Source organism: Phocoena sinus, chromosome 3 (assembly GCF_008692025.1).
Source record: "Phocoena sinus isolate mPhoSin1 chromosome 3, mPhoSin1.pri, whole genome shotgun sequence".
NCBI lineage: Eukaryota > Metazoa > Chordata > Mammalia > Artiodactyla > Phocoenidae > Phocoena > Phocoena sinus.
This window is the reverse complement of record NC_045765.1, coordinates 110,552,617-110,696,795: the sequence shown is the minus strand read 5'-3', so window position 1 is coordinate 110,696,795 and position 144,179 is coordinate 110,552,617. Positions and strand designations below refer to the sequence as shown.

The window sequence follows — 144,179 nt, the reverse complement described above, 5'->3', positions numbered from 1 at the left end:
CCCTGCATCGTCAGGCAGACTCTCAACACTGCGCCACCAGGGAAGCCCTTAAAATTAATTTTAATAACATATTTTATTCAACCCAACCAGTTCAACATGTAATCAATATAAAAAATTATTGAGATATTATTTTCCATTCTTCTTTCATACCAAGCCTTTAAAATTCAGTATTTTATACTTACAGCACATCTCAATACAAATTAGCCACATTTCAGATGCTCAATAGCCCTCTGCAGCTAGTGGGCACCTATTGGACAACACAGATCTGGATGCTTTTCTTCCCCAAATAATGAAAGTTAGTGAGCTATTTTGTATTGGATTAACTGAGTTCTTCTTGACATTTTCTTAATTCCTTTCACTTGTGAGTAGATGACCATGGTACAAGAAAGCTGTCTGTAACACTGGGCAGAGTTTGGCATTATAACAAAAAAAACTATAACAAAGTCAATCTGACCTATATGCCAGAAAAAATGGAAATTAAAACAGAAATGGTAAAGAAAGGTCTAGAAGCTCTTTCACCCACCAACAATTTGGCCTCTGGTTGGCCTCTGAGATGCCACTGTAGCTTGGAGAGGCTGCCTGTGGCTTTCTCGAAACCGGGAAAAGCTGGAGACAGCTTTCAAGGGGAGGGGTTTGCCTTTGCCTAGGAAAAACAAAACCTGTGATCTAAGTTGCCTAACCATTCACAACCCAAACGTGCTGAAAACAAAGGAATAGCGAGGGGGCAAGGACCTGGGGAGAGCAGTGAGCCAGAGGGGCTGGAGAAGCTGAGACAGGAATCTAGAGCTTAGGAACAGCAGGGGAGAAAGGAAAGGAAATTGAAGACTCAGGAAGTGCCTCTTAAGACCCTTCATTCCATTATCCAGGGAGACCAAGGAGGCCAGGCCTCCCTGCATTTATTCTTAGCAAGAGTGCAGACTCCACGGCCCAGACCTGCACACAAAGGTACTTCATGTCTGTTGTGTGGGACAGAGGCACATCCTTTAAGAGGAGCCGTACCAACCACCATCAAGATTTGCCGTCCAGGACATGCAGTGTCCCAGTGCCACGTGGGGTTCTCTCACAGCTAAGCAAAATCCTTGGCCATGTGGCCAAGGGCTAGACTGCTTGCCCCACCTCCCACTGGCAGTTTTGAGGAAACACAGCTCCTGCCTCAAGCTCTAGGTAAGGATTAGTGGGCAATTTTTGGTGAATGAATGGAGTTGATCTCCTTTAAAGAACTTTAAATTCTTCCATTAAATGATCAAGAGTGGAAACCTGAGATTTTGAACATTAAAAAAAAAAAATCCATGAAATTAAATGTATTCTGTTCCATAATTTGCCCCATTTCTTTTAATATAAAGATGTTTTAAATTGCTAACCAGTTAAATTAAATAATTTTCCTTCTCTACATTCAAGCAAAATTAACATTCCAGGAGGACACATCCATGGTTTTGGATGTCCCTTTGAACACCAATGGGAAGGCTGGACTGGCCTAGTCACCACACCCAGAACACACCTTTGCTTCCCTCCCCCTGCTCACCTGCTCATGCCACTCTCCATGCCCCGGATGCCCCGCCCTCTCTTTCCATTCACCTGCTGATATTTATCCATCATTCAAGCACAGTTTAATTTATATCCTAGCTCCTCATGAAGCCTCTCCTGCTGACCCTGATCCAGAGGCTCTCTTCCAAACTTTATCTTTCAGTTCCACTCACTTGACTTTGACCTGTGGCCTGTTGGTAGGTGGGTGTGTTGCTGGATCTCGAACGCAAGCACACTCCTCCACCTGCAAATATTTCCTGAGTTTTGTGCTAGGCACTGTGCTGGACTAGTGGCTCGACAGACTTTTTGCCACACTCCTTGAACTAAGTGATTTTCAGCCTGGAGATCAGGGAAAAGACACAACTCCTTCTAGTGCATGCGTCAGAGACCCAGACATGGGAAAGGACTTCTCCAAGCCATGCACTTGCCTGGCCCCTGCCTCAGCCCCAAGGGAATGTGATACTTATGCCTCACATCTTTAGCTTCTGGCCTCTTCAGGACCAACACATTGTCCTAAATAAAATCGAGGGTCATGCATATTAACTGACTAATTCTTGTTGTCAGGAAGAAAATGATGACTCACATGGTCGGGTGACCTGACCTCACATGGTGATAGCGCGATGATCACCACCCACCATAGATACCAATCGTGCCCCTCCCTTCAGGGACTCCCCGATGTGAGCTGTATGTACTGCACACAGGGTACTTTTGGGAAGTGGATTTTCAACGGATCCCACCATTTAGCCTGCTCTATTACCTCTGGACTCGAGAAAGACCTTCTAACATCAAACATGACACAAGTGGGATTTTAAAGCAGCACCATAAAGCCAACATTCTTAGTCCAAACACAGCACTCCCTTCCTTCTTGTACACTGTTGACGAACGTGTGTATGTCTGTGGATGTCAGAACACGTTACCAGATCACAGGCTGTTATGAAAAAAGATACAGCTTTGGGTTTTGTTGGTAGTCTCCACAGAAGTGGATGCCATTTTTAATGTTTGCTAAGTTTTTTGAAGCCATTTTTCTTTTTTAAAAACTCTTCCCAAATAAGAAAGTGTTCTGGAGTAGAGACAATAAAGGAACAAATCACTGTACTTGGCACAGTCATCCTAGGAGGGGTTGATTAAGTGTGGACCATACTGTGAAAGAAAAATAGGAAAGAGATCATAGAGACCACAGTTGGTTAAGGGTGACAGCCGCCAGAAAGGAACAAACCCGTGGTGCCAATAATCTCTGAAATATTTTCTCATTAAGGACACATGAAAAAAGAACCACCACTAGGTTAAGGATTATTCTGTAAGAAAGGAACACGCCTGGGAGGCAGATTTCTGTATACAGTGTTTTGTTGATGCTTGGTACCTAACTGCCAAAGTCAGCAAGAGACGCGATGGGGATTTTTTCAAATATATCATTATTATTGTTTTTAGGCCTGGCCAGGGGAATCTCATGCTTCTGAAAGCAAAGGATGAGCAGCCTTTTAGAGGCCAAGCACAGCAGGGCTATCTCCCACAAAGAGCTTCGGCCCTGGTTCCCAGGCCCTCCTTGGAAGAGCAAGTCTCCTTAAGCTCCTGGGAAGGAGGGAGACGGCAGCCTTTCCTCAGCTGCCTAACAGGGGGCCTCAGATCAAGTCGGAAAACCACAGCAATCACTTTATAAACCCAAAGTGGAGAGAAATCTGGGACAGAATGCCGGCACAAGCTAGCCCTGGAATGCTCCAATATTGGAGCAAATGCCTTGTTTCAAATATATTCCACACACACGCACAGCAGTTACCACTGCCTCGAGGAGAACCCCACACATGGAGAGTAAAATGGGGAAGAATTAGATTGTTTGGGTTCTTTAGTAGCTAAGTCACCCTCATTTTTTTGTTTTCTTAAAAAAACTACCACACAGTCAATCCTCATTACATTCTGGCAGATAGGAGTATAAACAATACACAGCTTTTGTTTGTCAACTGAAAATACTGGTTCCTAAATTTTTATCTTCCATTTATAATTAATGGCATTGATTTTTTAAAATTCCAGGCACAAAACACCTGAAATACAATCTATTTTCTGCTATTTCAGAAACTAATAATTCCTAGGCCATTTAGTCCCCTCTTTCATCCTCTGGTTGCCTACTGTGTATTTGCGTCTATAACTGGGGTGACCTGACGTTACTTCAGCCCCTTCCTCCTGCTGTGACTGTGGTTCCCACGTGATTATTTTTATGTAGAACCTCCTTTTCACCTTGCTTCATCCTCCAGTGCAGCCTATCCAACCTAACACTCCCCTGGCCTCCACAGGGACTTTTGGCTCTAATGAGCTCTGTGAGAAATGTACAATATAAGAAATGGATCCATCTTAAGTGTGACCTTTAAAATGGAGTGCAAGACAAGAGGTGAAAGTAAACCCAAACAAATTGGAAAGCTTATAATTTAGTCAATAAGTATGCTCAGTTCAATGTATATTTTCCATTAAGTATAAACTCAGGGAAAGGCCATTTCTCATAGAAGTGTGAAAGTAAAGATTATTTCATGTTTCTCATGCTAAGAAATCCATAACATCAATAATACAATATTATATTATAGTATATAAGTAGAATTATGATAAAACATGGAAGATCTGATAAACATAGGCATTGAGAAGCATCTTTGCCTTAGACTCTGGGCTTGTGGATTCAATGGTTTGTCACAGAGAATACAAATGCAAGACTTTGTTCTGGGGGCCTCTAAAATGTATTGATTATTATTTTCTCTCAATAAAATAATCAACAAATCCGTATGCATTACTGCCTATTACTAATAAAACATTAAAAGTGATCCGACATGCTTTTAGCATGGACATTAACATGAAAATTCTGAAGAGGTGAAATGGGTTAATGACCTCTGGCTAGGGAGAAGATGGTCCTTGTCTTGTAGTTTTGAGCTATGTGTTGTTATTCCCCTCTATGGTAGTTGCGTTGAAAAAAGCACTATTTGCAAAGAGAAAGCCAGTGTGGATCCACTATATCACTTATTCACTTAACAGGTTTTCCTTAGCTTGGTCAGAAATGCATTAAAGAGTTTGAAGAATTTAGTGAGATTGATTTGTCAGCATCAAATTACTTTGCTCCTGGCACAGAATTTCTATAATATTTATAAGTCTGCCAACTGCCTAATAAGTACATTTAAACTGTGAAGGAGTTCTCCATTTGTTGGTACCAGTTTTGAAGGGAATTCAACATACGAGGGAGAAAGGGACTAAGATTTAGGGGAATTAGTTAAGAATCTTTATAGCTCTAAGATATTAAATCACACATAATTTTGTGAAAGAATCAGATAATAAATGTTAAAAGTCTAGGCTCTGGAATAAATTACTCTGTTTGTTCAGGTAGAGATGTGTGATTGAACAGGATCTGGTCAGGGTTCCTCTATGGTGGTGCTACTGGGTTCTGTCTCTCTCTCTCTATTCTTCATTAGGTAAATTCCCAGGGTTTGAATAAGTTACCCTAGATCAAAAGTTCTCAAATTTCTCTATACAGAAGAATCCCCTGGATTACTGTTAAAAATGAAGATTCCTGGGCCCAGATCCCAGGGTTTCTGATTTCATTCATTTAGGTTCTGATTTAGTAAGTCTGTAATAGAGTCTGAGAAACTGTATTTTTAAAAACTGAGATGAAATTCACATAACATAAAGTTAACCATTTTAGTGTGTCCAATTCAGTAACCTTTAGTACATCCACAGTGCTGTGCAGCCGTCACCTCAGCAAGTGCATTTTTAACAAACACTCCACTGCTGCAAGTGGTCCCCAGCTGGCACACTGAGTTACCACCTTAAGTGCTCAGATGATGATGACAAGGGATGAGGGAGCCTCATGGGTGGCTGGAGTGTAGGACACTCAATGCCTAAAGGCCACTGGGAACCGAGTGAGTTGTGTGCATCAACCTGACCCCAAGCTATAGATGTGAGAAGGAATTAACCAGGGGACAGTGACCAGAGGCCAAGAGACGGCCACGCACTCTGGGCGGATAGATCCTCAACTGCTTACACTCAGAGGAAGAGTATATAGCTGGAAATGATATACTATGGAAATGACGATTTTAGAAAAGTTCTATTTGGAAAGATTCAGGAAAATCATGGGTTTTATGGATAGAAGTGTAGAAAGCCAAAACGTAGAGATTAGGGACAATGGGATGAGACAGAAGGAAAAGATGAGATGTAAAAGCACAGCTGATTAGGTTTAACAGGTACTGACCTCAAGTTGATCTGAGTTTGGATTCTCCTCTTCCATCTATTAGATGTATGGCTCTTAGTCTGTTTGGCAGCTATAACAAAATACCATGGACTGGGTGGCTTATAAACAACAGAAATTTATTTCTCACAGCTCTGGAAGCTGGGAAGTTCAAGGTCAAGGCACCAGTATAGTCACCTTCTGGTGAGAATCCTCTCCCAGTTCACAGCCAATAGCTTCTCACTGTGTCCTCACACGGAGGAAGGGGCTAGAGATCTCTCTGGTGTCTCTTTTGTAAAAGCACTAATTCCATTCATGAGGGGTCCTCCCTCATGACCTAATTACCTCCCAAGGGCCCCCACCTTCCAAAACCACCACATATGAATTTTGGGGGAACACAAACATTCAGACCATAGCAGTAGACTTGGGCAAATCACTTAACCTCTTTAAATTTTGGTTTCTTCTTTTTTTTTTTTTTTTTGTGGTACGCGGGCCTCTCACTGCTGTGGCCTCTCCCGTTGCGGTGCACAGGCTCCGGACGCGCAGGCTCAGTGACCATGGCTCACGGGCCCAGCCGCTCCGCGGCATGTGGGATCCTCCCGGACCGAGGCGCAAACCCGTGTCCCCTGCATCGGCAGGCGGACTCTCAACCACTGTGCCACCAGCGAAGCCCGGTTTCTTCATTTTTAAAGTAGGGATAAAGAAACCTATTTCACAATGCTACTTGGAACTTTAATGATTAAAACATGATTAACAATGAGAAAGTATAGGAAAAGCACTAGAACGGCCTGGGATGCAGTAAATATTTAATAACCAGTAGTCATTATTATTACTAACAAGCTTAAAAGAAAAAAGAACTGATTGAGGCAAAGAAAGGACTGCAAAGATGCTAAAAATACTATCAATAGTAATCTCCACTGGAGATATTAAAGAGCAGCATTAAAACTGCACAAATGTCTAACTGGTAATGCAAAAGAGCTCCAGCAGACTGAGAAAAAATGAAAAACTGAAACTGATGAAAGAAAAGCTGAGTCAGTAATTCCACCTACTAATTAAAGCCATTTTTGAGAATTAAATCAAACAGAACAAAAGCAATAAGCTAAAATATGAACAAGGAAGACTTCCTGGAGTGAAAAATAATCTCAGCATGCAGATCAAAGGGCTCACTGTATTTCAGGCAAAATTAATTTAAAAATATTTTAAAGACCCACACCCCTAGATATAATTAAGCAAAAAATTTAAACTATGGAGATAATTTTTTTAAGCCTCCTAAAACGGTTCCAGGGACCAGCTCACCAGAGGGATCTTTCAAACAATCTGCAAAGTGTTCCAGAGCATAGAAAAAGACGGAAAAACTTCCAAAGTATTTTACGACATGTGTATAACCAATACAACAAAACCCAACAGGGAGAAAAGAAACCACCTACTCCACTTTTACTTTTAAATCAATGCAAATCTTCTAAATAAAACCCTAGCAAACTGAATCCAGCAGTATAATTAAAATACATACACACTATAAAGTTGGATTTAGCTCAACAAAGCAAAGATGGTCCAAGACTAATATATCTATTAATATATCAAACTGTCAGAATAGGGCAACCCAGTTATAAGGTAATTCCCATTTTCTCAGTGTAAAGCTCCAAAAATTATTTTTGCTGACTTGAATAAATATTATGGGTATTTATGAAATAGTCAACTATCTATTTAAAATATGTCTATGTATAAACATTTGAAATCATATAATAAAAGAGATACACAGATCTTAAAATATTGTTTTCCACCCTCACTTATTATGAAAAAACCTCTCCCCATGCACGCTTGACATCAGTATCTGTTGTCACAGGAGCCACCCTGAGACGTTTAACAGTTTTCCAGAGCTACCATTTTCACTTCTGTCTGAGTACTTCTCAGTCTATGTATGATACATCAATCCATGTATACGTTCATTTCAGGATACAATTTATCCTTAAATTGTATAATTGTGATACCTGCAACAAAGGCTTGTTTCACAAACTTATAACTTCCAATTCTTAAAACAGTGAGGTCATTTCCCAGGAATAATTACTAAATCAGTATTAAACGTCTTGGACTCCTTTTTAATTGATTCTTTCCAGTGACCTCTATAAGCATTCAATACCAGCACTGATCAAAGTGCTTTACCAGGCTGTTCAAAATAAAGGAAATTGAAAACGACTCTCGGACTATGAGAGAACTTATAAGGACTTAAGTATAAGATATTGCCCTCTTTTCTGAAGGGTAAGTCTTTTGGGGAAAACATATGTTATCTATACTCAACCTTTTTCACAGCAGGACACACTTAGAAAATTATAGTATTTGTATAGCACTAAAGCAACTGAAAATGGCTGGTCAGGGTGGATGCTACCCTGGCTCTGCCGAGGCTTCTCAACAAATCAAAATTGCAGCACACCTCGGGGAAAGCACTGCTATAGCTTGAGGTCCAGTAAGAACTTCCAGATCATCGTGTCAGAGGCAGAAAGGGTGACACCTGGCTCTGCCTGGCTGTGTGACCTTAGGCAAGTTACTTAGCCTCTTTGTGCTTCAGTTCTCACATCTGCAAGATGGGATAATAAAAGTCTCCAGAGAATTATTGTGAGGATTAACTTAACTTATTCATGTAAAGCACTTAGAACCATGTCCCACACATGGTAAGTACTCAGTAAATGCTACGTTCCATAACCATGCCTAACTACAAGCAAAACAAACCAAAACAATTCTTTTAAAAATCTATAAGTAGAATACCCAGATTAATTCCTCAACGTGTCACCTCATACTTCTCACACAGTCACTTTACAGTGAAACTTACCAGATGACAAGTCCTGACCTCACCCTTCGAGTTTCCAATCAAATTTTTGGGTTTTAGCCAAGGATCACTAGGGGTCTGAAAAAGCCTCCTTCATGAAAGACAGACCAAAACAAAGATACAAATGACCTTAGAAGAGAAAGAGACAAAGTTGGGAGTACAAGCAAACTTAAAAGTATATACAATATTGTGAAGCAACTATACTCTGACAAAAATTTTTTAAAAAGTAAAAAAAAATACATGTATGTGTATACCTAATACACACATATATGTATAAACACACCTACATACACACTCACATTCACATATATATATATAAAATTAATGGTTAAGAGCGCAGGCTTTGGAGAAATAAATTATTACATTTATAAAATAAAAACAAACTTTACAAAAAAGGAGTTATCAGAAAACAGGAAAGAGTTTTTGACAATTAAAAAATATGGTGTTTGCTGCTACTGGGCATATGCCCTGAGAAAAACATAATTCAAAAAGATACATGTACCCCAGAGACTTTCCTGCTGGCGCAGTGGTTGAGAAACCGCTGGCCAATGCAGGGGACATGTGTTTGATCCCTGATCCAGGAAGATCCCACATGCTGCGGAGCAACTAAGCCTGTGCACCACAACTACTGAGCCTGTGCTCTAGAGCCCACAAGCCACAGCTACTTAGCCCGCGCGCCACAACTACTGAAGCCCATGCACCCTACAGCCAGCACGCCACAACTACTGAGCCTGCGTGCCGCAACTACTGAGCCCACATGCTACAACTACTGAAGCCCGCGCGCCTAGAGCCTGTGCTCCACAACAAGAGAAGCCACAGCAACGAGAAGCCCGGGCACCGCAACGAAGAGGAGCCCCGCTGGCCGTAACTAGAGAAAGCCCACGTGCAGCAACAAAGACCCAATGCAGCCAAAAATAAATAAATAATAATAAAATAAAAAACAAAAAAAATATACATGTACCCCAATGTTCATTGCAGCACTATTTACAATAGCCAGGATATGGAAACAACCTAAATGTCCATCTACCGATGAATGGATAAAGAAGATGTGGTACGTATATACAATGGAATATTACCAGACATAAAAAGTAATGAAATTGGGTCATTTGTAGTGATATGAATGAACCTAGGGTCTGTCATACAGAGTGAAGTAAGTCAGAAAGAGAAAAATGAATATCGTATATTAACACATATATATGGAATCTAGAAAAATGGTACCGATGAACCTATGTGCAGGGCAGGAAAAGAGACGCAGATGTAGAGAACGGACTTGTGGACACAGGTGGGGAAGGGAAGGGTGAGACGAATTGAGAGAGTAGCATTGACATATATACACTACCATGTGTAAAACAGATAGCTAGTGAGAAGCTGCTGTATAGCACAGGGAGCTCAGCTCGGTGCTCTGTGATGACCTAGGGGGTGGGATGGCAGTGGGGTGGGAGGGAGGCTCAAGGGAGGGGATATGTGTATACATATAGTTGATTCACTTTGTTCTATAGCAGAAACTAACACAACACTGTAAAGCAATTATGCTCCAATAAAAAAATAAAATAGACTTGAAAAAAATGGTAGTTGCAATGAATTCAATAGAATGATTAGAGAATAATGATAAGGAAATTTCCCAAGTAGTAGAAGAAAAACAAAGAAATGGGGGAGGAAAAAAACCTAGAAAATTAGAGGATTGACCCAATACCCAAATAACAGGAGTTTTGTACAGACAGAATAGGAGAAAGGTGGGATAGAGGGCCAAACAATTCCGAAATAAAGAATACAAGGAAATTTCCCATAACAAAAGGATCTGCATTTTCAGATGGAAAGTGCTCTCTGACTACTCAGCATAATGAATAAACCACGATCTACACCCAAAGCACATCATAGGGAAATTTCAGAAAACTATGTCTCATGAGAAGGAGGAAAAAACCACATATATATAACAGATCAGGAATCAGAATGACATTGCCATAATGAAAATGATTTTTCAAAAAATTTTTCTCCCTTCTTTTGTTTTTTCTATAAACAGTGATATATGACTTTATTGTCAGAAAATTTTAATATAAAAGAAGCTATACTTGGAGACTCTAGCCTAGATTTAAATGGTTCCATTTCTTAAGTGTCTTCATAATGTCACCATCTGCCTCTGCACTGATACAGAGACCCCTCTAGTCAGCGGAAGTCCTCTTCATAGAGGATGCCTGGGCTGTAGACATTGTTGGGAACAAGTCAGTCCAGGGATTCACTGCCCAGCTGCCCTGCATAGGAGTGTTGTCCACTCACACTTACTCAGTTACTGAGAGCTTGTTTTCAAGCATACTCCCAGAATATTTTGATATCTGAAGGAAGACAGAAGGCTCATAATTCTTTTTCCTTAGACACATTTTTCTATCCATTATTATGATGTCTCCACTCTTGCAGTTAGCATTTATTTTAATAAGGAACTGCTAAATGCTCCAATTTATCTTCATTCCATTTATTGAATACTATGTCCTAGGCTCTGCCAAGAGATGATTTTCCTATCGATGGACTTACCTGTGGAGAAGATGAACACCGTGTTGTTCCAGAGCCCACGGCTTTTTAAGGCTGTGGTGACATTTCCCACTGCTTCATCCATAAGGGACACCATTCCTGCATAGTAATGCCTATTCTTATCTTGGATAAAGTCGTATGGCTTCAGGTATTCCTCGGGGACCTGAAGGGGCTCGTGGACAGACTGGAGAGCAAGGTAGAGAAACAGAGGCTGGAAAGAGAGTTTGTGCAAATCAGTTAAGAGCGCTTGGAAGCATTAAATATATAGAGAGAAGCCCACATTTATCAGTTAATAAAAGTAATATTCAGACAACCCACAAACTGGGTTAGAAATATTTGTAAGTCATATATCAGATAAGGGACTTGTATCTAGAATATATTAAGAACTCTTACAACTCAATAATAAAACTCAATTAACCCAACTACAAAATGGGCAAAGAATCTGAATAGATGTTTCTCCAAAGGAGATATACAAATGGCCAATAAGCACATGAAAAGATGCTCTGCATCATTAGTCATTAGGGAAATGCAAATAAAAACCACACTGACATACCACTTCACACCCACTAGGAGGGTTATAATTTTAAAAATGGAAAATCAGAAGTGTTGGTGAGGATGTGGAAAAACTGAAACCCTCATTCATTGCTGATGGGGATGTAAAGTGGTGCAGCCAGTTTGAAAAACAACTTGGCAGTTCCTGAAATTGTTAAAGATATAGTTACCATATGAGTCAGCATTTCCATCCCTAGAAAAACAAAAGCATAAATCCACACAAAAACTTGTACATGGATGATCACAGTGGCATTATTCATCATAGCCAAAAAGTGGAAACAACTAAAATGTCCACCGGTTGATGAATGGATTAACAAAATGTGGTATATTTTCAGCAATAGACAGGAATAAAAGGAATATGATGCAGCCGTAAAAAGGAATGAAGTACTGACACATCCTACAACATAGATGCACCTTGAAAACATTATGTTAAGTGACAGAAACCAATCACAAAGATCACGTTTTTTATGATTCCATTCATATAAAATGTCCAGAATAGGCAAATCTATGGAAACAGAAAGTAGATTAGTGGTTGCCTGAAGCTGTAGGGAGTTGTGGGGGAGAGGAGGGATGAGTGACTTCTAACAGGTACAAGACTTCTTTTGGGGGCGGTGAAAATGTTCTAAACTTAGACTGTGGTGATGGTAGCACAACTCTGTGAATTTACTATTGAATTGTGTACTTTAAATGGGTGGATTTTATGAAAATAAAAGCTTGAGTTCTAAAATGGCCTAGAAAGCTCTGATCCAAACAAATAATAATGATAATACCAATAATTCTGTCTCATGTAATACTCAAAACCACCTTGCTACACCCATTTTACAGGTAAGTTAACTGAGGCTTAGAAAGGTTATATGACTTGCACAAGTTCGTATTAATTGCAGAGCAATTTCTTATTGGAAACCCCACTATTACAGTGTGGCTATGTCCCAATAGATGGGTTGGCTTTCTGCTTTAGCTGAAAAATAAGTTACCACCTTTTAGGAGAGGTTTAAGGATTGTTTATATTTTTAGAAGAAAACAAGTGAACACCATGCCTTGCTAGTCTTCGATCTAGGACCAAACATAAGGCCAACTTAATTCCTGGAAACTAAGGAGTATGATACATTGATTCATTTTACCTCTTACCCAATTTACAGAATTTAATGTTAATGATATTCTGCGTCAGCCTCTTCCTCTTAATGAGTCTTTCTGAAGGCTCTCTTCACTGTGCTCCTATAGAATTCTTTAATGAATTGACAACCCTCAAAGAGACAACAACTGGCTCAACCCAAGAGTAAAAACGTAATTCTGTTGGCGTATCTGAGGCATTTAAATCTCATAAAGGAATGGGGAAAAGTTAGAATGCAGACTGGGAGGTGGGCTCATATTTCATTCATTACTGTTGATAAATTGTTTTAAATTACATATTACACATCACTGTGATACAGTAATGGGTATACATATATAGAACTCAAATAGACACCCAAGACAGTATTTTTAGTTCAGATCTTTGGAACTTAGAAACATCTTTTCCCCAAAATCAAAATGTTCAAAATGGCTGTTCAATATCAAAGACATCACTTTAAAACCTATTTTACTAAGGAGGCAGGTGATGGAATAAAAACCATGATGATGTAGACCCTAGGCTACATTTGGAACACATTCCAAATTCCAACTCCAAAAGGCAACACTAACCACTTTGACAGGCTTTAGCTCTGCCTCTGCTGCTCCTTGACACACGCGCATTCTCCTCCAGCCACACAAGTCACACTGAAAAGTCCATGTTCTTCCAGACCATGGTGAAGGGAATCCCAGCAGATGCCCCGCCCAGGTCGGGAGGAAGAACCCTGGGCTAAGATGTTCGGAGGGGAAAGGATGTGCAGGGACATCCAGGACCTGCCAGCGCAGTGAGGTTCTGCAGTGGGAACTGCCGTCTGGATCTTCAGCACTAGACCAAGCCCATGCCCCAGCCACCAGCCAAGGTCTGGATGGGGACGGATTAAAAATTGGAAAGCTACAACAATTTGCAACCCACATAAAGTTTTAAAAATCAGGAAATGTCACATGAAAACCTCTTTTGTTTAGTTCTTTTATTTTCTTGAAAAATCAGAACTTCTGACAACTCCAGGTCCACACTCCATCTGACAACAAATGGCTGGAGTATGAGAAACAGAGACCCCCGGCCTCCCCCAAGGGCTCTCTTATTTTCTAGTCTCCCCACTGTCCTACCTGAATGACTTCATTTATTTAGGGTAGCAGCCTGGCCCTTGTAAACATAAGACTTTGTGACCCTTGTCTGGATTCTCTACAGTGGACAGGGGTAGAGAAATGAAAAAGGGAGCTCACTGTTGCAGGAGAAAGTGCTCACCCAGGCCATTATGGGCAACTCGGCAGCTCCCGTCGTTAAGGAGAGAAAGGGGAAGGAAGGCAGGTCATTTCCAGCCAACAAGTGATCCCTGGAGGCGATAGCTGGGGAGGGTGGTGGAGGAGAGATCTCATAACCACTCTGGGGAAAAAATAATGTTTCTGGGACCGTCATTAAAGGGTCTTATAAATATTCAGTGTGGAAATCATTCTACACACTTTGTTAAATATAGCAAGAAATTACCTGAAAACCTTTCCTGTAATTATTCTTTAGTGGTTGAAGACATGACCGTGGCTCTTGAGGGATTAAAATGATAATACTACAACAATTCCCCCATTTATCCAGTGGTCAGGCTCCTGTTAGTTCAAACAGAAGGGGCATAACTGAGAAGAGAAAATGAAAACAACCCCTGGGAGATGCAGTCTTCCCTGGCCTATGACTGTTACAGGCCCCGCAAAGGCCTCGTGCTACCTGCCAACTAGACTTACAGGTAAAGGTGATTCTTGAACAAAACAAGTTGTCTTTTTCCCATTTCGTCAACAGTGATCTAGGACCATTTAGTGTATGGGCAAACATCCTTGCACACATCGGTATGGCTCTGGGTCACCAGGAGTCAGAATGATAAACAGTGTAGCCCATTTAATGAGGTGAGGACCAATGTACCACATTTTAGAGTATTTCCATCCAATATTGTAAAAATAAAGTTTCAGTTCTCACAAGGTGAACTTTATTCATGGAACAACTCATCTGCCCACAGTGCTAGATGTGAAACATTTCTATACTACTTTTAAATTGAAAAAAAAAAAAATTAACAGAGTATTCTTCTTAGTACCACGTGGTACCCCAGTGGAAAGAACAATTAACTCGGGCCCTCAGGTTCTCCATCACAGTCAGGAACCTGCCTGCAGCCTCTTGTCCTAAGACCCTCCCAGTAAACAGCTGTAGCCAATTTCCCCACACCTGCCAACCTCAGTTCACTGTTAGCCCAAAGCGAGCAGCTGCCATCCTGGGGATGGGCTCGTTATTATTATGCTGTCTACTGACTTGCGTTCCAACCTAATGGAGCCTTGGCCTTTGGAGACTTTCAGGCCCATTCTGACCTTACTGACATCCTGATTCAAAACACCAAAGTCCTGGACCCGAGTTTGAACTCCATAGATCTCTGGGTTTGCGCAGGACCTTGATCTCTCCCTTGGTCTTTCTTGGGTCCAGATCTCTGCTCTCACCAACCCAGTTACAGCTGCCACTTTAATACCAACCCTAGCTGTACGCCTTTCTTTAGGTTTGTAAATTGGAATCCTAAATGTGAATCACGACCAAATGTTTAGGTGTTAAGTAAAAGTATGACATTATAACCTAAAGTTATTAGCATATTAAAATGGTGCTAAGGGTTTATTTCCCTTTCTCATTATGCTAATTCCAGTAAGGAAGAAAGCCTTAAATTCATTTCTTTAGTACATTTCCCTAATTTAAAGTATAACTTTTTAAAAAGCATATGATATGTTTTTAAAGTGTTATTCTCTTTGACTTCCAAATTAAGACATTTCTTTCCAAATTGTGACAGGAAAAGGTAAGTGTCTACCACTAGAAAGTCACATTTGTTTTAAGAAGCTGCTAGTAGATGAGGTATGGGAGAAAACATTTATTTTTATTCTGCAAAGTTTTGAGGGGGGCTATTTTTTTTTTTTTTTTTTTGAGGTATGCAGGCCTCTCACTGTTGTGGCCTCTCCCGTTGCGGAGCACAGGCTCTGGACGCGCAGGCTCAGCAGCCATGGCTCACGGGCCTAGCCGCTCTGCGGCATGTGGGTTCTTCCCGGACCGGGGCACGAACCCGTGTCCCCTGCATTGGCAGGCAGACTCTCAACCACTGCGCCACCAGGGAAGCCCAAGGGGGGTTATTTTTAACCAAACGATATTTTGTGAATGTGTTACTTTCACATCATAGTATTAGTACTAAGGGAATTACCCTGTAGAAAAAGGAGAAAAGACATTCCTTCTTAACACTGTGCAATGGTTATTAGCAATATCTCCCTGATTCCAGCACCAACTGTGTTTCTGTTACAAAATAGCTCCATATGCTTTTTTTCCCCAAGTGCTCTTTAAAACAGACACATTTTTAAGTCAGCTTGTGGATACTTTGTGTATATTTCTTTAATGATTTCCATCTTCGAGCAAGTTGCCTATGTTACAGTCTGTAGATAGCACAGAGAAGTTAGAACAGAATTAGATTCAATGTTGGAATAAAATGATGAAAGTCCTGTAATTGGTGTGCTGCGTCCTTTCACTGAGAATTGAAACTATAAACATTGGCATCTGCTGTCTTAAACTTCCTGGGGCTATTACTCAGCTATTGATTATTTCATTCATTTATGTCTATGCTTCAAACTTGACTTTGGGGATGCTGAAAAGGCTGGCTGCTGCTTCGGGACATTTCAGTCACTGTAGGAAAAAGACCACCTCTCACCCAGCAATTTCCATGTTACCTATGAGTAGCACCATCCTAATCACACGGGTGTGGGTGGCTTGTGAGCTCTCAGGGCCTACAGTTTTCCTCAGTTCCTGAGCCTCCCCCGTACACCAGTTAAGACAGCCCACCCACCAGGAATGATTTCACCCCAGGTGCTTCCTCTTATTTGAGTAATGTTATGGGCACTGGGAGAGAACACTCTATGGTTCCTTAATGGAAACTAATTTTTATTGTAGGCATCTTATACTTGTTGCACGATTAAATAGTGGTATATTGTGAACTTGTAAAGGGCAGCTGGCTTCTGCTTGCTTCTCTGTCCTTGAGAGGAATCGATAGTGACTGCACATCAGAATCACCGGTTGGAGGTAGGAGCGGAGGGATAATTAAATACCAGTGATAGTGTCCCACCCCGGACCAATAAATCACAATATTTGGAAGTGGTATTTCTTCCAAGCTTTCCAGATGATCCCAATATACTGTCATGGTATTGTATACTGGAACCATCAAGCTGAGTCATAAACTGGGGCTCATAGTCGCTGGTCTGAGATATAAACTGTCAACTAGGGAGGCTTGTTAAGTGCACTGAGCTCTGGAGTTAAACAGTGCAGTTTCTGATTCTGTGACCTTGAACAAGTTACCTCATTTCTCTAAGCCAGTTTGCTTACCTGAAAAATGATGCCCACCTCAAACTTCAAAGGACAGGACAAGGACCACAGTTCCCTCAAGATCTTATCTTGTTCTTTGGGTTTTTAACCTTATCTATAACATGCCAAACATACAGAAGAAAACTGAGAACTTAAGCCAATTACCTAGCAGTTATCTGTCTAACTGCCTGAATATTGGTTTACATCTAGATTTTAAATCTGCATATGTCTACATATTTGAGAGAATATTCCAATTTCTTCCATATTCCACAGCAAGCATGGCCACTCCAACAGGTCAGCATTAAAGAGTAAAAAAAAAGCCAAAAGTGGGGCAAAGCTGAGGACAGACACCAGGAAAGCCACTCAATGCTATGTTAGGGTAGGCAGGAAGAAACTATGTCAAAAAGGGAGTCAGGAGCCAGATACCAAGTCTGAACAGGTATCTAAACAGGAATCCAAATGGTGATCTGCACTGAGGACCTTCAGTAACCGCCAAGGAGGCAAAGGGCAGGAAACTGGAAAAACTGGATAACACCGCACGTTCTGTAATTTGCTGTGTTAGAGTCCTATTGAAGGTCTAATTTCGAGGGCATGTTAATACAGTTCTTAATGAAGCCATATTTTGAGCCCAATATCTGACAACACAAATATCTGATTTAAAGGCATTTATAAGCTAAATCCAGAGAATTCAGCTTGAACTTGGGTTCAGGAGGTTAACTCCAGATTAACAATGACAACAAATGTCAAGGCTATTCAGACTCTTTTCTACTTTTATCTGTAAATAAGTCAAAAGATTTCAGCACATGACATATACAACTAGCTTCAGTACGGTCGATGTGATAAACAGGCTCATCAGTGTACCGTGTTTATAGATTAGAAGACTCAATATTGTTAAGGTCATTGTCCCCAAGTTGGTCCACAGATTCAATGAAATCCAAATCCAAGCAGGTACTTTTCTTTTTTTTTTTTTGTAGAAATTGGCCAGCTGCTTCTAAATAAACATGGGAATGCAGAATATTTAGAATAGCCAAAATAACCTTGGAGGAGGGCTGGGAAATACAAAGTTAGAGAACTTGCCCTGAACCTTAAGTTTGTGGATACCTAACAGAAAGTTTGCCATAATAATGCCTCATCTTGTACATAAGCCTAACATTTTTTGAAAAAGTCAATTTACTAATTACCACACCTCCACACAGGATACTAAAATAATAAAACTATATTTGTACTGAAACACTATATGCACAGCATTCCTCAAAGTGTGATCTGGGGACCACGTGCAGCAGAATCACCCTTGAGTTTCCTTAAAATATTGACATATGGATTTTTCCCAGACTTAATAAATCAGACTTTTAGGGGTGGGCTCCAGGAATTTCTATTTTTAACAAGCTTCTCAGCTGATACTGAGGTACTCTAGAACTTGAAAGTGACTCCCCTAGTATTTATTAGGTTTTTCCCTAAAGGACAATGGCCTTTTCCTATATTCACCTGAAGAGATGCTATCTTCACACAATTTTGATATCAATAGAAAAGCAAGACTTACCTTCTCTGGTGGGTGGTTAGTTATGAGGGTTGTAGCCCTTTCAGTAAATACATTTGTTGAATACATATTTTTATACCCTGTTGCAACTTCTTCATCATCTCGAAAATCAAGAGCACATCGTGTAACATTCAGAGCGTTGATTAACGTACAGCGCTCATGGGAATAGTAATCTTCACTACCTAGAAGATATCCTACAAGGAGAATGGGAGATGAAAGTAGTCAGCATAGCATAAAACATGGTAAACAAACGAAGGTCTCAGCATTTAATTGCCTAATGCAATTGATTATCCATGTCAGGGCTAATCAAATGACAAGGCTGATGAGAGCACCATTTCTTAACATCTCTATATTTGCTAGCATAAGGCATTAAAATGTTATCGTAAAAAAAATTCAAATCCACCCCTTAGCCAAGTCTTTAGAATATAAGCTCTATCACGTAACTCTCAAAGTGGGTGATTCCAAGTAAATGTTTTAAAAAATCAGAGTTTAAATTCAGTAAAAGTGATGACATTTTAATCTTTTAAAGCTATCTAATGGTTAAAATAGCATATGGTTCAGGTGATTTGTTACAAATTTTTACTCTGAGGTGATCACATAAATGAACGCAGAATTCAAATAACGTTGATATTGACCTTGGTCGACTGGCTTCAAGGTTATTTACAGAAGTAGCTCTTGGAGGCATCATCTTTAGTCAGATGCTGACACCCACTGGTGAAAGACACAAAGATTTCCAAACAGAGGATCTCTAAACATAACGACCAAAAGAGCAAACTAACATGTGGTGTTGAAATTAGATTTTTCTACGTCTGTTGATCTCAATTTCACCCCCAATTTAAATGGCATCAATGGCCTATCCCACAATTTAGACTTAAACATGGGAGAAATGTTTTCTCAAGTTTAGTTGTTCCTGCAAAATGTTCCATATTTTCCTAAAATATTAAAATAAGCTGTGCTGCATGTTATATGATTCTATTTATATGAAATGTTCAGAATAGGCAAATCTGTAGAGACAGAAAGTAGGTTAGTGGTTGCCTAGGGCTATGAGGGTCAGGGGAAAATGGGGATGACTGCTAATGTGTATGGGGTTTCTTTATTAGGGTGATGGAAATGTTCTACATTTGGATTGTAGTGACAGTGGTACAACCCTGTGAATTTATTTAAAAATCAATGAACTGTACATTTTAATGGGGTGAATTATATGGTATGTGAATTACACCTCGATAAAGCTATCCAAAAGAAATAACTGTGCTGGACTCTGAGCTATCTCCTGACAAACACTGCTTATTAACATTAAAATGAAGATAATAAAATTGGCCTCTTTCCCCAGTTCTAAATATTTCTTATAATCACAATTAAAAGCCCTACATATCTTACCTAGTAAATGAATTCATTTTAATTTCCTCCTTTTCCATGATTCAGTAAATTCAAGGTCCTAAATACAATGAACATCTTAGTTTTAAGATAACTCTTTAAATGGTAATCTTTTCTCCTACAGGTATAACAGAAAGGGAAAGCCAATGTGTTTGCTAATTAATATATAATCGAAAAACAAATGTATCCATGAAAATAATTTCAGTCCTTATATGGGTAATTAAAGGGGTCAGGACACTGGTGTTCTATTTGGGGTTAATAACTGCTGGTAACACCTTGAAGAATCACTTCAGGTTCTTTATCTGTAAGAATAAACTGTTTTCTATCATTTGGGGAAATACATGCAGAGGATATACTTGATAAAAAGATGTATAAACCATAAATATTAAAAAGATAGTACAAATAGGATTCCAATAGAACTCTTTATTCACATAATAGAACTATCTATTCACATACTTGGCCAAACTAATACCAAGCAACCATGTGACAGTCACATAGAACTTTCTCATAACAATGATTCACAAATTTGAACTTACATGCTGCTGAGTCTAAAGAAGATGGCAGCGATGCTTTTTGGGGGAAGATGAGAAACTATATTTTGAACAATTAAATCTCTGACTGCTGTATTATTTAACAGCTTTATTGAGAATAATCCACATATCATACAAATCACTCATTTACGTTGTACAGTTCAATGGTTCTTAGTGTACTCAGAGTTGTGCAAGCAGGCCCACAATCATCTGTTTTTTAACAGAACATCTAAGTCATAACAGTGATAACAACTGCATCGTCATCATGCCCTCCTTCTCTGCAAGTCTCCCTTCCATGAATGTGCGGTGGGGTGTCTGTCTGTCTAAATCCACTTAGGCTTCTTAATTCTCATAAAAGGATGTTATTTCCACCTCTGTCCAAATGAATTTTTAAATATATAATTTGGTTTAAACATATAATTTTAAAATATAAAATTTGGTTTTTAATAAAAACAGTTAAAATATCCTTCCAGTTGCCAGAGTACAGGTATCGACCCATCATTAAGCAAAGACCTGATTGAAAATCGTCAAAGGATATAGAGGCTGTTTTTTCCTCTAGAATTTCCAAGGTGACAAAGAGGTCTTACACCCAAGTCCTGTTTTTAACAGCTATTTAAGAATACTGAGGATACATCCAGATACTACAGGGAAGAATGCATTATTGATTAAGCAATGTCTGCTAGAGAACCCAGATGCGGGTGGGTCACACGGTGTCTCACGTCTGGATGTCCTTACATCTCGACTTAAACTGTGGTTCGAACTAGGCACTATAGAGCTGTGAGCTTCAACTGCACTGTGTGGGCCCCATATAATCACTTGAACTGAAATGTACTTTGGTGCTCTGGTCCTAGCTTGAATAAAAGAGAATGTCTCAAGAAACACCTATAAGACAACCACCATTTTATTACTAAAATGATGTTTTTGAGGATGCTGCCACCTTACCTTCTCCCAAAGGAGAAATTTCTCTCAGGTCTAAGAGCCAGAAAATGCTTTACTCTTCCTGAACATCTGGTTTCCATTTAACTTATAAGTAATGTGACACTTATAGACTGCTTTTTTTTTTTTTGCTTTGAGCATAAGAAGTCCCAAATCTCAGAGTTGAATGTGAAGTCTGCTACAGCCAGGCAGGTTTTTTTTTTTTTTAAAATAACTTGGTGCCAAGCAACTATTCCATCTTTTTCTATTCATCCTGATTTTAAAAAATAGATCTTTATTGGAGTATAATTGCTTCAAAATACTGTGTTAGTTTCTGTTGCACAACAAAGTGAATCAGCCATATGCATACACATGTCCCCATATCCCCTCCCTCTTGAGCCTCCGTCCTATCCTCCCTATCCCACCCCTCTAGGTTGTCGCAAAGCACCGAGCCTATCCCCCTGTGCTATGCTGCTGCTTCCCACCAGCCAACTATTTTACATTCAGTAGTGTACGTATGTCGATGCTACGTCAATGCTACTCTCACTTCGCCCCAGCTTCGCCCTCCCACCCCATGTCCTCAAGTCCATTTTCTATGTCTATCTCTTCATCCTGCCCTGCAACTAGGTTCATCAGTACCATTTTTTTTTCAGATTCCATATATATGTGTTAGCATACAGTATTTGTTTTTCTGACTTATTTCACTCTGTATGACAGACTCTAGGTCCATCCACCTCACTACAAGTAACTCAATTTCGTTTCTTTTTATGTCTGAGTAATATTCCATTGTATATATGTGCCATATCTTCTTTATCCATTCATCTGTCGATGGACATTTAGGTTGGTTCCATGTCCTGGCTATTGTAAATAGTGCTGCAATGAACATTGTGGTACATGTCTCTTTTTGAATTATGGTTTTCGCGGGGTATATGCCCAGTAGTGGGATTGCTGGGTCATATGGTAATTCTATTTTTAGTTTTTTAAGGAGCCTCCATACTGTTTTTCATAGTGGTTGTATCAATCTATATTCCTACCAACAGTGCAGGAGGGTTCCCTTTTCACCACACCCTTTCCAGCATTTATTGTTTCTAGATTTTTTGATAATGGCCATTCTGACCGGCATGAGGTGATACCTCATCTTTTTTTTTTTTTTTTTTTTTTGCAGTACGCAGGCCTCTCACTGTTGTGGCCTCTCCCGTTGCGGAGCACAGGCTCTGGACACGCAGGCTCAGCGGCCATGGCTCACGGGCCCAGCCGCTCCACGGCACGTGGGATCTTCCTGGACCGGGGCACAAACCCGTGTCCCCTGCATCGGCAGGTGGACTCTCAACCACTGTGCCACCAGGGAAGCCCCATCTTTGATTTCTTTCATCAGTGTTTTATAGTTTTCTGAGTACAACTCTTTTGCCTCCTTAGGTAGGTTTATTCCTAAGTATTTTATTGTTTTTGTTGCAATGGTAAATGGGAGTGTTTCCTTAATTTCTCTTTCTGATTTTTCATTGTTGGTGTATAGGAATGCCAGAGATTTCTGTTCATTAATTTTGTATCCTGCAACCTTACCAAATTCATTGATTAGTTCTAGTAGCTTTCTGGTGACACCTTTAGGATTTTCTGTGTATAGTATCATGTCATCTGCAAACAGTGACAGTTTTACTTCTTCTTTTCCAATTTGTATTCCTTTTCTTTCTTTTTCTTCTCTGATTGCTGTGGCTAGGACTTTCAAAACTATGTTGAATAACAGTGGTAAGAGTGGACATCCTTGTCTTGTTCCTGATCTTAGTGGAAATGCTTTCACCACTGAGTATGAGGCTTGCTGTGGGTTTGTCATATATGGCCTTTATTATGTTGAGGTAGGTTCCCTCTATGCCCATTTTCTGGAGAGTTTTTTTTTTTAATCATAAATGGGTGTTGAACTTTGTCAAAAGCTTTTTCTGCATCTATTGAGATGATCATATGGTTTTTATCCCTTAATTTGTTAATGTGGTGTATCACATTGATTAATTTGTGCATATTGAAGAATCCTTGCATCCCAGGGATAAATCTCACTTGATCATGGTGTATGATCCTTTTAACGTGCTGTTGGATTATGTTTGCTACTATTTGTGCAGGAGTTTTTCATCTATGTTCATCAGTGATATTGGTCTATAATTTTCTTTTTTTGTAGTAGCTTTATCTGGTTTTGGTATCAGGGTGATAGTGGCCTCATAGAATGCGTTTGGGAGTATTCCTTCCTCTGCAATTTTTTGGAAGAGTTTGAGAGGGATGGGTATTAGCTCTTCTATAAATGTTTGATAGAGTTCGCCTGTGAAGCCATCTGTTCCTGGACTTTTGTTTGTTAGAAGACTTTTAATTACAGTTTCAATTTCATTACTTGTGATAGGACTGTTTATATTTTCTAATTCTTCCTGGTTCTGTCTTGGAAAATTGTACCTTTCCAAGAATTTGTCCATTTCTTTGTGGTTGTCCATTTTATTGGCGTATAGTTGTTTGTAGTAGTCTCTTATAATCCTCTGCATTTCTGCAGTGTCAGTTGTCATTTCTCCTTTTTCATTTCTAACTCTGATTTGCATCCTCTCCCTTTTTTTCTTGATGAGTCTGGCTAAGGGTTTACCAATTTTGTTTATCTTCTCAGAGAACCAGCTTTTAGTTTTATTGACCTTTGCTATTGTTTTCTTTGTTTCTATTTCATTTATTTCTGCTCTGATCTTTATGATTTCTTTCCTTCTACTGACTTTGGGTTTTCTTTGTTCTTCTTTCTTTAGTTGTTTTAAGTGTAGGGTTAGATTGTTTATTTGAGATTTTTCTTTTTTCTTAAGATGAGATTGCATAGCTATAATCTTCCCTCTTAGAACTACTTTTGCTGCATCCCATAGGTTTTGGGTCGTCATGTTTTCATTGTCATTTGTTTCTATGTATTTTTTGATTTCTTCAGTGATCTCTTGATTATTTAGTAGCACACTGATTAGCCTCCATGTATTTGTTTTTTTACAGTTTTTTTCCTGTAATTGATTTCCGATCTTACAGCGTTGTGGTCAGAAAAGATGCTTGATACGATTTCAATTTTCTTAAATTTTCCGAGGCTTGATTTGTGACCCAAGATGTGATCTATCCTGGAAAATGTTCCATGTGCACTTGAGAAGCAAGTGTATTCTGCCACTTTGGGGTGGAATGTTCTATAAATATAAATTAGATCTATCCGATCTATTGTGTCATTTAAAGCTTGTGTTCCCTTATTTATTTTCTGTTTGGATGATCTGTCCATTGGTGTAGGTGGGATGTTAAAGTCCCCTACTATTATTGTTACTGTCGATTTCTCCTTTCATGCTTGTTAGCATTTGCCTTATATATTGAGGTGCTCCTATGTTGGGTGCATAAACATTTATAATTGTTATATCTTCTTCTTGGATTGATCCTTTGATCATTATGTAGTATCCTTCCTTATCTCTTGTAACAGTCTTTATTTTAAAGTCTATTTTATCTGATACAAGTATTGCTAATCCAGCTTTCTTTTGATTTCCATTTGCATGGAATATCTTTTTCCATCCCCTCACTTTCAGTCTGTATGTGTCCCTAGGTCTGAAGTGGGTTATATATGGGTCTTGTCTTTGTATCCATTCAGCCAGTCTATGTCTTTTGGTTGGGACATTTAATCCATTTACATTCAAGGTTATTATTGGTATGTATATTCCTATTACCATTTTCTTAATTGTTTTGGGTTTGTTTTTTGTGGGTCTTTTTCTTCTCTTGTGTTTCCTGTTTAGAGAAGTTTTTTCAGCATTTGTTGTAAAACTGGTTTACTGGTGCTGAATTCTCTTAGCTTTTGCTTGTCTGAAAAGCTTTTGACTTCTCCATCGAATCTGAATGAGATCCTCGCTAGGTAGAGTAATCTTGGTTGTAGGTTTTTCTCTTTCACCACTTTAAGTATATCCTTCCACCCCCTTCTGGCCTGCAGAGTTTCCACTGAAAAATCAGCTGATTACCTTGTGGGGATTCCTTTGTATGTTATTTTTTGTTTTTCCCTTGCAGCTTTTAATATTTTTTCTTTGAATTTAATTTTTGTTAATTTGATTAATATGTGTCTTGGTGTGTTTTTCCTAGGGTTTATCCTGTATGGGATTCTCTGTGCTTCCTGGACTTCGGTGACTATTTCCTCTCCCATGTTAGGGAAGTTTTCAACTATAAACTCTTCAAATATTTTCTCAGACCCTTTCTTTTTCTCTTTTTCTGGGACCCCTATGATTCAAATGTTGGTGCGTTTAGTGTTGTCCCAGAGGTCTCTGAGATTGTCTTCAATTCTTTTCATTCTTTTTTCTTTATTCTTCTCCTTGGCAGTTACTTCCAGCTCACTTATTCATTCTTCTGCCTCAGTTATTCTGTTACTGATTCCTTCTAGTGTATTTTTCATTTCAGCTATTATGTTGTTCATCTCTGTTTGTTTGTTCTTTAGTTCTTCTAGATCTTTGTTAAACATTTCTTGTATTTTGTCAATCTGTGCCTCCATTCTATTTTCGAGATTCTGGATCATCTTTACTATCATTACTATGAATTCTTTTTCAGGTAGATTGCCTATTTCTTCTTCATTTATTTGATCTTATAGGTTTTTACCTTGCTCCTTCATCTGTGACATATTTTTTTGCCATCTCATTTTTTTTTTCAATAAGTGGGATTGTGTTCCTGTCTTACCGGTTGTTTGACCTGATGCTTCCAACACTAGGGTTAGTAGGCTATTGGGTAGAGCTGGGTCTTGCCTGAGATGAGGAACTCCATGAGACCTCACTCTGATGAATATTCCCCATGGTCTGAGGTTCCCTGTTAGTCCAGTGGTTCAGACTCAGAGCTCCCACCGCAGGAGCTTCGGCCTGACCCTGGGCTTGTGAATCAAGATCCTGCAAGCCACCTGGGGAGGCAAAAAAAAAAAAAAAGAAAAGAAAAACCAAAAGAACAATAACAAAGTAAAAAATAAAATTAGGCTAGAAAACTAACAGATAGGGAGAATATAAAAATAAAAATATAGATGAATCAACAACTGGAATATACAACAGTACCACAATAGTAAAAAAAAGAGAAGGAGGGGAAAAAAAGGTTGCGGGGGGAAGGCCTTGGCTGTGGAGGGTGGGGGCTAAGCAAGGGTGAGGTTTGGGTGGTGGGCAGGGCTGATGCTCAGGACCCACAGGGCTGGAAAAGGCCCTGGAGGGTGTGCGGTGGGGGGGACGGTTAGGCTCAAGGAACATAAGGGGCCCAGGTGTGCCCCCCAGCCCTGGTCTCACAGGGCAGGGGCCCTCACCTGGGAGTCCAGCAGCCTTCCTGGGCGCAAGTGGGCAGGGCAAACACCCTCCTCTCCTCTCCTCCTCCTCTGGTTTGGGAGGGCCCCTCCCGCCTGCCTCTCCTGATCTCCCCAGCCTCCCTCCTATGCCCCCAAGAACGTACGCAGCCTGGAGGGGGCTCTGGAGGGCAGGGGATAGGCCTGGGAGCTCAGCAGGCTCCCAGGGCCTGAGTGAACAGGGCAATCACCCTCCACTCCTCTCCTGCTTCTACCAGAGGGCCCCTCCTGCCTGCCTCTCCTAATCTCCCTGGCCTCAGGGATGCCAATCCTGTCTGGCCTCCACTTCTCCCCCTTCAGTCCCCTTACATCCTACCAGTTCACTTTGGGGATCCTCCTGTCTCCTTAGGTGTCAGAGTGCCCCACCAGTGGCCAGCAGGTGCCCTAGCTGTGGGGAGACACTAACTCCACCTCTTTCCATACTGCCATCTTGACTCCGCCTCCTCTCACCCTGATTTTTTTTTTTTTTTTTGTGGTACGCGGGCCTCTCACTGTTGTGGGCTCTCCCCTTGTGGAGCACAGGCTCTGGACGCGCAGGCTCAGCAGCCATGGCTCATGGGCCCAGCTGCTCCGTGGCATGTGGGATCCTCCCGGACCGGGGCACGAACCCATGTCCCCTGCATCAGCAGGCGGACTCCCAACCACTGCGCCACCAGGGAAGCCCACCCTGATTTTTCAATTCTATTTAGTTTTTAAAAATTTATCTTCATTGTGTGTTCCTTTCTGTATATGGCAGTTTGTAAATAAATGAAGAGACAAATGGGAGGTAGGTAGGGAGCTAAACAGCTAGACAGATAAAACAGAATAGCTAGATGGAAAGCAAAATATGAGGGGGAAAGTTGGGGGTGAGAGGTGGGATGAACTGGGAGATTGCAATTGATGTATATACACTAATATGTATAAAATAGATATCTAATAAGAACCTGCTGTATAGCACAGGGAACTCTACTTCACCTCGCTGTACAGTAGAAACTAACAAACATTGTAAAACAGCTACACCCCAATTTAAAAAAAAAAGCAAAATATGAAAAGAACTTGACAGAAAGCTATGTAGCCCCTGGCAAGATAAATAGATAAATAGGTTGTTAAGAAATAGTTTGTAACAGGTTTAAATAGAGCATATATTTAAAAAAAAAAACTGTAGGCTTTACATTTATTTTTATAGGGCTATCAAATCCATAAAATACTTATTATTTTGTATCTTTCCTATTACCATTTGTTATTTACCCTCCCATTTTCTTTATTTGATCTATCTTCCTCAATCTAGTAATTTCAAAAACAGATCTCACAGAAGGAAAGAAGGATGCCAATTGGAAAAGAGTCTTCTTTATCATCTCCAGGAAATACAAAACAAAATAAAACCTTTGAACACAATTCATGAGGAGAAAAAAAGATCCTGAACCTTTGTGAAGGAAATATTCTTGTATTGGGTTTTGCCTGGAATTTTTTTTAAAAATCAACCTTTTGGTAATAAGGTTCTCTAAGAGTAGAGTGGTCTCTGACTTGGAGGTAGCAGACTCTGCAAAGGCCCCTACGTGGCATGTAGAAGCCTGGCAAGGATAACTGCCTGTCCCATCACGAGCTGAGTGCACAGCCATGTTTACGGTCGTGGCATTAGACAGTGGCCCCATGGCAGCGCTGACTGATTCACTCTGTTCAGGTTTCCAGTTATTTCATTTGATTACACTTGGCTGTGTTTTATGAGACGGCTGCAGTTGGCCAGAGTTGTTAAAGAAACATGTGCATTTCCATTACCAAAGTAGGTATCAAATCCTCGGCGGGTTGGAAGACATTCTTTCCTGTACATTCCCAGGTGCCATTTTCCGACCATGTGGGTAGCGTAGCCTGCTTCTTTTAGAAGCTGGGGCAGGAGTTTTTCATCCAGAGGAATGCAGCTGGGCTGACAGGGCCAGATTATTTGGTGCTGTAAACCTGTGTGGATCTTAAAATAGATAAACATAAAATTATGGATTAATGATGTTGAAATATTCTGAACAAGCAGATAAAGTGGTTGCCTAATTTACTAGACATATGTGTAAACATGAATGTTTAATTCTATTTCTGTACCAGGTTAAGGCATTTCTAAAAGGCATTTTTCTCACTTATTCAAATAAGGTAATAGACATAAATAAGAATTTGAAAGAAATGAATAAAAGCAGTCTAACAAACATTAGATAGTTTCAACAAATATTTATCCAGGAACTATGTTAGAAACTGTTAAGTTTTCACTTCTTACCTCAAAAAAGTAGCCATAATATGAAGTGTGGATCTATCAAGGAAAAAGTGTTCCAATTTCTATGCACATGAGATGTTGGTGTTTGATTAGAAGCTTCTATAATCTTTCAAGACTTGACTTTTTAAAAGGGTATAATGAAGATAATGATTTGCATTTCTTATTCTACCTTACATAAAGCATAATTTCAAAAGACAGTGACCAACTTTTCCTTAAAAAAAAAAAAAAAGTGGCCATCTGATCCATAGGCTAGGAGCGGCTCCCACAAGTATCACCAGGGTGCAAGTACCACACAACTAATTTTAAGAAATTATCACGTGTTGAGTCTTGGTGTAATATTAAAGTAGAATACCCACAATTATATGAAAAGGTTATTAAAATAACCCTCTCTTGGGGACTTCCCTGGTGGCACAGTGGTTAAGAATCCGCCTGCCAATGCAGGGGACCCGGGTTCGAGCCCTGGTCCAGGAAGATCCCACGTGCCATGGAGCAACTAAGCCCATGCACCACAACTACTGAGCCTGCGCTCTAGAGCCCGTGAGCCACAGCTACTGAAGTCCACACGCCTAGAGCCCATGCTCCGCAACAAGAGAAGCCACCGCAACAAGAGAAGCCCGCGCACCGCAACGAGAAGGCCACGCATCGCAACAAAGAGTAGCCCCTGCTCACTGCAACTAGAGAAAGCCACGCACAGCAAGGAAGACCCAATGAAGCCAAAAATAAATAATAAAATAAATTAATTTAAAAAAAAAAAACCCTCTCTTTTTCAACTACATATCTGTGTGAGGCTGGATGTTCTTCAACGACTTTTCCCAAAACAATATACAGTTGACCTTTCAACAAGTGGGGGTTAGGGGCACTAACCCCTGTGCAGTTGAAAATGTAAGTATAACTTTACAGTTGGCAGCATCCAGGGATTCAACCACAGATCATGCAACATCATAGTACGTATTTAGTGAACAAAATCCACATATAAGTGGACCCTCACAGTTCAAATCCATGTTGTTCAAGGGTCAACAGTATTGCACAGGTTGAATGCAGAAGCAGATGTAACAATCTAGCTATCTTCTATTAATAGGAAACACGTACAAAAATATAAAACAGGGAGATTGGTTCAAGATGGCAGAGTAGAAGGACGTGCACTCACTCCCTGTTGTGAGAGCACTGGAATCGCGACTAACTGATGAACAAGCATTGACAGGAAGACACCGGAACTCACCAAAAGAGATATCCCACATTCAAAGACAGAGGAGAAGCTGCAATGAGATGGTAGGAGGAGCACAGTCACAATAAAATCAAATCCTATAACTGCTGGATGGGTGACTCACAAACTGGAGAGCAATTATACCACAGAAGATTACCCACTGGAGTGAAGGTTCTGAGCCCCACGTCAGGCTTCCCAACCTGGGAGTCCAGCAATGGGAGGAGGAATTCCCAGAAAACCAGAATTTGACGGCTAGTGGAATTTCATTGCAGGACTTCAACAGGACTGGGGGAAACAGAGACTTCACTCGTGGAGAGCACGAACAAAGTAGTGTGTGTATCAGATCCCAGAGGAAAGGAGCAGTGACCCCCATAGGAGACTGAACCAGACCTACCTGCTAGTGTTGGAAGGTCTCCTGCAGAGGCAGGGGGTGGCTGTGGGTCACCAGAGGGACAAAGACAGTGGCAGCAGAAGTTTGGGGAAGTACTCCTTGGCGTGAGCCCTCCCAGGGTCTGCCATTAGCCCCACCAAAGAGCTTGTAGCCTCCAGTGCTGGGTCACCTCAGGCCAAACAACCAACAGGGAGGGAACTCAGCCCCACCCATCAGCAGACAAGGGGACTAAAGTTTTACTGAGCTCTGCCCACCAGAGCAACAGCCAGCTCTGTCCACCACCAGTCCCTCCCATCAGGAAGCTTACACAAGCCTCTTAGATAGCCTCATCCACCAGAAGGCAAACAGCAGAAACAAGAAGAACTACAATCCTGCAGCCTGTGGAATGAAAACCACATTCACAGAAAGATAGACAAAATGAAAAGGCAGAGAACTATGTATCAGATGAAGAAACAAGATAAAACCCCAGAAAAACAACTAAATGAAGTGGAGATAGGCAACTTTCCAAAAAAGAATTCAGAATAATGATAGTGACGATGACCCAGGACCTTGGAAAAAGACTGGAGGCAAAGATCAAGAAGATGGAAGAAATGTTTAACAAAGACCTAGAAGAATTAAAGAAAAAACACCTAGAAGAATTAAAGAACAAACAAGCAGAGATGAACAATACAATAACTGAAATGAAAAATAAACTAGGAGGAATCAATAGCAGAATGGCTGATGCAGAAGAACGGATAAATGACCTGCAAGAAAGAATGGTGGAATTCACTGCCACAGAACAGAATAAAGAAAAAAGAATGAAAAGAAATGAAGACAGCCTAAGAGACCTCTGGGAAAATATTAAACGCACCAACATTTGCATTATAGGGGTCCTACAAGGAGAAGAGAGAGAGAAAGGACCCGAGAAAATATCTGAAGAGATTATAGTCAAAACCTTCCCTAACATGGGAAAGGAAATAGCCACCCAAGTCCAGGAAGTGCAGAGTCCCAGGCAGGATAATTCCAAGGAGAAACACGCCAAGACACATAGTAATCAAATTGACAAGAATTAAAGACAAAGAAAAATTATTGAAAACAACAAGGGAAAAATGACAAATAACATACAAGGGAATGCCATAAGGTTAACAGCTGATTTCTCAGCAGAAACGCTACAAGCCAGAAGGGAGTGGCACGATATATTTGAAGTGATGAAAGGGAAGAAGCTACAACCAAGATTACTCTACCCCGCAAGGATCTCATTCAGATTCTATGGAGAAATCAAAAGCTTTACAGACAAGCAAAAGATAAGAGAATTCAGCACCACCAAACCAGCTCTACAACAAACACTAAAGGAACTTCTCTCAGTGGGAAACACAAAAGAAGAAAAGGACCTACAAAAACAAACCCCAAACAATTATGAAAATGGTAATAGGAACATACAAATTGATAATTACCTTAAATGTGTTAAATGTTCCAACAAAAAGACACAGGCTCACTGAATGGATACAAAAACAAGACCCATATATATGCTGTCTACAAGAGACCCACTTCAGACCTAGGGACACATACAGACTGGAAGTGAGGGGATGGAAAAAGGTAATCCATGCAAATGAAAATCAGAAGAAAGCTAGAGTAGCAATACTCATATCAGATAAAATAGGCTTTAAAATAAAGAATGTTACAAGAGACAAGGAAGGACACTACACAATGATCAAGGGATCAATCCAAGAAGAAGATATAACAATTATAAATATATATGTACCCAACATAGGAGCACCTCAATACATAACGTAAATGCTAACAGCTATAAAAGAGGAAATCGACAGTAACACAATAATAGTGGGGGACTTTAACATCTCACTTACACCAATGGACAGATCATCCAGACAGAATATTACAAGGAAACAAAAGCTTTAAATGACACAATAGACAAGGTAGATTTAATTGACATTTATAGGACAATCCATCCCAAAACAGCCGACTACACTTTCTTCTCAAGTGCACATGGAACATTCCCCAGGATAGATCACATCATGGGTCACAAATCAAGCCTCAGTAAATTTAAGAAAATTGAAATCATATCAAGCATCTTTTCTGACCACAACGCTATAAGATTAGAAATCAATTACAGGATAAAAAATGTAAAAAACACAAACACATGAAGGCTAAACAATACGTTACTAAATAACAAAGAGATGGCTGAGGAAATTAAAAAATACCTAGAGACAAATGACAATGAAAACACGATGATCCAGACCTTATGGGATGCAGCAAAAGCAGTTCTAAGAGGGAAATCTAGAGCAATACAATCCTACCTCAATAAACAAGAAAAATCTCCAATAAACAATCCAACCTTATACATAAAGGAAGTAGAGAAAGAAGACCAAACAAAACCAAAAGTTAGAAGGAAAGAAATCATAAAGATCAGAGCAGAAATAGATGAGATAGAAACAAATAAAACAACAGTAAAGATCAATAAAACTAAAAGCTGGTTCTTTGAAAAGATAAACAAAATTGGTAAACCTTTAGCCAGACTCAACAAGAAAAAGAGGGAGAGGACTCAAATCAATAAAATTAGAAATAAAAAAGAGAAGTTACAATGGACTTCACAGAAATACAAAGCATCATAAGAGACTACTACAGGCGACCCTATACCAATAAAATGGATAACCTGGAAGAAACGGACAAATTCTTAGAAAAACACAACCTTCTGAGACTGAACCAGGAAGAAATAGAAAACATGAACAGACCAATCGCAAGTAATGAAATTGAAACTGTGATTAAAAATCTTCCAGCAAACAAAAGTCCAGGACCAGATGGCTTCACAGGTGAATTCTATCAAACATTTAGAGAAGAGTTAACACCCATCCTTCTCAAAGTCTTCCAAAAATCTGCAGAGGAAGGAACACTCCCAAACGCATTGTATGAGGCCACCATCACCCTGATACCAAAACCGGACAAAGATACTACAAAAACAGAAAATTACAGATCAATATCACTGATGAATATAGATGTAAAAATCCTCAAGAGTACTAGCAAACAGAATCCAATAACACATTAAAAGGATCATACGCCATGATCAAGTGGGATTTATCCCAGGGATGCAAGGGTTCTTCAATATATGCAAATCAATCAATGTGATACACCATATTAACAAATTGAAGACTAAAAACCATACGATCATCTCAATAGATGCAGAAAAAGCTTTTGACAAAATTCAACACCTATTTATGATAAAAACTCTCCAGAAACTGCATAGAGGGAACTTACCTCAACATAATAAAGGCCATATATGACAAACCCACAGCAAGCATCATTCTCAATGGTGAAAAACTGAAAGCATTTCCTCGAAGATCAGGAACAAGGATGCCCACTCTTGCCACTATTATTCAACATCATTTTGGAAGTCCTAGCCACAGCAATCAGAGAAGAAAAAGAAAGAAAAGGAATACAAATTGGAAAAGAAGAAGCAAAACTGTCACTGTTTCCAGATGACTTGATACTATACATAGATAATCCTAAAGATGCCATGAGAAAATTACTAGAGCTAATCAATGAATTTGGTAAAGCTGCAGGATACAAAATTAATGCACAGAAATCTCTTCCATTACTATATACTAACAACAAAAGATCAGAAAGACAAATTAAGGGAACAATCCCATTCACCACTGCAACAAAAAGTATAAAATACCTAGGAATATACCTACCTAAGGAGGTAAAAGACCTGTACTCAGAAAAGTATTAGACACTGATGAAAGAAATCAAAGATGACACAAACAGATGAAGAGAAATACCATGTTCTTGGATTGGAAGAATCAATATTGTGAAAATGACTATACTACCCAAAGCAATCTACAGATTCACTGTAATCCCTATCAAATTACCAATGGCATTTTTTACAGAACTAGAACAAAAAATCTTAACATTTGTATGGAGACACAAAAGACCCCAAACAGACAAAGCAATCTTGAGGGAAAAACACGGAGCTGGAGGAATCAGACTCCCTGACTTCAGACTATATTACAAAGCTACAGTAATCAAGAGAATATGGTACTGGCACAAAAACAGAAATATAGATCAATGGAACAGGATAGAAAACCCAGAGATAAACCCACGCACCTATGGTCAACTAATCTATGACAAAGGAGGCAAGGACATACAATGGAGAAGACAGTCTCTTCAATAAGTGGTGCTGGGAAAACTGGACAGCTACACGTAAAAGAATGAAATTAGAACACTCCCTAACACCATATACAAAAATAAACTCAAAGTGGATTAAAGACCTAAATATAAGACTGGACACTATAAAACTCTTAGAGGAAAACATAGGAAAAACACTCTTTGACATAAATCACAGTAAGATCTTTTTTGACCCACCTCCTAGAGTAATGGAAATAAAAATAAAAATAAACAAATGGGACCTAATGAAACTTTAAAGCTTTTGCACAGCAAAGGAAACTGTAAACAAGACGAAAAGACAGCCCTCAAAATGGGAGAAAATATTTGCAAACAAATCAACGGACAAAGAATTAATCTCCAAAATATATAAACAGCTCATGCAGCTCAATTAAAAAAACAAACAACCCAATCAAAAAATGGGCAGAAGACCTAAATAGACATTTCTCCAAAGAAGACATACAGATGACCAAGAGGCACATGAAAAGCTGCTCAACATCACTAATTATTAGTGAAATGCACATCAAAACTACAATGAGTTATCACCTCATACTGGTTAGAATGGGCATCAGCAGAAACTCCACAAACAACAAATGCTGGGGACGGTGTGGAGAAAAGGGAACCCTCTTGCACTGTTGCTGGGAATGTAAATTGATACAGCCACTATGGAGAACAGTATGGAGGGTCCTTAAAAAACTAAAAATAGGGCTTCCCTGGTGGCACAGTGGTTGAGAGTCCGCCTGCAGATGCAGGGGACATGGGTTTGTGCCCCGGTCCGGGAGGATCCCACATGCCGTGGAGCGGCTGGGCCCGTGAGCAATGGCCACTGAGCCTGTGCGTCCGGAGCCTGTGCTCCGCAACGGGAGAGGCCACAATAGTGAGAGGCCCGCGTATGGCAAAAAAACAAAAAACAAACAAACAAACAAAAAAACTAAAAATAGAATTACCATATAACCCAGCAATCCCACTACTGGACATATACCCAGAGAAAACCATAATTCAAAAAGACACATGTACCCCAATGTTTATTGCAGCACTATTTATAATAGCCAGGACATGGAAGCAACCTAAATGCCCGTTGACAGATGAATGGATAAAGATGTGGTACATATATACAATGGAATATTACTCAGCCATAAAAAGGAATGAAATTGGGTCATTTATAGAGACATGGATGGACCTAGAGACTGTGAAGTAAGAGTGAAGTAAGTCAGAAAGAGAAAAACAAATATTGTATATTACCGCATATATGTGGAACCTAGGAAAATGGTACAAGATGAACCAGTTTGCAAGGCAGAAATAGAGACACAGATGTAGAGAACAAACATATGGATACCAAGGGGGGAAAGCAGGGTGTGGCAGGTGTGATGAATTGGGAGATTGGGATTGACAAGTATACACTGATGTGTATAAAATAGATAACTAATAAGAACCTGCTGTATAAAAAAAATTAAAGTAAAAAAATATAAAACGTCATTCTTCTTGTGTAACTCTCTTGTTTTGAAAAATACAGTTATTTTCCCCAAGTTATTTACATTAATATGTAATAGAATTATTATTGCTGTTTTTCAATGAATAAAAATATTTTTAAATTTCTATTTTAATTTCTGACATAGTAAATTTTGAAAGGTATAGCCACACAAATGTAAGCTCTATAGGGTCTTCAATTTTTAAGCATGTACAGAGGTCCTAAAACCAAAAAGTTAGAGAAGGACGTTAGTCTGACAGTGATCATTGTTATGAGGAAAATAGAGAGGGAGATAGTGACAGGTGACTCTTTAGAGAGGATGGCAAAAGAAAGCTTCTTTGAGGAGGAGATACTTGAGCAGAAATCTGAATGAAATAAGAGAGTAAGAGAGAGCCTTGCAAAAATTTGGGGCAGAGCAATCTAGGCATAAGGAATAAGAATGCAAAGGCCCTGAACTTGCTAGGTAAGTTCGAAGGCCACACGGAAACCGGTGTGGCCCTTGTCACAGCTCCTGTGCTGAGGGATGATACTGCACCCACTGCTGGTGCACAAGGGGGGTCCTTGGTGGCTTCCCTCATTGCCTACCCAGACCCTCCCTTCCCTACAATGTTACCCCTCTCCCCCCCACCAATCCCTTGTCCTTGCTTAGCCAGGGAGGTGCTCTTCTCTGTAGGAAGCGGGGTGGAGTCTCACATTTAATTCTTCACCGACACTAGCTTTCCCTAGCACTCACTGGGCACTCCTGATTTCCCTAGAATAAATGGGGCTCTGGGGACACCAAAGATTGACAGTGCCAGTTCTCAACCCAGCCATGACTCTCTGGCGCCTCCATCAGCTGTCAGATGGGTAGCAAGCAATTATTAATAAATGGTAAAAACAAAATGTGTTTGTAAATGATTTACTTGCTTTTATAATTTAAAGCATAAGAGCCCGAAGCTCAGAGAATTAAATCGCATCCCAGCTCTTTCACTAACCGTACACTAAACACTCAGCAACTGTCATGGTAATACTGTAAGCATTGTCATCAATAATACCTCACGCCCTCTCACCTACATTTCAATACACTTTCTTGAGGAGATGGGATTATACAGAACATGCACCTAAGCCTGGGCCTGCCCCCTGGAGTGGGATGTGGTACATATTAACATCAAATGACATGTATGCTGGTTCTAATCTATAGTTCTGCTGGTGCTATTAAATCCTGATTTATCACTGATTTTTTGAGATTCAAATATTGACTACTCAGAACAGACAGATTTTTGCCTCATTTTGTTTTAAATTCATGGCAATAAACAGATACAAAGTAAACACAAAAACAAAACAAAAACCCTTCAAACTCACCATCTTTTCTTTTTAATTTATTATAAGCTACTTACTATTAAATAGTTTTCTCATAAGCTTTGACATTGTCCTGAATTTCATTTTTTTGTGTGTCTGTCCAGAGCCAATACCTTTGGAATTGTCCCTGCTGTTGCTTGATTTCACGATACCTTTCCATGCCCTCCTAAAAGAACCATGTGGAATATCTTAAATGTTAAATTAAAGTGGATTTATTTTGAAGGTGATAATATGTTCGCTATCTTGATTATGTGGTAACGGCTTCACAGGCATATACATATCAAAACTTATCAAATTGTATACTTGAAATACGTGTAGTTTATTGCATGTCAATTATACCTCAATAAAGCTGTTTAAAAATAAAAGTGAGTTTAAGTTTTCTATTTAGATTTTTATACCTTGCCTAGAAATAATTGGACACCTTCATTGGGATATATGCCAGATGCCCTTCATTTGCCCTCCAAATCCCCAGTCTGCCTTCTGTCCTGTCTCCAGCCTGGGAAGTTGACCTACTGGGGCCAAATCAAAGGGCTCCTGCACCTTCTGGTTCTGACTGGGTTCAGCCAATGGGGAGCCCAGACTGGGATTGGAAGGAGGGAAGAGGTGAGTGGCCCTGAGCTACCAGGCTGTCCGTATCCTGCAGGCCATCCCAAAGGTGGCCTTCTTTACAGGACTCTGTTTCTAGGTTCTGGTCACTCCTCTTTCCTTTCTTCCCCCTGGTCTAGGGGTAGTAACAGTTCCAGTGGTTATACACTATGGCTTGTGTTTCCCCCACACATTCATACCTTTTCAAATAGTCCCTTTGCAAATAAACCCTCCCTAAATTATCCTAATTTGAATGTGCCATCTTTTCCCAGCTGGGATCCTGAATAATAAGGATGTTACAATACCCAAGCTGGGAAAGGGAAACATTGCTCTCTAAACATACACACGCACGCACAACCACATCCCTCACATAACAGAAGGATTCTGTCCACGGTTAACGCTAGAAGTTTACTCAATAGAAAATTAATCCTGGGTTCAAAAAACTTCATAATATATACTAATTGGCAACAGCAGAGGATAAAGAAGGATAATATTTTATGGAGTTCAAAAGACCCAGTGGAAATAAATGTTATGTGCAAATTTCTTTAAATGGAAAGCTCATCCATCACATGCAGAGAATGATCTCCAATCACTCTAAAGCACTGCCAAGGGATGCTGTGTGATTCACTTTTCCGAGGCCACATGGGCACCACACCAGGCGGTCAGCTGAAGCCTGCCTCTATCACCTGCAGTCACACAGGGTAGGGAACATTCTTTTCAGTTCCTGAGAATTTATTCGACAGGACGTTTTCATGGCATTACTGGGGGAGGGGAAGCCAAAGTCTGGATGACGGCCAAAAACATGTTTTTGGTCTGTTCAAACACTGTTTGAAGTAAGGAAACTGTAGTGTGTAGAGAAGCAGTAAACAGGCGAATGAATGCAGAGCTGGTTGCAACCCAGCACTTGAGTTTAGCACAGAACTAGAGAGCCACACCATGCTCCATGGGAAAGGATGACAAGGCACCAAGAAGAATCAAAAGGAAAAATAAGCGTCACTTTGGCAACCCAACAGCATTTACAACAATTTCATTCTAACACCCATCTTCAGTGTTTGCAGAGTAGGTGTTGAATGGAGAGGTTCTGTAGATAATATATGGAAGTCCAAAGGGGCTACTCTCTTTCTTCTACATGTAGCTATCTCTTCTTCACTAAACCAAATCTTTGAAAAACAGCTTCTCCTAAGATTTTACTTGACTGTCAAGGATTCCCTCCACAAAGGCAAAGGGTCTACAAATTCAGTAAAGGACCTGGCTTGTCTCTGAGTTCTCTCTATGAGAAATCCTTGTTTACATGGTTTGTTGCATGTAAAAATTTATTTGATCCTGTAAGTTATTCTGTCCCCTGTAGACCTGGAATATACTATCAGAGTGGTCTCATGAGCATAAAAGAAAAAAACCACTCTCCTGAAGGGGGGAGGAGGAAGACGGTTCCCACATCAGAACCTCTTTATTTCAGCTACACTTACAATAAACTCTCCCAGGGGCCAGGTGACCCACTGCTACATACGTGGCAATGGATGCTATTTCTCTCCAAACCTCAATAACGTTGAGATAACTTCCAGATGAACAGAGGAAGATTCTATCCTGTCAGTCTGACCTGTGCAAGATGAACTCATTGCAACCATGTATTTGTGCAATACCTCCTCCTGCAATACTTGAAAAGCCAGAAAAACAGGCAGCTCTACTATTCCACTTTATACACCAGAGAGCCTAGAGGGAAGCTTCATGACCAGAACACAATCACAGAACAGGCTGGTGGCTGGCCAGGAGTTCAGAACTGCCAGCCTGGGCCTGGGCCAGAACACTACAGTTTTTAACCATGGTCAAGTACCACTCAGGCCACCTTAGGGTTTATTCCTGGAGATGCCCCACAGAACAAATGGATAGTGGAGAATCTGCTCACTTCCCCCTAAGCCTTCTAAAAAGCCATCAGCTGCCCATGCTGCTGAAGCCAAGAGCTACAGAACACACATTATGTGTGTTAGGGGCCTGGCTTTGCCATCTGGCCTGGTCCTTCAGAACTCAGGCTGCAGAACTGGCTGGTATCACTAGCAGTTTCAAAGGTCTATTTATTTTGGTGTTGATTAGCAAAGAGTGTAAATCTGACTAAACCACAAAGGGATGTTGTTTGTAAAAGGAATAAACAAGGCAAAAACTGTTTTACTGCCTTTCTCTGCTTAAATTATAAATCCAACCAAAAGCCCAAAATGAGAAGGAAGAAAAATATGGAGGAAAAAGACTTTTTGGAAAAGTGATATGCTTAAGGGAACAAAAACAGAGTTACCAGACAGTAACGGCTTATGCTCAAAGTGATTCTTGGAATAATAAACCTCAAATGTCAATCAACCAAAAAATCCCATAAGTCAATGGGTCATATTCCACTCAACCCCAAACTTATGTCCTTATTTCCTCTTTTCCGGTTACTTGGGAAGTAAAAGGTAAAGATCAGATTTTTTTCTTTTTTTCAGTATCTTCAACACTTGCAGACTAAGGCCTCCAGCTGCCCCTTTCGTTTTGGGAAAATGCTCCTGGGCTCTGGCTAGGCTTAGGAAGGACACTTGGCTTCAGCAAAACAGAAGACCCATCACAGCAAGTCATCCCCAGGGCTCTCTGCGTTAAAACCCTGATGTGTTTTAGCAGGTGGCCATCTTGCTTATCAGTATGGAGCTGATGCATCCTTTACGTCTCCTCTTAAATGAGCACAGGAATAAAGACTAGCAAGTTCTTTATCTTTGGAGGCACCTATGGCCTCTGGACTACATGCTCCTCTTATCACTCACGCCTTGGATGCCTTTGCCAGGAAGTCGTATGAACACTCCTAACGACTACATCTTTCCCCAAGACTCGCCCCTTTTTTCCAACTCTTGACTCCTCTTTGCCCCACTTCTAATCTTAGAGTCCAGGGAAAGGTAACCAGGGACAAGAGACACTGAGAGGCAAGCACTTGGAGGGCAGGCAGGATACTGAAGACAATGAGAAAAAGCAGCAGGGAGGTGAGGGCAACCCCAGGCAGAACGGCTTCCTCTTTCACACCACAGTATGCAATGCCCTATTCTCCCTGCAGTCGTGGGTTTTCCCTGCTCACATTCTTCAAGCAAACTTGAAGCAAAAGTCAAAAATTACCCACAAGGCTCCCGCACAGCCTCCTTCCTAGATTTCCTGTTCACGGTTCTGCTTCAGGTGTGAGTGAAAAGGCGTGAAAGTGTCTTGTCCGTTTGTCAGTGTGATTAAGAGAAATGTGGCGTGGGTCCCTTAAGAATGAAACCTTGGCGTCATCTTTCATTGCTTCTGTCCTCTGCCAAGGTTTCAGAGTTCTGGTAGAGTGGCCCCCTCAGGTCCCAAGGTAAGAATGTTCCCAGGTGAGGACCAAACTTACTTTACTCTTTTTTTTTTCCCAGAAGGAAGTGTTTCTACTAAGGCCTACCAGTTTTGTTACCCTTTCACCTTTTTAATTTCTTAAAAAGGAAGCCAGGGCGCTAGAAATGACCTGTCAACCCTAAGCAGTTAAGACAGTGAGCTCTTTCAGGAAACGCACAGGTGTTAAAACACTTAGCATATTCATTCATTTACTTGCTCAACACCAGGTGCTTCTCCAGGTCAGAGACAAGTGAGGCAATGTCATGGAGAAGCCGGACCTGAGAACAGACAACCACGCTTAAAATGTGAACTAGGAGTGCAGAGGTGTAATGAACATTTTGTGCTGAATAAAGTCAATTTGTAAGAATAAGGAAATTCAATATTTTCAAGTCTTTTGTTTGAACTAAAAGGGGTATAGAAATTCTATTAGAAAAGCTGAAGGATTTTTATTTATTTTCCCACTCTTATAAACATCTTTATTATATGTGGTTTTTAGTTTTTATTTTTTTGGTACCCCAGGTGGGACACGAACTCACAATCCCTGGCTTAGGATGTGTGTGTTTTTTATGGAAATATATTTGATGTAAAACATTGTATAAATTTAAGGTGTAACACATGTTAATTTGATACATTTATACATTATGATAGGATTGCCATTGTAGTGATAATTAGCACTTCTATCATATTTTATAATTATCTTTTCTTTTACAGGTTGGAATCACTAAGTTCCAGTTTCCTAGCAAGTTCAATGGTTATAATACAATATTATTGTCTGTATTCACTATGCTGTGCATTAGATCTCTAAGTCTTATTTGCTATGCGTTGCAAGTTGGTACTCTTACACAACTGTCCTAACTCTGTCCTAACAAAGACAATGTAGTACTGGCATAGGATAAACATAAGGATACAAATACAAATCACATATCTGAAAAGGGTTTAGTATCCAGAATATATAAAGTGTTGGCAAGGAGGTGGGGAAATTAGAACCCACATACATTGTTGATGGGAATGTAAAATGGTACAGCTGCTATGGAAACAGTTTGGCAGTCCCTCAAAAAGTTAAACATAGAGTTGCCATATGATCTAGCATTCTCCTCCTAAGTATATACCCTAGAAAACAGAAAAATATATATATGTTCATACAAAACTTCTACATGGATGTTCACAGTGGCATTATTCATAATAGACAAAAAGTGGAACAATCCAATGTCCATCAACTGATGAACGGATAAATAAAATGGTGGTATATTCACACGATGGGATATTATTCAGCCATGAAAAGGAATAATACATATTACAACATGGATGAAAGGACATCTATTGTATGAGTCCATTTTATATGAAATGTCCAAAATAGGCAAATCCATAGAGATAGAAAGTAGATCAGTGGCTGCCAGGAACTAAGGCAAGAGGAGAATGGGGAGGAATTGCTAATGGGTTTCATCTCGGGTGATGGAAATGTTCTGAAAGTAGACAGTGGTGATGGTTGCACCACCTTGTGAATATATGAAAAACCAATGACTTATATATTTAAAATGATTAATCTTATGGCATGTGAAATATAACTTAAAAATACATATATAGGGAAATAAGCATATCATATATTGCTGGTAAGAATGTAGATTGATACAACCAACTGAAGTACAATTTTGCAATATTTATCCAAATTACAAATGCCTCTACACTTAAACCCAGAAAATTCCTCTTCTAAGAATTTACCCTACAGATATATATTCAAACATGTGCAAAATGACATAGGTACAAGGTATTGACTTCAGCATTCTCTGATATATCAAAAGGCTGGAAACAACCTGCATGTTCATCATTATATGACTAGTTAAATAAATTATGATATATCCATCTACCAAAATATTATACAGCCATAAAAACTAATGAGGATGCTCTTTATGTAACAATATGAAATTATTTCAAATGTTAAGTTTAAAAAAATGAGGTACAAAACACTGTGAAGAGTATACTATCATTCTGATCATTTTCGAATTTGTAGAAATAGGGAATCACTATGCTGTATACTAGGAACTAACGTAGTGTTATAGGTCAGTTATACTCCAACAAACAAACATACACAGAAATAGAGATCAGACTTGTGGTTAGCAGAGGTGGGGGCGGGGGAGGATAGATTGGATGAAGGTGGTCAAAAGGTACAAACTTCCAGTTATAAGATAAATAAATACTAAGGAAGTAATGTACATGATAAATACAATTAACTCTGCTGCGTGTTATATATGAGAGTTGTTAAAAGAGTGAACCCTAAGTGTTGTCATCACAGGAAAAATCTTTTTCTTTTCTTTTTGATGAGATGATGGATGTTCACTACACTTATCGTGGTAATCATTTCATGGTACATGCTCATCAAGTCATTATGCTGTATACCTTAAACTTACACAGTGCTGTATGTCAAGTACATTTCATTGAAATTGAAAAAAAAAAGAACCCCCCCAAAAAAGAGTATGCTACCATTCAAATCAAAGGAGAGGGAGGAATATCTACATATATATTTGCTTGTATATGCATAAAATACGTTTGGAAGGATATATACAATTTACATAGTGTTGTCTCAAAGATAGGTAACTGTATGCCTAAGGAACAGAATGTGTGTGTGTGTGTGTGTGTGTGTGCGTGCGCGTGCGCACACCTGTGTATAGGGAGAGATTTTGAAACTTTTGAGTTTTTAAACCATGTGAATGGATTTCCTATTCAAAATGTAAATAAAATATAGATTTTATAAAATATTTTTAAAATAGTGAATGAATGAGTCAAAATGCTGTGGGAAGAAAACTAACTTAAGTATATTGAGACCTGAATTTTAGTTCCTGGATTACCAGTAACTACTTAGCTCATCTGCTGATCAATCTCCCTCTCCCCTCCATCTAAACTCTATGAATTTTTCACCAAAGTATGCAAGTTTTAAAAGGTTCAAATGTAAGGATTCGGAACAATTAAATGTCTCAATATAAAAGGTTGAATTCACGTTCCTTTTTAAACAAGTTCCTAGCCGCGCAGCAAGCAGCTCCTGCAACTTGTAAGGCAGTGTTGGGCAAGATTAATCTCTCTTTCTACCAGTAGATGGAGACAGTGGGTAGATAATGTGCTTTTGCCAAGTTAGAAACTTGCTCTAGTGGACACAGGAGCCATAGAGTCAAAAAAATTTACAGCTAGAAAGAGCCTTAGCGTTCAGCCCAACTCCCGTATTTTACAGACGTGGAAAATGATGCCCTTCGAGGTCAGAGTCTGAAGGCTGACATGGCAAAGACTGAAACCCACATCTCACAACTCTTAACTGGTCCTCTTCACTAAATACTCTTATAAGCTAAAAACCTAAAATTCAGCATTTATTGGGAATACAAAATTCAATCAGTCAAAACTTGTTTATCACTTTGCACTTTTCTAATCTAAAGTTAGATGATTAAGGAAGGTGGCACCTCTATTAAAGCATGATTGTTAGGTTCACAGATATGACTATTAAGCAGTTCTTTCAAGTACCTAATTTTGAAATAGTCAACAAATTTCCTCATTTTATTCTCTAAAATTATGTACAACACATGACTCATTTTGAAATGAAACCTCTCTCCCCATTTTCACGTTACATTTAACATAAGGAATTCCTAACTTGAAATCTAATGGGTTAATTTTTTTCATCGAGATGTTTAGGAATGACCTATATGTCAAAAAATAAGAGATTAGTTAGTAAATCTGAAGCAGCTCTTGCGATGATGCTTTTAATAATTCTGAGTAGGCAATGTAGTGTAGTGGTTATAGAGCTACTGCCTGGTTCAGATCCTGATTCACAACTTACCAGCCCTGTGACCCTGGGCAAGTTTCTTAACTGGTTCCTCCGTTTCTTTGTTATCAGATAGGGATGATAATAGTAGTACCTACTTCATCGGGGTGCTGTAAGAGTTAAATTAACTAATACATGTAAAATGCTTAGAATGGTACAAGAATATAGTATCTGAGGCCAGTGAGGCTCCTTGGCTCTCCCAGAAATACTGACTCTTTTAAAAGAGGATGGTTGCTAACCAAAGATAATTTCTAATTGAGTCTCTTGAACTCAAACAGAACAGGGGAGAAAAGCCAAGCAAAATGTTTGGGGAGGCTAGCTTGCTACACTGATCAGCCTCTAAACACTTTTGGATAAGCAGCCTCTACCTTCACTTCTTAACCTCAGGGTACTCTAAATATTCATTTTTTTGTTTTGTTTTGTTTCTTCCCAAGATGGAATGTTGGTGACTAATCAGGGAGGATGTTCAGAGGCAAAAGCAGTCTGAACAAGTTTTTTAAGTGTGGTATTTGCTTTCCAGTTCAAGACTGTTGGAAGGGAGGAAGTTGGAGAAATGAATGGCCCTCCCATTCTTCTGCAATTTGAGTTCAGTTCCCTTACTTCAGATCAAATGCAGAACCATTTGGGCAGACCCTGTCTTCCCTCCTTTCCCTTCTTTATTCAGATGCTCTTGTACTCCTACAAAGTGTCCAGTGTGACATTTGCATCAGAGCAGAGATTCCTGATTCCACGTAGCAGCCAGTTAGAATTGCGGAAAGTACTTAGGGCTGATGGTGAAGGGAACCATCCTTTACCTCCACTGCAAACCTTGACTTACTTTTCAGTCCGTAGTAAAACTCTATCATTTCTGTTTCTAAAAGTCTTCAGACCACTGTGCAAATCTTTATTGCAAGTGAACCCTCCCTTCCCTTGATCTCAGGACAACATGAGGCTAGGGTTGATCTGAAAGGCTACATGAACACAGATTTGGGAGGGCAAGGTTCAGGCACATCCCTGTGACTTTCACAGTAAGGGCCCAAAGTATGGCTGTTGAACAAACAGTGCATACAAACTACCTGTTTATTGTATATTTAACATGGTCATAATCACAAAATGTCAATCTTATTCAGATTAAGAAAAAAGAAGAGTCCAATTTTAGAGGCCTGAGATGACTAGTGGATGCAGGAAAGGCACAAAACCCAGTTTTACCACTTTCTAGCTGTGTGATACTGCCAACTAAAAACTGGCACTTGTCATCTGACTCTACAAGGACTAAGTCACTCGCCACTACAGCCGCTGACCTTCAACCCCCCTCCGAGAGGAGTTCAGGGTGGAGATCAGGAGCAAGGCGCTCTGTGCTCTGGGAAAAACTGGCAGGACAGGCCTTCAGATAGTTAGATATTTTCAGGAGAAGGTTTTATCAGCCCAATTCTTGCATCTCCTCATATCTAGAAAAGCACTAAAATCATTAACGGTGACATCTGCTCCTCGTGACTAGCAGCAAGCCTCCGCCAAAACGTGCACTTGACTGCACGCACCCCCTTCACTGAAGTCATATGTAACACTGACCTTTCCCCCCCACCTCTTTGGAGCAGTTTCTCAGAGCTATCTGAAATGCTGTCTCCCAGGCTATAGCCCTTATCTTGCTCCAAATAAAATTTCATTCACAACTCTTACATTGTGCACTTTTTTCAATTAATAATTCTTAACATGGCATTGAACCTCTACAGGTTTACTGCCTAATGTGTAAAAGGGGATTAAAAATAACAGCTACCTCACAGGCTGTTTCAAGAATTAACTTTAAAAACAGTAAAGCACTATGCAAATGTTCTTGATATTCTTCGTTATCTAATGTATGCGTGCTCTCTACAAATATACTTTACTCTGTTAACTACAGAGAAGTTTTAAAAGAGATAATGAAGATGCTCAGAGGCGTTCAATACAGGTTACATCTGAAGGGAAAGTCAGCAGCCCAAGAAAAATCAACTTGGTTTTCACTCCAGGGCTGCTGAGAACTTGGAAAAATAAATCTTTGGTCGGGCACTCCTAACCTATGACCGCTGGGTTTACAGAAACCAAATGCGCACCCACTGCGAGCTCTCCTTCGTTTTAACGCTCCTCCCCACCCAGCTTTCCTGGCTCCCCATCTCTCTCCGCTTCACTCCTGGGTGCCCCGCCTGCTCGCTTTCCATCCTCCCACTTCAAGACCGCTCAGCAAAGCCCATTCGGACCTTTAGCCTACTGACTCGCAGTGCCCCGCATCTGGCATTGCCCAGAAACCCCTTCACCCCGACCTTTCGAAAACGTTAAGACAGAAACACCACCCGGAGAGGTGGGGCGCCGGGGAAAGAGCGGCGCCCTGGAGCCGGGCATGCGCAGAGGCCGCCGCGGGCTGCGGGCCTGAGCGAAGCAAGGACAGCGCTGCTAGGGCCAGAAGTCTCTTTGGGACCCGGTTCGGGGAACCGATCCCGGCTGGCCGGCACCCGCCCAGGGCTCGGGGCCCACTTCTAAGAGGCTCGCGGGCCGGCCGCGGGCCGCCGGGGGCGCTGCGTACCTGGTAGCGGCCGGTGAGCAGCTGGCTCCGCGACGGCGTGCACAGCGGCTGCGTGTAGTAGTTGTCTAGCAGCACCCCGGCGGCCGCCAGCGCGTCCAGGTGCGGTGTGCGGATTTCCGAGCCGTGGAAGCCCACGTCGTTCCAGCCCAGGTCGTCCGCCAGCACGAAGACGAGGTGGGGCGGCCGGCCAGCCCTGGCGTCTGAGCCCGGCGGCGCCGGCAGCAGCAGCAGCAGCAGCGGAAGGACGGCGGGGAGGAGCGGCCTCCGCGGCCCGGGGCCTCGGGGCAGGCTCGCCGCGCTGCGCGGGCCCATCCTGCGCCGCCCGCGGTGCCCGCGCCTGTGGCGCCCCCGGGCCCCGGGCACTGCTTATAGAATCAGGAACTGGGCGGCCGGGGCCTGCCCCGCCCCGGCACGGGATTTCACCCCTAGCAGGCCGCAGGCAGGAGAGGCCCGGCGCCAGAGCCTCCGCCGCCTCTGACCCGGGCCGGGGCCGGTGTGGTGGGGGAGGAGCCAGAGAAGAACTCGGGCAGCCCTTGCTGCAGTGCTCCGTTGATGCTTGATAGGAGCTAAGATCTCTTATCTTTCCACCGAAGAGCTTTGCCTCGTGGCATCGTAAAAGAGCAGATTTGTTCTTTGTACTAACTCTTCACAGCTTACAAAGCATATTTCACAGCCCTCATCTCTTTAAATCTCGGAGCAACCCTGGCAGCTAGGAATCACAATTATTGCCTTTTTTCTTTTTTTTCCAGAATAAACAAGCTTGTAGTTGGTGGAGCCTAACCCAAACCCAGTTCCGACTCCAAATCTTGAGCTACGAGGTTTTAAAGGTCGTGAAAGAATCATTTCTAGCAGAATTATTTCTAGCAAAAGAACCCAGCCTCGTGCAGGTGCGGGGACGATGAAGAGGCAGAGGTCTGGGTGATGTTTCCGATTCATTTAAGAATAGCGTACGTCTGTGAAGCCATTTCCTCCCCACTAGCAAACAAGGGTCAAATACACACTCCGACTGCACGGTGCCCTTTTGAAGGTGCAGTTTTACTTAGGCTGCCCTGGCTCTTGATTGGCGTGCTGTGTGGCCATTGAGTAGCTTATTAGTTTGTCCGGTTCGTGAGCCCTTTAAGAGCTGGCTCCCCCAGAATCAAGTAGAGAACCAAAGAAGTATAGTATCTAATTTGCCTGAAATAACCTGTGGATGGAAGGAGAAATTCCCTTAGCCACGTGCTCATTGAATTGAAGTTAGCCTTATGACCAGTATATTCCCATTGTCATCAAGACTCTGCCTACTCTGTGTCTGGAGATACACAATAACTGTTAACAGTAGTAGGGGAAGAAATTTTGCACAGCATCCTTTCAAGTTATCTGCATCTGATTCCATGGGAATCGTTTTACAACTTTATAGGCTGTAGATAACCGGTAGCATGGAAACTAATTCTTGTTCATACAAATGCAAATGAATTCTATCCAGTGGAATGGCATCCTCACCACCTCCGGAAAAAAGTTTTGTCTCCACTTACACATTTATTTAATATTCCTAATCTGGTCCTTGGATTGTCCTTTGAACTGGTGTTAACACCTTACCCGTTTTCTCATTAATGTTAAATAAAATCTTTAACATGTATTCATTTTTATATATGTATTAGGGTCACGATTTTATCTTTTTTTGAAAAATATTCTTTAATATGTGGAATGTTTCCCTCTTACATACATAGAATTTTTTTTTCTTTGTATGAAGTAGATTAGTTTATGTTACATCCACTTTTCACCACTGGTGGAATCAATGAAATTTAACAGGAAAAAAAATTTTAATTTAGCATTAAAGTAAAAAGAAAAATTTTGAAGCGCTGTTTGACTCTCATTAGGTTAAGGCTTGAAAATTCCATTTAAAGACCCTGTAGGAGATCTTGTAGGGCTGAGAATTTTCCACGGTGGCACTTGCACGCCCCCTCTCTCCGTAACTGTTCCTCTCTAGGCTTCCTGATAGAAATCAAACTGCCGGAACAATGGCTGCTAATCTGCAGGAACAATTCCTCCTTTGACCAACTGCTCCAGAAACTAGTAAACTTTCACTGAGCCGTCCCATGTCCTGAATTTTCAAATAAAAGCTTATGCAAATAGTGCTTTGGAAATGTGCACATCAGCTAATTAAAAAGCTAATTAATTCTATTTTTTATCTATGTATTGAACACCCATGATGTGTGTACTGGCTAGTTATTGTAAAATCTCTGAAATGGAGTTAGTCTGTTGTTTCCTAATGATTAGATTCAGATTATGGGCTTGAGCAAAAATACTGCAAAAACGATGTTGTCTTCTCAATGCTTCATATTAAGAGGCACGTGTTGATTTGCTTTAGTATTTGATAACTTTGTTTCTCCCTGTAAAGTTACTATTTTCCCCTTGTAATTAATATGGGGAGATACTCTGAGAATATGTATGTATTCTGTTATTCCTAAAACTTTTGCTTATTGGTTTTAGCACTTGCTAAAACTTAATGCTTCTTGCTTCAATCAATATTAGGATGATTGCCAAATGGTGACTTTCTAATTCTATCATTCTTTCTATAATTTATCAGCTGTCTTTCTAGACTGTAAGGAAGAACTTTGCATTCTTCCCCATTTGTTTATTTATTTGTATCACTCTGAACTCATAGATTATTATTTTAATCAGTATGCTATAATACTTTATTTCAGCGCTCAACTTTCCTCTGATTTGGCCAGTGGGAGCCCCTTCAGTCTGGCTCTTGTATCCTTTTGGCATGTCCTCTTTAATCTTTGAGTACTCCCTCACTTCTTTTTTTTTTTTTTTTTTTGCGGTACGCGGGCCTCTCACTGTTGTGGCCTCTCCCACTGCGGAGCACAGGCTCCGGACGCGCGGGCTCAGCGGTCATGGCTCATGGGCCCAGCCGCTCCACGGCATGTGGAATCTTCCCGGACCGTGGCACGAACCCGTGTCCCCTGCATCGGCAGGCGGACTCTCAACCACTGCACCACCAGGGAAGCCCATCCCTCACTTTTTGATACAACAAGATATTCTAGATTCATCTTGTACTTTTCCTTCCCTAACCCTGGAATCAGCCATTTCTCCAAGGAACCCCGATTCCTTTCAGTGGAGGATGGCTTCTAGAAACCAAGATCTGTGCTATAGGTGTACTCATTGTTACTGGGCTGTCACTGCTTGTAGGACCTCCCACTAAAGATGGAAACTAGGACTTCCCTGGTGGCTCAGTGGTTAAGAATCTGCCTGCCAATGCAAGGGACATGGGTTCAGGCCCTGGTCTGGGATGATCCCACATGCCGCGGAGCAACTAAGCCCGTGCACCACAGCTACTGAGCCTGCGTGCCACACTACTGAAGCCCGCACACCCAGAGCCCATGCTCCGCAACAAGAGAAGCCACTGCAATGAGAAGCCCACGCACCACAACAAAGAGTAGCCCCCGCTCACCGGAACTAGAGAAAGCGCACACACAGCAATGAAGACCCAACACAGCCAAAGATAAATAAATAAATATATATATATATTTAAAAAAAGATGGAAACTAGATATATGTGTACACATATACATTAAGTATTTATATATATATATATACACACACATATTATATAGATATGTATAGATATAAAACCATGAGTTCATAGTGAACACCTCCAGTTCTATTTTCCCCTCTTCCATATGTGTATGGGTTGTATCAATTTTCACTATCACCAGCCATTAAAAAATACTATGCTTTTTAATTGTTGCCAATCTGGTAAGAGAAATGGTATTTCAGTATAGTTTTTGTTTGTTTTTCTTTTTGTATTTCTCTTATTATGAGTAAGGTTAAGCATCTTTTCATATGTTGAAGGGACATTTTTACATCATTTTTCTGAATTGTCTATGTCATTCTCAATTGGGTTTTTGGTCATTTTCCCCTCAGTTTTAAGAGTTCTTTCTATATTCGATATATCACCTCTTTGTGATTTATATCACAAATATTTTCTCCCAGTTTATCAATTGTCAAATATTTTGTTATAGTGTTTTTTGACATGCCAAAGGTTTTTTTTGTTTGTTTTTTTGGTTTTTTTGCGGTACACGGGCCTGTCACTGTTGTGGCCTCTCCCGTTGCGGAGCAACAGGCTCCGGAAGCGCAGGCTCAGCGGCCATGACTCACGAGCCTAGCCGCTCCGTGGCATGTGGGATCTTCCCGGACCGGAGCATGAACCCGTGTCTCCTGCATCGGCAGGCGGACTCTCAACCACTGCGCCACTAGGGAAGCCCCAAAGTTATTTTTTATGTAGGCAAGTTTATCAATATTTTCTTGTTGTACTGCATATTTGAGTTAGACTTTCCTTACACTAATGTTTAAGTCAAATTCACCCATATTTTTCTTTCTAGTACTTGTATGGTTTCAGTTTTTACATATAAATCCCTGATCTATTGGCATTGATTTTTCTGTATGATGTGAGATAGGGATCTAATTTTATCTTTTTCCAAATGGTTACTCAGTTATCCCACCTCCACTCATAAAGAAGTCCATCATTGCCCCAGTGATATGAGATGCCACCTTTATCATATGCTTAATTTCCATATATACTTGGGTCTATTTCTGGGCTCTTTATTCTATTCTATTCCACTGGCCTACCTGTTGCCTCATGGACTCAGTACCACACCATTTCAGTTACAGAGGCTTTACACTGTTTTAATGAGTGATAGGGACAGTGACTCCTCAGAGCTTTTAATTTTTAATATTTTCCTAACTATTCCTGCATGTTTTAATATAAACTTTAATATAAACATGTCCATTTCCATAAAAGTGTTTATTGGTATTTTTATTGGAATTGCATTAAATTTATAAACTAAGGGACAACTGAAATCTTTATGATATGAAGTTCCATATCTAAAATGAAAGGGTATCTTTCATTTATTAAGGTCTACTTTTGTGTTTTTTAGAAGTGTTTTAAATTTTTCCTCATATTAGTTTTGTACTTTAAAAAAATATATCTTTATTGGAGTATAATTGCTTTACAATGGTGTGTTAGTTTCTGCTTTATAACAAAGTGAATCAGCTACACATATACATATATCCCCATATCTCCTCCCTCTTGCATCTCCCTCCCACCCTCCCTATCCCACTCCTCTAGGTGGACACAAAGCAACAAGCTGATCTCCCTGTGCTATGCGGCTTCCCAGTAGCTATCTATTTTACATTTGGTAGTTTATATATGTCCATGCCACTCTCTCACTTTGTCCCAGCTTACACTTCCCCCTTCCCGTGTCCTCAAGTCCATTCTCTACGTCTGCGTGTTTATTCCTGCCTGCCCCTAGGTTCTTCAGAACCATTTTTTAAAATTCCATATATATGTGTTAGCATACGGTATTTATTTTTCTCTTTCTGTCTTACTTCACTCTGTATGACAGTCTCTAGGTCCATCCACTTCACTACAAATAACTCAATTTTGTTCCTTTTTATGGCTGAGTAATGTTCCATTGTATATATATGTGCCACATCTTCTTTATCCATTCGTCTGTCAATGGACACTTAGGTTGCTTCCATGTCCTGGCTATTGTAAATAGAGCTGCAATGAACAAAGTGGTACATGACTCTTTCTGAATTATGGTTTTCTTAGGGTATATGTCCAGTAGTGGGATTACTGGGTCATATGGTAGTTCTATTTTTAGTTTTTTAAGGAACTTCCATACTGTTCTCCATAGTGGCTGTATCAATTTAGATTCCCACCAACAGTGCAAGAGGGTTCCCTTTTCTCCACACCCTCTCCAGCATTTATTGTTTATTTTTTTAAAGTACAGAGTTTTAAAAAAAATTATTAGAACTTTAAAAACCCACGATCACAATTATCTTGTGTCTTTGGAGAAGAGGAAAAAAACGGCAGATTATTTTTTCTTGAATTTTTGAATTTTATTTATTTATTTTTACAGCAGGTTCTTATTAGTCATCAATTTTATACACATCAGTGTATACGTGTCAATCCTAATCGCCCAATTCATCACACCACCACCACCACCGCCTTTGGCTTTCCCCCCTTGGTGTCCATATGTTTGTTCTCTACACCTGTGTCTCAAGTTCTGCCCCGCAAACCAGTTCATCTGTACCATTTTTCTAGGTTCCACATATATGCGTTAATATACGATATTTGTTTTTCTCTTGCTGAATAACATCACTCTGTATGACAGTCTGTAGATCCATCCACGTCTCAACAAATGACCCAATTTCATTCCTTTTTATGGCTAATATTCCATTGTATATATGTACCACATCTTCTTTATCCATTCGTCTGTCGATGGGCATCTAGGTTGCTTCCATGACCTGGCTATTGTAAATAGTGCTGGAATGAACATTGGGGTGCATGTGTCTGTTTGAATTGTGGCTTTCTCTGGGTATATGCCCAGTAGTGCTATTGCTGGGTCATATGGTAGTTCTATTTTTAGTTTTTTAAGGAACCTCCATACTGTTCTCCATAGTGGCTGTATCAATTTACATTCCCACAAAGAGTGCAAGAGGGTTCCCTTTTCTCCACACCCTCTCCAGTATTTGTTGTTTATAGATTTTCTGATGATGCCCATCTAACTGGTGTGAGGTGATACCTCATTGTAGTTTTGATTTGCATTTCTCTAATAATGAGTGATGTCGAGCAGCTTTTTAAGTGCTTCTTGGCCATCTGTGTGTCTTCTTTGGAGAAATGTCTATTTAGGTCTTCTGCCCATTTTTGGATTCGGTTGTTTGTTTTTTTCATATTGAGCTGCATGAGCTGTTTATATATTTTGGAGATTAATCCTTTGTCCATTGATTCATTTGCAAATATTTTCTCCCATTCTGAGGGTTGTCTTTTCGTCTTGTTTATGGTTTCCTTTGCTGTGCAAAAGCTTTGAAGTTTCATTAGGTCCCATTTGTTTATTTTTGTTTTTATTTCCATTACTCTAGGAGGTGGATCAAAAAACATCTTGTGGTGATTTATGTCGAAGAGTGTTCTTCCTATATTTTCCTTTAAGAGTTTTATAGTGTCCGGTCTTATATTTAGGTCTCTAATCCATTTTGAGTTTATTTTTGTGTATGGTATTAGGGAGTGTTCTAATTTCATTCTTTTACATGTAGCTTTCCAGTTTTCCCAGCACCACTTACTGAAGAGACTATCTTTTCTCCATTGTATATCCTTACCTCCTTTGTCATAGATTAGTTGACCATAGGTGCGTGGGTTTATCTCTGGGCTTTCTATCTTGTTCCACTGATCTCTGTTTCTGTTTTTGTGCCAGTACCATATTGTCTTGACTACTGTAGCTTTATAGTATAGTCTGAAGTCAGGGAGTCTGATTCCTCCAGCTCCGTTTTTTCCCCTCAAGACTGCTTTGGCTGTTCGGGGTCTTTGTGTCTCCATACGAATTTTAAGATTTTTTGTTCTAGTTCCGTAAAAAATGCCATTGGTAATTTGATAGGGATTGCATTGAATCTGTAGATTGCTTTGGGTAGTATAGTCATTTTCACAATATTGATTCTTCCAATCCAAGAACATGGTATATCTCTCCATCTGTTGGTATCACCTTTAATTTCTTTCATCAGTGTCTTATAGTTTTCTGCATACAGGTCTTTTGTCTCCTTGGGTTGGTTTATTCCTAGGTATTTTATTCTTTTTGTTGCAATGGTAAATGGGAGTGTTTCCATAATTTCTCTTTCAGATTTTTCATCTTTAGTGTATAGGAATGCAAGAGATTTCTGTGCATTAATTTTGTATCCTGCAACTTTACCAAATTCATTGATTAGCTCTAGTAGTTTTCTGGTAGCATCTTTAGGATTCTCTATGTATAGTATCATGTCATCTGCAAACAGTGACAGTTTTACTTCTTCTTTTCTGATTTGGATTCCTTTTATTTCTTTTTCTTCTCTGATTGCTGTGGCTAGGACTTCCAAAACTATGTTGAATAATAGTGGTAAGAGTGGACAACCTTGCCCTGTTCCTGATCTTAGCGGAAATGGTTTCAGTTTTTCACCATTGAGAACGATGTTGGCTGTGGGTTTGTCATATATGGCCTTCATTATGTTGAGGTAAGTAAAACCCTCTATTTATTAGTTTTATTGATCTTTGCTATCGTTTCCTTAATTTCTTTTTCATTTATTTCTGATCTGATCTTTATGATTTCTTTCCTTCTGCTAACTTTGAGGTATTTTTGTTCTTCTTTCTCTAATTGCTTTAGGTGTAGGGTTAGGTTGTTTATTTGAGATGTTTCTGTTTTTCTTAAGGTATGATTGTATTGCTATAAACTTCCCTCTTAGAACTGCTTTTGCTGCATCTCATAGGTTTTGGGTCGTAGTGTTTTCATTGTCATTTGTTTCTCGGTATTTTTTTGATTTCCTCTTTGATTTCTTCAGTGATCTCTTGGTTATTAAGTAGTGTATTGTTTAGCCTCCATGTGTTTGTATTTTTTACAGATGTTTTCCTGTAATTGATATCTAGTCTCATAGCATTGTGGTCCGAAAAGATTTCTTAAATTTACCAAGGCTTGGTTTGTGACCCAAGATATGATCTATCCTAGAGAATGTTCCATGTGCACTTGAGAAGAATGTGTATTCTGTTGTTTTGGGATGGAATGTCCTATAAATATCAATTAAGTCCATCTTGTTTAATGTATCAATTAAAGCTTGTGTTTCCTTATTTATTTTCATTTGTGATGTTCTGTCCATTGTTGAAAGTGGGGTGTTAAAGTCCCCTCCTATGATTGTGTTACTGTCGATTTCCCCTTTTATGACTGTTAGTATTTGCGTTATGTATTGAGGTGCTCCTGTATTGGGTGCATAAATATTTATAATTGTTATATCTTCTTCTTGGATTGATCCCTTGATCATTATGTAGTGTCTTTGTCTCTTATAATAATAGTCTTTGTTTTAAAGTCTATTTTGTCTGATATGAGAATTGCTACTCCGGTTTTCTTTTGATTTGCATTTGCATGTAATATCTTTTTCCATCCCCTCACTTTCAGTCTGTATGTGTCCCTAGGTTTTAAGTGGGTCTCTTGTAGACAGCATATATATGGGTCTTGTTTTTGTATCCATTCAGCCAGTCTATGTCTTTTGGTTGGAGCATTTAATCCATTTACATTTAAGGTAATTATCAATATGTATGTTCCTATTCCCATTTTCTTAATTGTTTTGGGTTTGTTATTGTAGGTCTTTTCCTTCTCTTGTGTTTCTTGCCTAGGGAAGTTCCTTTAGCATTTGTTGTAAAGCTGGTTTGGTGGTGCTGAACTCTCTCAGCTTTTGCTTGTCTGTAAAGGTTTTAATTTGTCCATCAAATCTGAATGAGATCCTTGCTGGGTAGAGTAATCTTGGTTGTAGGTTTTTCTCCTTCATCACTTTAAGTATGTCCTGCCAGTCCCTTCTGGCTTTCAGAGTTTCTGCTGAAAGATCAGCTGTTAACCTTATGGGGATTCCCTTGTGTGTTATTTGTTGTTTTTCCCTTGCTGCTTTTAATATTTTTTCATTGTATTTAATTTTTGATAGTTTGATTAATATGTGTCTTGGTGTGTTTCTTCTTGGATTTATCCTGTATGGGACTCTCTGTGCTTCCTGGACTTGATTGACTATTTCCTTTCCCATATTAGGGAAGTTTTCAACTATAATCTCTTCAAATATTTTCTGTCCCTTTCTTTTTCTCTTCTTCTGGGACCCCTATAATTCGAACGTTGGTGCGTTTAATGTTGTCCCAGAGGTCTCTAAGACTGTACTTAATTCTTTTCATTCTTTTTTCTTTATTGTGCTCTGCAGTAGTTATTTCCACTATTTTATTTTCCAGGTCACTTATCCGTTCTTCTGCCTCAGTTATTCTTCTATTGATTCCTTCTAGAGAATTTTTAATTTCATTTATTGTGTTGTTCATCATTGTTTGTTTGCTCTTTAGTTCTTCTAAGTCCGTGTTAAACGTTTCTTGTATTTTCTCCATTCTATTTCCAAGATTTTGGCTCATCTTTACTATCATTACTCTGAATTCTTTTTCAGGTAGACTGCCTATTTCCTCTTCATTTGTTTGTTCTGGTGGGTTTTTACCTTGCTCCTTCATCTGCTGTGTGTTTCTCTGTATTCTCATTTTAATTAACTTACTGTGTTTGGGGTCTCCTTTTCGCAGGCTGCAGGTTTGTAGTTCCCGTTGTTTTTGGTGTCTGTCCCCAGTGGCTAAGGTTGGTTCAGTGGGTTGTGTAGGCTTCCTGGTGGAGGGGACTAGTGCCTGTGTTCTGGTGGGTGAGGCTGGATCTTGTCTTTCTGGTGGGCAGGACCACGTCCAGTGTCGTGTTTTGTGGTGTTTGTGACCTTATTATGATGTTAGGCAGCCTCTCTGCTAATGGGTGGTGTTGTGCTCCTGTCTTGCTAGTTGTTTGGCATAGGGTGTTCAGCACTGTAGCTTGCTGGTTGTTGACTGGAGCTCGGTCTTAGTGTTGAGATGGAAATCTCTGGGAGAGCTTTCGCCATTTGATATTATGTGGAGCTGGGAGGTTTCTAGTGGATCAATGTCCTGAACTCAGCTCTCCCACCTCAGAGGCATAGGCCTGACACCTGGCCAGAGCACCAAGACCCTGTCAGCCACACGGCTCAGAAGAAAAGGGAGAAAGAAAGAAAGAACATAAAAAGAAATAAAGTTATTAAAATAAAATAATTTTAATTATTAAAAATTAAAAAGTAATAAAAAAAGAAAGAAAGAAGAGAGTAACCAAACCAAAAAACAAATCCACCAATGAAAACAAGTGCTAAGAACTGTATTTAAAAACAAAAACAGACAGACAGAACCGTAGGACAAATGGTAAAAGCAAAGCTATACAGACAAAATCACACAAAGAAGCATACACATACACACTCACAAAAAGTGAAAATGGAAAAAAACATATATCTTTTGGGAAGTCTGACGTCTTCTGCCAGTGTTTAGTAGGTGTTCTGTAGGAGTTGTTCCACACGTAGATGTATTTCTGATGTATTTGTGGGGAGGAAGGCGATCTCCACGTCTTATTCCTCTGCCATCTTGAAGGTTTCCCCCTGTACTTTTCTTGTTAAATTTATTCCTAAGTCTTTTATCTTCTCTGTTGCTACTGAAATGGGGCTTTCTTTACCTTTTTCTCTATCTTTTAACTGGTTATTTTTTGTGGACATGATGGCTACTGATTTCTGTATGGTAATTTATATTCTGCCAAATAATTATTTTATTGTTTTAGTTTAATCATTGATTGTTTTTAGGGTTTTCCCAGTATATAATCACATAAAATAAAATAAAATAAAAAGCATTCCAATCAGTTTGAAAATGCAAAAATTAGAACTGAAAGAAAGGCAGCTCACAACTCACAAATTGGTATTAAAGTTAATTATTTGGTAGGTGGGGTGCTTGGAACTTGGGATATATGTTTTACATAGAAAAGATGTTAGAAACACCTGATTTGCATTCTAACCCACACAAAACCCATTTAACCTACAGTTAAAAATCTCTTAACTCCTAAAAATCAGTAAGAAAAAGACCAACAATCCCTTTTAAATAGGCAAAATATAGGAACATAATCGTTTACAGAAAAGGAAATATAAGTGGTTATTAAATATATGAACACAGGGCTTCCCTGGTGGTGCAGTGGTTGAGAGTCTGCCTGCCGATGCAGGGGACGCGGGTTCGTGCCCTGGTCTGGGAGGATCCCACATGCCGCAGAGCAGCTGGGCCCATGAGCCATGGCCGCTGGGCCTGCGCATCCGGAGCCTGTGCTCCACAATGGGAGAGGCCACGACGGTGAGAGGCCCGCATACCGCAAAAAAAAAAAAAAAAAAAAAAAAAAATATATATATATATATATGAACACATGTTAACGTCACTCAAGTGAGAAATACAGGTTGCAACTTCAATAACATACCACTGACACTCGTGAGAACTTACTGTTTGGGTCAAGTAAGCCCTCATACACTAACCACAAGTGAAATGTGGCACAACCTCTACGGGGAAGAATTCTGCATATCTACCAGAACACACATACACTTTAATCCTGCAGTTCCAGTTGTAGGAACTTATCCTTCAGATGTACTCAGTGTCAGAAACATCATATGCATCGAGATATTCATTTTGGCCTTATTTTTTTATTAGAAAAAGGTAAATAGTGGGGCCTGGTCAAAATAATTGTTTTAAAAGGATGATATGGAATAATCTTCAAGATATACTGTTAATTTTTTTAAGTTAGGCAAAGAACATTATGCTTGGTATGTTTTCATTTGCTTAAAATGACATGCATAAATGTGTGTATATATACATATGTATGTACATATACACACATATATTCGTATACTGAGAGAGAGAAATGCTTACATACTTACAGAGAATCTCAAGAAGGATACAGAAGAAATGATAACATTGGTTGTCTTTGGATAGGCTGATTGACTGCAGACAGGGATAGGAGAGACACTGACTTTCACAATATATCCCTTACAACTAAATTTTAAACTCTGAGCATATATTATCTGTTTCTAATAGTATTATTATTAACAATTTTGTAATAACATAATTTACATTTAAACAAAAAGTAAAATGCACTTTAAGTTAGAACAGAGTGCTAAGAATAAATATCCCCCAGTGAACATGGTTGTAAAGCCCGAAGGCCATACACTGAGAAAATCATAGATGCTTTTGTTGTACTTCTTTATTTCTCTGGTTTGCAGAGACTCAGGTTCTTGTCATGGTGCTAACTGGCTATAAGCTATGCTCAGAAGTCATGATACCTGTGTTTCAATGCTTGTCTCAACCTGGTTGGTTTCAGTGCCTTTGAATATGATAAACTTTGTATACAAAGGCTAAACATTTAAAATATGTTATCTCTAAAGGTTTAACCGTTGGGGTAGAGATAAGAATGGCAAGAGGTCTTTCTTCAGAGAGAAAAACTAAAGTTTACTAACGAAATGTGGTTAATTGTGGTTGGTGTTACTCATTGCCCCATACTACCTTGAATAGTCCAGAAGGAGATAGACTTGAATATCAGAAAGAATAGCCATACTTTGTTATTTTAGATGTCAGCTATTAAATTAGTTTCAAAATATATTTAGTTTTGAAAATTGACCTGGGATGGGTTTGTTTCTACCATATCTAAGTGAGGGGGTGAGAGTCTTCTTAAAGGCTTGTAAGGTCACATACTGGACTTAGAGATGAGTGTATAAGTTGGCAGTAGTTACATGCATCAGTTATATGCATTAACTGCTATCAGTGCTAACTACTGCCAAGGCATTAAGAATCATCAAGTCTCCAAGCACATAGGAAGGTAATTTTCTCTAAGAAGCACCTTCAGTTTATTGTTTGTTTTGTTTCATGTGTTAGTGTACATGTGTGTATTGAGAGGAAAAGGATCAGTTTAAAAAAAGAAGAAAGATTTCTTTTGGCTCTGAAAATTCTCCCTATTTCTGAAATTGAGAGTCTGGCTAAAAACAGCTATGGCCAACTCGAAACTCCTTTGACCCCCTCATCTTGCCCGTTGCCTATCACCTCCTACCTCCTCAAAATCAACTAGATGAGAGTAGATAGTGGAAAATAGTACCATTTGTATAAAAAAGATTTTGACATAGCATTTTCTGTGTGCTTAAGACAGTGCACAGAAGTGTACATAGGTCAATGAATTCTCACAAAGCGAACAGACTCGTAACCACCATCCTGATCAAGAAACAGGATGTTGGTATTGCATTTTGTCTTGTGTCTTCTTTCCTTACCCTCCGCTTTCACCCAGCCTGAGCCTTAGTGTTCACACAATATTTATTATATACAGCAACTGAATTGCATTCACTTTATCTGTATTGAATTTTTTTACATTGTATACCAATTTCTTAAGCGGTTCTAAGCCAACTCTTTCCAGCCATCCTTAAATATCTCAAACCAATGTGAATACTGTATTAAAAAATAGAGGGTCAGGGCTTCCCTGGTGGCGCAGTGGTTGGGAGTCCGCCTGCCGATGCAGGGGATGCAGGTTCGTGCCCCGGTCTGGGAGGGTCCCGCGTGCCGCGGAGCGGCTGGGCCCGTGAGCCATGGCCGCTGGGCCTGCGCGTCCGGAGCCTGTGCTCCGCAGTGGGAGGGGCCGCAGCGGTGAGAGGCCCGCGTACCGCAAAAAAAAAAAAAAAAAAAATAGAGGGTCACATTATATGACCAAAAAATAAGAACCTACTTTTACTAGATAAGAAAGCACTATATATGGTCTTTTAAAAAGTGAAACATGTACATAATTTAAATAAATCTAAAAAGGCATACAGTGAAAAGTAAATTTCAACCCCTCCCCAGAAATACTAGTGTTACTCTTCCAGAGATAGTCTATAATATATAAATGCAATTTAAATGTTTACATTTTTTCCAATTTGAACCTAAACGATAGCACGTTGTGTATTGTAATACACCATGCTTTTTAAAAAAAATTTATTTATTATTATTTTTTGGCTGTGTTGGGTCTTCATTGCTGTGTGTGGGCTTTCTCTAGTTGTGGCGAGCGGGGGCTACTCTTCATTCCGGTGCACAGGCTTCTCATTGCAGTGGCTTCTCTTGTTGCAAAGCACGGGTTCTAGGCGTGCAGGCTTCAGTAGTTGTGGCACGTGGGCTCAGTAGCTGTGGCTCGCGGGCTCTAGAGCGCAGGCTCAGTAGTTGTGGCGCACGGGCTTAGTTGCTCCACGGCATGTGGGATCTTCCCGGACCAGGGCTCGAACTCATGTCCCCTGCATTGGCAGGTGGATTCTTAATCACTGCGCCATCAGGGAAGTCCATACACCATGCTTTTTAAAAATTATAATGTAAGTAGCCCTTTTATATGTTTTAGCCCATCCCACGACCTCCTTCCATGCTAGTAGCCATGTTTGCACCTCTTGACCCTTTGGCCAGGGCTGAACAGAACACTGGTGTTGTATGCCAGTCATTGTCTTTTGCGATGCGATCCATTTCATGATCTTTCTTTTCTCTGCTCTGTATCACAGGTGGGCCAAACCCTACAAACTACATATCCCAGGCTCCCAGCTAGGTTCATCCAGTGGGAGGCACCTGTGAGAGACTGGAAGGTGGAAGGAAGAAACAAGCCAGGGTGTTTCTTCCCTTCTGTCTGCTTCGGGCAGCATCTTCACCGGTGTGGATATATCTCTTCTATGGTTCCTGCTCCCACTAGCAGCCCCTCCCTGTATGGTCCTAGTGTCAGCTTGGCAGCTGGCATCCCTCGCTGGTTCTCCATGTTAAGTTCCCTCCTCTGAACTACCTGGCAAGTTAGTCACACAGTGAGGCCACATGGAGAGAGGTGCCCTGCCAGCCCCAGGTGTTGCCATCAACCTTAGTGAGGTGCCAGACTTGTGAGCGAAGAAGCCACCCTGGATGACCATTTTTTAACGATTCTCTGCCCCTTTTATATGACACAATTATTTTTAGTAATAATCACAAAATGAAATAATAACAACCAGAAAAGAAATGCAAAGAGTGAAAAGTTTCTATTAACTTTGAATATATAGTCATTCCAGTAATAAATAAGAAAAATAGAAATAAAATAAATGTTATAGTATGAAAAAGCAAGGGGTTAATATTTTTAAATTATATTAATAGTTTTGAAAAAGGAAAATATTTATACCCACAAATTGGTCTATTGTAATAAAGTGGTCTGTTGCCTGTGAATAATAAAACTTTTCTGTTTTTAAGCTTTGCAGTGACTTCACTGAAGTTTTTCTTTGCATATTAATATTTACCAGACAGTATAGCCAGATTTATCCAGTTATCTTTGCACAGAGTTGATAGAAGAACATTTTTTAAGCTTTTAATTTCAAAAGTTTCTTTTACCTGAGCAACAGATGTAAAAACAACTAGGAAAGGACTTTAACATAATGACAAGTTTGGCAGAAATTCATAAAAATCTTTCACAACAAACTCCAGGAATTGCAATACTGCCTTTGGTTCTTTGGGAACAATTATAGTGGCTTTCAAACATGTCTATAGTTAAAAAGTTTCCACTAAAATATCTTCATCAGAAAATTCATCATACATTTCTATTACATACAGTAAAGACTTCTGAAGTTTTTCTTCATCTGCTAAAAATCAGAGAAAGTGGCTGAATGGTAACAAACTTTGACGTTATTTGATCTATTGCTTTAGATCAAGTGCCCAATTATTGGTGAAAAAGATGACGGCATTCAAATACTGCTTTACTGATTTCTTCTAGCAATGTAAGATCAGCATCTTTTGTTGTTTCTCCTGGCATTCTTTAAAATATGACTTTTTAAAATAAACGACCATTTCTTTAGATTTTGTTTTTGCATTGTCAATTGCCTTCTCCACAAGTTCTGAGTACTGTTCCTTTGATTAGAGTCTGCTATAATAATATTTTATGTAAATAATCTTCCAGTCACTAGTTACTGAAAAGTTACAACTTAGGTAACTATTAAATTGTGCCATTGATGTAGCATTATATTTTCTCAATTCTTTCATTAGTTTTTACACAATTGGGCTACAGAGAGGCAGAGAATGAAAAGCACCTACACCCTATACCAGAACTGCGAGAGAGGGTCTGGATAACATTCTTAATAATTAGCAAATGTTTGTTACCAAAAAGATTTCCTTCATTTCTCATGTAAGAGGAGATACCAAAGATAAATGAATGGCATGCTGAAGAGTTCTGATACATGATTACTTTTATAAAACATTTAAATGTAAATTTGGCATGTTTTCAAAACTTACAAGTTAAGAAATTATTTTAAAATCTCCTCTAACTATAGAATCTTATGCTTCACATTCAGCTTCTTTAATACCTATTTACTGAACTTTTCCTAGGCAGCAAGTGTGTGTGTAGAACAAATGATAAATGACAAACTACCTTTTATGAAAAATTTGATTTATTCTGTCAACTAAACCCAAATAATTTCAAGAGGTACATCAAAGAATTATTTCTAAATGGCTTTTTTTTCTTGCTGTACACAATGTTAAGGGCAATCCTGTCAGCTCTTAAAGCTCTTGTTTGACCTGCTTTGTCAAATGTTTGTGAAATGATATTCAGAACGGCACAACGTGATGTCAACTTGCATTAATTCTTTCCCAAAGAGAGGTGTTCAGTATTCAGACTGTGTTTGTACTGGCACAATTTATGTTTCGGCTTCACCTCAGAAGGTTTACAAGTACCGTTTCCTTTGGAAGACTGTTCTCTTTTGCAATTTCTCTTCTAAAACAACTTTTGAAAGGACAATAATGACAGCCCATAAAACTGCTTTCAGGGAAGTCATTAAGAAAGTAAATATTTCAAGGAATTGAATAAAAATGTTACATATACCAATATTAAATTTTACTATTTTCTTCCTAGATATATTATGAAAAATTTAAATGATCCCTTATTCAACTAGTATTTTTCAATGAAGTAAATCCATCAACAATACTGCTTTTGTCTTTATGTAAAACATAATTTGTAAACAAAACAAAACATAATTTGTTTTCAGCTAACAAGAACCACATACAAATGTTTCTAAAATTATATAATGTTTTCTACTTCAGTTGTAATAATGATGGTATGTTAGCAAACATTTAAATGTTTTGCCAAGTTTCATAAACAACAATATAGAATAGTAAAAACATCAGCTTCAAATTTCTTCATCTGAAACAACAATGTAAATCACTCATCCATTATTCTATATTGCTTAGGAAACAAGAGAATGGTTTTAAGATTCTGATGATTTTGAAATAAATTTTTGGTTTCCCCTATTCCCCAGCAAATCAGTTATCATTTTCAGTACAATCACATAGCAACCATAATTCAGTTGCCTTCTCAAAGTCTTTTCAAATTTTGTCCTTTCCACCTTTTTTCTGAAGCTGGTTTCTGATTGGTTCCGTCAACACCAAGGGTTCTTGTATGACGGTTGCTGAGTAATTTTTGCCTAATAATTCAACTTCCACTTGTTGTCCCACTTTACTTAGCTCTTCAGGGACATACGCGAAAGCCAGACTCTTCTGGATGCTGTAACTGTAGCTTCCGGAGGTCGTGTTGCCAACCACCTGAAAAACAAGACCCTACCATCCTCAGCATCTTGGTCACAGCTTTATGTGCCTCCTCTCTAGATGAAAATTCTCAAAAGATACGTTCAACTTACAGAGTTTTATGATATGCTGTCTGTGAGGATAACACTAGGAGGAAAACTTCACTTTTTTGAGAAGCTTAATGAAAGTTTAAAACTTATGAAAAACAATTCTCAAAATACACATCCGTGTTGCTCCGAAATTTCTCAGTTTTAAATAATTACATCTAGTTTCTTAATACCTAGTACTAGTTTGCTCAGTTTCATGCCAAGAGATCTGATAGGAAGAAGAATCAAATATTTTCATTTTGAACTTTAAAAAATTCTCTTCCATCAAACTAGCATGGCAATAATAGATACAAAGGAGAAAAATCTAAAAATCCAAATGCAAATCTAGTCAACTGTTCCTGCTGGCATTTAGAAAATGGCCTGCCAGAATAGTGCTGAATTAAACTCTAGTAATATATCAATAGTCAATGTGAAGTGAATCTTCTATATGAATATATACAGATTTAACAATTCCTGGTAATTGCTAGGCACTTAAATAAATGTTAACTTTACCCTCTCTAGCTTTACCATGTACAAAACATTTTGCTAGACATTCTGGAGAATGAGTAGAGGTCTGGTTCCTACCCTCATGAGCTTCCTGCCTCGTTGAGGAATTAACATACAGACACGAGAAACAATAACCAGGAAGCCAAGGTAGGCAACATAAGTAAGCCAGGATTTGTTCTACTTTTTTTTTTTTTGCGGTACGCGGGCCTCTCACTGTTATGGCCTCTCCCGTTGCGGAGCACAGGCTACGGACGCGCAGGCTCAGCGGCCATGGCCCACGGGCTCAGCCGCTCCGCGGCATGTGGGATCTTCCCGGACCGGGGCACGAACCCGTGTCCCCTGCATCGGCAGGCGGACTCTCAACCACTGCGCCACCAGGGAAGCCCTGTTCTACATTTTGAAGGTAAGTGGAGTTAGGTGGGTAGAGAAGGGGGATAAAACTTTCCAACATGAGTGGAGACATGGAGTTCTGTGTGAATGATCAAAATTAACAAGGATGAAATAGGATAACTCGGGATGGCAATCCAGAGAAAAATACTGAACAAGGAATCAAAATTTAGGAGCTGAAAACAATAATTTTATGCTACCAAAAATAAAATCTATATAACAATCCTGATTAGAAGATTAGATCTGGTTTCCACAACTCTTAGCTGAAGGAAAAGATGCAAGAAAAGGAAAAACAGTAAAATGCAAACAAATTACAATACTGGTTTAAACACCACTTTTTTTTCTAACATCTTTATTGGAGTATAATTGCTTTACAATGGTGTTTTAGTTTCTGCTTTATAACAAAGTGAATCAGCTATACATATACATATATCCCCATGTCTCCTCCCTCTTGCATCTCTCTCCCACCCTCCCTATCCCACCCTCTGGGTGGTCACAAAGCACCGAGCTGATCTCCCTGTGCTATGCAGCTGCTTCCTACTAGCTAGCTATTTTACATTTGGTAGTGTATATATGTCCATGCCACTCTCTCACTTTGTCCCAGCTTACACTTCCCCCTCCCCGTGTCCTCAAGTCCAGTCTCTACGTCTGCATTTTTATTCCTATCCTGCCCCTAGGTTCTTCAGAACCTTTTTTTTTTTTAGATTCCATATGTATGTGTTAGCATATGGTACTTACTTCTCTCTTTCTGACTTAGTTTACTCAGTATGGCAGACTCTAGGTCCATCCACCTCACTACAAATAACTCAATTTTGTTTCTTTTTATGGCTGAATAATATTCCATTGTATATGTGTAAACACCACATTTTTAAAAAGTAAAAGGAAGACAACAAAAGCAAAATGATACATAGCCCAACTTAAACCGGCTTCTCCTGGCTATGCAACATCGCACTAATCCTTACAGCCTTACTGTCTAGCACAGCGGCTGCTTATAGCTGCTGCTCAAAAACATCCATGGACGTGAATCAGCCTGGTGATATTTCAGCTGCCTCAGCAAAGGGCTCATGACAGTCAACAGTCATATTATAGCATTTCTAGTCTCTTATGCATTTATGACATTAAGTACAGACTCCTGTCACTGTAGCCCCAGTTTTTAATTATCTTGTTGAAACCCCAAATCACAAGCTCTCCATATAATTTCTGAACTTGTTATGGTGATTTAAAAAAAGTGAATGCATTCATTAGTAAAAGTTCCTCTCTGGCAGATTATTAACTGCCAAGGTATTGCTGAGATAACACACGTTTCAAAATGGCTTCTCCTCTAGATCATATTTCTGTGATATAAAACTGGGATTTGGGTCAGGGTGGCTGGAGTTTTAATCATCGCTTTTTTGAAAGACCTTCTCGGTAACTTTGGTTTCACTTCTGAGTCTCTAAAACAGAGATTTGTGTTTGGAGCTCTGGGAAAGTTAACCTGGTTTTCTTGGGCATCTTAAGAAAACAGGAAGAATCCTGAACGAATCTCTTGGTCAAATCCCCTAACTCACTGGATAAAAAACCCACAATCACTCTTCAGAGGCTGCGTGCCCCATCTCCTTGGGCCTTCCCATCTCTTAAAATCTCGGCAGTGATTCTTCTTGCAGTTATTTCTGCATTAGTAACTTTAAAGAAATAGCATGTTTATTTTGTGCGTGCTATTCTTAATATATTTATTGAATGCTTTGCTTTCTGCTTGATTACTTTCATTTCTCCTTTAATTTCTCTCTAATCCAGGGGTTGGTGGTCCAAAGTATTTTAGAAAACTGGCCTTTCCTTTTATCTTATTACTAAGTCTCCAGGGAAAGGTTTTTCCTGGCATAAATTCTATATCATTCGACCTTAAAATCTTCCAGATTCAATTAAATCCATTGCCTCGTTTTGCTCAGTGAATCACAAGAACAAACCACCCTCACCCTTTGCCTAGTAGATTCTCATATTCTTTGTGAAATCAAACATCAGCCTTCTTTTTACCAATGTAAACAATCCTCACTTATTTTTAGCCTTGTCTCATTCTTCTCTTCATTATGAGACTTAAAGACGCCTGTAATAGACTCAGAGAAGATAACATGGTAAATAACCTTTGAAAGAGGGAACATAATTTAAATTGGATGATATATTATGTTTCTTTGGCTGTCCCTGTGTGTTTTAGTTTATTAATAATGAAAAAGAAGACTTTCTAAACTCTTCAAACTTCCTTCCTCAAAAACCTTTTCTTCAAAATTTACTTCCCAGCAAAGCTGCTTTTATAACTAATTAAAGCCCCTCTCATGCCCACACTTATGCCTTGATTTTTTTATATAAAGCCTTACTTAAAATCATAATCCCTCCCTCTAGCACTGCCCATCTCCCAGTTAGACTTTATTTTTCCCCAAAGTATTCATTGCCCTCTGACATGCTATTTATTTTATTTTATGTTCATTGTTTATCTCTCCCTCTCCTGGAATATAAGCTCCATAGGGGCAGAGATTCTTGTCTGTTTTGTTCACTGCTGCATCCTTAGTGCCTAGAATATTGCTGTCACATACTAGAACTCAGATCTGTTGAACAAATAAATTAACATGTACCCTATCGCTAGCATTGAAAATATCTGCATGAATAGAATACCAAATATAAAAGGTAGAACAAGTCCAAATTCAGGAAATAAAAATTAAAAAAAAAAATTCATATCATTCTAGAGATAAGGAAGATCTAAGAGGGTCATCTGCATGATAAAATGATGACCCTATTAAGCATCCAAGAGCAGACAAGCTGATATCAGGAAATTTAAGAGAAATATTACTAATAACTAAAATTACAATTGCATTAGCAGCTCTATAAACAGGCGGCATGTATAGGAAAGATGAAAAATATAATGTGTAAACACAGTGCACAAATGAGGCAAAGGGAATAAAATTTAAAAATGGAACTTGGAGGGGATATATGTATACATATAGCTGATTCACTTCATTGTATAGCAGAAACTAACACAACATTGTAAAGCAATTATACTTCAATAAAAATAAATGGAGCTTGGGCTTCCAGGGTTCTTCTTTTTTCCCAGCTTTGTTGAGATACAATTGACATATAACATTGTATAAGTTTAAGGTACAGGTTTCCAGTTTTTTAACTTGGGTATGGTCACATTTAAGATGACTAAAAATGTCAGTTGATCATGGTCGATGTGGGGTTGCATACAGAATGTTATGACAGAGCTTCTCGTTCATTCCATGGCCAAGTAAAACAGACTATCAGTAGAAGTATGAGTGCAGACCGTATTAGGAAGACTGAGATAGTTGGATGAGAATAGAGTGAAAAATGTAGAATAAAAAGATGAGGTGAGGGAAGTGTAACGACCAGGGAAAAATTAATTAGAGGTGGAAAGAACCTTAGACATTATCTCACTCAGTGGCTTCATTTTGTAGGTGAGAAAACTGAGACCCAGAGAGGCTCAAGCAGTTACTTAATGGCAGACGTGGTTATCAGTGGAAATTGTGGGCAAATCTTAAATCAGAGAAAGAACATATTAAGAAAAGAGGGCTGGGGCTTCCCTGGTGGCGCAGTGGTTGAGAGTCCGCCTGCCGATGCAGGGGACACAGGTTCATGCCCTGGTCTGGGAAGATCCCACGTGCCACGGAGCGGCTAGGCCCGTGAGCCATGGCCGCTGAGCCTGTGCGTCCGGAGCCTGTGCTCTGCAATGGGAGAGGCCACAACAGTGAGAGACCCGCGTACCGCAAAAAAAAAAAAGAAAAGACGGCTGAACCAGAGATCTAGAACAGAAACAGAAAGTGGAGACCAGGAGGTAAGAGTAGGAATGGTTCAAACAGAAGAGCAAACAACACAATTAAAGGTGAGGCATTTGAGAAAGAGCTTCAAATCTGACAAAAAGATCTATTGGCTTCATAGAATCTAAAACTATAACATCCACCTGTTACTTAGATGTGCAAGAACTGTGGGTATATAATGAAGTGCTTAGGAGAATACAGTGGGCCATCAGAGACAAAGAAGAGAGCAAATGGGGGTATTCAGCATGTCTTAGAAGAAAGGATAAGAATTCAAAGTCCAACTGTACCTCGGTCAGAAATCAGCTTCGTCAATCACATGTCATAGCTGTGTAACCTCAAGCAAGTTCCTTAATCTCTCTGATCCCCAAAGCCTCATCTTTAAATGGGAATGATCATACATATCTTGGAGGGGTGTTGTAAAAGTAAATGAGAGAGGGACTTCCCTGGTGGTCCAGTAGTAAAGAATCTGCCTTCCAATGCAGGGGACGTGGGTTCAATCCCTGTTCAGGGAACTAAGATGCCACATGCAATGGGGCAACTAAGCCCGTGCACCACAACTACTGAGCTCATGTGCCTCAAGGAGAGAGGCCACGTGCCACAAACTTCAGAGTCCACAGGTCCTGGCACCCACGTGCCACAACTACAGAGCACATGCGCCCTGGAGCCTGCGCACCACACTAGAAAGAAGCCTGAGCGCCGCAATGAAAGATCCCGCGTGCCACAATGAAGAGCCCGCATGTTGCAGCTAAGACCCAATGCAAACAAAAAAATAAATTAAATAAATAACTATTTTTAAAAAAGTAAATGAGAGTACATAAAAATATCCAGCACTAGTAGGAACTCTGTAGATGATATTTCCATGTCAAACTGACCCCTGCCTCAGCCCAAATGGCCCTATCTTTAGTAATCCAAAGGCTGAGATTGACACCACTGGCTCTCCCCTCCTCCAGTGCTCGTTTTGTCACTGAAGAGATGGGGAAAATGAAAACAAGTATTAAGTAGGTTGTAGTGCGTAAGGAAAAAAAAAACAACCTGGGAATAGAATCTCTGAGTATTTGGGTGTTGACCAAGCAGACCCTGCTCAATACAGAGCAAATGTTTAGATGAGTCTTGAAGGCCCTGTGGTCGCCACATGGTCTAATCTAAGCTGAGTGTCCCTGCCTGATAAGCCCTGCCTGATAACACCAGCCAAAACACAGCAAAACATTGAGCCAAATTGGGTTTTACAAATAATCATAGAAAGTGGAGGAAGTGAAATTCTATTGACAGGTTATCTAACTCTGGCTTTACTGAAGACCAAGAGAGACAGTGAAATGTAGCATCCCAAAGGGAGAAGAAGGTAGTCTTACTCCTCCTGAAGAACCAAAGGATTTCCACTTTTCCCTTTATTTACTAAGGTTTAACCCTCTCTTGTCATAGATGTTTTCATTTGGAAATTGTTTTCTGCTAATGTGCTAAGGTACGAATTGTTTCCTCCTGAAAGATCCCTGAGAAGCTAAGTCAGAATACTAAATTCTTTATAAAATCTCTCTCTTGCATTCACAGATATAGATGTGGTGAGGCAAGAGGTCATTTTACCTTCTAAATCATACCTTCCTCATTGTCCAATGTATTTCAAGTCCTGCAGTTTATTTTCTTTCATTAAACCATAGAGAATATCATGTTTTCCAAAATGAGCAGCATTTCATTTTCCTTTCAGTTAAGTAATTTCTGTTTCTTGAACGTCACTTCAGAATTCAAGAGTGTCATCTCACCAATAGGTAAATAACTAGCAAAAAACTGTAAACGGAAACAGAGACGAGGAGTTTCTGCTGCAGAAACACTGCAGTGGCCCCTCGCTATGGGTCCTCAGCACTCACCTTGCCACCATACCAGATGCTTTCATTTCCCTCCGGATCAACATCGTCCGTTGCCAAGGTGAGGCAGACCAGTCTCCGTTTCAGCCCCTTGGCTTTAATCTGTTTCAGTGCTTGCTTTCCTATGAAGTCTGCCGGCTGCAGGAATCCAAGATAATGATGATGAATGAATACTCAGACACTGTGACAAGGTTAGAGATGCAAGCATTTAAATTTGTCTTTGCTATTTTCTTGCCAATCACACATTAAATAAAAATACAGATTGGATCAAACGTCTAGACAAATATTTCTTAGTCCCTGAATGACACCTATTCTTTCAGAAGAGGTTAGACTTAGGGGTAATAACTTGTGATAACAATTTTACCAGAACTACCTAGGCAGAAAAATGTAAGGCATGATATTGAGATGGTGGGTTATGAAAGGGACCCTTGTATCTACTGGTTCTGGACAGTGGGAACGGTGGGCAGTGAGCATGGCGAGACTCAGTTTCTACCTAAAGTAAGCCTTTCCTAAGAAGGAAATCCACTTTTTTGAAATGTGATGCCAAAGCAACTCCAAAATGCCTACATTTTTTCCCTCTTCAGAATAATGGTTCCCGGGATGCATTAACCTACTGGGTTGCACCGTTAATTCATTCAAGAAATTTATTGAGCCCCTACTGTGTGGGAGGCACCATGCTGGGCCCTGGGTTACAAAATTAGTCAAACACAGACATTTTGATCAAAGAGCTTATTCTGTAATGCTGTGCTTTTCAACCTTTTTTTTCCTTTTGGGGAGAACAAAACAACAAACACAGGAAGAGCTTGGTTCATTTGAGTTCTTATGTAGGATAAATTCATGATAACACAAGTCATAACAAACCAAAGTTCATTACAGTTAAATTATGTTTATCTAAATACAGAAGGAATGCTACAACAAAATTTTTTTGCTATCTTGGTATATATATTTTTTTCTTTTTTTTTTTTTTTCGGTACGCGGGCCTCTCACTGTTGTGGCCTCTCCCATTGCGGAGCACAGGCTCCGGACGCGCAGGCTCAGCGGCCATGGCTCTGCGGCATGTGGGATCTTCCTGGACCGGGGCACGAACCCGTGTCCCCTGCATCAGCAGGCGGACTCTCAACCACTGCGCCACCAGGGAAGCCCCTCTTGGTAGATTTTTAAAAGAAGACTTGCTATCACGGATACATGATGACAGGGATGCTTTTTAGTGTTCTTATCTATATAGGAAGCCAATGATTGCAATGAAAAAAAAAACAAAACACTTTATTGTGTGGAAAAGCACACAATCCTGGAGTGGCCAAGCACTATATAGTGTGTCTTGTGGAATGCTGAGAGATCCTGAATAGCTTCCTCAGCTCCTATTATGAAATCTGAATCTTTGCTGATAGAGATTCATTTAGATCTTGAAGGTTTGGGGTCCTCCTGAGTCCCTATTAAAGAATATTCTTTCAATTATTTACTCAGCTGTTGTTATGCCCCTGCTATGTATCAGATACTAGATACAGGATATTCAGAGCTAAATACAACAGGGTCTTGTAGCCTCTGGGAGGTCCCTGAGGAGATGTGACCCCTTCCTTCCACATCACAATATGCCCAGCGCTGAAATTATTTTATCTCCTCAATGTTTTAACATATCAGAGGAAAAAAGAATGATTTGAGATTACTGGAAACATGGTAGAATATGACAGCGATAGTATACAAATCAGCTATACCAGTTTGAAACATGATTCACTGTTGCTTCTGTGTGTTTTATGAGAGTGTGAAAATCACAACATTTTGGAAATTTAAAACAAAAACTGTCTAATGCATGTCTAAGGCAGAAATGCAAACAAACAGTTGCTATGATAGGGGCATGTACAGTGGGAGCTCAAGAAGGCGTATGATCAGTTCTATCTAGGGTGAGAGGGGGGCTGGAGCAGCATTCTGTCAGCAACAGTTTTATGGAGGAAGCAGCTTGAACTGAGTTTGAAAGATGAGGCTTCATGATAACTACTGTCTGCATACCCTTCTCCAAAAGTCCTTGCGCTTTTAAGTCAATCTTCCCAACAATCCAGATGGTGGATTTGGGGTCGAAAAGAAGTGAGCTAATTTAGCCAAAGACACTCAACCAAGATCTCAGAAGTCCCAGCCCCATTCTTTTCATCTATTTTGAGCTGCCTTCACTGAGCCTCTTAAGCCAACATCTGCCACACCTTCAGAGGGACTGTGGTGAAAGCTGCCACATCCAAAGCTTTCAGAAATGGGGACTCTAGGGGGTGCTGGACGAGAACTGCTGGGGTGGATGCCATGGGGGTGGGGGGAATAAGAAGTGCTGGAAGGGGAGTCTAACTCTGCCAAATTCATAATTTTACCAAAGTCTAAGCAGGAACATAAGGTACCAGTTAATCATAAGAAATAGGAAAGATGGGCACCCCAGAAAACTTCCTTTAAAAGAGAAAAGTTATAGTAAATATTAAAAAAATAATTTAATTCATTATTAATTTAATTAAGTTACTAATTTAATTCAAAAATTAAAGTAGTAAATAAGTAATATTAATAATATTTACAATTTATTAGGCACTTGCTATGTGCCAGACGCTCTGCTGAGGGCTTTACAATCCTCATTAAGATTCCTATAAGACAGATCATTTTATCCCCAGCTTATGAAGAGAAGGCCCAACAAAGTTAAGGGTCTTTCCTGAGGCTCGGTTATGTAAGTCAGCACCTTTAGATTTTATCCATACGCATTTTTTAAATGGCTGTGCCTGGAGTCTATCACTGGCAGGAACAGCTGATGTAAATACTCTAAAGAACGTTTCTTTTAAATTATTTTGAAACACAAATATATGATATCACTTATATGTGGAATCTAAAAAAAATGATACAAATGAACTTATTTACAAAACAGAAACAGACTCACAGACATAGAAAACGAATTTACGGTTACCAAAGGGGAAGGGGGGAGGGAGGGATAAATTAGGAATTTCGGAGTAACATATACACGCTACTATATATAAAATAGATAAACAACAAGTACCTACTGTATAGCACAGGGAACTCTACTTAGTATTCTGTAATAACCTATGTGAGAAAAGAATCTGAAAAAGAATACATATATATGTATAACTGAATCACTTTGCTGTACACCTGAAACTAACACAACACTGTAAATTAACTATGCTTCAATAAAAAATTAATTAAAAAATTATTTCTAGGTAGCCTAACCTATCTTGAATGACATTCACTACACAATAATATTTTTGTACTATGTGAAAGGATTTGAAAACACCCTGAAGGTTAATATTAATGAAATTTAACCTCTATATCTGTATATTCCTGAATTAGGAAGTGATCTTGTCAGCAATACCGTCCTTAGACATGAATGAAAACAATACTCAAACAACAACAACAAAACCCTAATTAAAAGTAAGGAACACATACTTAAAACACAGATAAGAGGTGACACCTGCCCCTTGAGACAGTTCTCCCTTCCCAGGCTAACCTTGGGCCCGACTTGGGAAGATTTAAAAGTGGGGTGATAGCATTTCATTCTCATTTTGCTTGGCTTTCCTCCCAAGATTGCAGACTTTATTATACAGTTATTATTTATAAATGAGAGAGGAAAACGTGTCTGAAGGTTAAGTGCTGAGATTAAAATTGGTGCCTTCAGGATGACCTGAGAACAGAAATGTATCTCTTAATGAGTCACTACCAAATTAACTACATAAATAGCTGTTCATGTCTTTGAGAAACACTTCTGGGGCACTGAGATTATACCTTAAAATAATTTTGGCTTATATTTCTAATCTATTAATTTTTAAGAAGCAGTAAGAGCCATTAAAGCAGCCACCTGTGATGCATCCTAAATATAACATCCACATAGATGAAAACATTAAGTAGATTTTAAGTGAAATGTAACTCCTCATCTCTTACTAGCTTTATTAAAAGCACACGTATTATCGAAAAGCACATGGAAATGAAATAAATTAAACCAATATATTTTGGGTTGGGATTCTCAGAGCAATGGAGAACTTTCAGATGTGTAGCTAAAGCGAATTCGACAGCAGCAGTGGAAGGAAGGTTCTGATACGAACTCTGGGTGGTGGGCTCTTACAAACCAGGAGAGAAATGATAAAAACCTAGTTTGGGACCTCTTCTGTTCCATATTTAGAGTTAAAATCCATCAGAAAATTCAAAGCAGTCATCAGTTTGATTGAATTTTTGGCCAATATCCTTTTAATCTAAATGTCAAGAGTTTTCCAAAGGCATAAGAGAATCAATGTAACATCCTGGGTCCTAAGAAAGCCCCCCTTAGAAACCAGGCACAGCACTGGTTGTGGAATCATGCTCCCGTGTTTGCAGACCTGAAGAGAGCTGCAGAGAGACCCGGTGGTCACCAACTACTGTCAGTGGCAGAGCAGAGATGAAAATCTGGGTAATAGATTTCTGCTGCTGTCCCTCAACACATTCCTGAAAAGTTCCTTATTTAAAATGAGGCCAGGAATCATTCATTAAAAACAGTCCTCATGGGACTCCCTTTGGAAAGCACGTGGCCCTGACTAACCTGCGGTCCATGTGAACCTTAACTTTCTCTGGTCATTTGTCAAATACCAGGTGCATCTGTGTTTGTCTCACAGTTAAACTGATGAAGCCATATACTGGATTCGTTCATTTGAGGGAATGGATCTGACCGGCCCACCATCCCATCAAGACAAATTATACCATCATTCATTTCATAGTCACACAGTTAGAATCATAGAAGTTTTTAAGCAGGCAGAAAACTTAGTCCAAGGTCATTTTTCATATGAGAAAATTAAGGCCCAGAGTTAACGTTCTTGCCCAAAGTGACAAAGTGAGTTATTACCAAACCTCGAATCCAGGCTTCCCAATTCTTGCTTCCTTCTCCTCTATGCAGAACTTTGTAACATTCCATGTACGTTTATAATAACCACAATTTCTCTATCTCTTCATTAGCAAAATATTAAATTATGAGTGTAGCAAGTCCAGTCTATTACTGACTGGAAATGAATACTCTCACATTCACAGTTTTTATTCTCTGCTCTTGGCAATTTAAAACAATTTATCTAGCATTTTTCTAACCAAAACCACTAATCAATTAAGTATTCCTTTTCAAAAAAGTCTTTAATATAACTAGAAAAGGGACTCTATTAACCCAAAGAAAGGTGTGGATACATTGAAACCTGGAGAAAATATTTAAAATAAGATTCCCAAGCCAGGCCAATAATTCGTTAATTGCATCCAAACCAAACTAGATGTTTCAAAATGAAAATAGCACCCATTATGTGTTTTATGACTTTTACTAGATTCAATATTAAGAAAATATTTACTTTTCAGTCTTTGAGTCTTATGATTCACAGGAAAACAGTGGAACTGACTTGTGGCTTTGTCAGATGTACTTTTTTTTTTTTAATTAAAGCATAGTTGATTAACAATGCTGTGTCAGTTTCAGGTGTATAGCAAAGGGATTCAGATGTACTTTTAGGCTTAACTGCATTAGCAACAATTAGAACATAGGGTTTTCATAATAGCTTTCATCTCTCTAGACTACAGTGAAGAACAATTGCCCATTTGGTGTTTTAAGGAGAGCACTCAAGCCTAAATGCAAAGTAAATTATTATTTATTTCTTAAAGGAAATAAGAAAAACACAAAGAAATGAAGCTGGAGTCTTCAAAAAACTGAAAGGGTTTTATCTATAGTTGGTTTTCCATAAAAGATTTGTTTTAGATTCCATTCAATAAGATGGAAGGGACCTAACATTTATTGAGGTATCAAATGTTCTTTAGCTCATCTAATATTTATAACAAACTTATAAGGTGGATATTTTCTTCATTTTACAGTTGATAAAACTGAAGTGCTTTTAGGTTAAGCAACTTTAGTTTTTGAATAGGTTAGTGGCAGAGCCATGGTTCAGACCCTTCAAATACTTACTAAACCCGTAAGAATTACTGGACACAGGACCAGCCCTGAGGATTCTTGGCCTCTGTCCCCAAGGACCTCAGAGTCTAGCTAAGGAGGCAGCCAATATTATGGGGTGTAAAAATATCATGGTAGAGATAAGTACAGGGTGTTATAGAAGAGGGGTCCCAGCATTCCCCTGGCTTTAATTGCCACCTATATATATATATATATATATATATATATATATATATCAGTGATCCAAATCCATACTTTCAGAGCAGAGGTCTCCAAACCAACGTGCTCAGCTGCCACTGAGACTCTCCATTTAGCTGTTCCATAGCCTCCAACCTCGCCAAGTCCTTCCAACCTCAGAATCACATCCCACCTGTGTTTCCTAGTTCATTAACAATATCCTAGATCCTACTTTCCACTCCCTTCACAAATAGTCCTTCATGTGGTCTCCAGCCTACCTCTTTTTTATCACTCCTACCTCTTTCTTCTCTATCCTATGGCCACTGCCTTAGTTGAAGCCCTCAACATCTCTCCACTAGATTTCTTCAATAATTGGGTAAAGTGATCTTCCAGTCACCAGGGTAATTCCCTTTTAATCTGTTTTCCATCACCAGAATGTCACTCCTCACTCAAAATCCTTCAAAGGCTTCTCAGTGTCTCCAGGATACACTCCAAATTTCCTAGCCTGGCAGATGAGACCCTTCCTGATGAGGTCCCAGTACTTTCTCTGGCGTTATCTGCATCTGCTATGTGCCAGCCCTGATAAGTGTTGGGGATAAAATGGTAAACAAGATGTATGTTGTATTGCCAGAACCTCTACTCAAGAAGTTTATGTCAAAAGATCAAGAAAAATGAACAAAATAATTTCAAGCTGTAACATATCCTATAAGGAGGATGTAGCTACAAAATTTCTTTTAAAAATTATCAAATAAAATCCAATAACATAGGACTTCTCTGGTGGCGCAGTGGTTGAGAGCCCGCCTGCCGATGCAGGGGACACGGGTTCGTGCCCTGGTCCGGGAAGATCCCACATGCCGCAGAGCGGCTGGGCCCGTGAGCCATGGCCGCTGAACCTGCGCATCCGGAGCCTGTGCTCCGCAACGGGAGAGGCCACAACAGTGAGAGGCCCACGTACCGCAAAAAAAAAAAAAAAAAATCCAATAACATAGAAAAACATAATACATCATTACTAGGTGGGTTTTATGCCAAAATTAGGTTAACATTTGAGAATAAATGTAATTCATCATATAACAAAGTAAAAAAGGAAAACCATATGATAATCTCAATGGATGCAGAAAAAGCACTTGCCAAAATCTAATATTCCTAATTCAAAAAACAAAAAACCCAAACTTTTAGTGCTAAGAACAGAAAGGAATGTCCTCAGCCTGATAAAGAGCATCTATGAAAAACCTACAGCTTACTCTATGAAAAACTTACAGCAAACATCATACTTAATGATGAAAGACTGATGATGATGATGAATGTTTCCCATCTAAAACCAGGAAACAAGATAAGCGTGTCTGCTCTTACCACTTCTATTTAACTTTGTTGCAGTTTCAACCAGTAGAGGATCTAACCAGTACAATAAGGCAAGAAAAAGAACTGAAAGGCATCCAGATGAGAAAAGAGACAAAGAAAAGCTTTATTTTCATACAATGCAATTATCCATGTAGAAAATCCAATGGAATCTACAAAAAAAAAGAAAAAAGAGAACTACACAAAAAAGTACTAGAACTACTAAGTGGGTTTAACAAAGTTACAGAATGTGAGATCAATATACAAAATGCATTGTTTTCTATACACTAGCAGTAAACACCTGAAACTTGAAATTTAAAATGCCATTTACAGTAGTATCAACATACAAAATACTTAAGGATAGATCTGTAAAAAGATATGCAAGAACTATAAACTACAAAACATCTTTGGAATTAAAGATTACCTAAATAAACAGAGAGATATACCTCATTCATGGGTTAGAAGACTTGAACTGACCTATAGATACAATGCAATTCCAGTCAAAATCCCAGCAAGCTTTTTGATTCATGGAAATTCAAAGGATGTACAATAACTAAAACAAACATTGTAAAAGAACAGCAAAGTTGCGCGACTATCACAACCTCAATTTAAGCTACAGTAATCAAGACAGTATGGTATCATTATCAAGAAAGGTAAATAGGTCAATAGAACACAGTAGAGTCCGGAAACAGACCTAAACATATACGGGCAACTGTTTTTTGACAAAGGTACAAAGGCAATGCCATTTGAACATACAGCCTTTTTCAACAAACGGTGCTGTAAACAAATGGACATCTATATGCTAAAAAATAAACTTCAATCCATATCTTTTACCAGATAGAAAAATTAACTAAAAATAAACCACAGCTCTAAAAAAATGATAAAACATCTAGGAGAAAACAGCAGAAAATCTTTGTGACTTGGGTTAGGCAAAGATTTTTAGATACAACATGAAGAGCGTGGTCCACAAAAGAACAAGTTGAGAAGAACTTTAAAAATTCAAAATTAAAAACTTCTGCTCTTTGAAAGTCACTATTAGACAGCTATATGTATACATATATCCCCTCCAAGTTCCATTTTAAAATTTTATTCCTTTTGCCCATTTGTGCACTGAGTTTACATGTTATATTTTTCATCTTTCCTATGCGTGCCATCTGTTTATAGAGCTGCAAATGCAACTGTAATTTTAGTTATTAATAATATTTCTCTTAAATTTCCTGATTATCAGCTTGTCTGTTCTTTGATGCTTAGTAGGATCATATTTTATCACGCAGATGACATTCTTTTATCTTCCTTATCTCTAGAATGATATGAAATTTTAAAAAAATTTTTATTTCTTGACTTTGGACTTGTTCTACCTTTTGTATCTGGTATTCTATTCATGCAGATATATGCAATGCTAGCGATAGGGTACACGTTAATTTATTTGTTCTACAGATCTGAGTGTCTAGCTGGTATACTTTAAATGTCAATTTATTGCATGTTAAGCTGTTAAAATAACAACAATAAAATAAAAGCAATCTAAAGAATTACTTCAATTCATTCCTAGCCCAGGGTTTCCATAGACTTCCAAATTAGAAAGCAGTCAGCTAAATAGCACACTTAAGCTTTTAGGCTGGGAATAGAGTATTGTTTCATAACAGAAATTGGATATATATGAGGATAGTGATTCAATGGTTGTTAGTTTAATGTGCTCTGACAGATGTTTCAAGAATGATAAACTAGATCTCAGACTAGATTTTACTTCCTTTTCTTTTTTTCTCCCTTTATCATTCAGCAACAGAAATGGGTAAGAGACTAAGGATGGCTTAATTAAAATAATACAATCGTGTGGTTCATACAGATAACATAGCAAGTGTCTTCGACCACTGTGCAAGGTGGTATTTCATAGAATTTTAGACATGGAAGGGAGCCCTCATTTTTACAGACTAGCAATCCCAGATGGAAAATGAAGTAAAATAGCTTTGCCAAGGTCACAGAGCTAGAATTTGGTGATATTTTTAAAAATTCATTCAAAAAAAGAAAAAGATTTGGGACAGAATGTATTAACTGGTAGCCAATTGTCTGACCAGGCTGTGTTTCTGCTTTCCTGTATGCATAGGACCATAAGCAGGTATGAGGTTAAAATAACTAAGACAGTGGTTCTCAATCTTCATTGCATAAAACAAGAAACCAGACCCTACCCCCAGGGTTGATCCAATTGGTTTGGGCAGGTCAGTGTTCTCGAACTTCAGCATTCATCAGAATCACGTGGAGGGCCTGTTAAAACAGATTGCCAGCCCCATCCCCAGAGTTTGATTTTGGGAGTTGGCATGGTGCCCAATAACTTGCATTTCTAATAAATCCTGAAGTCACATTGATGCTGCTGGTCTGTGAACCACACTTTGAGAACTACTGGGGGCAAGGCATCAGGTAACTTTTCTTTTAAGTTCTTCAAGATGGTAACGTTCAGCCAGTTGAAAATCACTGGCCTAAAAACAATCATTCTCAATCTTTTTTGGAATCACCTGGGAATTAAAAAAAAATACTGCTGCCTGAGTCTCTACCCCAGCTCTTCTTTTTTTTTTTTTTTTTTTTGCGGTACGCGGGCCTCTCACCGTTGTGGAGCATAGGCTCCGGCCCGTGCAGGCTCAGCGGCCATGGCTCACGGGTCCAGCCGCTCCACGGCATGTGGTATCTTCCCGGACCGGGGCACGAACCCGCGTCCCCTGCAACGGCAGGCAGACTCTCAACCACTGCGCCACCAGGGAAGCCCCCAGCTCTTCTCTTTAAATTGATCTGGGATGCAGCCTGAGCCTTGGGATGTTTTAAAGGATTTTGCACAAATAAAGGAATCCTACTTCAGATGACTGTGGCATGCAGCCAGGACTGAGAGTCGCTGAAAATGTTTTGCCTCCTCAAATCTTATTACCATTTACCTAAAATTTCCCCAGAGCTGGGTACTTTCACCACCATCACATACTAGAAATTCCTTTCTAACTGGTTGTCTGTGAACAATGATTTATTTCCACTTCGATGTTTTACTAATATTTATTGAATACTTGGATGCAGTCGGCCTGGTGGTGAGGGTTTTGCCTCTTTACCATCCTTTTGTTTTGCTTTGCCTACTGAATGGTTATGCTTTAAATCGTCTTTCCTTAAAGACAGACCCTGTAATTTCTAGAATCAATACTGTCTTCTAAGTTGTGGTTAATATATATCACATTTTATTCTGTTTCTGCTGGTTAGAAACTCAAGACAGGAAAAGAGAGGGAGAGAGAGAAAGGGTGGGGGGATCTTATAGAAAAAAAAAAATCTTCTGCTCTTAACACATTACCCTTAGTATTTGATTCTCTGTGGCTCTTGGCTGGGGTTATCTGGAAATGGATAGATTCAGTAATTCCAAGAGGAAAATTCCAAGAATACTTATGACTGCAACCTAAGGCAGTTGATTTTCCTTCTGCTTTTAATTAATGCATTTCTTTCATTTCCAACTAAAAAAAAGAAAGCCACTAATTTTTTCCCCCAAAAGTAACTTCCTCTGGAACAAATTATAATACTATTAAGCACAATGATATGACTTGTTTCAGGTAAAGGGGTTTTCGCTGAGAAGACTTAACAGGAAATATTCCGTTATTTTTACCTGTTTCACAGTTGTGCTTAATGCTTCCTGTCAGGACCCTACGCTCACTCTTTCCAAGACAGTACTGATACGCACTACTACACAGCCCTCCTCATGAAGAACAGTATTTTCAGAATTAAGGTTAAGAATGCATCCTACAGCTTTTAGTTCCCAAAGTTCCATTTGTTCCAAGCTTCATGAGATCTGAGAGCCATCAGGAGCTGTATCTTTAACTTTTAGACCTGTGGCCTAGCGAGGTGTTTAATAAATGGTACTTAATGAATGTTGACGAGATGAATGAATGTATACACACGTCCGTAAGCCCACACCACAGGGAGACCAAGGCTCAGACAACTCTAAGAGTCAAGGAAGTCCAATGCCATCTTTACGATCTGAGATGTCCCCAATACTCCAGTTTTTCTTTTCCCTACTTTTGTACCAGTTTTGATAAGAACAGTTTCAGCCTAATGAGGTCAGATGGTCCATCTCCTCACCACACCACTTCCTTCTTAAAGTGGCCAAAGCAGCTCTTCTGATCGTACCACAAAACACAAAATTACTTATAACAAAATCATAACTGTGGGAGGTATTCATCGATAAAATGTAGCCATGTAGATCCTATGATACATGTTACCAGAAAATTTGGGGGCAGTTTTTCAAGGCTGATAAGCCCATTATGGGAAAGGACCTGGCTGGGAAAAGTGGTGGGTGAGAGAGCACTGCAGGGAGGTCAGAGTTCAACCTGGGCCAACACACAGGACAGCACCTAGGTCACTTCTCTGCGCTTCAGTTTCCTCATCCTCAAATGAAAAGGTGGTGCTGAGTGATCTCCAGTGGTCCTCCTAACTCTGACACAGCCTGCATCTCTATATTTCTCTTCATATTATGGCTTACACAATCACTGTGGAAACACTTAAGGGCCGAGCAGTGAAGTCTACATATTTACTTTGAAGGATAAGAAAAGAATTAATTTTAAACCATTGTAAAATGTCAGGATTTAGGGTTTTGTTTTGTTCTGATTGGTATTAAATACAAATATTCCCCTGTATTTGCTGCTTCAGTTTTCATATAACATCAATTTTCCAAAGCAATATGGACTTGCATTATATTATTCTTTAAAATGTTGTATGAAGCCAGGTTGGGTAACATTTTTGTTTTGAGGCACAGGACTTGAATTACCAAGTGACACAGTTCAGTTTATAATATAAATAGGTTTTCCAGGAACCTGTTTTACATTAGAGACTGCTACAAAACTAAGATAAAATTGTTGTGAGACCACCAAATAGGCTTGAAACGAAGTTGACCCAACCTATTCACCTGTCTTGGAAATTAGCAAGCATTGCTACAGTTAGCTTGATGCCCACTAACCACCTGAGTCATGGTAATTAAAAAAGACTGGCTTGATTAGGTCCAGGTCCTTGTGCTACATGGACCCTTCACCCAATGAAAGCATTAGAAATTAACTTTATGACACCACAATGAGAACCAACAATACAGAAATCATAAAAATATACCATAAATCAAAATCATTATCTATTAAATTAGTTTTGAGCTGAGCTTTGGTTATTGAAATAATTTAAAGGAACTATAAATATGCAATCCACACTACACCTGCTTATAATCATAAAGAGAGTTTTAAAAATCCATTTTCAACATGAAGAGATTGTTTGTGCCTTATCCCCAAACAATAATACCCAAACACTGAAGCAAAAAGTCAGCTATCTATTTACCTACTGGTGACCAACAACAGAACTTTAGTGCTTCAGGAGTCAGGTCATTTTCACCTTATTTTACAAAGCTAAACCAAGATTTCTGTTATCAGAAGGAGCGATCTGCTGCTAGGCTCTGCCCAAACGTCAAGCACCTGCTTTCTCTGGTCTGGAGGCAGATGGTACATCATAAAATAAAAGTCATGGGGAAAATGCACAGAAAGATATTCCCTTTAAAACCCTTTAGGAGGTTCTTTTTTCCTAAAATCTAATGCTATAAATATACATGTTTATGTTAATATCTTAGCTTAGAATTTGGGAACTGATTCAGGGGCATTAAAAAAGTTTCCTTAGCCTGATTCATATTCATGTGTTCACATATTTCCATAGAATGGGGAAACAGCCTTTACTTTAGCTGATTAGCACCTAAGGCAGGCCAGAACAGGAATTTTGGAATCCTAACAAATACCCTGAGCGAAAGCAGCTGCCATCCTTATCCTTCAATATTACTGCTAACTGTACCTCCATTGAGTTCTCTTATAGTAACTAAGACACCGCTTAATAGGTGTTTGAATCAGCTCAGGCTGCTATAACAAAATAGCACAGATGGAGTAGCTGAAACAACAGGAGTTTACTTCTTACAGTTCTGGAGGCTGGTGAGTCCAAGATCAAGGTGCCAGCCAGTTTGGTTCCCCCATGAGCCTCCTCTTCCTGGCTGGCAGACAGCGCCTTCTCACTATGTCCTCAGGTGGTAGAGAGAGAGCAACCTCTCATCTCTCTTCTTCTTCTCATAAGAACATTGATCCCAACATGGAGGTCCCACCTCATGATCTCATCTGAACTAATTTCCTCCCAAAGGCCCCGCCTCCAAATAGCATCACAGGGGCTTAGGGCTTCAGCGTATGAATTTTGGAGGGACACAAACATTCAGACCATAACAATGGAATAACCTCATTTATATTTGTGGGATTTGTATAGATGAGCTAGGCTGTAATAAATTGGCCTCATAATATGCTTTTCCACAATAATTATGTAGGGCAGTGTTTCTCAAACTTTAGGTGCATAGGAATCCCCTGAAGCTTGTTAAACACAGATCTCTTGGCCCAACCCCCAGGGATTCTGATTTAGTAGGCCTGTGCGGGGGACCTAAGGATTTGCATTTGTAACAAGCTCCCAGGTGAGGCTCACGCTATCTGTTTGAGAACCACTGATGCAGGGGTTCCCTTTGGAATGTTAATATCAGTTATGATCCTTTGGGCCTGTATTGGCTTCTCAGTAATACCTGTTTTATGCTGAACATATTTGAAATGTGTCAGTTTGCTTATACGCAGATGTTGCAGTTACATACAAAGATGCTCTCAGTAAGCAGATGGATAGATCTGCTGGGGCGAGGCTGCTTCGTGCTGTGAGCACCCAGGGAGAGTCAATTAATGCAGTATGTCTATGTCTCATTAGCTAATTGTGACTTCACAAGTCACCGAGATTTACAAGTGTCTGCTGACATCTTATCCTTACTGATTTTTAATCTTAGAATTTAGATCTGGTCTTTAAGGTTGCTGGATTCTGCTATCTTACATCTACAAGCACGTGGCAATTGTTCGAACTAATATCAAATTTTGACAAATTTTAATATGAAGCATTTGAGCAATGCTTACTATATATGTTCAACTCATTTGTCCTATAATCATACTTGGCTAAATTTTAAAGCATGGCTCTGTCATGAAACAGCATAATTTTAAGATTTACTTCAAGTACACTTTGGAATGTAAACATACCTTATTTAGCTTTATAAAATATCCCAGTCCCGCTTCCAGGGGATTTGTATCACAGTTCATCTAAAAGGGAAAACACACATTTTAAATCTTAGATGAGTGCAAATTGTTTAATAACATCACTTTCATATATACTTTTTAGGAAGAGAACACTTTTTCACTATGAATATAGATTCTGAAAAAGGAAAATTGTGGACTGGCCTCAAAGTAATTTTTTAAATCTAAATTCAAATGTAGCCTTTCAGCAAATACTGTTATTTCAATAGCAAATTAGAAACTAAAATTCACAGTTTGTTTCCAAGGCTCTCTTTGTATAATAAACATCTGAGGGATACCACAACAATGATGTCTTCCCAGAAACAAGACTTTCAGAAGCTTTTATCTAACAATTTTACATAATAGGTTTTGAAAAGGTAGTAAGTAATTTACTTATCTTACAATCATCCAGAAATTGGATAAGTAGAGGAAAAAGCAGGTGATAGGAAAATGGCTTCTACAGAGTCAGGAGAGGAAAAGGAAAAAAAAAATAGAGATTGAATCTCAATCTTTTCAAATTGGTTGAGTTATTACAACATAGTTCAAGGGGAACTAAAGCCACTATTTGAGACTGGACCTGATTTTTGTTTGCTTGTTTATTTTGTTGTCGTTGGTCTCTTTTGCTCCAGGAGAACTGGTCTAAACCTCATAAAAAGTTGCCAAACTAAAAAAAAAGACAACACAGCCCTCGTATGAACTGCATGAGTAATATAAACTTGTTTTACATAACATAAAATTTCGGCCTCATATTTCCTAATCATTTGAGCACCTCTAAAATTTTTACCTGCTCAAAGTTTCAGAATTCCAGGAAAAAAATGAAAACAAAGCCCAGATGCTTGATTGATGTATTAACACTAGAGGGCGTGCTGGCACTGCTGGGAAATCGGAGGGACGGGGGATGGAGAAAACCATTTCAGAGAAGGGGTCCAAGGGAAAAGGCAGGGAGGCGCAGAAACGGCCTGACAGCAAAGGCTGCCTTCAGCTGCTTCATCCCTTGTGGCGTGTGGAGGCAGAGCGTCCTCTACTTTTCTCCCTGCAGCAGCCTCCGCTAAGAAACCCACCCACACCCGGCTTGTAGGCTGAGAATCCTTATAACACAGCACCTCTCCTGCAAAAACAGTGACTTGCCCCAGGGCCCTTGTTCTTTCAGGGGCTCTAGGAGGCTGCCCTCTCCACCTCAAAGCCCCACTTGCTTCTGCCCCTGGTCTAGCTGTCCAAGGGACGCTGCCTGCACTTTCAAACCCACTCTGCCCTCAAATTTATTGTTATATTCCTAGGCACTTTGTAGACTATCTAATCTCGACAATAACTCTGGAGGAGAAAGATTGGCCCTATCTTATAGAGAAGTAAACAGACTCTAGAGGGTTAAGGCCACACAGTTAGTATGTGGTGGAGGATACATCTGAACCCAAGAGACCCTACCCTGAAGTAAGTACATCTTTTACCACTGTCCCTTATCTCACCTCCCAGGCCTAAAACCTTAACGTCTTCCAAGGAAACTAGCAAATCTGAAAAAATTAAGGGGTCGAAAAATAGCCTGCCATATTGGAGATAAACAGAGAACAGAGTAATCTGGACCAAGTTGTTTATTATTTCTTAGTGTGATTGTGTTTTGAACAGGGATTGTGTGTAGAACTGCCAAACCCTTTGCCAAGAATCACCAATAATACCTCCTTCAGGGAGAGTTGAGAAGGTAGATGAGATCATGCCTATGAAAATGGTGTGTAACTACACAAATAGAAACCCTGAGTTCCCACTATTAATGGTGGGAATGGGCTGGACCAACGCATCCCAGACCACCAACCCCGCCCCCCTCAGAAAGACCCCTTTGGTTGCTACTTCCCCAAAAGGTGCGGGATAAGAAAGGACTGAGGATGGGCAATGTGACAGAGGAGAAGGAAGAATCTGAAAGGTAGTCCTCAAGTCCCGTGGGGTAGGCAGGCTCCCTTGGGATAGCCACAGCTCCCCACACAGTCAGAGACAGATGTCCGGGCTTCCCTGGTGGCGCAGTGGCTGAGAGTCCGCCTGCCGATGCAGGGGACACGGGTTCATGCCCTGGTCCGGGAGGATCCCACATGGCCGCGGAGCGGCTGGGCCCGTGAGCCACGGCCGCTGAGCCTGCGCGTCCGGAGCCTGTTCTCCGCAACGGAGAGGCCACGGCAGTGAGAGGCCCGCGTACCGCAAAAAAAAAAAAAAAAAAAAAAAAAAAAAAAAAAACAGAGACAGATGTCCAGGGCTCTCTGCTAAGCAGGAGGAATTAGGGCAGAATAAACATTATGTCACAATTCCACTGAATTTGCAGCTGGGAAATTGAGGAGAAAAACCTCTTTCCCTAATTAAATAAAACTTCGGGGAAATTCTCAGGTGGTCCAGTGGTTAGGGCTCTGCGCTTCCACTGCAGGGGGCATGGGTTTGGTCCCTGGTCTGGGGAACTATGATCTCGCATGCTGCACGGCATGGCCAAAACAAAAAAAAATTTTTTTTCTTATAATACATACTTTTACAGCCAGAGCCAATGCTAATGCAGTTAAAACTAACCCTTATATAAAAATCAGATACAATACACGTAAAATTTTAATAAAGATGCTAGCATTTCAAACCTCTGACCCCCAGGCTCTGAAAGCTTTCTCCAGTCTTAAGGCATTCATGGCATAGGTTCCAAAATTGTCAATTCCCTCTTCCTGGCCTGCATTCATGATAACGTCATAAAGTGCCGCAGAATCTTCTCGTCTGTGGTACAGCTCCCAACCCAGCTCACCTGAAATACACCCACAAGTGCCCACCAGAGTAAGAATGATGACCATGGAGTCTAATGTGCATTAGCTAAAACACATCAATAAATGGAGAGATTCCATTTATGCAATATAGGCACTGTTGAGTTTTAAAAGACCGGTTCAGAAAAAGGTTGCAACCAAACCCCACTGCAAAGGAGCCTGCCATATCACAGATGCTCTTGTGTCCAGTCCTGTCCCCCACACAGAGGGTAGCATCTAGGACATCTCATGACACACAAAGACTGTGAGGCAGGAGTTACTCTTGCCCCTTGACCTCAGCTTCATAATGTTAAGTCAGGAATTAGCATGGCAGAGTTTATCAAGAAAAGGGGTTCAAGGTTTAGACACCTCAACCCCCAACTCCTTGGCCCCAAATCACAAGGCTTAAAGATAAAGGCAACTGATGACAATTATTCAACTGGTCTTCGCTGTGGGATAGCCATAGTCTCTAATGCCCCCCACTCCCCCCTCCTTCCCCATTTGGTCACTTCATTCACCATTAGAGCCGTGGGCAAAAAACAAAGAAAATGACACCCAACCCAAAGAGCCTGCTTATTTTTTATTCTGCTTATGTTTTATTCTGGTCACCATTTTGCCAAGGTTGGGCAGAGGAAGGATGGTGAAAAGGGACAGCGGAGGCCCAGGGAAGAGCTATGGCCTTTATACTGTGTGTTCGTCTCATTCCTCATGTCAAGGGCTGATGGTGAGGTGCTTCTCCAGGACAAACACCAGAACGTTAGCAACACGTAATTGAGTGAATGCCTGGGCACCCAGTATGTCTTCTGTGAAGGGACAGGGAATCTACAGAGAGTTACAAGTGAGCCCAGAGCACCAATGGGGAGCATTTATTCATCCCTGTTTCCAAATATCTACTATGTGCAATGTTAGCTGCATAGCAAGTCTTCCCTAATGCACTTAGAGTCAGAAAGAAAGATGATCAGTGGTAATGCTTTAAGAGCGGTGCCTGATACATTCACGATGTTCTCTATGGGAGACTCTATCAATGGGAGACCATTTTGAATGTTCCCAAACAGAAACAGCTGGCCTGAATATTCTGTCAACCCTTCCAACTATTCCAACAGCCATCTTCTTCCCACTTTCTTAACTACCTTTCCAAATGGTAGGCAGCTAGCTATGAGCCTGGAACAACAATTGGAAATCTGTGAAAGGACTCTCTCAGACGAGGAGTGAATAAACAAAATTGTCAGAAGAGTCAGGCAGGAGAAATCTTTCTCCAAAGTTAAAATGACCAAAGTGAATGTGTGTGTGTGTGTGTGTGTGTGCACATATTTCTGGTAACTGCTTTAAAATTTTAGAGCCTTATTCTAGGTTGTTTTCCAATTCTCACCAGTATAAGATATCCTGATAGCAGTGACAGGAATGTTGGAAACCTTTAAAGACTTGGCCTGAAGAAACTTGAAAACATCATCACTAAGATCTTCAGAGGTCAGTTTCTGAAGGACCTTTCTTGCATGTGGCCCTGCGACGCCAAGGACCCCAAGCTCATCGGTTATGTTTTTAATTTCAACATCATATCCACCTTTGACAGCCTCTTCTTCAATCCATCTGCATTTGAGATTCATAAACATCGTGTTAAATCCTGCTTGAATAATGCATGTTGGTAACAGATTATTTCTCGGAAGAAATGCTCTGTGTCTAGAATTGCCAGAAAGTCCCTAGAATGTCATTTCACATAGATCACCTAATTTTTAAAGTTGAGGAAACTGAGTCCCAGAGATGTTAAATGATCCTCTTTAAACTACCCACTTAAATGTGTGGGCAATTTTTCACAGTACGGAAGGACCCTTCCGTTTAAACAAGATCTGCCACACGATTCTTTTAAATAGCGACAGCCCTATTGCATTTAAACTGATGATTCAATCTTGGGAAAATTTTCTCTAATACCTGTACACAGGAGGCATGCTTGTGTTGCTAAAGGTTAATAATGCACCTGCCACCAGACACATACTTGCTTTGACAATGACAAGGAAAAGATTAAAACTCTAAAGACTAGTTTCAATTTCTGAGTCTTGATGAGTTATTGGAACCCAGTGATAGGGCTCATTTATAATTTTTTGAGCACTCCCTGGAGCTACACAAGTCTATCAGAAAATGACCATCTGGATTGACACAAAGCTAAGCTACTAAGATGGCTCCCAATGCACCTTGGATTGGAGGCTATAATTTGCATCATTTTACAACTAGAGTGAGAATCTGTCAGAGTAAGATGTTTATTAAACAACAATATTCCAAGTATTTTTTTTTATTTTTTTTTTATTTTTTTTTTTTTGCGGTACACGGGCCTCTCACTGTTGTGGCCCCTCCCGTTGCGGAGCACAGGCTCCGGACGCGCAGGCTCAGCGGCCATGGCTCACGGGCCCAGCCGCTCCGCGGCACGTGGGATCCTCCCGGACCGGGGCACGAACCCGTGTCCCCTGCATCGGCAGGCGGACTCTCAACCACTGCGCCACCAGGGAAGCCCCCAAGTATTTTTGAAATACTGAAGATTAGAGAGTTTAGAGTAGACTAAATAATAGACTAAAGCTTCGTGTGAAGGATTGACTTGGCAGGTCAATGATTTAGATGCAGCTTTGTGGCACAAAGCGTGAAAAAGGAAGAAGAAAAACCAGGGAGGCAGTTCACTAAAGTGGACCAAACGTGGGCATCAGAATCAACAAGGCTGGCTTGAGCAGGTTACTTTAACCCAAACTTCACTTTCCTCACCTGAAATTGGGAATAATACATACCTTGCAGATATAGCTATTAAAAGAATTTATTGAGATAATGTGTAATAATGGTTTTGACATATTGGTGATGCCTAACAAAAGGGAGTTAATATTATTAAAACCAGTAAACCCCATGGATGGACTACCTTTGGGAGGGGGATGGTCATAGGGGCCCTTCAAATAATTTCCTCTAAGAGACATGAAGTTTATTTAAAACAATAAGATTTTAAGAATTATAGTTGTACTTTCAATTACTGGTAAACAAACAAACAAACAAACAAAACCTCGGTGCGAGATTGGGTCAATATACAATCCATGTAAAATTTTCTTACTAGGTGTACACTTACCTAAGATCATGAAGTTCTGATCCAGAACCAGTTATTAACAGAAACTCCCCAGGAGACAGGTGAGAAACTGTCAACTCAGCATATACTTGACCTTTTGGTGTTAACATGTGACTTATATTTGTAAAACCCACCTACACAAAAGAATTTTAAATTACCTCAGGATGAAATGAAAATCTTATGTGTCCTTTTAACACCACATGGAAATAAAAATGTGGTTGTCAAAAATGAAAAACATCTGAATGCTATCATTTCTATCAATTGTGTGAACTATCTGTAAACCTAAACCCATTAATTTTGAAGTTTTCAGTTTAAATGACCATTATAATTACTTGTCATAAAAACTACACTTCAGCCAATTTGGGGGTTCCCATTTACACAACTAAACAAAGTCATAAGGTCCTTAGATGATAATTCATTTAACAAAAATTTAAATTTGAAAATTAGCTAGAATACCCTTGGTTAGTTGAAGGGTTCTGGTGTTCATACAGAAATCATTAGGTGAATTGAAATAACATATTGGTTTTTTTGAAAACAAGAGGTAGAGAATTAAGTAGGCCAGAATCCTGGACCTTGTACCGCTATAAGGTTATTTACCTTGGGAATGACATTTGCAAAGAGATGGTCCAACAATCTAATGGAGTCTTGACCTTTGATGTTAAACTTGCCAAATGGTGACAGGTCAATCACCCCTACTCTTTGCATAACCTGTTTATACTCAGAGCCCACAGGATCAAACCAGTTTGTGCGGCGAAAACTTGGCCTGAAACACAATGTTTGTCATAAAACAAGAGTTATTCATTTTCAAAAAATTACAGAATAAGGATATTTTAATACACCCTCTTTGCCTAGAAAATTTCATTTGGGGGAAAAGTGCCACCTGTTCTACAAATCATACATACATATTGGAATCTACTTGATTTTTTAAGTTACTCATCTATCCCTTGACCCATTTCATAGTGAATGAAGTATTAATTAAGTAGAAAATAAGATAGGCCATGTGGGTTCTCAGATCTGGAAAAGAGCTTAGAAGTTAACCAATCCGTAGTTTTCAACCTTGGTTACATATTAGAATCACCGGCGGGGGGAAGCATTTTAAAAATACTAATTTGGGGGGCATAATTAAACCAGAATATATGATGGGTAGAGCTATCTTGTTTGTTGTTTCTCAAACATTTATGCAAATACATCACTTGTACTTGTTAAGATCCCAATTCTGATGCAGCAGGTCTGCGGAGGGGCCCTAAATTCTGCACTCGAACAGGCTTCATGCTGGTCCACCTGGAGTAAGCAAGGATCTGGTCCAACATTTTCATTTTTTAGAGAAAAGGCACAAAGTGACTTCCAAGGTCTTTGCATTAGTTAATGACAGAGCTGGGCCTGGAACAAAGGTCTCCTAACTCATGCAGGGTCGTTTCTAGTTTACAGAGTGGACTATTAATGTGGTATTTTAACTTCAGAGCAGGATGCTAAGTCTGCAAAATGAGTCTTCAGTGGTTTAATTATTAAAATAGTAGAAGAAATAGGCCAGGTCCAAACAGCACAAGGTGAAGAATAGATCTGGCATTTATCTGAGTCGTTTAGGAAAAACCAAACCGGTATTTTGCCCCCAGGTAATCTCCACTGGCTGACTACAGAGTCCAAATTCATTAATCAGCAACTGGCCCTCTACTATACTTCGGACCTTTTAGATCTGATCTTAAAGTAGACACTAAAACCTGTTTAAATTTACAATAGCCCGGAGATGGAAACAACCTAAGCGCCCATCACCGGATGAATGGATAAAGAAGATGTGGCACATATATACAATGGAATATTACTCAGCCTTAAAAAGAAACGAAATTGAGCTATTTGTAATGAGATGGATAGACCTAGAGTCTGTCATACAGAGTGAAGTAAGTCAGAAAGAAAAAGACAAATACCGTATGCTAACACATATATATGGAATTTAAGGAAAAAAAAATGTCATGAAGAACCTAGGGGTAAGACAGGAATAAAGACGCAGACCTACTGGAGAACGGACTTGAGGATGTGGGGAGGGGGAGGGGTGAGCTTTGACGGGGCGAGGGAGAGTCATGGACATGTACACACTAACAAACGTAGTAAGGTAGATAGCTGGTGGGAGGCGGCCGCGTGGCACAGGTATATTAGCTCGGTGCTTTGTGACAGCCTGGAGGGGTGGGATGGGGAGGGTGGGAGGGAGGGAGACGCAGGAGGGAGGACATGTGGGGCCATGTGTGTATGTGTAACTGATTCACTTTGTTGTGGAGCAGAAGCTAACGCACCATTGTGGAGCAATTGTACCCTAGTAAAGATGTTAAAAAAAAAAAAAAAAACCTGTTTAAATAAGCAAAATGACAGGTCAAAAATAAAAGAGAGAGAGAACTGGACTTCCTGGTGGTGCAGTGGTTAAGAACCCATCTGCCAATGCAGGGGACATGGGTTCCACTCCCTGGTCTGGGAAGGGGTTCCAATCCCTGGTCTGGGAAGATCCCACATGCCGCGGAGCAACCAAGCCCGTGCGCCACAACTACTGAGCCTGCACTCTAGAGCTCGCATGCCACAACTACTGAAGCTTGCGTGTGTAGAGCCTGTGCTCCGCAACAAGAGAAGCCACCGCAATGAGAAGCCCACACACTGCAACAAAGAGTAGCCCCCACTCGCCGCAACCAGAGAAAAGCCCATGCGCAGCAATGAAGACCCAACACAGCTGAGAAAGAAAAAGGAGAACTTAACGTGAAAAAGAAACTTTCTTTTCTCTTGGTTTATGGATTCTCATGAGAAAAAATATATAATCACTATTAATCCCAAGTACAATAGTATGCAATCCAAGTATAATGGCAACAACTTTAGAGGAATTCAGAGAATTGTTTTAGTGATGTGCTTTACGTTTTAGCTCAAACTAAAATAGTAAGTAAATGACCTTTTCCCCTAATTTACTAGCAGTGCATATAACTTGCATGATTCAATGCACACACACTAGAAAGCAGTTGCTTTGAGCTATTCCTTGACAAATAGAAAATCCATATTTCCATACTGTTTCCATACTATGTGACTTGGCCAGGCATCCTAAACCAGGACAAACCTTCAGGAGCCAACTGAAGCCATGTGGGGATTTGGAGAGGGTGGAGAAGGTTCTCTGAGTAACTGGAAAATGTCAAGCAGAGGCTTCACCTGGGCTGGTTGTAGGTCTCGCGAGGCCACATGGGTCCTAGATGTGGACCAATGTCATGTGGGATAAACTAAGGCCTGCACTGCACAAAAAGTGATTTTCGTGGGAAAAGGCTCAATGCTCTTTGGAATGGGGTGGAGTGATGGGGTGGGAGGGGGACGTGGCACTTCTCTGGGGTTCCTCCATTCCACCCCCAAATTTCATTCTGCGGTGAGAGTGACAGGCAGGTTAAGTCACTCACTTACCTGTACCCAGTGTCCTGGCCTGGTTGATAGAACCAGTGTGGCTGCTCCCAGCCTGCATGGAACCCCATGGAACACTTGGACTCCAGGGTTTTATAAAGCCCACTGACTCGCTGAGTTGGCCTCCCGGCAAACCGTTCTTCTTTAGGGTAACCAACTGAAAAAGGAAAATTGGTGCTCTGAATAGCATAGAACCAAAACTATAAAATATTTTGAAGGGATTCAGAAAATGGAAAACACAGCACTTAAAGTCTAGAAGCATATATTATATATATTATATATATGTATATATTATATGTATAATATATATGTATGTATTATATATATACATATATATGCATTAAATTTATGTTTTACAAAAACCCAAAGCTGTATTTATATTGATCATCAAAGGGTAAAGTAAAAATAGATTTAAAAATTAAAATCACTTATGCATTCCTCATATTAAAGATATATATTCATATAGATTCCTTTTTGTGTCTTAGAAGTACATGCTTTTTAGACTCCCTAACCATTCCCCCACAATACACAGAATAAAAAGCTTCTAAAGTCAGAAGTGATGTAAGTCAATTCTGAACACACTTCATAGACAACAGTAAATGTGCACTTTACCAATATTGTTGAATCCATATGACTCTCTTGCTTTGGCCTCGGTGTACTGAGTTGTTGTCCACTTGCCATAGCGATTGGGATCCAATTCTATCAGATCAAAAGGAGGTTCTCCGTGCAGGATCCAGTCACTGAGATATTTCCCTACCCCACCAGCATGGATTATGCCATACCTTTCAAATACAGAAATAAATACCCTGTTACTAACACATATTGTTTTCCAACAATGAAACATGTCCATATATTTAACAAGGCCTCAAAGCTACAGTGTTCTGTGCTATTGCTATTCAGAACACACAATCAACATAATCTTTATGTTATCATATTTTTTCCTCAAAAAAAAAAATCTTTAGGCATCCAAATTAAATGTGCCTGACTTGATAGCTAGTTTCTTTCCACAGTTTCAAGAGCTGTGTATCTGCAAAATAGTCTATGACTCTTAGCTAGTAAGGATGCTTTAGGAAAACGGAGGAGAGAAAGCACACAGGCAGATGTGGTTGGTACCTTATCAGCCCTCTTGAGCTATGATTATCCTCACTAATAGGAACTTTGCAGTAGAAATATGTACACTGTAGAGTGGCACACCCATCTCTTCTCAGACTCAGTTTAGTTCAGGTTCCCATAGCAATGACCTCTGCACAAGGATCTTGGGCCATTATTGTAGAAGAAGCATTCAGACAAAGAGGCATTCACCCAAGGACTTGTGGGAAAGAGGAGGAAGAAACAATGGCTCCTGTATTTTGCAATTTGGGTCACTTGGTGGGGAGGGTTGGCTTGTTTTCTATTTCCACATGAGGATGCTTTAAAACCAAGAACATGACTGTGGCAAATAATTTCATACCAGATGGAGGGATCACAGTTTAACGTCGCCCATGGGCAGTCCTACCCATTCATTCTTGTGGATAAAGGAAAGTCTTGATGAAGGACTTTACTGTGGGTTCATTTTTGGTTTAAGTCAAGAGAAGCTTCTGAGCAATTGGATGAGCAGGGAGTCACCGGTAGAGGACCAGGAAAAGGAGCTACATGAGCAGACTTCAAAATGCAAGAAATTCCAGTACCCCAGATGACAGCTACTTGGCCAGCATTGCAGCTTCTAAGAGCATGGGAGGACCTTAGCAAAGACTGGAAATGTTAACTACCTTTTTCTACAACAAGATACCAGTTTTTCTACTTTATAAAAATGAATGCTTATATTTGTTATAAGGATATTCCTCAAGCAGAATAAAACGACAGCAATTTATACTTCTCTGGATAGTTTTAAAAAGAGACATGGCTCATCCAAATCACCCACAAACAATCTCATTAAGTTTCAAGAAAGCAAAAAAAAATTAAATACATGCTTAAAATAATTGTGAAATATATGCTTAAAATGTTTATTCACTTAAAGAGTCCCAATGTACGATATACAACGCTTGCCATTTTTGAGAGCGAGAGATACTGTTTATAAGACTTGAAACTATTTAAAGTTCTTCTGATATTCACTGAGTACTTACCATTTACCAAGCACTGTTTCCTTCTAACATGTACCAGCTGATTTATTCTTTAGCAACTCTATTTTACCAATGAGAAAACCAGCCTGCACTCAGGGGTTAAATAAGGTCACACAGCAATAAAGTACAGATTCAGGATACAAACTCAGTCTTCTGCCCCCAGTACACACTCCCTGTTATTGGACTTTACTGCTTCAATGGTTCTCAATCTTTTTTCAGCCAAGACACACATAACAGAATTTACATCCTTGGCAGACTCCTTGGGCATAGGGAGGGTTGTGCTTCGGTTTCCTGTGGTCTCACTGCTACACCATCATGTTCTTTCCAATAAATGGGGCAGAGTGCTGTTATCTGAGGATAATACTGAATCAAATCTCTTTTTAAAAAGTAAATTTCTACAAACCTCAGCTCTATAATCATTATTAAGTTATATGTAAAATCCCATACAACTGAATGCTATGAAACATCTATTGAGAGCCCCTGGTGTAGTGGTTGAAAGTGTAAAAGCATAGAGTAAGAGAGATCTAGGTAGGATTTTTGTTCTGCCACTACCAGCTGTGTGACCTTGGGCAAGCTGTGTAACCACCCCGAGCTTTAGTCTCCACATGCGCACACTTTATGGTGCTGGTGGAGAATTAATTGACATGGCATTTAAAAGCACATAGTAGGCAAGCAGTACATGGTGGCCATGGGTCCTTGTATAACCAACAACAGAGTATGCCTCTGCCCAATGGATAAGATTTTCACAAGGAGGTAACGTGTGAAGTGGAAGTGAAAGGGAACTTGAAGAGGAAAGAAGAGTGAGGCTCTTTTTCTAGGTCTAGCATTAATCTGTAGAACCTACTTCTTCTACATGGCCCAGCTGCTATGCTGTTTGAGTGTTTGTGTATGCTTTTTTTTTTTTTTTTTGCGGTACGCGGGCCTCTCACTGTCGTGGCCTCTCCCGTTGTGGAGCACAGGCTCCGGACGCACAGGCCCAGCGGCCATGGCTCACGGGCCCAGCCGCTCCGCGGCATGTGGGATCTTCCCGGACCGGGTCACGAACCCGTGTCCCCTGCATCGGCAGGCGGACTCTCAATCACTGCGCCACCAGGGAAGCCCGTGTGTATGCTTTTTTATGATAACTGTGAAACTGTCTCTCCTCTCTTTAAATTTGCTGTTTATAATCTGTTGTAAGCCAGGATAACTAGATTCAATTCAATCCAACTCATTAAACATTTGGGGAGCATTGTGTTAGTCACCTAGAAGCAGAAGAACTTATTAGATTTGGTATAAAAGTGAAACAGCTTTGACTGAGGGTATTCTGTGAGTAAGGTCAATGAGCACTGGCATATATGTAGACAGTCTGCAAATACCTATTCTCTCGACTGGTTGGACTAGAATAACAGACAATGCTGAAACGCTGATCCCTGGGCCCCTCTCCAGACTACTGAATCAGAATCAACAGGAGGGGTGTCTGGGAATCTGTCTGCTTGTTGGTTTTCCAATTCCACACACCTTTCATGGATTCTAGTGATAACTAATAAGAATTTCACAGATAAGATGCAAAGGAGGATGAAACACGTGTAAGTGACTAACCACAAAGTTGAGATTCTGCTTTTTAACAAGCCCTGGTGCTCAGCCAGATATGGAAATCACTGGTCTTCAGAACCATGGGATGAATCACTGATATAAATTGGGAGGGGTAGCCGATGTGAGGATTCCACCATGTTACATAAGAAATATCTTAGCAATCCCAACTTTTAAATAACAAGGGGGCCTTTTGGGGTCAGACCAAATTGGTCAGAGAGAGTGTGGCACTTTGTCTGCCCCGACCTGTTATCTTCCCCATTCACCTCGCAACGTCTACAACCTGGGAATATTACCCAGAGCAATCAAAGCAGGAGTCCAACATCAGCCCCATACAAGTAGATAGAATTTCTAGGTGATAAGTAACTAGTATTCTAAAGAAAGCAACTTCCTAATTTCCTTAGTGACAGGTGTTCTATTAAAATATAAATATCATGAGGCCAGGAATACTGTCTGCTCTTGTTCACAGATAAAGAGCAACGATCTGCAAATATGTGTTGACTAAATCAATAATTCAGTGATTAAGCTAACTGCAGAATCAAAAAGAATAAAATGTTTAAGAATAAATTTAGCAAAAGAAGTACAAAACTTACACTCTGATAACTATAAATCATTATTGAGAGAAATTTTAATTAAAAGTCCTAAACAAATGGAAAGACATCCTTTGTTCCTGAATTGGAAGACTCAATATTAGGATGACAATACTCCCCAAGTTGATCTACAGATTCAGTGCAATCCCTACCAAAATCCTAGGCGGCTTCTTTGAAAAAATTGACAAGCTGGTCCTAAATTTTACACAAAAATTTAAGAAGCCCAGAATAGCCAAAACAATACTGAAAAAGAACAAAGTTGGAGGATTCACACTTCCCAGTTTCAGAACGTACTGCAAAGCTACAGTAATCAAGACAGCATGGTACTGGCATAAGGATAGACATATAGATCAGTGGAATAAAGCTGAGAGTCTAGGAATAAATCTATACATATATGATGAATTGATTTTGACAAGGATGCTGTGGTACAATAAAAAAAATAAATATTTGGTGTTTGTCCCCAGTTCCTGGCACAGAGCTCCTAAAACCTTTGGAATTTATATTATTTTGTATGCTAACAGATAACTCCATGGAACGGGGGCAGGGGAACTAGATAGCTTCAGAATAGGGGCTGGTCACCATAAGTTCAATCACCAATGGTCAATGATTTAATCAATTGTGCCTGTGTAATGAAACTTTCACAAAAACTCCTAAACAACAGTGTTCAAAGAGCCTTTGGGTTGGTGAACCCATTGATGCACTAGGAAAATGGTGCACCAGAGAGGGCATGGAAGCTCTGCACCAGACCCCTCCCTCCCATACCTTGCTCTATGCATCCCTTCCATTTGGATGTTCCTGAGTTGTATTCTATAGAATAAATAGGTAAAAGTAAGTAGGGTTTTCCTGAGTTCTGTGATTATTCTACTGAATTATCAAACCTGAGGATGGGGTTGCAGGAACCTCCAAATGTGTAGCCATTCAGTCAGAATTACAGGTGATCCCTGGAAGTGAGGACATCTGAAATTGGCATCTGAAGTGAGGACAGTTTTACGGGACTGAGTCCTTAACTAGTGGGGTCTGCACTAACTCTGGGAGTTAGCAGCAGAATTGAATTGAATTGTTGGATAGTCAGTTGGTGTCAGAGAATTGGAGAATTAAATGTCAGAAGTGGTGTCAGAAAAAAGACATCATAGATGCCAACACATTTCAATGAGTAAAGAATAATCTTTCAACAATTGGTGCTGGGACAATTGGCTATCCTCAAATGAATCAAGCTGGGCACTTACCTCATAGCACATACAAAAATTAACTAAGAATTGATTAAAGACCTAAACGTAAGAGTTAAAACTAGGGACTTCCCTGGTGGTCCAGTGGTTAAGACTTCGCCTTCCAATGCAGGGGGTGTGGGTTCAATCCCTGGTCGGGGAGCTGAGATCCCACATGCCTCAAGGCCAAAAAACCAAAACATAAAACTGAAGCATTATTGTAACAGATTCAATAAAGACTTTTAAAAAAATGATCCACATCAAAAATATATATATTTAAAAGAAAAGAGTTAAAACTATAAAACTCTCAGAAGAAAACACAGGTATAAATCTTCATTAACTTGGATTAAACAATGGTTCCTTATATATGATACCAAAACTACATTCAAAAGAAGAAAAAAATTCACATTCTGGACTTCATCAAAATTAAAAACTTTTGTGCTTCAATGGCTATGATCAAGAAAATGAAAAACCCACAGAATGGGAAAAAATCGCAAATCATGTATGGGATAAGGGTCTTGTATCTAGAATATATAAAGAACTCCTACAACTTAACAATAAAAAGACAAATAATCCAGTTTCTTAAACGGGCAAAGTATACAAACAGACTTTTCTCCAAAGAAGACATATAAGTGATGTACAAGAGAAACACTCCCACATGAACATGCCTACATATGGACTCTATAGGGGATTTCCTAAGCCCTCAGTTACATTATACCTTCCAGCTTCCTATCTTCATCAGGTTTTCTCCCTCTGGATGTCCCAAAGACCTAAACTTAACACTGTCAAAAATGGAACTCATTATTTTTCCAATTATTTCTTCCTTTGCCCCCAGCGTCCAACCAGGAGTCAAGTAAGAAAGGTTGCCATCATTTGCTATTTTTCTCTCTCCCTTAAGACCTAATGCAATCAATCACCAAATCTAAATAATTTTGTTTCCTATCTCTCAGTGCCCACTGCTGCTTCCTTAGTTCATACCCCAGCCTCTCTACTGTATTGGAAGAAAAGCACCCCAACCAGCCTTGTGCCTCTGATGAGACTTATTGCCTTGTTCTCAGCTGTAGCCCAGTGCCCAGAACTAGACCTGGTACAAAGCTGGCCAATCATCATATATCAGTTGAATAAATGGCCAAATAAAATGGGGAAGAAAAGTAAAATATTAAAAACTGTGATATGATAGTAAGGTAGGCTTGACGTTAATATTCACCAAATTAATGGGACAAATATTAGAGATGAAACATCAAATGGGTAATGGAACCATAAATAGTAAGCAACCAGAGGAATCATAAAGAAACAAAAATCATGTTGAACAAACATGAATTATGGTGAAAACTGCATGAGACATATTACACATTTGATATTTTGATTTATCTTTGTCTCATTGTGTTATGAAAACATCCTTGCAAAAGTGGGGCAAACTGACCTATCTGAACATTCACAACATGAAAGGAAACATAAATAACGGAAACGGCAGGAAATATGCAAAGAGAAACTTGCAGGAAATCATTGCCCTTCTGTGTACAAATCTTTTAAACCTATACAAGTCAAAGTTTTAAGACTAAAATTTTTTATTCCTCACATTTCGTTGGTCATAAAAGGGAGAAGACTCTCTGCCTCTCTCCCATTTTCCATTCTTGGCCTGAGAGAATGGGATAAGACTTCTCTAAACTACATAACTCTATAATAAATGTTGAATTACACAGAGATACTCACCCAAAGCCTATAGCCACCCAGTAGTTTCTGACCCCCTGATGGGGCCCTACCATAGGCAGAATGTCAGGAGAATAGGTGATAGGACCATTGACGATATTGATGATGTCAGCCTTCTTCAAGACTGGAACCATTTCCATGGCAGCCTCGACGTGTTCCATGATTCGGTCTAGATCAGACTCAAAGAGCTCCTTTCCAAACCCTGAAGAGAAATGCCATTGTGGTCAGAATGCCACAGCTGCCCTGACGTGTGCTCCAAAGTGATTTCAATCTCTGAATCAGCTTACATTTAAAGATGGCCCGTTAGGAAGGTACTGTACTTTCTTTTTTAAGTCTAAACTTGATATTTACTATCAACAGATGAGTACTGCTATATTAGTATACTATATTACTGAGAATAATGTTATTTCCTGAAACAATAAATCATGAAAGTTAACCTTTTTAATAGAAAATTTTAATTTATGCCCATTAGCAGTTTCCAGCATTTAGGCCGATCACAATTTTAAAAGACAAACAATAATAATTTGGTTTGTCAAGAGAGGTCTTTTATCCTTCAATTAACCATAGAAGTCTGCTTCATCCTCTCAGGTGAGGGCAAATGGGAGTTTGCAAAGTCATGTCAGGACAGTGGGGATAAATGAAAAACCACTTTAGCATCTAGGATGATGAATTCTAGACACCTTTTAACTCTTAGCGGGGAAGGATGGCATGGAGGCTTCATTCCTCTAGCCCTCTTCTATACACATCCGATGGCCGGAATTCTGTGAAAAGAGTCAGGGTCTTGGAGCACAGTCATCTTCTCAGTCATGAAAGGCACTGGGATTGAAGGCAGGGCTACGAATGAGCTGCTAAAAGAATATCACCACGAATCCCAGGGATGCTCCTGCACAGCAGCCAGCCAGCTCCCTCTTGTCCCTCCTGTGGACTGCATGTCAGGTCAGAGAGGCCTGCAGATCACTAGGGTTACACCAGGGCATGTGGACTCAGGGCCAGCCAACAATCTGGCTCTTCCTCCAGCTGGAATTATTTAAATATTTGTTCAATAAATATTATTAAATATTTGTTCAAATATTTATTTGGAGAAAAGATTGCCAGCATGGGGGAAGAACAGAGAAGTAGACTCCCAGGTGGCAGATTAGCCCTCCCTCTGGGATCAGGAGCTATTCCCCTCAGGCCCGAATGTGCAGAGCCCACCCAGCAAAACCAAAGCCCTCAGTTGGTTGGCCCAACTTCTGTGGAAGGTGGTTTATCATTTGTAGTAATGTGGGCACAGATGTTCTTTGAAGAGTAGGAGGGAGGGATTCATTCCCTAGCCCAAGTAGCTTATCAAAGTATAATTCTAGAAAGCACAATTACCTCCATTTCTTTATATTCCCTATAATATTTGTGTGCCAATGACATTTTGGCTCCTTTTATAGATTAAAACCGGAGATACCTCCTTAGGTGAACCAACCCTTCATCTGGCTCTGCAGAAATGTTTCATGAAAAACAAAAACAGGTCCTTCTCTCCCTTGCAGAACTTGAAAGAGAAACTATGGTACCTCCTGAGTTAGCACTGAGGCCTAAGACTTTTCCACATCCATTTATGCAGCACAGGAGGGCTTCAGTTCGCAGTACCAACTTATCCTGCTCTGCTATAGACTTTGAGGCTTTCATTCTTAACAGGCTGGATGTCCTATCTCTGCTACCTGTTGTGTTTCCAACTGTCAAAGAACAAGAGCAGCTATATCCAAATCTAGAAACTAGACCAAGTAAGCAGGGGAGTAAGGAGAAAAGGGGGATGCAGGAGGTTGGTGTGGGCAGGTAAAAATTACCTGGGGCCTTCCAAAGCAGCGGGGAGCATCTTCTTCATCTTTCCCACCACCAATTCTCTTTCCTTATCCCCTGCTGTGATTGTTCAAAGGGATATGAGAACAGAATTTACCTCGAATTCCTCACTTCCAATGTCCCAGGTATCTGATAGTCTAGTATTATGGTGGCATCTTATTCTATAGCCAGCCCAGAGTTACAAGGAAGATAAAATAGATGTGTCTGCACACACTTCTATTTGCTGAACCCACCTGGAGGAACTCCATTGGTGACCCATGAGTCCTGAACTTTCATTTTCTCTTGACTTTCATATGGACCAAACAAAAGCCCATCCCTTTCCTGTCGGAGGTAATAAGATCCTTCCAGGTCACGGAGCACCGGGAGTTCTCGCTTTAAAGCTTTCACTTCAGGGATGGTCGATGTGACAACATACTGATGCTGAACTGGAATGAGAGGATGTTCTAGTCCAATCATCTTACCTACTTCACGAGCCCAAAACCCTGAAATAAAAAAATCATTTAAAAATGTCACCACATATACAAGCATACCACAGACGACATTGATACAGCAATTTCAATTAAAATAAAATATTTAGAATACTTCAGTGCTCACGGCAAAGTCTAAAGAATGTCCTAACAATGCAAATGAACTTATCTACAGAACAGAAACAGACTCACAGGCATAGAAAACAGACTTGTGGTTGCCAAGGGTGGGGTGGGGGAGGAAAGGATGGGAGTTTGGGATTAGCAGATGCAAATTATATAGAGAGAATGGATAAACAACAAGGTCCTACTGTATAGCACAGGGAACTATATTCAATATCCTGTGATAAACCATAATGGAAAAGAATATGGAAAAGAATGTATAATATATATCTGAATCACTTTGCTGTACGGCAGAAATTAGCACAACGTTGTAAATCAACTATACTTCACTAAACTAAATTAAAAAAAAAAGAATGTCCATAAAAACTTTACATTTTTTGCCATTGCAAAATTGAACAGAAGAGAAGACAATATTTGACACTACCCCAGAGTTTTGAAGAATCTAAGGGAACTCCATTCCTGAAAAACAATTTTGCCCATAGCAAAGGTGCGCAAAAAAGAAAATTATTTGAAGGAAAAAAATAAACAACCCAAATATATAGAATGTACAAATGTTGATAAGAAAGACAGTAATGGACTGACCTTACTTGTAGAGCAGGGACGGTCAGGCAATGGAAGAGGCCCTGGGTCGATGTGATCAACATAATAATCATGCATAATAAAGCGTCATGGACATATACACACTAACAAACGTAGTAAGGTAGATAGCTAGGGGGAAGCAGCCGCAAGGCACAGGGATATTAGCTCGGGGCTTTGGGACAGCCTGGAGGGGTGGGAGGGGGAGAGTGGGAGGGAGGGGGACACAAGAGGGAAGACACATGGGAGCATATGTATATGTATAGCTGATTCACTTTGTTATAAAGCAGAAACTAACACACCATTGTAAAGCAATTATACCCCAATAAAGAAGTTAAAAATAAAATTTAAAAAAAGCCCTACTAGTTAGTCCTCTATCCCCGAGACCCTCCTCTCCCCAAATTGTTGAAGCCTAAAATTCCACAAACACAGAATTGTTCTGTTAACTTAAAATTTGAAAATGTATACACTTTGGGAGAGATAGCCTTTTAAGTTTCTGTTCTTTTAAAAGTTCAGTTTGAATGTTTGGAAGATCCTTTCTTGCAAAGGCAAGAAGACACCTGGTGTCCAGAGCATGGGGGAGGAGGTGCCACAGCAAAGAGGTGAGGGCTCATAGATAAGTGGGAGTTCCCACAACTTATGTTTCTCCCTGCAGTGTGCAAGGGGACTGTCTTCTTGGGGGAAATGAATATTATTTTTTTTTCCTTTGCAAAAGATGGAACCAGATAATTTGTGACTGAAAGACCCTTGATTCTCCCCCTAGGTTGACTCTTCAGGCTACAGATGTGGAGCTAAAGTCCAGAACAATAAAGAGACACGCCCAAGGTCACACTGGGAGAACCTGAAATGGTCACATCTTATTGGTTTTTCTTGCTACAGAAAGACTATTTTAAAAATCCAAGACTCCTTCACTTGTATAAAGGTATTTGAGAATCTAAAACGATAAAAATGATTAGTTGGCAGGGATGCAGGGTCACCTGACCCATCAATGAATTACTGGGGAGAAGGGGGAGTCTATTTGCTTGTTTGTTTCATAATAATTTTGAATAATCATTCAAATGATTAGGGAATCTTCCTTAAGTTATTTCTTTAGAGGCTGCATTCTCTAAATTTTTAACCATTTCTGTTTCTCCTTTTTTTGGCAATCTAATAAGGAGTTCTGAAGTCTCCGTCATTATGAAGTTCAGAGCTAATCACAAATCATCAGTTATGAGTCTAGGAACCCTGACTACTGTACTCTTATATGGCATCTAAACATCACTCCTGCGTTCTGTTGTTTTGTTTTGGCCTAACGGCTAAGTTGGTCACACTTGGATAACAGCCCCAGAAATCGGTGTCCATTTGCAAACCAAAAATCTTACCTGTGGGCATTAGAGCTGTTTGCTGGTCTTTGACTAATTTAATGACTTAATTTATTCTTGCCTAGGAAGATGTGAATTACCAATGTCAGGACTTTGTAGGATAATACAGTAAAGCCACATATTCTAGTTATATGCACTGGAGCAGTTTTAAAATATAAAAAGCCAAAATATTTAGCCTAGCAATCCAAACTACTGCAGTGCTTAATATACTTGCTTCAATTAAAAAATAAATGGAAGAAAATAAATCCCATCCTATTCAAATATATTTATAAATTTCTGAATCTAATTGCTTATAAATATACTTCATCATTAAAACAAAGCAGAAGTATATGCATAAATATCATCTAACTATATTACTCCAAACCCCATAGCAAGCTGGACACTGTTTTTCCCTATGTGGTGGTGTTTGTCGGCATTCTCTTCCTCTATATGTCAACCAAATTAACATAAAACTTGCCAGGATTACACTTCAACCCTTGCTAGATCACCCACCCAGCAAGTTCAAAGGGAAGAGAAACAAATGTGGAGGAATGCTCTATAACCTACCATTATCACCTGAAAAAACACTGAACAGAAGAATCAATAAAAAAGTGATCATTAGAAATGGCTTCCAATTTTTAAAAATGCAGTGACTGACAGAAATGGAGTTAAAATGAACAGTACAGGTTGGTGGACAGGTTTACTTCTACTAGATGGTTTATACAGTGACAATGATGTTTATACAGTCAGTGACACTCTCTGATGCAAAGTATTGATAAAATTAAGCAATTCTTTTTTGGCTGAACACTGGGCTTCATCTTGGCATGACCCAATCACATTTCTGATTTACCATATTAGGAAAATTCTTAAGTAAAGTCTACGAAGTTATCTCTGGGCTTAACGAGTCAACTGTAAACAAGGTAAAGAGAAACATTCCTCACGTGCAAAGAAAAAGCTTGCATCACAGTGAATAGCTCCTGCCCTTGCCCTCGAGCTGCCTCTGGGGCTCAGGTTAGACCGAAGGTAGAGTGAAGCTGCCTGGAGGGGTGGGATAGGGAGGGTGGGAGGGAGGGAGACGCAAGAGGGAAGAGATATGGGAACATATGTATATGTATAACTGATTCACTTTGTTATAAAGCAGAATCTAACACACCATTGTAAAGCAATTATACTCCAATTAAAAAAAAAAAAAAACAGTACTAAAGAAAGGCAAGTTAGCCTATTGCACACCAAGAGGTCAGCAGGGTCAGAAACTGTTCCTCAGCTCTGCTTGCTCAAGAATAAGGTTCCTACATTCCCTCTTCTGTAGGAACACTGATATAGCAGTGTTTCTCAAAAGATATTTTACAGACTATCTGGTACAGACAGTACAGTACCTGGAATACTTGTTTAAAATACAGCTTCCCAGCCAGACCACCTGGGAAACTTCCCACGGTGACTCTTATGTACCTAGGTTGAGAATCAAGCTCTTTGGGAAGTCAGTTTACCAGCAGAATGGGTGCTGGATGACTACAGAGCAAGTGAAAGGATCTGGGGAATCTTAAGGCTGGTACCAAGAAGCTGTGACACTTGATGCTAGTGTTTCCCAGACCAGGGCATAAACTTTCAAGGAAATAATTATAATAATCATAAAAATTATCATTATTATACTTAATTTGTTTAGTGCTTTCTATGTGGTAGGACTTTTCTGGGTACTTTACATCATTTACGGATCAGAATAACTTGTTCAGATGGGAATTATTATCTCCATTTTACAAATGAGTAATTTGCCCAAGTCACACAGTTGGCAATAACGTGTCTCTGGTTGAGATAGCCCCACTGCCCTGGACAGTGCTGGAGACACATCAGCAAACTGATACATTTCTGCTTTTAGACTTCCCTTTCCACGGAGATCCTGAAGATCCAGCAGCCTTCTGTTATATGACAACTTTTAGCAGGTTATGCTACAATTGAGTAGATAAGAGTGGCCTTTACATCATTTACGTTTTGGTTGTATTTCCAAGTCTATATCCTGGTTACTTTAATTAGGTTTCAGAGCTGCCTGAGGGCCTCACCTGAATTTATGAGACATCCTGGACTCACTGGGTAACTCTGGGAAACATTCCATCAGACACACATTCTAAATCGTGTTAGCACAATGCCTTCTGCAGATGGTTGCTTTTATTCATAAAATTAATCTTTGTTAGCTTTAAGTCTAGAAAGGGGCATATCCAAAACTTCACCCCCTATTACTGAGGTTTTACTTTTTGGGGAACTTCTATACTTTAAATAAAGTTTTTTTTGAAAACAGACAGAAATAACTAAACACACACCCCTCCACACCTTCCACGGACTATTTATATGTGATCAGTTAGATTTTCTCCAATAACTTTTGCCCAGTGGAAGAGAAGAGATGGAGAAGAAAAAGGAAAGAAAATGATATGGGCCAGAGATGTGATCTGAATGATGTAAAGAACTGAGAATGGAGACCGTATAGTTCTTCATACAACTGTGAACAAGGAGCTGCCTGGAGTTACCAGGACCTGAGGATGGAACTCAGACGTGGCTGAGTTAAAGGCATCAGGAGCAAAGAATGAAGAAGGACATCCTGAAGAACAGTTTTTCTGGTGCTGGTCTGGGATTTGTTTTCTGATTTGTTCTCCAGGACCTCCTGCCATTGCCCTCCTCTGCCCTGATCACCCCACAAGATTGCACAGCTGCATAGAGCATGGAATATTTCATCTGGTAACCAATGTCCTGGGCTTAGGTCAGATCTCTTTGGAAATTATTCTTTCTCTTCAGAGATTCCTTATTCCTCACAGATTGTGCTTTAGAAAACAAAATATTACAATGACAATGAATCGTGCAAATAAATATGTATCCATTTTAGGAAAACAATAGATAAATGTGTTAAATTAAGGTCTTCTATGTTATTTGTCAAAATATCAGTTGGGAGTGTGTGGCTGCCTGAAGCACTGTGTTAAGAAAAATCACGGGGTTTGTCCAAGTCTCTCTGAAATGAGTGCAGTGATCAATTAGCAATGTCTGACACGGGTGCTGAATGTGAAGTCAGAGCATGTTTATTTAGTATTTGCTATCACTAGGAAAACAGTCAAATGTTTTTAGAGGCTGAATTCATGAGACCATAAAGAAAGTTGCAAGACTGCAAAGAATTTTTGCTACTTGTAAAAAAAAGGATGAATGATTTCATTGCCTTGGATCTTCTAGGAGAATTTAGACCAGATGTACCCAAGGACAGTGGGAGATAGGGGGTGCCTGATGGGGATTTCCTTGGGGGCAGGCAAGTGAAATTCAAAAACAAAGCAAAGTTTTATGCCTTTGCTCTTATTTATTATGTAAGTTGTTTTACATTATCTGGAATTTCAAATGATGTTAAAGAATGAATGAGATTTTATGCTTTTCAAATGGGGGGCATGGGTTAGAAAGATTCAGAAATACTAACTTAAACTCTTAAATACTGAAGACATGACTTTTTCCAGGGCCACTAAAAATGGTTTGTTAAAAAATAACATCAATCAGAAGTTACGATTTAGAGGAAAGAATCCTAAGGGTATTTGTTTCTGGCATGTCCTCATGGCGTATCATCTGATCTGATAAATAATAAAGATTGTTTTCATTTTGTAAATTTAAGCAATGACTCAAAGAGCAGAACATGAGAAAATCAGTAGCTGCCTTATGTTTATTTTACATTTTAAATTAACCATTATGAACTATAGATAAATATAAATTATTAGCCCAGTTTAGATTGCACAAGCAGTTTCATTTGCTCGAGGATTTATTTTTAATGTGTAATATTTGAAAATTACTTCATAGGCAAAGAATCTGATAGAAAGTATGTTAATTCAAGAATCAAAAGACCCAGGTTCAAGTCCTGGCTCTGACATAACTGTCACTTTGCCAATTAGTATAACCTTCTTGGACCTTGGTCTCCACAAATGGAAAATGAGTGAGTTGTTAGATTATCTCAAATATCCCTTTTGGCTTCATTACTCTGAGTCTAGATTGTAACAGAGCAACCTAAAGAAAAGATTATGAAATATATTTAATAATGTGCTGAAAGGAAAAGGGTTAAAAGGTTTTTGGACAGAGTAAAGTAATCAAAATAGATGAGAAAGAACACAAATAATCAACTCTGCTCTAGAAAACAAACTGAGAGCAAAGAGGATGCTCGTGAATTTGAACATTAGAATTTGGTTATTATTATAAAGAAAGTGTGAACACAGGTAGGAAAAAGAAGCATAATTTGGCAAAACATTATCCGGAGCAGAATAAAATGGAGCATGGAAAAGAAAACCAACTCACTATGGATAACCAAGGACAGAGTTATCTCACACAACAAGAGCAAAGTGATGGAGGGAGAGCTTTGTAGCTTAGAAACAGACAAAATGTTCGCCATGGGAGTACCACGGTGTTTCATAACAATGTTCATAGTATAAAACATTACGTTATGACTAAATATCTTATTTCTTTGCCACTAGAAAAAAAACAGTATTTTTTTTTTTAAATGACGCTTACCTGCAGCATTCACAATTCTATTTGCTCTCATAGATCCCTGTGGTGTTTCAACATCCCATGTTCCATCTGACTTGGGTTTCAAAGAAGTCACCGGTGCAGGATATTTTAAAAGGGCACCATATTTCCTAGCCCCAGCAGCCAGGGCCATAGTTAGAGAATAAGGATCAATGTGACCATCTCCAGGATTATACAGTCCAGCTAAAATCTAAATCGATCACAAAAGAGTCAATATTCAAATGAATACATAAACTCACTCAGTGTAACTGTATCCTGCCAGCAAATGTTTAGCAAAACTGGACTTGAAAAATGCATCATGGCATCAGATCGATCAGTCTCCACTTTTTTTTCCCTATGTCCAAGCTCAGAGCTAGGCAGGACTCACATTGAGAGTTAAGTAGACAGGCTATTTGGCAGAGGTTTGCAATTGTCTCCAACATTCATTCTCCCCTCCCACACAAAGCAATGGAAACCAAATGTTTATTTAGACACATAACCACTAAGAACAAAGAGTTTCCAATAATTGGCAGCTACTAGTTCCAGATGGTAGCTAAAACTATCACTAAATTCTGGTCAATGAAATGCAAATGAAAGTGTCAAATGAAAGAGTCATGGTCGCATGAACCATTTCAAGGAGACAACTGGCATATGCCCTTTGTCCCTTCTTTGTCCCTTCCTCCATTCTGCTGTCTGGAATGCAGACATGATGGCTGGTGCTCTAGCTGCCATCTTGGAGTAAGAAAAAAGGAGTCACATCCTATGAATGACAAAGCAATGATCCAGAAGGCGACTAGATCCCTGAAGTCTTCATGGATAAGAGCCACCATTCAGCCCTGGACTGCCAAAATGAAAGAGAAATAAACGTCTATCTTGTTTAAGCATTATTATTTTGGTTTCTAACATTTGCAGTTAAATCTAATGCTAATTGATTAATTATTTATATTTAATTGCTTAATACTGTTAATAGATTCACATGTTAAATATATATCTGGTGTCAGGAAACTGTATACTTGATTCAGTCATCAACAACTAGTTCTTAAGTACCTACTTTGTGCTACGGCTTGAGGTACTGTGGGGGAAACAAAGAAGAATAAAACTCAGATGAAACAAGGAGGGAGCACTGAAATAGTACAGTTAGTTCTCATCCATTCAACAAAAATCTATTAATCACCAAGTATGGTCAAGAGGCTTTTGCCAATTTTTTTTCTGCATCTTTTGAGATGATGATGTCTTTTTGTCCTTTATTCTATTCATGCAATATTGCATTGATTGATTTTTAGATGTTAAACTAACCCTGCCTAGCCAGGATAAATTCCACTTGGTTATGCTAAAAAAATCCTTATTATATGTTGCTGAATTCAGTTTGCTAGTATTTTGTTGAGGACTTTTGCATCAATATTCATAAGACATACAGGTCTTTCTTTTCTTGTGATGTCTTTGTCTAGTTTTGGTATCACAGCAATACATTCTGGCCTCACAGAATAAGTTGGGAAGTGTTCAATTCTCTTCTATTTTTGGAAGAGTTTGTGAAGAATTGTAGTAATTCTTCTTTAAATGTCTGGTAGAATTCACCAGTGAAAACCATCTGGGCCCCAGCTTTTCTTTGTGGGAAGTTTTGGATTACTAATCCAATCTCTTGTTATAGGTTTAGTGCAAGAGACTTTTGGTTTTAATGGAATTTGTATTACTGTAGACTTCTAAACGTCACTTTGGTGTTTTATAATGGATATGTCCTTATGCAGTGACCCTAGATCTATTTGATTTGGCACCCTGCCCAGAGCCAGAGAATACCCTTCCCACATATTTCCATTGCCCAATGTCTTTGAGAAAAATCTGTGATGGTGAGAACTTCCAGCAGAGCATCCCAAGATTGACATATAAACAGATATAAGAATATCCTTCCTGGCAGTGGTGGCAGAATTTTAACGCAGACAATGCAATGCGACACCAATCTGCCACCACACTGGCATCACACAAAACTACTGAAAACGGAGTGCCAGCAACCTGTCAAGACTCACAGGGGCTAACAACCCAGCTCCCAGAGCAATGCTATGAACACTTAGGCGTCATAGATACTACACTGGGGAGAAACACAAGCCTCTGCTTCCCTGAACAGCTCCACCTTGTACCTTTAGGTAGCATAGGTACAAAGGAGTCAGAGAGCCTGGGTTCAAATCTCCTCCAGCTCTTTCTAGCTGGATGGGCTTGGGCCCACTATGTACACTATCTAAGCTGCAATTTCCTGTTTAGTAATAATCTATACCTTCTATTATTATTGTGAAGAGTAAATGAGATTATACATGTAAATGGCTTTGCATAATACCTAGTACATTAAGTATGTGCTGTAGTGTTAGGTAGTGCAGTATTAATCATTGTTATTATTATTCAAATGGGATTATCACCCAGCAAAAAGACACTAAATTCCCAAGTGGATTTTCTCAGCTAAATTTGGTTAGATCAATACCTGTCAGGGTAGTACAGCTATGAGTTAGGTGATATCTGTGTAGCAATATAACATGTACTTCTACCTTTGATTTTGTAAAAAAAATGTTAGTAACACAGTCTTTCTATACACACATTTGTCACACCTGGTTATTGTCTTCTCTGCATTTCTCAAGCAGAAGGTTTATTTATAGGAACCTCCAGATCTGGGGGACACAGTAATAGAGAGGTATTAAAAATGTTTCCTCAGTTGTAATAGGTAGAAAGCTAATAAGATTTTTCATTACCTTTACTGTATTTAGCAAACATAATAGCCCATCTTATAATCTACCCAAATTCCAGCATTAATCGTCTGATTTTGACATTCAAAATGTGTGCACAAAGTTTTTTCTAATTAAATTTCTAAAATAACATTTTCTGATCTTAATTAAAATCAACAAATGGTAAAAAAAAAAAAAAAAAATGCCCTTAGGATAAATACCTTATTCATGTTGAGTAAAGGAAACATCTCTTGTATTTTTTCAGGTTCAATAATATACTGTTCCGTTGCATGCCAGCCAGTCCGAGTCATTTGATATTTAAATTCATCTACCCTTACAGGAGTTGTAGCAATTCTGATACTACCTGGCTGATGGAATCCCACCACCTGTGATGACAATGCCAGTAAAAACTCATAAATCATTATTTGGCACTCAAACATGGTTCTTCTCCAGCACAATGAAAATGAAGGTGTGTAAGAAAAGAGATTCACTATGCAGTGAAAGTGATAGCTATATACCATATTTACATCATATGAAAAGATGTTCATTTTACAAATATTTACTAAGTGTCTCCTCTGTGCCAGGCACTATGCTAAGCCCCAGAGATGCTGTTGTGAACAAGACAGATGAAGATCCTGCCTGGATGGAGCTTACAGTCTATAGGTGAAGATGGACAGCTAAATGCATAATTACAACATGAGATAGTGCTCCCGTACAGAGTGGAAGAAAATTATGTGAAGAAAAGAAAGACAAAGGATTTGAAGAGAGAACATGAAGAATCAGAATGTTGCGGTGAGAAGATTAAGTGTGAATCGAAATAAACATTCATTCATTCATTTATTTATTTATTTTTGCGGTACGCGGGCCTCTCACCGCTGTGGCCTCTCCCGCCGCGGAGCACAGGCCCCGGACCACAGGCCCAGCGGCCGTGGCCCACGGGCCCAGCCCCTCCGCGGCATGCGGGATCCTCCCGGATCGGGGCACGAACCGGCGTCCCCTGCATCGGCAGGCGGACTCCCAACCACTGCGCCACCAGGGAAGCCCTGGCATTTACTGAAGTCCTTTAGTTGGCCAAGCACTCAGCAAGGCCCTGCGTGACAGTGATCAAAGATGCAGTCATTATCTTCAAGTTGCTCGGACTCTGTAGGAAAGACCAATCAGTAAAGCAACAATCACAATTGAGGGGGATTCGTAATATAAGAGGTATGTGTACACATGTTCTTAGAACCAAGAGATATGCCCTCAGCTCCACCTGACTGCTGGGTGAACAAAGTCAAGGATGGCTTCTCAAAGGAGACGCCCCCCCCCCGGGAAAGAGTGGAAGGTGAATGCTGAAATGGGGACCAGAGGGAATGCTGTCTCAGGCAGACAGCCCAGCTCATTCTAGAACTGTTTGCAGTTAAGCATAGCTGAAGCAACTGAGCATAGCAAAGAGTGGCAAGAGAAAACACTGGAAAGGCAGGCAGGGCTTAGCTAATGAAGGCCCGTCTTCTTTGGCTTTTGTCCTGTAGACTGTGGGGAGCCATGTGATGGTTTTAGGCAGGGGAAATAGCATGAAAATTTTAAGCAGACTTCAGTCTTAGTCTATGGATACTCTTTGCCTGCCACTTTATTTTGAAAGTACTAATACAAATGAGAAGAGAGAAAAGTAAAAGTGAGGGGGTCTTCCCTGGTGGCACAGTGGTTGAGAATCTGCCTGCCAATGCAGGGGATATGAGTTCGAGCCCTGGTCTGGGAAGATCCCACATGCCGCCGAGCAACTGGGCCCGTGAGCCACAACTACTGAGCCTGCACGTCTGGAGCCTGTGCTCTGCAACAAGAGAGGCTGCGATAGTGAGAGGCCCGTGCACTGTGATGAAGAGTGGCCCCCACTTGCCGCAACTAGAGAAAACCCTCGCACAGAAACTAAGACACAACACAGCCATAAATAAATAAATAAACAAACAAACAAACATTTTAAAAAAAAAGTGAGGGGCTTTTAGTGAAGTACTTTTCGAAGGCATGTGACAATCTGGCATGTACAGTTGTCAGATCCTTTGCAATCCAGTGCAGAAAGGCTGTGATATCTTAGTTTCTAGATATAGAAGCTGACTAAAGATATTTTTGAAAGCTGCTTTTTATTCTTTTCTCATTTCAAAACTCAGGAGGGCTTCCGTGGTGGCGCAGTGGTCGAGAATCTGCCTGCTAATGCAGGGGACACGGATTCAAGCCCTGGTCTGGGAGGATCCCACATGCCACGGAGCAACTAGGCCCGTGAGCCACAACTGCTGAGCCTGCGCGTCTGGAGCCTGTGCTCCGCAACAAGAAAGTCCGCGATAGTGAGAGGCCCGCGCACCGCGATGAAGAGTGGCCCCCACTTGCCACAACTAGAGAAAGCCCTCGCACAGAAATGAAGACCCAACACAGCAAAAATAAATAAATAAAATTAGTAAACTCCTACCCCCAACATCTTCTTTAAAAATAAATAAATAAATAAATATAAAATAAAAAATCAGGAGCAGGTAATTACATGGGTAATACACTTCAAGAAATTAAATTGATTGAAAAGCAAGTTCTAGAGGTTCTCATCTTAAACTCTCATCAGAATCTTCTACCACATTTCACATGCCATGGCTGTCACTACACACAGCGATACATGATGATATCAAAATCCTTCAGTAATCTTATGTATCTCTGAGAAACTGACCTAAACAGACAATTTCAAGCTAAATGCATTTACCTGTCCGGTTTCTTCTTCCAGTTTCTCATAAAGTTTGATGCTATCATAATGTATTTTCTTTAAGTTTATTCCAGGATGAAAGTAAGTTGTTAAACCTGCCTTAAAAGTGGGGAGGAAAGGAAATACCGAAAAAAATTAACATTCTCAAAATGTTGACAGTTTATCTGTTAAGAAGTAATTTATTACTGGCAAGAAATTGACAAGCACCAGCCAGTCCTCTGGGATGAGAACACATCAGCACGAGTTTGAATGCACATTGCATAAGGCTCGTGACAGTTATAAGAACCCACTTGAACCACATAAATAATGTGAGAGCCAGCCAACAAACATATATAGTAAGTCCCTAAAAGTTATTAGGGAAAGGATTGTTTGCAGATTCAGAAACGGGATGACTGAGATGGAATCACTTAGGTTAGGAATGTACGCTATTAGGAAAAATATGGGGGGACGGCATACAATGTGGACTCAAACCAACAAAGCGTGTGTTCCCTTAAGGAGGACTATGAACAAGCAAGCAAAAAGTTTTCCTTGTCTCGATCCCCACCATTCCCTTGAATTGAGCGGCCCTCCTATTTTCTTTCTTGAAATTTCCAAAATTGAAGAAGTGGAACATTCCTAGGAATTAGAGCCTGTTGAGTGGTGAACAGACCTTTGTCATAGCTTAACCAGTTGATGAATGAGCACATAGATTATACACCGCAAACATTTCCTGAATAAATATTGAATAATCACTCTCAGGAAAATATCTAAATATTACCTGCCAAACCCCTTTTTATCAACTCTGGCGGATGCAATATAGTATCCAGGCAAAGAATTCTAAGCAATGATATGAAGCAGGTTCTCTCAGTTAAGTGTCTGGGGCCCCATTCAGCAGCTAATTTATCCTGGAAAGCTCATCCGAATACAATCTGTTTAAAATAAAGTCTGTTTGGGAGTATATATAAAGTTCTTCGTGTTGGGCATTTGGTTCTACTGATATCACTTATATGCAGAATCTAAAAAAAGTGATACAAATGAACTTATTTACAGAACAGACATAGACTCACAGACATAGAAAACAAACTAATGGTTACCAAAGGGGAAAGAGCCAGGGGAGGGATAAATTGGGAATTTGGGATTAACAGATACATACTACTATATATAAAATATTGATAGATAAACAAGGAAGACCTACTATGTAGCACAGGGAACTATATTTAATGTCTTGTTAATAACCTATAATAGAAAAGAATCTGAAAAAGAACATATATGTATGACTGAATCACTTCATTGTACGCCTGAAACTAACACAACTTTGTAAATCAACTGTACTTCAATTAAAAAAAAAATCCGCCATTAAAGTTCATCAGATCCTTTATGGACCAGATTCTTTATGGACCAGAATCCTCGGGGTCTATCAAGTACTTGTTCAAGCATTTGGCTACTTTTCTGAGAAAAATGTTGGCCCAAGTTCATAGGTCCTCTCATAGCACAGCCCCATAATGAGGCAACTGTGAGTCAGGCTCCCTAACTTTCAGCCAAATATCACATCCTTCTTTACATGCTTGGTATCTAGTGTGATATGAAGTTTTCTAGTTCAATAATAGAGAATCTCTGGTCTTCAGGCATCTTCTAGAGAACTCAATTTTGTTTTCGATATATCTCGTGTCAGTTGAGAAAATGGATATTCACAAGCCTGGGCCTAGGGTTCTGTTCACCATTCACTCCTCAAGATCCTCTAAGTTTAACCTAGGTAGAGCCAGACCACCCGAAAATGATATATCTACACTACATCAATCTTCTTCCCCACCCTGGAAAGCTGTTTTCATAGAATGAGTTAATGATCTCTCTTCTGAAAGGGTCACATCAGTTTGTTTTGTAAAGCTCTTACTCAAAACATTTAGCTCAATATCCTTTTTTTAGGGAATAAATTCTTCTAGGAATTTCTGGTCAAGGAAAAATTGGTCTTTCTTACTGAAATGCTATAACTATTTCTACTGAACAATTCATACAACCCTAGTTTCCTTGCTGCCGGGACAGTCAGAAGTAAATCCTGAACTCAATTTTTTGTCAGGTATAAAATTACACACACACACACACACACACACACACACACACACACATATATATATATATATATATAAAATTTTTGTATTCCTTACATTTTTTATCAACCAGTTTTTGTCTTTTAATGTGTTCAAAATTTGGGGTCAACCGTATCTGTGCTTTTATTGTGAGTTATTTGAATGTAATGTCCTGCATGGTATTTATTGTTAACTTGTGTGTCAGTCCTGTGGCATGGGGTGGAAGAAGGGTACAATGTTTTTCCGTTCTGGGCTCCAGCAAGGATATTTTAAGTGGGAAGTTTGAAGAAGAAGAAAAACACTGTTCTTACCCTTCAAGATTTTATAGTCTGATTGGGGACATGAAACTTTCATACATGAAACAATGAAATCAAGAGCATATGATTAAGTGCCAGAGCATAGAGAGAAAGACACAAGAACTAAGGGAACTAAGAGAAGAGAAGAGATGCTGGAAGGATCACAGAAGGCTTCATGGAGGACAGGCAGGGGCTTACTTTTGATCTGCAGAAAGAAAATGATTACAGTTGGTGGAGAAGATAAAAGAGGGAAGATGAAACACAGACAAGAATAATCATTAAGACAACAAGGTCCTATTGTATAGCACAGGGAACTATATTCAATATCCTGAGATAAACCATAATGGAAAAGAATATGAAAAAGAATATAAATATGTATAACTGAATCACTTTGCTGTATAGCAGAAATTACCACAACGTTGTAAATCAAATATACTTCAATTTAAAAAAAAGAATAATCATTAAGAATTATAACTCTTTGAATAAAATAAGAATATATAAATCCTTGTTGATATAAATCAATAAATAAGTAGGGAGAGTGGAAAGCTCTTCCTTCTAGCACACTAACAATAAGTATGAAAGGAATGATGCAGTTAGAAAAATAATCCATGGGTGCTAAAGCTAGTGATGTCCTCTCTCTCTTTAATAATCCTTCCCACTCTGTCATGAGCCTCTACAGCCTCAAAAAGCCCAGTGACTGACCTCAAGCCTTCCCATATCCCAGTGCTTCCAGGTACTCGCATCCAATAAAAATATTTGAGCATACCCACTAAAATATGTGTATTTCTTTATTCCCACATGACGTATAAATATGTATTACTATATTAGCAGAGCTCATAAAACACACAAAAACAACTGGAAATGAATTAAATGTTGTAAATAATTATTACTTTATTGATTGTGCAGAAAGGTTTCTGAATTTTAAAAATTTATTGTGTAGAAAAGCTTTTGAATATTAAGCTTATTAATATTTTAGCAAGGGCTATGTAATATTTTATATTACTAAAATATATATGTCAGATTAATGTTGGTAAAACAGCGATTTGAAGGTCTAATTTCTTGGTGTGTTTTCTTTTGTGATGGTTTGAATGGCTGTGATAGCTGAAGAAGCTATCTGTCAGTGATACAAAGATGTAAGTGGGAGAAGTGCCCCCTCTTGGCTGTACTCTCTGTATCTTGATGCCACTTCTTCCATACCCATCACCACCTACCAAAAGGTTTTTACTGAAATTTGACTATTAATGTTTCACGTTCTCTTGTCCATCAGCTGTTATAAGTTAATTGGGAGGTATTGCATTTTACATTTTAAAAAATGGGTGCAAACCCACTGAAACTCCTCATTTGGGAAAATGTTAAATGGGTTTAAACTTAACTTTAAATTTATCTCTTGCATGTATGAGAGTTTTTTCTAGGTGATACATAACATTTTGGCCAGAAAAATCTAAAAATGATACCAACATTTCCAAACACCCCTTCTCAAAATGGTTTCTTTCCAACAGGACTATTTTCCAAAAATTATTTTTCACTTATTGTGAGCATCACCTTGACTTCGAAGGAATAAACTACATCTATTGTTTTGTATGTATCTACTACATAGAATGACTGGCAGCCACTTCCATCACTACAAAGATCACCAAACTGGGGACACTTGTCTTTTTGTAAAAGAAAAATTTTTTTTACAACTCTTTTGATTATTGTTCCGGGATAACCAACAAACCTCTGTGTAGTACAACACTCTCAAGGTCATTCCCTCTCCCTTTCATCACAAATAATATTATTTAAAGCCTTGTTTCTATAAAATCGATCTTAACATTGATATCCTATAGCATGTGATCTGCAATATGTCATGACAGATCAAGACAAAAGAAAGAATGGGGACACTCCCATTGTGGAGCACCAACCTCTCCCTTAGGCAACATTGGTATCATACACAATATGTCACCCACATCAAAGGTGAGGGCTATTTATAAAGATTAGTAAAGCTAATGTCTTTCTTATATTTTTAGATAAAAATAAACAGAGGGTTTCCCTGGTGGCGCAGTAGTTGAGAGTCCGCCAGCCGATGCAGCGGACACGGGTTCGTGCTCCAGTCCAGGAGGATCCCACATGCCGCGGAGCGGCTGGGCCCATGAGCCATGGCCGCTGAGCCTGTGTGTCCGGAGCCTGTGCTCCGCAACGGGAGAGGCCACAACAGTGAGAGGCCCGCATACCGCAAAAAAAAAAAATTAATAAAAAAATAAAATAAAATAAACAGAAAGGTCTAACATTATCTTCCTACACCCCAAATACATAATCTTGCATGTTTAGTCCTCAGCCCTCCAAAACAACCACTTTGACACCATTCCCAAGGGCAACCTCTCCTGGGGACCCCATATGCCAAAACTGCTTCTTTGTCCATTCTCTCCCCTTTCCTTCCATCCTACAAGAAATGTTCTATATTAGCAGTATTATTGGGGCTGACAAAACAGTCTCGTTAAAATCCAGCAAAACCTCAAGACTGTTGGACTTGTGATTCCATTTTGAATATTCACATTGCAAGCTGTGCCCTCCTCCCCAGCGCATCTGATTCCTGCATGTCCCAGAAATGTTTAGCCTTGAGCACATGTTATTCTCCAGTGAGACTGCCTTTATTTCTGTAGTCTACGCCTTCAGTTGGCCCCCCAAAACGTCCACATTCTCATATCTGCTCCAAAATTTCTCTGTTAAAAAATGAATGAAGAAAATGTGACATGTATATATATATAATGGAATATTACTCAGCCATAAAAAAGAAGGAAATTCTGTCATTTGCAACAACATGGACGGAATTTGACAGCATTATGCTAAATAAAACAAGACAAAGAACTATAAATACCAAATACCATATGATCTCATTTACGTGAGGAATCTAAAAACAAACAAACAAAACAATGGAACTCAGAGATACAGAGAACAGATCGATGGTTGCTAGAGGCAGGGGTGGTGAGGGGGTGAAATGGGTGGAGGGGGTCGAAAGGCACAAACTTCCAGTTATAAGATAAAGAAGTCCTGGGGATGGAACGTACAGCATGGTGACTACAGTTAACAATACTGTATTGTATATTTGAAAGTCGCTAAGAGAGTACATCTTAAAACTTCTCATCACAAGAAAAAAATTTTGTATCTACGTGTGGTAATGGATGTTAACCAGATTTATTGTGATCCTTTTGCAATATATACAAGTATCAAATCATTATGTTCTTCACCTGAAACTATTATGTCAATTATAGCTCAAAAAAATTCTAATCTGTGGCAGCTCTTCAGGATGCTCTTTGGTGGGAGACCCCCTTGTTTGCAAGAAATCCTCTAATCAGCTTCCTAGGGCAATCCAGTTTTCTTTTCCTTTATTTGTAGGGGCCCAAATAACCTGGCTTCTGATACCTGACTCCATCTTGAACTCACCCTGCATGAATCTTATTTTGTGAACCAGAGCCTACTACTTCGTTCACAAAGCAGAAAAATGCCTTTTCCACTCATTCTGGTATCTCTCTGCTTAAGGGGAAATTAGTTTGCACAGTTAACTTTTAAGAAGAAGCCATCATCTTAAAAACTTTGCCCACTTTTCTTAAAAGATCTTAAGCTAAGGATATGTTGCTTTATTGTTATTATTATTATTCATAGGATGTTTAAGAAGTAATATTCAGGGATTCTAGTTACTCTAGTAACTAAATTGGAGGTTACATCAAGTCAATCCACCATAAATGAACAAAAAAGTAATTAAAATATTAAAGTGTACACCCTCCTTAATAATCCGGAAGTGTTAAAAGGGCGTAAGCCCTCCCTCTCAGGAGATTCCCATTCGGCAAAATTTCCCTCTGCTTACATGCTCTTCCCTGGAGAGCCTCATGGCCCCCTTGCTCCCTCACTCCTGCCCAGTCTCTGCTCAAGCGTCACCTTTTCGAAGTAGCCTCCAGGCTCCTCCACCCCCATCATTCTTCATCCCTTCACCCCGCTCCACTCTGCTGGCACCGATTACTCTAGAGCATCATTTGTGTTTTCTTCCATCTGCCCCACCAGAATGTGGCTCCATGAGGGCAGGGGCTTTGTTTTGCACACTGCTGTGTCCTCACCTCCTAGAACAGTGCTGGCCTGACACAATATAGGCTCTTCATAAATATTTGTTGAAAGACTGACCGAATGTCCACCAAAAAGAAGTCATAGGAGAGCTGTGGCAGAAATGCAGGCTTTCTATTCCATGATAAAAGGAAATCTGCATAGAAAGTCTAGTTCAGGGAGGGGAGAAGAGCCAGAAGGGTCAGTGGCTTCCTGGGCCCCTCTCTCCAGGTAGCAGGAAGCAAGCTGAGGGAGAACTGCTGACACAAGAGACAAATGTGCCTATGGAGACTCAGAAAAGACACTCAGCGAGGACCAGGTAGCTGGGCCTCCCTCCCAGACTGAGATGTGAGAGGGCTGGCAGGAGAAGAAAGAAGAGAAGCAGGGCTTGATGCTGTTTTTCTAGAAGTCTCCATCCAATTGGTGGGTGTGGTCTGACTATGTGACCACAGGGACTCTGGGGTGAACTGGGCTTAAGTCTGGGCATCAATCTCTCTGAAGCTCAGCTGGAGGCAGGAGATCCAACTCTATCCCTTACCGTGAGCACGTTCTGGGTGTCAAAAGGCCCCTAAAAGCAGGGTTCCCTCTTGTCTCAGTAGTGGAAAGCTAATGATGGAAAGGGATGACGAGCAGAAGCTAACACTGCCCAACTTGTTTTTAAATTGAAGCATAGTTGATTTACAATGTTATGTTAGCTTCTGGTATACAGCAAAATGATTCTGTTATACATATATATATATTGTTTTTCATATTCGTTTCCATTATGGTTTATTACAGGATACTGAATATAGTTCCCTGTGCTATACAGTAGGACCTCGTTGTTCATCCCAACTCTTCCTCCAAACAAAAATGGCACCTGCAGTCATAAAATCTTCCTCTCCCATCTTAGCTGACTTCAGAAATAATTGGTTTGGCAGTATGAAAGCAGTGTCAATCACCTCATTTACCTGAGCAGCTTTCGATGTAAGCCCAATTATTATACAGCACTGGAACAATTATGCATACCATTAAATAGGCGAGATTGACTTGGTCGTGTGTTTCATTTAATACAACATGAAAGCTGTGTTGCACGTTCTCAGCCCTCATAGTTAAGTCCTCATGAAGCCAAGCTGCTGTCTCACAGCACTAACTTAAAATCATAAATCAATAAACATAAAAGGATCACTAAAGCCAGGTGAGGGGATATAGGTAAAGGTCTCAGGCCTGTATTCAGGATCGCCCAGCCACTATCCTTTGGTACAAAAGCTAACATTTACTAACCACTTACCATAATAACTTTACACATATTAATTCAATCTTCATCACAACCCTATTAGGTAGGTACTATTAATATTCCCATTTTACACATCAGGAACTAGAAACTTAAGTAAGTTGCCAGAAGTGGAAAATGACAGAGTCAGGATTTGAATCCAGAGTCATATGTTCAAGATGATCTTCTCATGATTACCAACGTCATACATGTTGATCACCCACTTAAAGTATACCAGCTAAACTGCAATTGCACCTTCCAACGCTACGGAAAGGGAACTTGCTCTAAAGAGCTCTCAGTGGGGAGCTGTGAATGGGAAAAAAAATCAATTGCACAAGTGACCGTTCAGTGCATATGACGGTGTTGAGATCGTTTTCTTACTGCGTGCCAGGTAGATCCAGCAGTGAGCTCCGATTTCTCCAGGAGGACCACATCTTTCATGCCTGCTTTGGCCAAGTGATAAGCCAGACTCACACCAACGCAGCCACCTCCAATTATCACTGTTTCTGCCCTGTCTTTCCATCTTGTTTCTGCACGTGAGGGTGGGTTTTCTTCTCTGGAAGACATTGTTTTTAATAGTAGCTTTACTAGGCTATGATAGTTATAGTTTTTGTGGGTTTTTTTCTGACTAGTGTGATTCTCCTTATTTAAGTACTTAACATCTAGTGCCTGGGAGAGTTACATGTGCTGACAATCCTTTGGGAGCCTCAATCTGACTTAGGCAACCTGGCTGGGGGAGGGAGGAGGAGGCATTTGAACCCCATTCCCCTAATTCTGACCCACTGTAGATACTTAATAGAGCTAAAGAATTGAACAGATGACTTTTCTCAAAGAAATCTAGAGAATAATTTTTCTCAGTCTACTTTAAAAACACACTGATAAACATTTTATTCCATAAAAAAACCCATAATAATCATGAAGTCCATTATCTATAAATCTTGGATCACCTCCTCCCTCCAATGTTTTCCAGGCTGAAGAGAGCTAGATGGAGTACAACGCTCTTCCTCGCTCAACGTCCTCTCACCGTGTACCTGCTTCTCTAATTATAAATATTGCTCGGTGGCTTTATATATTGATTTGCATGTCTGTCTTCCTAGCTAGATCATGAGCTTCTCCAAGACGCATTGTAAAAAGCAAGGTATAAGTAAGTCAAAGAAGACCATATATACACCTGCGTTTGCCTCCCCATACAGAAGACGCTGCTAACAGTTGACTGGGGAAGGGAATGGGGATAGGAGAGTCTTTGCACCAGGAACCCTTTGATATTCTCACTTTGAACGGTTGTGCGTAGAAAAGAACACCCATAATTCGAGAAGAAAGCCGAATGCCCACTTCTCGGGGTCGGAAGCACCCCTAACCCGGAGACCGCCTCAGCCCTGCGCTCGCACCCCGCAGCTGCCCAGCCGCGGGCCTCCGCGCAGACCCGGCCCCACTCACCCTTCGCGGCCGCAGACGTAAAGTAGGCGGCCGGGAGAGCCCCGCAGCGGGAAGCCCCGCAGCCGCCGCGCGCCCAGGCAGAACATGCCGAGGTCGAGACCATAGGGCGAGGGCGCAGGTACCTACTCCCAAGCCAGCAGACATCAGGGGAGGTGGGAGGCGGTGGGACCCTCCCCCCGGCGAGGGGCGGGCTTCTGGCTCCGTGAGCTGCCCGCCACTCAGCGCCCGCCACAGCCGCTGCGCGATGGCGATGGCCGGAAGCCCCGGAGCCAAGAAGGTGAGTTTCGGGGAAACCGGGAGGTACTCAGCCCTCCTGGCCGCGGGGCTTCACCTCAGCCCCTAATCAAGCTCTGCGGTCTGGGCGAGGCACCTGGACGGCTCTGAGCCTCGGTTTACGCGCTCGCGAGTCGCTCGGACGACTGTAGTGCCTAGGTGTCAGGATGAGATAACAATATTGGGTAGCATTTATGGAGCCTTGACTCGCTGCCCTGCACTGCGCGAGTGCTTCATGCAAATTATCTCCTCTTCACGTTTATTCCCATTTTACAGGTGAGGAAACTGTAGGCTCAGAGTCCGAGACCCTAGCTCAGGGTCACCGATCTAGTTCAGGTGGAGCAGGGGTTTGAAGTCCAGCCATCGGACTCAGGCCGCGCTCACATTTCCTGCCCTCCGCCCGCCCGCACCTACAGCTCTTCGACTCAATGGCCCCAGTGCTCGTGCCCCTCGTGTGTTTGGGAAGGGCCGTTGCCTGGTCTCCCAAGCCTCGGACTGGCCTGAAACCGGTCCCGGGCATGGACACCCCTAGACCCGCGGCGGGGATGGAGGGTGGGGTTCGCGGAGCCAGGGGTGGGGCCTCCGCCTCATCTCACTCCGTAGTCCGAGTCTCTGGGCTCCCCTTTCCCGATCTGCTCGCCAGCTGTCGCCCTGTTCTCCCATTTTTACGCTGGATGTGTGTGTGGTGGGGAGAAGGCGTGACAAAACAAAATTAGGAAAAGGGCATGAACTTGGACGCGGGACATCTCCAAACTCCTCGAGGCAACCCATCTGTGCTCCCTAATTCAGAAGAGAGGGTGGGGAAGGAAGGGGGGATGTGCACCACCGTTTTACTTAGTAATACTAAAAAGATAGGAACAACCAAGATGCCCTGCAATAGTGGGCTCCGTAAATAAAGTGCATCCATTTAATAAGTTATTAGGCAGCCAATTAAAAAGCTAAGTATGGGAACAGGCAAAGTGCTTTGCAATGTTAAGTTACAAAAGGAGATATATCACAGACTGATCCCAACTACATAAAAATATTTATACACACGCTGCAAGGAAGGACACAGTAATGGTAGTAGTTCCATAAGATGTGGAATATACGTTTAAAAAACTTAACAAAAAAACATATTCTGGTTATGTTTTTCTGATTATAAAGGTAAAACATGGGCATTGAGGCAAATGAGCATGATAGAAAAAAAAAGAAGCAAAGAACATTGTGTTGACTTCTTTCTCTGAACTTTCTCTAATACTATGTTCACTTTTACAGTTCATTTTTTTTTAAGGTTTTTTAAAAATATGCTCTCCCTGTTCTATTTTTCCTGGCCTCTGCTCTTTGCAACACCAAGATTATCATATGAGAATCCATGTTAATGTGTACCTGGGAGTTAAGACGTTAGTGGGGCAGAGCTAACCTCACCTCTGTGCTCAGCTAACAGGTGCATTTTAAGAATTCATTTAACTGCTACAGAGGACACTTCCAATTGCTTCTTTAATCCAAAAGAGCAGTCCTGGTGGCAAGTTCAGGCAGATGGACCTCTGGCAGCTTCCTGCCATAGGGTGAAGTTGGTCTACTCCTCTGTGTATGAATAGAGGTGCCCTGAAGCCAGATCTTAAATCCAAGAGGTCTAGATACTGTTAATTGCAAAAAGAGGGCATAAACGCCTCTCAGAGATCACCATCAGATCCAAGGCAGAGTCACTGCCACACTGAAAGGGAAGATGGAATGAAAATATAAATATACTGCGAATAATTTCCAGTGCTCTTTATTTTACACAGTCCTGTCATTCTAGAGCTGGCTTTAGATCATACAGGTATAGCAGTTAACTGAGGTGGTAAGTCTAGCGGTGAAGGAGGGGCTAAAAGATGCTCTGAATTCAAATATTGATAGTTTATTTTGCTAATGGCTGTTTAGAAAACTGGCAAAATTTTAAATGTTGGACAAACATCTAGATAACAGACCAAAATGCCTTACATTTACTTGCTATCATGAAGGCAACAGTCAAAATTTGCACTGTCATTTTCTTAAAATCCTAGCTAATTTTCTATTAAAGAGTATCATCTCTTTCCTCCTTGTCAGGACCAAGTTTATAGCATATGTGAGGTTTGTGCCATTTTCAAAACAGTCCTGTCTGTCTGCTAACTCTTGGCATATTTTATTAAGGGCCTACTCTTTGTTAGGTGCTGTATGAGGTGACAGAGCCTCAAGCATCTTACAGCTCTGGTTAACAGAGCTGGGCTCCATTCCACTTCCCTCCACAGGAAAATGGAGATGTGGTAGAGATAGTGGCCTGGTACTTAGCCTCAGGGCAACCACTTCCAATGTACCTTCCTGGGCTGCAGATATGACTGGTTAGAAGGGGCAGTGGGAACCTTTCCTCCCCCATTCATGCACTGCTCTGTGTCCAGCTGTAGGCAGGGCTGAGAGGAACTGGCTGGTATTTTCAACAAAAGGCTGTATCTTCAACGAATGCAGTCTATACAAGAGGGATAGGGATCCCCATGGGGGTGTTTGCAGTTTTTATAAATCGCAGGGAAGTTCTTTCTGAAAAAATGACACTTGACCAAAGACCTGAAGAAAATCAGAGGGCGAGCCATTCAGGTATCTGGGGAAGCACTTTGTAGACAATGGAAACCATAGCTTTGGATAACTGCTCTGGATGCAACCTAATATTCAGATTATGGGTGGGCTGACTCGAAAGGTGGTAAATAGAGACTAGGTTAGGAATTTAGAAGGTCTGATGTCTGCTTTTTCACTTACTGAGCTCTATGATCTTGAGCAATTCACTTAGCCTCTCTGAACCTCAGTTTCCTCATCTATAAAGTGGGAATAAAAACTATCCGCCTTGCCTAGCTCCCAAAGTTGTTAAGAGTACCAAATGATAACGTGTCCGTGAACATGCTGGAAAATGTAGGGTATAATTATAAAATGTTGTGTCCAATAGGATTATGTCCAGTGGTTCACACACAAAAGAGGTTTATTTTTCTCACCTAACGAGAGGTCTAGCGGACGGTCACCGTCCACGGCGTCTGCAGCTACTCCAAGATGTCATTAAGACACCAGGCTGCGGGTATCAGCCTGCGTGTGGCTTTCAGTGGCATGGCTGCAAGATGATGGCTATACCTCCAGGGCTTAAGCTGACATTCCAGACAGGACAGAGAAAAAGGGACAAGAGGGAAGGGAGTGGGCATCTGTATCAGGAAAGCAAAACTTTTCTAGAAATCTTCAGCAGACTTTCACTTATTTCCCATTGGCCACCACTGTGTCACATGGCCACCCCACTCAGCAAAGGAGCCTGAGGATTTTTTTTTTTTTAAGTTGGGGACATTGTCTCCCCAAACAAAATATATTAGCAAAGAAGAGGAGAAAAAAATGCACATTAGGTGGCTAGCAGTGTCTGCCACAAACATCTTGAAAAACCAAAATAACCATTGTGGCATCAGCACTTTAACTACAATTTGACTCAGATTAAATTGTATTTGAGAAAAAATAGTCACAGAACTTTGCACAAAACAAGTACCTGGATTGTCCAATAATAGAGTATTCTCAATCTTTCTGAAATACTATTAGGCATGGATGATTTCAACAGAACTGGAGCTGTGAGAGCATTGTACCACCTTTCCTAAAATTAGAGACTGCTTTTAGGAAAAAAAAAAAAGAGGGGTCTTAGGTGATTTTTCTTTCTCTTCTTCAGGGCATTTTGGAACGTCTGGATAGTGGGGAGGTTGTGGTTGGAGACGGCAGCTTTCTCATAACTCTGGAGAAGAGGGGCTACGTGAAGGCCGGGCTCTGGACTTCAGAAGCCGTAGTAGAACATCCAAATGCAGGTCGGTGCCAGCATCACCCCTGAGTGTTTATCTGGGTGACATTTTGCTTAAATCTGACTGAGAGAAGATAAATAAAAGCGAGCATTTTCTTTCTTTTTAAAATAAATTTATTTATTTTAGTTATTTATTTATTTTTGTCTGCACTGGGTCTTCATTGCTGTGTGCGGGCTTTCTCTAGTTGCGGTGAGCGGGGGCTACTCTTTGTTGTGGTGAGCGGGCTTCTCATTGTGGTGGCTTCTCTTGTTGCAGAGCACGGGCTCTAGGCGCACAGGCTTCAGTAGTTGTGGCATGCAGGCTCAGTAGTTGTGGCTCGTGGGCTCAGTAGTTGTGGCTCATGGGCTTCGTTGCTCCTCGGCATGTGGGATCTTCCCAGACCAGGGATTGAACCTGTGACCCCTGCATTGGCAGATGGATTCTTAACCACTGCACCACCAGGGAAGTTCCGTGAGCATTTTCTAGGGACTGTTTCACTTGCCCAAACTGCCAAGATGTGGAGACAGTGGCAGTACACGAGCTGAAGAAAGGGCTTCTCTCTCCTTCCCTCCCTCCTCTACACACACACACACACACACACACACACACACACACACACACACACACACACAAACACACACACACACACTTGCATCTTCATATTCAGGGAGTGCTAAAATATACATACCAATATTTGTTCCATGAATACTTACCTTGTATATTCAAGAGTTTCCTTAACATAGTAAAACTGTTATTGCTTCAGATTCATCCTTCTGGCTAATTTGCATACGATATTAAAACAGTACATTTGGTAGGGACGATTAATGGTAACCACCAGCTTAACAGAATATAGACAAATAGCAAATATAGATTTGCAAATATAGATATATATAGCAAATATAAATTTGCTGTTCTAAATGAAAGTGGGAAATAAAGCCAAAGAAGATATGGGTGAAACGGGATACAAGTTGGGAATGGAACTTTTGATTCACTCTGATTTTATTCATATATACACAGTGTGTCAGACAAACATGGGGTCATGTCTAGGTCCTTCTACTGACCAGCTGAGTGACCTTGAACAAGTCATTTGACCTCTGAGGATCAGTTTCTTCATCTGTCACATGGGGGCATGACATGGACTGGCTGTGAGGACTTGTGAACTAACCCACATGAAATGCCCATATAAGTACCCAATGGCCATGATTACTGTTTCATCAGACACCCAGAGTTATATGGTAGGACAGAGTTTTGTCTTTCTGGTGTTAGCAGGAAGATTTCATCTGACCCAAGAAGAATTCATTCTTAATTTTAGAAAATCTTCTTTGCTCAACCAGGAAGAAAGTGTTGAAATAGCAAGGATAAAGACTGAGTTGGGGAGGAGATGAAGGGAGAGAGAGGAAGGAGTTTCTGATGGGCCAAGGAAAACTCCCTGACTGCGTTTCCCCAGCTGCTTGCTATTGAATACACTTGATAGGGGCGCCACCCATATGCATTCTGCCCACTGTGAGAATTCCCTCATCCTGCTTTGAGGGCCCCCCAGTGCTGACTGTAAGTAGACGAGCTACATCCTTCATGACACTGGCAAATGAATAAACCCTCTCTAGACCAAGAGACCAAGGGACAGTTGGCCAACTGGGCCTTAGTGTCTGCATGTGACTGCAGCAGGCCATGGGGCCCACTGGCAGGTCAACATGAGGCTACTCTAAACAGCCCCCATTTGGTATGGGCTCTGCCTTGCCCCTAAATTCTGCTGACCTGAATCTGAATTTCTTTATAAGTACCAGGTTTGAAATTGTGTATGATTGAAAGAGATGTGAATGGATGAGCTGCCACTGAAAATGATAGCTTCTGTGATTTTTACTTTTTTAATTTCAATGGAAAAAACAACTCCTTTGTAGTTCGTCAACTTCACATGGAATTCTTGAGAGCGGGATCAAATGTCATGCAGACTTTCACCTTTTCTGCCAGTGAGGACAAAATGGAAAGTCAGGTAAACGATAATGGGGCAGGTGGGAGTGGGGAGGGGCGGGGAGAGGGATCATCTATAATAAAAATAACCTCTTGATGGGAATCCATGGAATTGACCTGATGTGTTACTACACTTTATTACAAAAAATAATAAAATATTTTTTAAAAAAATAATAAAAATTTTTTTCCTCCACATAAAATACCTATCCAGTAATTAATCATGATGTAAACATATAGGTACTAAATAAATAAGCATTTTCTGTCTCTTTATCTAGGGGAGGCGGTGGGACTGGGAGAAAATATGCCATTAGAAGGGCATGACCATCCTTCTGTGATATGTTTTTGTAGGGAAAGAACACTTTATAGATGCTCTTGTTACCTTCTCATTTCACATCCTTCTCTTCTGACTTGTCCATGTTGAGACAGGGCGGTCCTAGGGAACACAGCACTAGCCTAGGAATGAGGAGAATTGGGTTTTATACCCAACTTTGCCACCTATTGGTTGTGTGACTTTGTGTTAGACACTTAAAGACATGGAGAACTGGTTTACTCTGCCAAATGGAGATAACTGATGCTTACTTACATGCATAGGGTTGTTGAGAAAAGTGGGTAAGGATGTGGAAGTATTGTGAGATATTCTGCAAATATAAAGTATTAATACTTGTCAACGTTAATGCCCATTTATTCATTCAACCAACCAACATTTATTGAGTACCTGTTATAGTCCATTCTCTATGCTAGATACAAAGATGATACAAAGGCAAAGACACTATTCTGAAGTGGCTCACAGTCAAGTATGGGAGACAAACAAATGAGCATTTACTAAAATCCAGTGTGGTAAGTACAATATGAACATACAAGCTCACTGGGAGTAGAGATGATACCCAACTCTGCTGGTCTTCTCGAATTGCAGTTTAAACCAGTGACTTGTGCTTATGCTACTTGCTCATCGCCCCCTTTGATATCTATTAGAGCTCACCTTTAAAATGCCAGGCTCACCATGTGTACTCTTGCTGTCTAACCTCAGTGGGAAGCTGTAAACACCGCTGCCTGTGACCTTGCCAGAGAAGTAGCCAACAAAGGTGATGCTTTGGTAGCAGGGGGGATCTGCCAGACATCATTGTACAAACACCACAAGGATGAAGCTAGAATTAAAAAACTTTTTCGACAACAGCTAGAGGTTTTTACCAGGAAAAATGTGGACTTCCTGATTGCAGAGGTAAGCCTAACATTAAAGGGGCAGGGCTGGAAGGGGCTGTGGGAGGGGAGGATAGAGGCTGTCCGGGAGTAAAGCCTAGAGGGTAGGCGGCTGCTCAGGCCTCACCATTAACACTTAGTGCCAAGTAGTAGTTTCCTTGCTCTCCTCCATCCCTGCCTTGCTCACTCCCATCTCTCTGCTTTCACTAAAGCTATAACATCTGAGCAATATTTTGAAGTTAGAATCAATAAGCGTTGTCACTGACTGGATATGAAGGCCCGGAATATCCTCTTTCTCCCATCTCCCTATTTCCCATCATGATTGCTACCAACTAGAGTCAAGGCCTCAACCCAGCTCTTCACCCCCAACAAGGACAATAGCCTCCCAACTGCTAGTTCCCCAATCGCCCTACTGAACTTACTGAAAACCTTGCTACGTCAACCTTCCCAAGGCTTAGGGCTACCCAAGCCTGGCTAACCCACCAGGAAAAAATAATCTACAGAAATGAACACAAACTCTGCCCTATATGTTCTCCAGATGGATGAGAACACAAGTTTGTTTTTTAAGAACCTCTCTTTTGACTTTCTCTGCCATTCCTCACACACTGCTTCTGCAGAATCTAAGTCAAAAAGGAAGAAACAGGGAGATTTCTGCTAGCTTTTCTCCACTTACTTAAATTAAGTTCAGCTTTTCAATTGTGGCACTTATGGGGTTTCCTGGGAAGCACCCCTGCAAATGGCCTGGGTTTACCAGACAAGGTGTCCTGTCTACCATTGGCAAAGACACTCAGTAGCTACATCTCCCTTCTCTATGCCTCGATGTTCTCATCTGGGGAATTAATCATATTTCCCTTCTTACTTTATGGAGCACTTTAGAATATCGAACTAGAAGTGAATATAAAAGTATTTTGAATTGTAAAGCATGATAAACAATTATTCAGAGATCACCAATTATGATCTCTGAATTATGCAGAGATCACCCAAGTTCCATAAAAAATGAGTCCAAAATTTATTAGCAAAACTTTTGTTCCTTCAAAAGTATGATTTTAAATACTCAGTTACTTTAAAACCTTTTTTTAGTATGATATCTGAATGAAAACCTATATGTTATTGTTAAAGGAATTAAAATATTTACTCAGAAAAGTATTCTGTAGTCAGTCTGATAGAGACACATTTCTTAGCACATTTTATCACATATATTTGGTAATTTTTATAACTGTTTTTGTAACATTTGCGGTCTACCACTCAAAATCTGCTTTATATTTGGACCAATAGAAGAACATGAAATTTCTCTTAGTATTTTGAACATGCTGAAGAAGCTGTGTGGGCTGTGGAAGTCTTAAAAGAAGCCAGAAAACCTGTGGCAGCCACCATGTGCATAGGCCCAGAGGGAGACATGCATGGTATAACACCTGGAGAATGTGCTGTGAAGCTGGCGAAGGCAGGTAATGTGGACCCATGATATGATAAGCAGTTCAGTTATTGTTTATGAAATGTTTCTTAACATTGGGAGAGCAGTTCGGAAATAAAAACATTAATCGGAATCTATCTCTTTATCTGTAAAACTTAGGAGGTGGAGGGGGACAGCTAATTTCTAAGACACCTTCCACCGATTAAAAAAGAAAATAAAGATATCTGTGTCTGTTTTTGTGCCAGTACCATACTGTCTTTATGACTGTAGCTTTGTGGTATAGTCTGAAGTCAGGGAGCAAGATTCCTTCAACTCTGTTCCTCTTTCTCAAGATTGTTTTGGCTATTCAGGGTCTTTTGTGTTTTCATACAAATTTTAAAATTATTTGTTCTAGTTCTCTGAAAAATGCCATTGGTAATTTGGTAGGGATTGCACTGAATCTATAGATTGCCTTGGGTAGTATGGTCATTTAAAAATATTGATTCTTCCAATCCAAGAACACTGTATATCTTTCCATCTGTTTGTGTTGTCTTCAATTTCTTTCATCGGTGTCTTATAGTTTTTGGAGTACAGGTCTTTTGCTCCTTAGGTGGGTTTATTCCTAGGTATTTTATTCTTTTTGATGCAATGGTAAATGCAATTGTTTCCTTAATTTCTTTTTCTGATGTTTTGTTGTTAGTGTATAGAAACGAAGTCAGACAGAGAAAGACAAATATCATATCACTTATATGTGGAATCTAATAAAATGATACAAATGAACTTATTTACCAAACAGAAATAGACTCACAGACACAGAAAACAAACTTACGGTTCCCAAAGGGAAACAGGGAGGGGGGAGGGGAAAATTAGGAGTTTGGGATTAAAAGATACACACTCCTATATATAAAATAGATAAACAACAACGACCTACTGTATAGCACAGGGAACTATACTCAATATCTTGTAATAACCTATAATGAAAAATTACCTGAAAAAGTATATACGTATAACTGAATCACTTGACTGTACATCTGAAACTAACGCAACATTGTAAATCAACTATACTTCAATTTTAAAAAATAAGCAAGTAAATAAATTTTGAAACAAGTAAATAAATGTACTTCTTTGCATAGGGGCTTCAATCGTTGGTGTGAACTGCCGATTTGGGCCCTGCACCAGCCTGAAGACAATGAGACTCATGAAGGAAAGCCTATGGGCTGCAGGGCTGAAAGCACACTTGATGGTGCAGCCCCTGGGGTTCCACATGCCCGACTGTGGCAAAGGAGGGTTTGTGGATCTCCCTGAATATCCCTTCGGTAAGCTCAGACACATATTAGAGACCTTGTGGTTTCTTGTTGTGACAAAACGGAAATGGCTATAATGAACAACTACAGTACAGACTTACGATACGAGACTGTATAAGACAAAGACTTTCAGTGTTAACCAAAAATTAGCTATCTGAGGAACTCACACTCTAAAATTTATAGTTTCTTCATTGAAAAAAGAAAATACCCCTTGAGCATCAATTGTTTGAATATAGAGATGGTAACAGAAGTGCCATAACTATTGTATTACAGCACTGGAGCCCAGAGTTGCAACCAGATGGGATATTCAAAAATATGCCAGAGAGGCCTACAACCTGGGGGTCAGGTACATAGGTGGGTGCTGTGGATTTGAGCCCTACCACATCAGGGCAATTGCAGAGGAGCTGGCCCCGGAAAGGGGATTTTTGCCTCCGTCTTCTGACAAACATGGCAGCTGGGGAAGTGGTCTCAACACGCACACCAAACCCTGGATTAGAGCCAGGTAGGAATTTTTTAATTAACTTACTGTTCTCCTGTAATCTCATTTTATTTATTGTTAGCTTTATGCATGCACATGGTAATACAAATTCAAAAGTGTAGAAGTGGGCTTCCCTGGTGGCGCAGTGGTTGAGAGTCCGCCTGCCGATGCAGGGGACACGGGTTCGTGCCCCGGTCCGGGAAGATCCCACATGCCGCGGAGCGGCTGGGCCCGTGAGCCATGGCCGCTGGGCCTGCGCGTCCGGAGCCTGTGCTCCGCGGCGGGAGAGGCCACAGCATTGAGAGGCCCGCGTAACGCAAAAAAAAAAAAAAAAAAAAAAGTGTAGAAGTATACAAAATGAAAGGTAAAAGCCGCCCATTTCTGACACCCATCCCCTTCCAGGGGTAACCTGTTTGCCATTTATGTTTTGAAGTCTTATTTCTCTATTTCTTGTTTTATCAATTTTAAGTGGTAATTACCCTTTATGAAAGCTGAGGGATTTAAATCACATCATCTTCCCCCTTGCCCCGATCTCCTTTTCACAAATTTGACTTATTACATTTTTGCTTGTTCTGCTGGCGATCTTTACAAGTTTGAATTTCATATTTAACTACTTGTTTTTTAATCCCTCAATATGAGGCAGTATCTCTTAATTCCACTCTCTGTAAAATAAGAATTGCCTTCCTCCATTTCCCTCTACTTTTCCTCCCTCATCTACCTCTTGGTTTCTTTAAGGTATACAACTACTTTTACATCATCAAGGTTTATAACCAAACACAGTATAAGCAAACACAGTGGCAATTCAGTAATTAAGTGTTCAATTCCATGTGAAATCAAGACTTGGAACATGTTTCAAACTGAAAACCTCGTTTTTTCCAGTTTCAATATTCAGGAAACCAGGGAAGGCCCGTCTGATCTTTCTCTTTCTCTGTCTTATGCTTCCAACCTTCCCTTCCCATATTGCTGATCATGGTTTCTGACCTCTTCAGATTCAAAGAGAGAAGAGAGCAGGTGGAAAAGGGAGTAAACTTGTATTGCTTAATTGACACCCTATTAGGAAGACCACATTCTCTGGGCCTGGCAGACCCTCATGAGTGTATTTACAGTTCTTCAGAGGCTGCCACTGGAAACTTTTGTCTGTATTTCTCATGCCACAGGCGTTGCATTTTTCTCTGAAAATTTTTCTCTGCTTTGCCCTCAGATCCCAACTTTCTCAGCAGGTCACTATAGAATATACACTATTTGGGGGAGTCTCATTTTCCTTCCTGGTGTTTCTCTTGAGCCTGATTTTAAATATGCCCAGGCTGGCTCCCTCTCTCCTATTAGGCTCAAAACTGGCTAGAAGACTTTTCATCTTTCCTTTAAGGAGACACACTGAGAGTGTGGTCTGATCCCAATTTAACCACACTATCTTCACTCACAAAATAGCTGACCCGTTGGTCTCTGTGATCTAGATTTTCCAGTGTAGAGTCAAGTGAGTCATCTGACTGGCTCTTAGGCAACTACTTTGAAACTTCTGCAGAGTGTCTGTCTTGCTTTAATACCTGATATCTATCGTATCTTGTGCCACCAATAAAATTTCCAATCTAATATCCTGGTACCCTGATCACTATTTTCTAAACATTATTCACTACAGAACCAAGAGAAAGAGAAATAAACCTATTTTACAAAACCTGAGCCCCTTGAGAACGTTCCAAGCATCAAGGTCAAATTGATTCTCTCCTCTTAGATTTCATCCATAGTCCAAACTCAGGCCATACTTTAATTTGTTTCATAGTTGGATTTTCTTTGTACAATGTTTGGTTTTATAGGAGTTTCTAATTAACTCTTTTTTATTGTTGAAAGAAGAATAATAGACCTTCACCTTCTCTAAGGTCTTCCAATATCTAAATTATACTGTTTGTTACAATTACTTTATTATTGAAGATATTTTTCTGGGGGCTCCTTGAATTACTGTTCTGTTTTGAATCATTCTCTCTCTCTCTCTGTCTCATCTGTCAATCTTTTCCATCTTTTAGAAACTAACCACAATTTCTGCTCTTCTCTAATCAGAGCTGTTATGTCTTTAATCCATTTTGTACTTCTTTATCCATTTCAGTAGAATTTAGAACAGTCTTCATTTTTGAACATTTAGGACAATGTTCCTAATGTAAATTAATTTAGATTGTAGAAGTAGGCAAGAAATCATTTAGGCAAACATTTCTTCTGGGAGGTATGGATATTTATCCAGGAAGATTTTTTTTATAGGTCTCATGCTTAGGAAAAAAAGTACTAAATAGAAATATAGGGACTTCCCTGGTGGCATGGTGGTTAAGAATCCTCCTGCCAATGCAGGGAACACAGGTTTGATCCCTGGTCTGGGAAGATCCCACATGCCGCAGAGCAGCTAAGCCCGTGCACCACAACTACTGAGCCCACGCGCTCTAGGGCCCATGTGCTGCAACTACTGAGCCTGCGCACCTAGAGCCTGTGCTGCACAACAAGAGAAGCCACCACAATGAGAAGCCTGTGCACCGCAACGAAGTGTAGCCCCTGCTCACCGCAACTAGAGAAAGCCCGCACACAGCAACGAAGACCCAACGCAGCCAAAAAATAAGTTAACTAATTAAATAAAATTACTTAAAAAAAAGAAATATAATTAAAAGGTGAGGAAAGTGTACTTTGATGATGATTAAAATAGTTCAGATAAGTGAGAAATGGCTTTTTTTAAATAAACACTGTCTAGGGATTCTTAAAATTCATTAGCAATTTCAAATAAAACATTATTCTATAGAATAAAGCCAGACATTCCTTGTACTCCCAAACATACTGATGTTCACAAAAATTTGTGATTACCCAGAAACCTGTAGACACCCCAGATTTCTGACATTTTCATCATCCAAAAATATTGGTTTATTCATTGTTTCATAGGTAAAATGGAGAAAGCTATAAAAATACATTTAACAAAAAGGTCTGTGACCAGGAACCTTTGTGTTCTTTCTTTGTCTAAAAACAAGGCACAAATACTGACAAATTAATTTGTATTCTGTTTTTGGTTACTTTTTGAAGAATTATACTTTGCCTCATTACGTTTAAAACTGGTTTCATATACTTGTCATTATGTTAAAATATTGAGTAGAGCTAGAAGGACCCTGCTAGAAATTTCCAAATGAATATAATTCACAAAAACATGTAGAATTCGAACATGTTGTCTTTTTCTGAAAGGTGGTATGAAACCCAGTGATTGTTATTGAGGATAGAAATGTAGAAAGACTCCTGGAATTAATGGATATGGGCATAGTTTTTCTGTCTGTATGTTGAAACTGAAATTCTACTTTAGCCTGATCATCCACCAAATTTATGAGTATTTAGCCAATATATATATAAAGTATTGGACTTATAAAATAGACATGAATCTTTTAATCGACTAACTATATATTTTTTAAAACACAGGGCTAGAAGGGAGTATTGGGAAAATCTGCTGCCGGCTTCAGGCAGACCTTTCTGTCCTTCATTGTCAAAGCCAGACGCCTAAGGAGTAATGAAAGAAAACACTGAAATAGCAGAATGGAAAGGAATCCCCCTCAAGCCCCATCTGGAACCCTTCCTCGCCTCTATCCTCAGGCCACCCTGATGTCTCCAGCTGCTGAACAGCTAATGTGCTGTCAATTCAACATGGGATGCGTATTGCATTCCTGCTGTGCTTAAGCTCCGAGCGGGATGCTGGGGGAGGTGCAAAGCTGATGCGAAAGTCTTGTCGAGTAATGCTGCAGGACGCGCTTTTGAAGGGAATCAAGAATAGTGAGACTTGTCTTTTAGGGTGAATTTGAGATCTTAAAATAATGAAGTCTGTGAGCAACAAACCCAGTGATTAATTACAGAGACTAAACTAGGTACAGAAGGAGGATAGAGCAGCATTCTAAACTAAAATGAAAGTAATGAGTCTGCCTTTCTTAAATGATTTGTATAATGACCCCAAAGACAATCCCAAAGGAAAAGATGCAAAAAATGTTTTAGGACTTTTTGAAATAATCATATAACCTTCTAAAGTGATTACTTTCAGAGATGATTTTACTTAAAGGTGTTAGGTCCCAGAATTTTAAAAATGTGTCTATATAATCACAAATAGCTAGATTATAAACTACCATGGACAAGGACAATGTGATATGCTTCTTATATTTTTCCTTAAAGTATTTATCATTGTGCCAGGCATACTAATAGATGCTCAATGAGATACTTATTTTAATTGTTTAAAATAAATAAAAATAGATAAACAGTTTTGGAAGACCTTTTGAAAAGTTAGAGTTCAAATCTATCTTGGTCTAATATTTTCTTGACTTATATTTGAGCTATTTGCTACATGCCAATTTCTCTCTATTTTTCAAAACAATGTATCAATTTGTAACAATAAAATTAAAAATAATTTACCTTTTATAAAAGTGTTTGAATACTTTAAATTTTATGGACATTCTTTGGAATAGTAATAACAACAAGCATTTATTACTTATTATGTTCCAGGCTCTTGCTTCTCTCTCCCTCTCTCGCTCTCTCCTCTCTATCATATATATACATATATGACAAAAGCCAACCTACATTTATGAAACACACAGGTTTCATTTTGGGTTAGTAAGTGCAATGCTCAGAATAGAATGTTGATGAGATGGAAGTTGATAAGAGACAAACAGGTAACAAATAAAGTCCTTAAAAAATAGATTTCCTAGATTGAAAGATTCAAAATTTATATAGTAATGGATCACATTTTATTATAGATAATAATAAAAACATATTGGGGAAAAGTATTTCAAACTATTTGGTTCTAACTCCAATTTAATAATTATGCCCCAAAATAAAGTGAGAAAAGTATGCTCAGTCCTCCACTGTTATTGCCTTGGTCTGACAAGACTAGAAAATACATTTAGATAATTAAGAATAATGGAAAAGTGAAAATTATATTTTATGTAGATGAAATGGTTATATAGCTAGAAATCTCAAGAAGATCATCTGGAAAGCTCTTACAAACAACAGGAGAATTCAGTAAAGTAACTGGTTAAAAATTTTATATACAAAAGTCATTGCTTCTCTATATACACTTGACAATGATTTTGAAAGTATAGTGGAAATAAAGATCTATTTTATTTTTTCAGCAAAATGATTAAATATCTAGGAATAATATTACAAAACCTGTGTAAGAGCTGTTGAAGGAAAGTTGAGGATGCAAAGTAAGACGAATAAATCTACACACATGCTCATAAAGAGAAAGACAATATTTTAAGATACAAAGTTGTTCTAAATTGATTAATAAATGTAATATAATCCCAAGGGGAAAAAATCATGAGTATTGAGGGGAAATAGACATGCAAACCTCAAGTGCACATGGGGACGGAGGGTATATTCTAGGGGTTATGAGAAAATTAGATAAAGAGAGATAGTGAGGAAGGTGTGGCCTTGTCAGATAACCACTGGCTATATATATATATATATATATATATATATATATATATATATATATAACATAGTAATTAAAGCCACTGGATACTTGTATTAAGAAAAAGTTCAGTGGAACATATATGTATATATATAAATGTTAATGTATGATAAAGAGGGTATTATTTCAGGTCAGTAAGGGAAAGCTGGATTGATAAAGGAGGTATTTCAGGTTAGTGAGGAAAGCTTGATTGTTTAATAATGTTGGACATTTGGTCAGTAACCTAGGAAGAAAAAGTTGGATCTCTTAGAACAAGTTCAAGGTTGATCAAAGTTTTAAACATAAGTCCATAAGAGAAAACCATAAAAGAAAAAAAGAAACATAAATTTCACCATATAAAATTAAATGTGTGCACAAAACCCAAAATACTCTAAACAAAGTCAAATGGGAATGATGTGTAACGAGGGTTAGTAACCACTATTCCAGTAAAGGGGTCTTAAGTTGTCTTAGTTCAACCATCCTCCCACCTATGTAGATGTTGTGAGGAGGGCTCTCCTATGTGATTGGCCTTCAGAACTCCACACCGTTTTCTTGGGCTCACAGGTGTTTTGAGAGGGAGATGTACCCAGCTAGGGACCAAGCAAAGCCTTGGGGTCAGTACTAGCATCATCACCCTTGCTTGACCATCACTCTTTCACTGTGGGATATGATGCTGTGAGTCAGGTGCCACAGGAAGCACAGGGCACCTGGTAGAGATGATGTGAGGTGCTGGGTAGTGAGTCTGCAGGCACTGACAGGGAGTTCAGGCAGCTTCTGAGCACTGATACATTATTCCTTAATGTGGTACTTAAGGAACCACAGGCCCAACTTGACTCTTTCCTTCCCAGGCAGCAGGTCCTCTCCCTTCTTCGGAAACGTCTGGGGATCAATTCTCAGCTCCTGTGGCCCACGTGCAGCTCATACTGTCTCTTCCCCACTACCCACAATGCCCCACACCTTTTAAGTTTTCTGAAAAACCTCTTTCCCTCTTGCTCTGTTGATATAACACGGTATTAGACCAAAAGGAATGGAGAAATGAGGTCCACTTTCCTAAAGGCACCCTTATTGGAGGTAGGGACAATATTTGCTCTTTATCTTTCCAGGGCAGGAAAAAGAGGCAGAAAGAATAATAATTTATTCTTTCTTTTTAATCTGTAAATTATTATTATGCATAATAATAATTTACAGATTAAAGCAATCTGAGTGCTAGTATCCTGCTACAAATATTTACATACATTTGAAATACCAAGGGAGATTTTCCCTAACCTATAAATCAGAAAATAGATTTCCTTAACCTATTAAATATAGGAAAAGATATGCAACACATTCAAAATTAGGTAAATGCATGTGAAAACAAGAAGATACTTTTTTTACCTATCATTAACAAAAACAAAAAAAAAGATAATACCTTGTGTTGTTGAGAGTGTAAAGGAAAAGTCACTATTGTACATATGCTTTTTGTAGAAGTGTAAACTTGTACAAGCTATTTGGAAAGCAATTTGGCCATTCCTATCCAAATTTAGAATTCACACACCCTTGGAGGAGCAATGTCATTTCTAGGAATGTAGCCTACACTTATTTTCATATTTG

General features: G+C 39.8%; 3 protein-coding genes across 6 annotated transcripts in view; 1 reads left to right on the top strand and 2 right to left on the bottom strand.

Moving 5' to 3' along the window:
• ARSB (arylsulfatase B) overlaps positions 1-49,330 on the bottom strand; it is a 175,604-nt gene extending 126,274 nt beyond the window's left edge. For 2 of the 3 annotated variants that reach the window (XM_032626198.1, XM_032626197.1), the window contains exons 1-4: positions 47,813-49,330; positions 28,502-28,688; positions 18,611-18,801; positions 11,064-11,271 (exon numbers count right to left, since the gene is read on the bottom strand). In XM_032626198.1, the coding sequence (XP_032482089.1) occupies positions 11,064-11,271; positions 18,611-18,801; positions 28,502-28,688; positions 47,813-48,124 (898 nt within the window). In that variant the 5' untranslated portion in view covers positions 48,125-49,330. The remainder of the gene's footprint in view (positions 1-11,063; positions 11,272-18,610; positions 18,802-28,501; positions 28,689-47,812) is intronic. The other variant, XM_032626196.1, reaches the window with a different exon arrangement.
• A 15,277-nt stretch (positions 49,331-64,607) lies between these two features.
• Positions 64,608-126,878, bottom strand: DMGDH (dimethylglycine dehydrogenase). Of its 2 annotated transcripts, none has more exons than XM_032629048.1 (16): positions 126,752-126,878; positions 125,696-125,870; positions 117,636-117,734; positions 115,138-115,302; positions 112,218-112,422; positions 105,433-105,681; positions 103,376-103,574; positions 96,812-96,981; positions 96,203-96,356; positions 93,383-93,548; positions 92,789-92,919; positions 91,064-91,281; positions 89,542-89,699; positions 86,909-86,968; positions 72,401-72,535; positions 64,608-65,794 (listed from the first exon to the last, which is right to left on the bottom strand). In XM_032629048.1, exons 1-16 carry the CDS (start codon positions 126,835-126,837, stop codon positions 65,564-65,566), a joined length of 2,601 nt encoding a protein of 866 aa, XP_032484939.1. In that variant the 5' UTR covers positions 126,838-126,878; the 3' UTR covers positions 64,608-65,563. The 2 variants fall into 2 exon arrangements, with proteins under 2 accessions (XP_032484939.1, XP_032484940.1); XM_032629049.1 differs by having other exon boundaries at positions 64,608-65,779.
• A 108-nt stretch (positions 126,879-126,986) lies between these two features.
• On the top strand, positions 126,987-141,533 carry BHMT2 (betaine--homocysteine S-methyltransferase 2). Its single transcript, XM_032629050.1, has 8 exons — positions 126,987-127,028; positions 130,704-130,836; positions 132,708-132,799; positions 133,805-133,996; positions 135,272-135,419; positions 136,498-136,680; positions 136,942-137,170; positions 140,579-141,533. The coding sequence occupies exons 1-8, from the start codon at positions 126,996-126,998 to the stop codon at positions 140,658-140,660; spliced, it is 1,092 nt and encodes a 363-aa protein (XP_032484941.1). The 5' UTR covers positions 126,987-126,995; the 3' UTR covers positions 140,661-141,533.
• The last annotated feature ends 2,646 nt before the right edge of the window (positions 141,534-144,179 follow it).

What these genes read in the sequence shown, in the direction of transcription:
- BHMT2 (XM_032629050.1), top strand. Translation starts at nt 126,996, where the DNA reads ATGGCGATGGCCGGAAGCCCCGGAGCCAAGAAG. An exon ending in GAAGCCCCGGAGCCAAGAAG is followed by an intron (nt 127,029 to 130,703) that starts GTGAGTTTCGGG and finishes TCTCTTCTTCAG; the next exon opens with GGCATTTTGGAACGTCTGGA. An exon ending in AGGACAAAATGGAAAGTCAG is followed by an intron (nt 132,800 to 133,804) that starts GTAAACGATAAT and finishes GTCTAACCTCAG; the next exon opens with TGGGAAGCTGTAAACACCGC.
- DMGDH (XM_032629048.1), bottom strand. Translation starts at nt 126,837, where the DNA reads ATGTTCTGCCTGGGCGCGCGGCGGCTGCGGGGCTTCCCGCTGCGGGGC. An exon ending in CACCAATGGAGTTCCTCCAG is followed by an intron (nt 103,575 to 105,432) that starts GTGGGTTCAGCA and finishes ATTTCTCTTCAG; the next exon opens with GGTTTGGAAAGGAGCTCTTT. An exon ending in ATATGGATTCAACAATATTG is followed by an intron (nt 96,357 to 96,811) that starts GTAAAGTGCACA and finishes TTCCTTTTTCAG; the next exon opens with TTGGTTACCCTAAAGAAGAA.